The sequence below is a fragment of the Oncorhynchus mykiss genome, chromosome 11 (genome assembly GCF_013265735.2).
Source record: "Oncorhynchus mykiss isolate Arlee chromosome 11, USDA_OmykA_1.1, whole genome shotgun sequence".
NCBI lineage: Eukaryota > Metazoa > Chordata > Actinopteri > Salmoniformes > Salmonidae > Oncorhynchus > Oncorhynchus mykiss.
Window position 1 is genome coordinate 6,722,013 of NC_048575.1, and position 144,179 is coordinate 6,866,191.

The window sequence follows — 144,179 nt, forward strand, 5'->3', positions numbered from 1 at the left end:
GGGTTCAAAATCTCTGCCTGAGGACCACAGGTACCGGCAAGTCTGCCCAATGCCATTACCAGATTCCAGGGGGGGCATTTTCAAATGGCAGACGATAATGTATTCAATACTGTAAGACACAACAGAGGGTTAGAGAGCCTAAACTGATTCAAGAAAGCCAGGGGTTGTTTGTTCAGTTTCAGTTAATGAGGGAGAAAACAGGCTAGGGCAGGTTTATTAATGAGGGAGAAAACAGGCTAGGGCAGGTTTATTAATGAGGGAGAAAACAGGCTAGGGCAGGTTTATTAATGAGGGAGAAAACTGGCTAGGGCAGGTTTATTAATGAGGGAGAAAACTGGCTAGGGCAGGTTTATTAATGAGGGAGAAAACAGGCTAGGGCAGGTTTATTAATGAGGGAGAAAACAGGCTAGGGCAGGTTTATTAATGAGGGAGAAAACAGGCTAGGGCAGGTTTATTAATGAGGAAGAAAACAGGCTAGGGCAGGTTTATTAATGAGGGAGAAAACAGGCTAGGGCAGATTTATTAATGAGGGAGAAAACTGGCTAGGGCAGGTTTATTAATGAGGGAGAAAACTGGCTAGGGCAGGTTTATTAATGAGGGAGAAAACAGGCTAGGGCAGGTTTATTAATGAGGGAGAAAACAGGCTAGGGCAGGTTTATTAATGAGGGAGAAAACAGGCTAGGGCAGGTTTATTAATGAGGGAGAAAACAGGCTAGGGCAGGTTTATTAATGAGGGAGAAAACAGGCTAGGGCAGGTTTATTAATGAGGGAGAAAACTGGCTAGGGCAGGTTTATTAATGAGGGAGAAAACAGGCTAGGGCAGGTTTATTAATGAGGGAGAAAAGGGGCTTGGGCAGGTTTATTAATGAGGGAGAAAACAGGCTAGGGCAGGTTTATTAATTGCATACAACCCTTGTCATTCCAGGAATGATTAAGACTGTGATTGGAGAAAACACTATTTTCAAAGTTAGGCTAAGCGATAAGGCATAGGGGTTGTGTTGCTTGTGTTTCCAATTATCTACGATCGTTTTGAAAATGATCGAGAACTCACTGATAAATCACTGCGTTGGTGATGACGCCAACACGACTCCCTTCACTGCTCGAATCATTATCTCTCAGAACACAATGTGAAGTGCTCTTCACGCGTCATCAGAGACTGGAATCAGCAAGCAATTCCAGATCACACAATGTTGTTTTAATTGCCCTAATTAAGCCATGACATCAATATTCACAAAGCTGGAAGTTGTTTCCTACGACATTATACTTCCTGCACACCATTTGGATATGTTTTTTGTTGTTAAGGATCCAGAGTCAAACAATGGGGCGGCAGGGTAGCCTAGTGGTTAGAGTGTTGGGCTAGTAACCGGAAGGTTGCAAGTTCAAACCCCCAAGCTGACAAGGTACAAATCTGTCGTTCTGCCCTTGAACAGGCAGTTAACCCACTGTTCCCAGGCCGTCATTGAAAATAAGAATTTGTTCTTAACTGACTTGCCTGGTTAAATAAAGGTAAAAAAAAAAAAAATGAACATCTAGCCTCAAATCATAAAAAAAACAAACTATCCTAGAGGTAAGAAAGCAATGAGCAATGTAAGCAGTGATTTGGGAGCATTAAAATGAATTAAGTGCATAGCAAACCTCAGATTCATGTTTCGTAATTCATAATGCTTCGTAATTCATAATGCAATTACAGTATTAGTTCCACTTTAAAAACTGTGCCACGCTACCCAGATTGTGCCGCAACATTACAACACTTCTGCTAAAGGCGACTTGCAACCGATAAAATATTATCTGATGAGACGGTTTAAACAAGTTATCGACCTCAACATCTTTATTTTTCTCTCCATGTCTCACGCAGTATAAGAGATACTTCATTGGGATGATCTTTTGATTTAAATTCCTGGCGTGACAAGTCTGGCCTCACCTCAAAGAGATCTCTGTGGGTTATATCAACTACTCACTTTAATATGACATGTATATAACACACGGTACAGGTCATCCAATGACAAGTCTGGCCTCACCTCAAAGAGATCTCTGTGGGTTATATCAACTACTCACTTTAATATGACATGTATATAACACACGGTACAGGTCATCCAATGACAAGTCTGGCCTCACCTCAAAGAGATCTCTGTGGGTTATATCAACTACTCACTTTAATATGATTTATATTGAGTCTACAGCAAATACTGTATATCATTGAGTTTAGAGGCCGACACTGCTGTATTACATGGTGGTGATGGTGTGATAGTGATGATTGTAATGCTGGTGGTAATGGGTGTGGTGAATATGATGGTGGTGTAGGTAGTGATGATGATGGTAGTGGTGATGGTGGTGGTAATAATGGTGGTGGTGATGGTGGTAATGGTGGTGATAATAATGGTGGTGTGATGGTTGTAATGGTGGTGGTGTGATGATGGTGTTATGGTGGTGGTAATAATGATGGTGGTGATGGTGGTAATGGTGGTGGTGTGATGATGGTGTGATGGTGGTGGTAATGGTGGTGGTGGTGGTAATAATGGTGGTGCTGATGGTGGTAGTGGTGGATGTGTGATGATGGTGTGATGGTGGTTCTGATGGTGGTAGTGGTGGTGGTGTGATGATGGTGTGATGGTGGTGGTAATGGTGGTGGTGGTGGTGGTAATAACTGTGGTGGTGATGGTGGTTGTGATGGTGGTGACAGTGATGGTGATGATGGTGATGGCTGTGATGGTGGTGGTGATGGTGGTGGTTATGGTGGTGATGTTGATTGTGATGGTGGTGGCGATGGTGTGATGGTGGTGATGGTGGTGATGTTGATGGTGACGGTGGTGATGGTGGTGATGATGGTGGTGGTAGTGGGATTGATGAAGGCAGTCCAAATCCAATTATTTGGGGAAACAAAACAAATACTAAAATACTGTTGAATGGCTCTCACTTGGAGTTATTGACATCCGCTTGAGGAGGAAGGAACACTCCCATTATGTTACTGATCTGTTGACAGAGAACAGAGCTCGCCTGTTCAGCTGTAATTAAAGATACATGCAGTACATTCCCCAAAAGATGTAAAAGGTGAATACAATACTGAAAAAGTGGATTACAATGTGTAACCATTCGAGCCCCTCGAGCTAGAAGAACCCCCAGGGCCACATCGATAATCAATTGAGGTTAAAGCAGTTGAGCGACGGTGCTCAGAAACAAAGAACAGACAATGATAAACACATACTTGTCGGTGGTTTGGTAAAACCTTCATGAAATAACCCTGTATATTGATCTGGTACTTGTACTCCCTGTATTAAACTGTAGCTTAATTCTTGTGTATTTTATTCCTCTTGTGTTATTATATATACAGTACCAGTCAAAAGTTTCCCATGGTAGGGGTCTCTTTATTTTAATATTTTCTACATTGTAGAATAATAGTGAGGACATCGAAACTGTGAAGTAAAAAAATATGGAATCATATAGTTACCAAAAAAGTGTTAAACAAATCAACATTTATTTTAGATTTTAGATTATTCAAAGTAGCCACCCTTTGCCTTGATGACAGTTTTGCACACTCTTGGCATTCTCTCAACCAGCTTCACATGGAATGCTTTTCCAACAGTCTTGAAGGAGTTCCCACATATGCTGAGCACTTGTGGCTGCTTTTCCTTCATTCTTGGGTTCAACTTATCCCAAACCATCTCAATTGGTTTGAGATTAGGTGATTGTGGAGGCCAGGTCATCTGAAGCAGCACTCCATCACTCTCCTTCTTGGTCAAATAGCCCTTACACAGCCCAGAGGTGTGTTCGGTCATTGTCCTGTTGAAAACAAATGATAGTCCCGCTAAGCTCAAATCAGATGGTATGGCATATCACTGCAGAATGCTGTGGTAGCCATGCTGGTTAAGTGTGCCTTGAATTCTAAATAAATCACTGACATTGTCACCAGAAATGCACCCCCACACCATCACACCTCTGCCTCCATGATTCACGGTGGGATCCACACATGCGAAGATCATCCATTCACCTACTCAGTGTCTCACAAAGACATGTCGGATGGAACCAAAAATCCCAAATTTGGACTCATCAGACCAAATCACAGATTCTCCACCGGTCTAATGTCCATTGCTCGTTTTTCTTGGCCCAAGCAAGTCTCTTCTTCTTATTGGTGTCCTTTAGTAGTGGTTTCTTTGCAGAAATTTGACCATGAAAACCTGATTCTCGCAGTCTCCTCTGAACAGTTGATGTTGAGATGTGTCTGTTACTTGAACTCCGTCAAGCATTTATTTTGGACAGCAATTTCTTTAATAAAATATATTTTGATTTCTTTAAAAATGTTTTGCTTACTACATGATTCCATATGTGTTATTTCATCGTTTTGATGTCTTCACTATTATTCTACAATGTACAAAATAGAAAAAAAGTAAGAAAAACCCTTGAATGAGTAGGTGTGTCCAAACTTTTGACTGGTACAGTATTTTTTTTTTCTTTAAAAATGTAATTACTGCATGTGATAAATATAATTTTATGTGATTTGATTACTCTTCTACTGGAAGAAACTTTTACTCTGATCCCCAAAATAGATATATGTTTTATGTATTTTTGAGTAAAGCCACTTGAAGGACAAGTAGCCCTTGGTTACCTATAGAGTCGAAGTGAAAGATAAATGTGTGTCGAAACCCGTCCTGTTCTTTCAGGTTCTAGAACATCACTCGGAAAGATAAAAAATAAAAAAAATCCTGTTGAAAGGAACCTGATAACACTCCACAATGTCTCTTCAAAGGATTCAAATGACAAAACCTGGCTTTCATAATTTCCCCTTCAAACGCTTTTCTATGTCATACCTCCCCTTGTAAGTCACATGAAGAGTGCTTTTTAACTTTGGTGATACTTTTGAAAATATGTATTGACATGGATGGGGTAAGGTAAAAGCTGTCGCAGTGGGGTGGAAATGCATTTACTCAGTCCTGCTGTACCGCCATTTCCCTAATGTGCAAGGTAGCGCCCAAAACCGTCTTAAATAAACCTTTGGTCCTCAGTGAGTGTTGTTGATGGGGGCTCCTACTCTGCAGGAAACCCCATTAGAACCAGTGATGCATGAGAGGGGTTGGAGAGTGTGTCGGAGAAACCACTCGAAGGCAGCTGCAGCCATGCCACATCCCCAAAGCAGGACAGGATTATAGAGGCGTTTTCTGTTTGCCGTCAAACGTCACGTTCGAGTAATGCACGCACACCCCAAATATCAAAAATCTCTGTAGCAGGATGTCGGGACCTTGACAAACTTCCAGTGTGTGAGGGAAGACTGTGAAAACACACCAGACTGATGGCTATAGCTATATTAACAAACACGTAATCAGATGGTCATCGTCTACAACATTGCAGATGTCATTAGAGGGTTGATCACGTTGCAAGCTAACGATGCAAGGTAAAATATCACAAATGGAGCTAGATAATGCCAGAATGATAATACACTTGTTAACCCCCTAGAACGTATTGGCGCACCGGTGCGTCAATCTAAGAAACACAATATAAATATTCCCATCACAATTCGTCAGTTTAAACTAGAGATATCTGATTTTTTTGCATGGTCTACTTGTCAATCCACCACATCCACCTGTGTTGCCTTTTCCGCATCTGTGGTGAAAAGTGGTAGAGCCACAACACTGTTTATCAGACCAGGAGACATCCCGAAAATCTTAATTTTTTCTCACAGATATGTATGTTGCATGTATTCGCGATATAGCAAAGGGAGACTCTCACGAACATGGTGGTGTTCTCTGTTTTCTCTACAACCCACACAAGTGTCACAGGACTCATCTAAAGCTAACCCGTACAGGACTCATCTAAAGCTAACCCGTACAGGACTCATCTAAAGCTAACCCATACAGGACTCATCTAAAGCTAACCCGTACAGGACTAATCTAAAGCTACCCCGTACAGGACTCATCTAAAGCTAACCCATACAGGACTCATCTAAAGCTAACCCATACAGGACTCATCTAAAGCTCACCCGTACAGGATTTATCTAAAGCAAACCCATACAGGACTCATCTAAAGCTAACCCGTACAGGACTCATCTAAAGCTAACCCGTACACGACTCATCTAAAGCTAACCCATACAGGACTCATCTAAAGCTAACCCGTACAAGACTCATCTAAAGCTAACCCATACAGGACTCATCTAAAGCTAACCCATACAGGACTCATCTAAAGCTAACCCGTACAAGACTCATCTAAAGCTAACCCGTACAGGACTCATCTAAAGCTAACCCGTACAGGACTCATCTAAAGCTAACCCGTACAAGACTCATCTAAAGCTAACCCATACAGGACTCATCTAAAGCTAACCCGTACAAGACTCATCTAAAGCTAACCCATACAGGACTCATCTAAAGCTAACCCATACAGGATTTATCTAAAGCTAATCTATACAGGACTCATCTAAAGCTAACCCGTACAAGACTCATCTAAAGCTCACCCATACAGGACTCATCTAAAGCTAACCCATACAGGATTTATCTAAAGCTAACCTATACAGGACTCATCTAACGCTAACCCATACAGGATTTATCTAAAGCTAACCTATACAGGACTCATCTAAAGCTAACCCATACAGGATTTATCTAAAGCTAACCCATACAGGACTCATCTAAAGCTAACCCGTACAAGACTCATCTAAAGCTAACCCATACAAGACTCATCTAAAGCTAACCCGTACAAGACTCATCTAAAGCTAACCCGTACAAGACTCATCTAAAGCTAACCCGTACAAGACTCATCTAAAGCTAACCCGTACAAGACTCATCTAAAGCTAACCCATACAAGACTCATCTAAAGCTAACCCATACAAGACTCATCTAAAGCTAACCCGTACAAGACTCATCTAAAGCTAACCCGTACAAGACTCATCTAAAGCTAACCCATACAGGACTCATCTAAAGCTAACCCATACAGGACTCATCTAAAGCTAACCCATACAGGACTCATCTAAAGCTAACCCGTACAGGACTCATCTAAAGCTAACCTGTACAGGACTCATCTAAAGCTAACCCATACAGGACTCATCTAAAGCTAACCCGTACAAGACTCATCTAAAGCTAACCCATACAGGACTCATCTAAAGCTAACCCGTACAAGACTCATCTAAAGCTAACCCATACAGGACTCATCTAAAGCTAACCCATACAGGACTCATCTAAAGCTAACCCATACAGGACTCATCTAAAGCTAACCCATACAGGACTCATCTAAAGCTAACCCATACAGGACTCATCTAAAGCTAACCCATACAGGACTCATCTAAAGCTAACCCGTACAGGACTCATCTAAAGCTAACCCATACAGGACTCATCTAAAGCTAACCCGTACAGGACTCATCTAAAGCTAACCCGTACAGGACTCATCTAAAGCTAACCCATACAGGACTCATCTAAAGCTAACCCGTACAAAATAAAGGCAGTATGCAAGTATGTTTGTAGCAACAAAAAATAAGGGATTAAATTTGTGTAAAAAAAAAACCACAAATATTTCATGAGCTTTCTTACAGTATATCACCAAGATATAGGACAGACACCTCAAAACCTTATTCCTAATTTTTCCGACTCTCTTTTTTTGGCCATTTATGAATGTGTTGTTTAATGCGTTTCTATGGCTATAGTAATAAAGGCCAAATTCAATATTTATTCAAATCTAGATCAAATAGCTAAATTATTGATGTTATGACCGTCTTTAAAAAAATCAACATGTCAGTTTAGACATATGGAATAGTTTTTTTGATCTGTTAATATACTCTAGTTCATGTATTGTTAATCTAGCTCAAGGCTTGTTAATCTAGTTCATGTTTTGTTAATCTAGTTCATGTTTTGTTAATCTAGTTCATGTTTTGTTCATCTAGTTCATGTATTGTTAATCTAGCTCAAGGCTTGTTAATCTAGTGCATATCTGTTAATCTTTAATTATATCTGTTAATCATATCTGTTAATCTTTAATTATATCTGTTAATCATATCTGTTAATCTTTAGTTAATGTTTTGTTAATCTAGAAACAGTACAATAGGCTATATTGTTGATGTTTTGTTAATCTAGTTCATGTTTTGTAAATATACTGTAGTTCATGTTTTTTTAATCTAGTTCATGTATTGTTAGTCTAGCTCAAGGTTTGTTAATCTAGTTCATGTCTGTTAATCTAGTTCATGTATTGTTAGTCTAGCTCAAGGTTTGTTAATTTAGTTAATATCTGTTAATCTAGTTCATGTATTGTTAGTCTAGCTCAAGGTTTGTTAATCTAGTTCATGTCTGTTAATCTAGTTCATGTATTGTTAATATACTGCAGTTCATGTTTTGTTAATCTAGTTAATGTTTTGTTAATCTAGTTCATGTTTTTTTTTTAAATAGTTCATGTTTTTTTAAATAGTTCATGTATTGTTAATCTAGTTAATGTTTTGTTAATCTAGTTCATGTCTTGTTAATCTAGTTCATGTATTGCTAATCTAGTTCATGTCTTGTTAATCTAGTTCATGTCTTGCTAATCTAGTTCATGTTTTGTTAATCTAGTTCATGTCTTGTTAATCTAGTTCATGTCTTGTTAATCTAGTTCATGTTTTGTTAATCTAGTTCATGTTTTGTTAATCTAGTTCATGTCTTGTTAATCTAGTTCATGTATTGCTAATCTAGTTCATGTCTTGTTAATCTAGTTCATGTATTGCTAATCTAGTTCATGTATTGCTAATCTAGTTCATGTATTGCTAATCTAGTTCATGTATTGTTAATCTAGTTCATGTTTTGTTAATCTAGTTCATGTCTTGTTAATCTAGTTCATGTATTGCTAATCTAGTTCATGTCTTGTTAATCTAGTTCATGTATTGCTAATCTAGTTCATGTATTGCTAATCTAGTTCATGTCTTGTTAATCTAGTTCATGTCTTGCTAATCTAGTTCATGTTTTGTTAATCTAGTTCATGTCTTGTTAATCTAGTTCATGTCTTGTTAATCTAGTTCATGTTTTGTTAATCTAGTTCATGTTTTGTTAATCTAGTTCATGTCTTGTTAATCTAGTTCATGTATTGCTAATCTAGTTCATGTCTTGTTAATCTAGTTCATGTATTGCTAATCTAGTTCATGTATTGCTAATCTAGTTCATGTATTGCTAATCTAGTTCATGTATTGTTAATCTAGTTCATGTTTTGTTAATCTAGTTCATGTCTTGTTAATCTAGTTCATGTATTGCTAATCTAGTTCATGTCTTGTTAATCTAGTTCATGTATTGCTAATGTAGTTCATGTATTGCTAATCTAGTTAATGTATTGTTAATCTAGTTCATGTCTTGTTAATCTAGTTCATGTATTGCTAATCTAGTTCATGTCTTGTTAATCTAGTTCATGTATTGCTAATGTAGTTCATGTATTGCTAATCTAGTTAATGTATTGCTAATCTAGTTCATGTATTGTTAATCTAGTTCATGTCTTGTTAATCTAGTTCATGTATTGTTAATCTAGTTCATGTATTGCTAATCTAGTTCATATATTGCTAATCTAGTTCATGTATTGTTAATCTAGTTCATGTTTTGTTAATCTAGTTCATGTCTTGTTAATCTAGTTCATGTATTGCTAATCTAGTTCATGTCTTGTTAATCTAGTTCATGTATTGCTAATCTAGTTCATGTATTGTTAATCTAGTTCATGTCTTGTTAATCTAGTTCATGTATTGCTAATCTAGTTCATGTATTGCTAATCTAGTTCATGTATTGCTAATCTAGTTCATGTATTGTTAATCTAGTTCATGTCTTGTTAATCTAGTTCATGTATTGCTAATCTAGTTCATGTATTGCTAATCTAGTTCATGTATTGCTAATCTAGTTCATGTTTTGCTAATCTAGTTCATGTCTTGCTAATCTAGTTAATGTATTGCTAATCTAGTTCATGTATTGCTAATCTAGTTCATGTATTGCTAATCTAGTTCATGTATTGCTAATCTAGTTCATGTCTTGTTAATCTAGTTCATGTATTGTAAATCTAGTTCATGTATTGCTAATCTAGTTCATGTATTGCTAATCTAGTTCATGTCTTGCTAATCTAGTTCATGTCTTGCTAATCTAGTTCATGTATTGCTAATCTAGTTCATGTCTTGTTAATCTAGTTCATGTATTGCTAATCTAGTTCATTTCTTGTTAATCTAGTTCATGTATTGCTAATCTAGTTCATGTATTGCTAATCTAGTTCATATATTGTTAATCTAGTTCATGTATTGTTAATCTAGTTCATGTATTGTTAATCTAGTTCATGTATTGTTAATCTAGTTGTGTAATGAAGTAAAATAAGAAAAAGGATCCAGAGCCGAATTATGATTTTGGGATAAAATGGATGTACCATGTGAATGATAGGGTTATGTCCCATTACAAAAATACCTAGTCTGCATGTTGTTAAAGGAAGGAAGAAAAAATGTGTAGAACATCGAGAACAGTTTGGACGACTGCGGACATCATGTGAGTTAATGAAACAGATCAGATGCATTTGTTTGAGTCTGATTATCGTCATGGGGATGATAGGGTTGTGTAATGTGATCAACATCTATTGAACGATTCCCACCCTTGTGCATGTGGAGCAGCATTAAAAGAACAGAGAGAGAGAGAGAGAGAGAGAGAGAGAGAGAGAGAGAGAGAGAGAGAGAGAGAGAGAGAGAGAGAGAGAGAGAGAGAGAGAGAGAGAGAGAGAGAGAGAGAGAGAGAGAGAGAGAGAGAGAGAGAGAGAGAGAGAGCGCTTGGAATGGCCTCTGTTCCTCTCAGTTCAGAGAGCGCTTGGAATGGCCTCTGTTCCTCTCAGTTCGGATGCAGCTTTAATCACATTGAAACTGACCCTTTGCCTCAGTGAAATGAACTGGAGCGTAGATCGAAACGCCCAATTAACCATGATCAATACATAATTAATGATGAAACATGGTAAAATATGGGGTATGTGCCAAATTAGAAGCTTGGCTGTTTGACGGCTGTAGTAATATCCTTGAGATGAATCCAGCGAGAGAAATATTGTCTGACACCTCTCTGTGTGAGGAAGACACTATGCTAGAAGACACTGTGCATATGAGCCAATTAAAAATAGCAATGCTGTTCCTAACGTCAGGCTATAAGTGCACACTGCACACTGCCCTAACCCATCTGGACAAGAGGAATACCTATGTGAGAATGCTGTTCATTGACTACAGCTCAGCATTCAACACCATAGTACCCTCCAAGCTCGTCATCAAGCTCGAGACCCTGGGTCTCCACCCCGCCCTGTGCAACTGGGTACTGGACTTCCTGACGGGCCGCCCCCAGGTGGTGAGGGTAGGCAACAACATCTCCTCCCCGCTGATCCTCAACACTGGGGCCCCACAAGGGTGCGTTCTGAGCCCTCTCCTGTACTCCCTGTTCACCCACGACTGCGTGGCCACGCACACCTCCAACTCAATCATCAAGTTTGCGGACGACACAACAGTGGTAGGCTTGATTACCAACAACGACGAGACGGCCTACAGGGAGGAGGTGAGGGCCCTCGGAGTGTGGTGTCAGGAAAATAACCTCACACTCAACGTCAACAAAACTAAGGAGATGATTGTGGACTTCAGGAAACAGCAGAGGGAACACCCCCCTATCCACACCGATGGAACAGTAGTGGAGAGGGTAGCAAGTTTTAAGTTCCTCGGCATACACATCACAGACAAACTGAATTGGTCCACTCACACAGACAGCATTGTGAAGAAGGCGCAGCAGCGCCTCTTCAACCTCAGGAGGCTGAAGAAATTCGGCTTGTCACCAAAAGCACTCACAAACTTCTACAGATGCACAATCGAGAGCATCCTGGCGGGCTGTATCACCGCCTGGTACGGCAACTGCTCCGCCCTCAACCGTAAGGCTCTCCAGAGGGTAGTGAGGTCTGCACAACGCATCACCGGGGGCAAACTACCTGCCCTCCAGGACACCTACACCACCCGATGTCACAGGAAGGCCATAAAGATCATCAAGGACATCAACCACCCGAGCCACTGCCTGTTCACCCCGCTATCATCCAGAAGGCGAGGGCAGTACAGGTGCATCAAAGCTGGGACCGAGAGACTGAAAAACAGCTTCTATCTCAAGGCCATCAGACTGTTAAACAGCCACCACTAACATTGAGTGGCTGCTGCCAACACACTGACACTGACTCAACTCCAGCCACTTTAATAATGGGAATTGATGGGAAATGATGTAAATATATCACTAGCCACTTTAAACAATGCTACCTTATATAATGTTACTTACCCTACATTATTCATCTCATATGCATACGTATATACTGTACTCTATATCATCGACTGTATCCTTATGTAATACATGTATCACTAGCCACTTTAACCCTGCCACTTTGTTTACATACTTATCTCATATGTATATACTGTACTCGATACCATCTACTGTATCTTGCCTATGCTGCTCTGTACCATCACTCATTCATATATCCTTATGTACATATTCTTTATCCCCTTACACTGTGTACAAGACAGTAGTTTTGGAATTGTTAGTTAGATTACTTGTTATTACTGCATTGTCGGAACTAGAAGCACAAGCATTTCGCTACACTCGCATTAACATCTGCTAACCATGTGTATGTGACAAATAAAATTTGATTAGATTTTTTGATTTGAATTAATCCCAGCTGTGAGAGTCGCGGATGCGCATATCTGAATATCTGGAGAATATCTGGACCCTTGACCCCTTCATTCTCATAAACACAGTTATACTGTACATGTCCCGTGGGTGTTTACAAGAGACCCTTTCAGAATGTGATAGTAAATAAGGCCACATTTGGGTCATAGATTTGATATCCCTTTTCATATGACCTTTTCAAATCACATAATCCATCTAGCATTATGTGCATTGTTGGAATTAGTTAGAATCATGTGAGTGCTCACTTAATAAACACATTAATACAACTACATTTGTAAATTACTCAATCAATCAAATATATTTATAAAGGCCCTTTTTACATCAGCCGATGTCACAAAGTGCTGTGCAGAAACCCAGCCTAAAACCCCAAACAGCAAGCAATGCAGCAAACATGAACATAACGCTTGATAGTGACATGTTTCCTTTCGCGTTCGGGGTAAAAATAAGAGATTAAACGGAATGTCTTTCATTAGGCCTTCTGTGTAGGCTCTGCTGAAGCTTTCATCCCGCAGAAACAGGCATGATGGAACATCATGGGATCAGCTCTGAACTGCGGCGTGAAGATGTAATTATTACTGAGCCATCGTCGGTGGGGGAGCATTAGGCAAAGCAAACACTGGAAAAAAAATATTCCGACAACCGTGATAGGGAGAACAGAGGGAATATTAGACTCCGTTTTAGTTGAGCAACAGGAGGGGATGTCATTAACAGTGGCTCTTTATCCTGACGTTTCGTTGTTTGGATGTTTGGAGTGGCTTTATACAATGCCCTTTAATGACGCAGTACATCAATGCATTTCCATGCCCAGGGTGCTAACATAGAAATGAAGGGAGGACTGAGACCCGCTCTACAATGACTAGAGCCAGCATGCGCTGTCAGCCGATGGTAGAGGCCATGTATCAGCTTTAAATCATTTAATACATATACAATAGTCCTATCGGAGAACATGACACGTGAGGACACACGTAGCTTCCGTGTTGGAGTCAATAACGCGCCGGTTTCATTCTCTTTTCAGGCGTCCATTGTGGTGATCGAGAGGAATCACAGAGTAAAGAGGAAGATTGTTAGCATTGTTAATGGTCACAAATAAATATATTTGTTACAGCAATATGGGGTGGTTGGTTGGTTTGGTAATCATCTCATTGACGAACACATTGGCGCTCCTTCTTTTAACTACTTTAGCCAGGTGGGGGGGATTACATTAATCAGACATTGTATTGGCGGTCTCATTTGAGCAAACACATGTTACAAATAACATGGAGAGACACACTGCCATAGATAACACAGGTTATTTGTAATTGCATTGATTACAGAGGTTTGAACTCCATCACCACTAGCGGGGCCCGGTTCTTTACCTAATTGGCCTGCGGAGTGCCTACAATCTTATCCGCATCCGGGAGGGGGGATCAATGGAAAACAGTTTTCAGCACGGTGTCTGGTCACTACGAGTACTTGGTGATGCCTTATGCTCCATCAGTGTTCCAGGCATTCATTAACAAGGTGTTCCGGGACAAGCTCGGATGCCAGGTGATCGTGTGTATCGACAACATCCTGGTCTACTTGGCTACGTTACAGGATCACATCGCTCATGTATGAGCAGTTCTGGTGCACCTCCTGGCAAACCACTTATATGTCAAAGTGGAGAATTTCCAATTCCATCAGGAGGCTGTCTCCTTTCTGGGATACCAGATCAGCCAGCAAGGAAGTGATGAGGGATGGTAAGAAGGTAGATGGTAGTATAGATTGTAGGTAGATTGTATCCATGTGCGTATTACTCAAAGAAACTGTCTCCTGCAGAGAGGAACTATGATGTCGGCGATTGGGATCTCCTGTCGGTGAAGTTGGAAATAGAGGAGTGGAGACACTCGCTGGAGTGTGCTGAGGACCCATTTCTCATCCTCGCCGACCATTGGAACCTGGAGTACATAAGGACAGCGAGGCGGCTGAACCCGCACCAAACAAGGTGGGACCTTTTTCACTAGATTCGATTTCACTCTGACATATCGCCCAGGTTCAAAGAACACCAAAGCCAATGCCCTGTCCCGTCTCTACAACTCGGGAGAGGTTCCTGTCCTGACTGCAACAATAATTCCGCCCTCTCGAGTCATAGCCCCTGTGCTCTGGGATGTAGATGTGGACTTTCGCCAGGCCCTGGAGAGGGAACCCGCACCTGCTACCTGTCCTGCTGAGCGCACCTACATTCCCACGGGTATCAGCTACTGACTTGGGCACACATGTCTGTCATAGCTGGACATCCAGGTATCATCCGCATTATTTAATTAATCTCCGGAAAGTACTGGTTGCCCACCTTGTGGAAGGATGTCACTCACTACGTCAACTCCTGTCCCTTATGTGCCCAAACTAAATCTCCCGGCACGCTCCAGGTCGCTGAGGCACTGTACAAGTAGGTCTTCCGGCACTATGGCCTTCCGGAGGACATAGTCTCCGACCGTGGCCCCCAATTCATGTCAAGGGCATGGAAAGACTTTATGGAGAAGCTGGGAGTCACGGTCAGCCTCACTTCTGGGTACCGGCCTCAGTTTAACAGGCAGGTGAAGAGGATGAACTAGGAGCTGGGCCGGTTCCTGAGGAGTCACTGCCAGGACCAGCAGGGGGAATGGGCCCGATTCATTCCCTGGGTGGAGTACGCCCAGAATGAATCACTCCTCCACCGGGCTGACTCCCTTCCAGTGTGTTCTGGGTTATCAGCCAGCCATGGCTCCGTAGATACCAAGCCAGACCGAAGCAAGAGATGTGGACAAGTGGTTCAGGCGTGCAGAAGAGGTTTGGAACGATGCCCGCTTGAGTCTCCAGTGCACCATCCGCTGCCAGAATGAGCAGGCAGATCGCCACCGCAGTGAGGTCTCGTGTTCTATCCTGGTGATCGCGTCTGGATCTCCACCTGGAACCTTCTGCCTGCCCTGTAAGAAGCTGAGCCCTCGGTTTGGGGGACCATTCAAGGTTCTCCAGAAGGTCTACGAAGTGACATATAGTTTACAGCTCCCCACTTACTACCGGATCTCACCCTCTTTTCATGTTTCCCTCCTCAGGCCGGTAGTTCCTGGTCCCCTGGCTGAAGTCGTCCCCCACGACACCTCTCCGCCTCCCCTGGACATAGAGGGAAGCCCTGCCTATGCCGTCAGATCCCTCCTGGACTTCTGACGTCATGGGGGTCAGCTCCAGTACCTGGTTGACTGGGTAGGGTACTGTCCAGAGGAGCGGTGTTGGGTCCGGTGGACAACATTCTTGATCCCAACATAATTTGGAATTTCCACCTTCGACGTCTAGACCGGGCCTCTCCTCGCCCTTGGGTCCGTCCCCCTGCCGGGCATCATGGGGAGGGGGTTAGTGTCATGTCTACTCCTTCTCTCCCTCTCCGGCCTTTGACCTGTCCTGGCAACCCATCATTACGCACACCTGGCAACCCTCATTACGTATACCTGCGCCCCATCACTACCCTGATTACTCCCCCTTTATCCAGCACTCCCTAGCATCACTGTTCAGACAGTATTGGTTCTGTGTTCATGCTCCAGACTCTTCTCTTGTTTTGTATCACTCTATGGTCAGTATTGTACTCACCAACTGCACCTGCTTCCTGACTCCCAGTGTCATTGTTACCATAACTAGCAAGTAGTTTACTGACTTTGGGTGTCAGAGACCAGAAAATACACTGAGTGTACAAAACATTAGGAACACCTTCCTAATATTGAGTTGTACCCCCTTTTGCCCTCAGAAGAGCCTCAATTCGTCGGGGAGTAGACTCTAAAAGATGTCAAACGCGTTCCACAGGGTTGCTGGCCCATGTTGACTTCAGTGCTTTCCACAGTTGTGTCAAGTTGGCTGGATGTCCTTTGGGTGGTGGACCATTCTTGATACACACGGGAAACTGTTGAGCGTGAAAAACCCAGCTGTGTTGTAATTCTTGACACTCAAACCGGTGCGCCTACTACCACATCCCATTCAAAAGCACTTACATCTTTTGTCTTGCCAATTCACCCTCTGAATGGCACACAAACACAATCCATGTTTCAAGGCTTAAAAATCCTTCTTTAACCTGTCTCTTCACCTTCATCTACACCGATTGAAGTGGATTTAACAAGTGACATCAACAAGGGATCATGTCAAGGAAAGAACAGGTGTTCCTAATGTCTTGTACTCTCAGTGTATATATAGTAGTTCACTCATCCAGAGCTTCGCTTTAAGCAATGTTGCCAGTGATCCATAGGATATAGTGTATTTGTCATTTTAGGGAACTATCGCTTTAACAAATGTATGAACATGGATTGTATGTGATTAGAAAGAAGGAAGGGTATTCTCATTATTTAATCACTCGTCTGAACTCTTCTTTTGAAATGTGACTATTTGTAACATTCGGTTCAACATAGAACGTCACGGCTGATCCCAGATCAGATATTTCAGAGCCCTAAGGTACTATCAACGATTGCACCGCCCTTAAAATTGTTATTTACAAAAAAATGTCTTAGGATTTTGATACTCTGCACTTTAAAGTGAGGACCTTGATAATGGTTTATGACTGAAGAATTTACAACAAAATAGTTCTGGGATGTGAAAAATGTAATGCTCAATATCTCAGAACTATGCTTATGAGCAGATAGAGCCTTCTAGTCCCAAGGTCACGACCCGTGTTCGCTTTTTAAGTCAAACCATTGGCTTATTACGTGCTGCGGGGAGGGGGTTGAACTATCGTGCTCTGTAACCGTGCCTGTCAAGGTAGTGCAAACATTTATAGACTTTTCTCTCTCACCGGGGAATAAGCAGTTTCTCTCGCTCACCCATTGCTCAAAGGAATCCAGACCGTGAGCTTACCCTCTGGGACATATTTTAACACACCTGATCATATTTTACTACTTAGAGCCGTAGCCCGATTTCCATAGCATAATTGCTTCAGTGGGTAACCTCATCAGTCGCTTGTTCAGCTCCCTTAGCATGGCAATGATCATCTCTACCATGTTGAGCACCAGGCACGGCATCCGTACAGAGTCTTAGTGTATCTCCTGGCTCCTTTGCCTTCTCACTTCCATCATTTATGCCCTGCTCTGGCGTTTACTCAGCAGGAGTCTCAATATGTCGCATGTCCAGGAAAATGGAATGCGCTTTTTTTTTCTCTTGTGCATACATTATCTAACACTCCTCATGAATGAATTTGAAATACCTGGGCTACACTACAAATAGACATGGAATAGCAAAACGAGGTGTGAATCACCAAGAAGGCATGACCCAGATGATATGAATCAATTGCAGCATGATGCATTGTGGCACGTAGCCTCCATCGACTCTAGGGACATTAATATGACACTTATCTGGAACATTGCAAGCAGCATGAAATCCCATTGTAATATGGATGTCATGTATGCTGCCCTATCCCCTGATAACTGTCATGTCATGACTCCGTTGCAGATATTTTCTTCAAACACCTATGAACCTTACCTGTCAGTGCACTCTCCTCCCTCAACTTGACATCAGCTTGAATTTAATTAATTAAAGCTCTGGATCCATTCGAAGCTCAGAGGAATACATTTGATCAAATGTTCTGAACTCTGAACCCTGATTAATAGATGTAACATGGAATGAAAGAGTCCAGGACTGGATGAGTTGAACATATCTCACAACGGATGCTACATAAAACAGAAAGACATACTGTGACTTGAGTCTTTTTTGGCGGTATTGATCTGATGATACAGCTGTGATGCTATTGTAGTTATGTGCATGAAATGTTGTAATTGGACAAAAGCAGCCATAAAATACTATTCATGTTCTATCACGCGTATATATATGCTCAATGCTTTGACAAGATAGAAAGTCAAACATTTCAAAAGTGTGGTTCAATCGTTTCCGCAATTTGTAATTGCATTCGCCTGTATCTGTATTTCTGTTGAGTTAAAGGTAGACTCGGCTCAATCAAGGAAATTCATTAATGATTTAAAAGTTTATAATATATTTTTTTTTAAATCATATTAATTATGCTTGATTTTTTGTATATATTGTGTCACTTTTTTGCTATTGACATTTGATATGGTGTAAGAATGTATGAAAATGTGCCACCTAGCATTGGGGTGAGATGCCGCCGGAAGTGTTGTGCAATTCAATGGCCTGCTTAAGCATCAGCTAGTCTATTATGCTGATGAAAAATATCAGTTTAATTGAAATTGTGTTTTATAAAAGCGTAAATGACTATTTACGGATTGCTTATTGACATTTACAAATGTAGGAAGAATAATTAACAAATGGTAAGTAAACGCTGTAAAACTATTTATAAATGGTTTATTATTAAGGAACTTAATATTATGTGTTACTGAATGTATTCTAGGGCCAGAAGCTATGTCAGGTCAGGTCTAAGATAAATCTACATTAAATTAATTATGGTCAAGAGATCACCATCCTTCTACATTTAGTATGATCCACATTTAATTGGGTTAGCATTAGCTGTATGGTCACTCATTAGCAGACGTATTCTCCACATTAACATGGTGGGTTTTATGACTTCATAAGATTCATTAATTCCCTCGTAACCCGATAAGAGACGAGACATACCCCCCTCGCCTTCTTCCGTCTTTCATCTGTAGGATCAAGTACTCTCAATTTCAGAGGAGAAAAAGTTATGCATCTATAAAAACTTCCCACTTTGATGAGCTTAATTTATTTCAGAGAGGAGGACGTTCAAAGTTTTGAGCGTCTTATTATACTTACCCTTCCACTTGAAAATATAATAATATAAAAATATAATAATATAATAATATAATATAGGTCTATCTGGACATTTCTCCTACATTCTGGGCAGGAACTGATCGCAAAATTACCTTTTTTTTTTCGTTTTTTTCCCCCGATTCTTACCAAGTGCCTTAAATCACAAATTAGTCTCTGATGACTGAAATTCCATTAAAGTTTAATCTTTATAGCTGTATTATTTAACTCGGCAAGCGCATTCACCTTCAGTGTAGCGTGGCCTTTGATGTCCGATTTTCAATAACCCACCAAGGATCTAAGAAGGATCTTCCTACTGAATTGTGCAGTCATTTATCATCATACTTCTAGGCCTTTTGACCTAAAAGTGTCCGGCAACCGAGCCCTAAATAAAAGTGACAGGTGGGACGAGCTAAAACATTTTGAGTTGAATAATTTATTCCTCTTTGTGACGTTACGGCTCTACAGGGACCACATCTACTGTAAGTAATTAGCCCCTCGTAACAGGTTGTAATTATAAGGATGACAATCCACTTCATAAAAGATGTGCTGGTGTGTGGCCTAAGATATCTACTGCACTATTATAAACCTGGGCGGTTCGAGACATGAATGCTGATTGGCTGACAGCCTTGATTTATTATTACTTAAATATACTGTACAGCACGTGGTCAGCCCTTACGGTCTCTTATTGTCATGGACCAATGGTGAAGAACAAGAAATTGATCCTCAGAGGACCTCATCATAGCTTTTCTCATGATGGAATCCTATTATTGAATGGAGGAGGACGAAGTTGCCCCTAGACACGGATCCGACGACAGATTGTCTGTACGTCCCCTTTGGATTTGGAGCGTGTAAAGCTGATCCTAAATCTGTCCTGTGCCCAAGGGTTTAATTTCTACCCAGAAAGGCTTGGATGAACTTGGGAAAAGGGTATAGGGGAGGTAGTGATGTCTAGACAACATACAGGCAGGCTTTTGTATGTGGGGTACTTTCTGACTATTACGGCTCTCTCTCTCTTTGGCACTTATGACAAAGCTGTAAAGGTTATCCAGCTTGCCAGCGTTCCACAGACAACGAGCAAGAGGGTTTCCTGTGACCCCCAGCTAACAAGAGGATTTCCTGTGACCCCCAGCTAACAATAGGATTTCCTGTGACCCCCAGCTAACAAGAAGATTTCCTGTGACCCCCAGCTAGTAAGAGGATTTCCTGTGACCCCCAGCTAATAAGAGGATTTCATGTGACCCCCAGCTAACAAGAGGGTTTACTGTGACCCCCAGCTAGCAAGAGGTTTCCTGTGACCCCCAGCTAACAAGAGGGTTTCCTGTGACCCCCAGCTAGCAATAGTTTATTTTTAAAGAAAGACCAGAACTAGCATACCATTTTTCTAAGATTCAAAGAATGACTACGAGAGATAAGGAAGGATAAGTGTTTATTGATAATAGATAAATTATAGACTATCATTGTCTGTATTGTGAGAAGTTGAGAACAAAACACCACAAGTGAATTATCAGCTGTTTATGTGCTGGAAAGAAGCATTACACTACTGTAAGTCATGATTGTCAAAGTTAATTCTCAAAAAAACACTTTAAATCAAATCAAATCAAATCAAATGTATTTATATAGCCCTTCGTACATCAGCTGATATCTCAAAGTGCTGTACAGAAACCCAGTCTAAAACCCCAAACAGCAAGCAATGCAGGTGTAGAAGCACGGTGGCTAGGAAAAACTCCCTAGAACGGCCAAAACCTAGGAAGAAACCTAGAGAGGAACCAGGCTATGTGGGGTGGCCAGTCCTCTTCTGGCTGTGCCGGGTGGAGATTATAACAGAACATGGCCAAGATGTTCAAATGTTCATAAATGACCAGCATGGTCGAATAATAATAAGGCAGAACAGTTGAAACTGGAGCAGCAGCATGGTCAGGTGGACTGGGGACAGTAAGGAGTCATCATGTCAGGTATTCCTGGGGCATGGTCCTAGGGCTCAGGTCAGTTGAAACTGGAGCAGCAGCACGGCCAGGTGGACTGGGGACAGCAAGGAGTCATCATGTCAGGTAGTCCTGGGGCATGGTCCTAGGGCTCAGGTCCTCCGAGAGAGAGAAAGAAAGAGAGGAGAGAATTAGAGAACGCACACTTAGATTCACACAGGACACCGAATAGGACAGGAGAAGTACTCCAGATGTAACAAACTGACCCTAGCCCCCCGTCACATAAACTACTGCAGCATAAATACTGGAGGCTGAGACAGGAGGGGTCAGGAGACACTGTGGCCCCATCCGAGGACACCCCCGGACAGGGCCAAACAGGAAGGATATAACCCCACCCACTTTGCCAAAGCACAGCCCCACACCACTAGAGGGATATCTTCAACCACCAACTTACCATCCTGAGACAAGGCTGAGTATAGCCCACAAAGATCTCCGCCATGGTACAACCCAAGGGGGGGCGCCAACCCAGACAGGATGACCACATCAGTGAATCAACCCACTCAAGTGACGCACCCTTCCAGGGACGGCATGAGATAACCCCAGTAAGCCAGTGACTCAGCCCCTGTAATAGGGTTAGAGGCAGAGAATCCCAGTGGAAAGAGGGAAACCGGCCAGGCAGAGACAGCAAGGGCGGTTCGTTGCTCCAGAGCCTTTCCGTTCACCTTCCCACTCCTGGGCCAGACTACACTCAATCATATGACCCACTGAAGAGATGAGTCTTCAGTAAAGATTTAAAGGTTGAGACCGAGTTTGCGTCTCTCACATGGGTAGGCAGACCATTCCATAAAAATTGAGCTCTATAGGAGAAAACCCTGCCTCAAGCTGTTTGCTTATAAATTCTAGGGACAATTAGGAGGCCTGCGTCTTGTGACCGTAGCGTACGTGTAGGTATGTACGGCAGGACCAAATCAGAGAGATAGGTAGGAGCAAGCCCATGTAATGCTTTGTAGGTGAGCAGTAAAACCTTGAAATCAGCCCTTGCTTTGACAGGAAGCCAGTGTAGAGAGGCTAGCACTGGAGTAATATGATCAAATTTTTTGGTTCTAGTCAGGATTCTAGCAGCCGTATTTAGCACTAACTGAAGTTTATTTAGTGCTTTATCCGGGTAGCCGGAAAGTAGAGCATTGCAGTAGTCTAACCTGGAAGTGACAAAAGCATGGATTAATTTTTCTGCATCATTTTTGGACAGAAAGTTTCTGATTTTTGCAATGTTACGTAGATGGAAAAAAGCTGTCCTTGAAATGGTCTTGATATGTTCTTCAAAAGAGAGATCAGGGTCCAGAGTAACGCCGAGGTCCTTCACAGTTTTATTTGAGACGACTGTACAACCATTAAGATTAATTGTCAGATTCAACAGAAGATCTCTTTGTTTCTTGGGACCTAGAACAAGCATCTCTGTTTTGTCCGAGTTTAAAAGTAGAAAGTTTGCAGCCATCCACTTCCTTATGTCTGAAACACATTCCTCTAGCAAGGGCAATTTTGGGGCTTCACCATGTTTAATTGAAATGTACAGCTGTGTGTCATCCGCATAGCAGTGAAAGTTAACATTATGTTTTCGAATAACATCCCCAAGAGGTAAAATATATAGTGAAAACAATAGTGGTCCTAAAACGGAACCTTGAGGAACACCGAAATTTACAGTTGATTTGTCAGAGGACAAACCATTCACAGAGACAAACTGATATCTTTCCGACAGATAAGATCTAAACCAGGCCAGAACTTGTCCGTGTAGACCAATTTGGGTTTCCAATCTCTCCAAAAGAATGTGGTGATCGATGGTATCAAAAGCAGCACTAAGGTCTAGGAGCACGAGGACAGATGCAGAGCCTCGGTCCGATGCCATTAAAATGTAATTTACCACCTTCACAAGTGCCGTCTCAGTGCTATGATGGGGTCTAAAACCGGACTGAAGCATTTCGTATACATTGTTTGTCTTCAGGAAGGCAGTGAGTTTTTTGAGAGGAATGGAAGATTCGATATAGGCCGATAGTTTTTTATATTTTCTGGGTCAAGGTTTGGCTTTTTCAAGAGAGGCTTTATTACTGCCACTTTTAGTGAGTTTGGTACACATCCGGTGGATAGAGAGCCGTTTATTTTGTTCAACATAGGAGGGCCAAGCACAGGAAGCAGGTCTTTCAGTAGTTTAGTTGGAATAGGGTCCAGTATGCAGCTTGAAGGTTTAGAGGCCATGATTATTTTCATCATTGTGTCAAGAGATATAGTACTAAAACACTTGAGTGTCTCTCTTGATCCTAGGTCCTGGCAGAGTTGTGCAGACTCAGGACAACTGAGCTTTGAAGGAATACGCAGATTTAAAGAGGAGTCTGTAATTTGCTTTCTAATAATCATAATCTTTTCCTCAAAGAAGTTCATGAATTTACCATTGCTAAAGTGAAAGTCATCCTCTCTTGGGGAATGCTGCTTTTTAGTTAGCTTTGCGACAGTATCAAAAAGGAATTTCGGATTGTTCTTATTTTCCTCAATTAAGTTAGAAAAATAGGATGATCGAGCAGCAGTAAGGGCTCTTCGGTACTGCACGGTACTGTCTTTCCAAGCTAGTCGGAAGACTTCCAGTTTGGTGTGGCGCCATTTCCGTTCCAATTTTCTGGAAGCTTGCTTCAGAGCTCGGGTATTTTCTGTATACCAGGGAGCTAGTTTCTTATGAGAAATGTTTTTAGTTTTTAGGGGTGCAACTGCATCTAGGGTATTGCGCAAGGTTAAATTGAGTTCCTCAGTTAGGTGGTTAACTGATTTTTGTCCTCTGGCGTCGTAGGGTAGACAGAGGGAATCTGGAAGGACATCAAGGAATCTTTGTGTTGTCTGTGAATTTATAGCATGACTTTTGATGTTCCTTGGTTGGGGTCTGAGCAGATTATTTGTTGCAATTGCAACATAATAAAATGGTGGTCCGATAGTCCAGGATTATGAGGAAAAACATTAAGATCCACAACATTTATTCCATGGGACAAAACTAGGTCCAGCGTATGACTGTGACAGTGAGTGGGTCCAGAGACATGTTGGACAAAACCCACTGAGTCGATGATGGCCCCGAAAGCCTTTTGGAGTGGGTCTGTGGACTTTTCCATGTGAATATTAAAATCAACACAATCAGTGTTTATATTCTCAAAAAGCAGGAGGATTTAGACTTTAGTGACAGTTCTGTATGTGCCGTTTTTTAACTGAGAGGCCAACGACAGCCATTAATCAATAAAGCATTAATGACAGTGTGTTACGTGGCACATTAATCACTGTCACATGACTCCTTTATTTTCTGCACAGTATCCCTTTTATCATCAAACAAGTGAGAACTCTGCACCTTCACAGTGAGTCTGCACCGAGCAACTAAAATAAATAAACAACAAGCAGATTAATCTATAGTTCCGGCGAGGGTTCATCGGATCGGTAATGGCTGGAGACTTTTTTTAAACTCTGTTCTCAAGATAGAGGCATCAAACCTGGCCTTGTCTCGCCTTTGGTACTGTAAGATGAAACATTTCAAAATGCTTTCATCATAGGGGTGTGTTTTTTAGGACGAGGACTCTTGCTATTAAAACTTAGGAAGGTCTTTGGTTCTAGTTGCAGAGATATTGCAGTGACCCCCTGCAGCATCAGAGAGAAGATGCCTTTGTTGTAAACTAGCAGGCAAGCTGGATAATGACGGGTCAGGCCTTTCTGTCGAGGGACAGTCAGAGGGATAGGGATAGAAAGTCAGACGGATAGAGGGATAGAAAGTCAGACGGATAGAGGGATAGAGAGATAGAGACAGCTCATTCTGAACTGGGGAAGATCTAGAGGAGACAAGTGAATTGATATTACACTGTAGGAACTCATGGATGAGTAGTTAGGTGCAATTGATTTTGATCAAAATGGCTAGGGCATAAATAAATATGTTTGTTGTTGTAGATATACTCCATTTACTTAGCTAGTTGAGCTAAAACAGGGAAAATATGTAACATTACAATGCAATGGTTGATGCAATACAATGCCCTTGTGTTGAAGATGAGCAAGACAGCTTTGTTAACATGATATGGATAAAATATCTCCTATATTATACCTGGAAAAAAAATGTATGTATTGAAATGTTCGGTATTCATTTTACCTTTATAGGCAATGTCTACAGAACATATGAAAAGTTGTTTTCACTGGGTGAAAATGGCCTTGGCTGAAGTTAAGCAGCGACAGAGTTGACAGAGTGTGAATATTGATAGCTGGGAGACAGAGAGCAGAGGGCAGTAGCCATAATAATTTCTCCCCCAGAGCCACTGCACAGACCTGTAACCAATACAAAAAACACAGTGCTGTATAGTGTTTTAGGGATTTCTTTTAGGGATTCGCGGGCGGTGTTTCTTTTCATGTGTTCGAAACAGCTGCTAAAATATTTAACTCATTTTGTTTAGCTTCTCCCAATGTCAACTGTTTATGTGAAAGCACACAGTGCTCATTGTTAGTTAAGCTATTGAAGACAGTTGTTTTGAAAATGGAGAGACCCACATCAAACTCACATGAAAGAGAGTAACTTTGCATTGGGTGAGAGAACAATGGTGCTGGTTCCAAACAATGAATTATGCATGAAATGTTTAAAGAGATGCTTTTAGTTGAAGTGTCCGAAAGTATTGCTAATAGTGTCAGTGACTGCACTTATTGCAGATTTCTTGTTTTAGATTTGTCTTTGAACCTGAGATGCCACGAACACTTTGGCATAAAAAAAAATGTATGCCTGAAGGATTTCTCCATTTTTGTTTTGATACCATCAAGTGGAGTGGCCCAACTGGGCACACTACATCATTTCAATGTCGATAAATTGGTAATATTTGGTTGAGACATTGATCAATGAGATTACAACCTACAGTATATTCACCCATCTAAAAAAAATGAAGAACCAAAAGTTAGTGGAATTCCCAATGTGTTATCACTATGCTTTCAACCATCTGAAAGAACAACCAAATTCCAATGGAAAAACAATGTCAGATTTTTGGTTTAGTTGTCACCCAAATGTTTATCACTGCCCTTTCAACTATTTTAAAGCACAGCAAAGTTGAAGGGAAGGGAATACAATGTCAGATATGTTGTCAATTTATACAACAGATGAATGTGTTATCACTGTGCTTCATCTAATAGCACAACCGAATGACCTGGATTGAAGTTGAGATTACATTAAAAGTACACGGCTCAAGTGATCAATCCTGTTCTAGATTTTCTCTCAGATTATTACAGCAATCGTGAAGATCTCCACAGATCTGAGATGAACTATGCATTCATCCTATCAAATTGTATTAGTCACATGCGCCGAATACAACAGGTAGACCTTACAGTGAAATGCTTACTTACGAACCCCTAACCAACAATGCAGTTTAAAAAAATACAGATAAGAATAAGAAATAAAAGTAACAAGTAATTAAATGCACATAGTCCAGGAAGCCATTTTATTAGCTGTTCATGAGTCTTATGGCTCGGGGGTAGAAGCTGTTTAGAAGCCTCTTGGATCTAGACTTGGCTCTCCGGTCCCACTTGCCGTGTGGTAGCAGGAAGAACACTCTATGACTAGGGTGGCTGGAGTCTTTGACAATTGTTTGGACCATCCTCTGACACCCACTGGTGTAGAGGTCCTGGATGGCAGGAAGCTTGGCCCCAGGGATGTACTGGGCCGTTCGCACTACCCTCTGTAGTGCCTTGTGGTCAGAGGCTGAGCCGTTGCCACTCCAGGCAGTGATGCAACCAGTCAGGATGCTCTCGATGGTGCGGCTGTAGAACCTTTTGAGGATCTGAGGACCCATGCCAAATCCTTTCATGCTCTCGATGGTGCGGCTGTAGAACCTTTTGAGGATCTGAGGACCCATGCCAAATCCTTTCAGTCTCCTGAGGGGGAATAGGTGTTGTCGCGCCCTGTTCACAGCTGTCTTGGTATGCTTGGACCATGTTAGTTTGTTGGTGATGTGGACACCAAGGACCTACAAGATCTCAACCTGCTCCACTGCAGCTCTGTTGATGATAATGGGGGCGTGCTCGGTTCTCCTTTTCCTGTTGTCCACAATCATCTCCTTTGTCTTGATCACATTGAGGGAGAGATTGTTGTCCTGCCACCACACAGCCAGGTCTCTGACCTCCTCCCTATAGGCTGTCTCGCTGTTGTCGGTGATCAGGACTACCACTGTTATGTCATAGACAAACTTAATGATGGTGTTGGAGTTGTGCCTGGCTGTGCAGTCATGAGTGAACAAGGAGTACAGGAGGGGACTGAGCACGCACCCCTGAGGGGCCCCTGTGTTGAGGATCAGCGTCGCGGATGTGTTGTTGCCTACCCTTACCACCTGGGGGGGGGGGGGGGGGGGGGGTCTGTCAGGAAGTCCAAGATCCAGTTGCAGATGGGGGTGTTTAGTCCCAGGGTACTTAGCTTATTGATGAGCTTTGAGGGCACTATGGTGTTAAATGCTGAGCTGTAGGCAATGAATAGTATTCTCACATAGGTGTTCCTTTTGTCCAGGTGCGAAAAGGGCAGTGTGGAGTGCAATAGAGATTGCATCATCTGTGGATCTGTTGGTGCGGTATGCAAGTTAGAGTGGGTCTAGGGTTTCTGGGATAATGGTGTTGATATGAGCCATGACCAGCATTTCAAAGCACCTCATGGCTACAGACGTGAGTGCTACGGGTTGGTAGTCATTTAGGCAGGTTACCTTAGTGTTCTTGGGCACATGCACTATGGTGGTCTGCTTTTTAAAACAAGTTAGTATTACAGACGGACAGGGAGAGGTTGAAAATGTCAGTGAAGACACTTACCAATTGGTCAGCTCATTCTCGCAGTTCACGTCCTGGTAAATCCATCTTGCTCTGCGGCCTTGTGAATGTTGGCCTGTTTAAAGGTCTTACTCACATCGGCTTTGGAGAGCGTTATCACACTGTCTTCCGGAACAGCTGGTGCTCTCATGCATGTTTCACTGTTATTTGCTCCGAAGCGAGCATAGAAGTAGTTTAGCTCATCTGGTAGGCTCGTGTCACTGGGAAGCTCTCGGCTGTGCTTCCCTTTGTAGTCTGTAAGGGTTTGTTAGCCCCGCCACATCCAACTAGCGTCAGAGCCGGTGTAGTACGATTTGATCTTAGTAAGAACAGTTTGCCTGTGTGATGGTTCGTTGGAGGGCATAGAGTGATTTCTTATAAGCTTCCTGTTTAGAGTCCCACTCCTTGAAAGCAGCAGCTCCAGCCTTTAGCTCAGTGCGGATACTGCCTGTAATCCATGGCTTCTGGTTGGGGTGTGTACTTACGGTCACTTGTGGGGGCGACATCATCGATGCACTTATTGATGAAGCCAATGACTAATGTGGTGTACTCCTCAATGTCATCGGATGAGTCCCGGAACATATTCCAGTCTGTTTTAGCAAAACAGTAGCTTAGGATCTGCTTCCTCTGACCACTTTTTTTTATTGATCTAGTCACGGGTGCTTCCTGTATTACTTTTCGCTTGTAAGTAGGAATCAGAAGGATAGAATTGTGGTCAGATTTTCCAAATGGAGGGCGAGCTTTGTATGCGTCTCTGTGTGTAGAGTAAAGGTGGTCCAGAGGTTGTTTTCCTCTGGTTGCACATTTAACATGCTGATGGCAATTTGGTAAAACGGATTTAAGTTTCCCTGCATTAAAGTCCCTGGCTACTAGGAGCGTCGCCTCTGGGTGAGCGTTTTCTTGTTTGCTTACGGCGGAATACAGCTCATTCAGTGCTGTCTTAGTGCCAGCCTCTGACTGTGGTGGTATGTAAACAGCTACAAAAATAGTTGAAAACTCCCTAGGTAGATAATGTGGTCTACAGCTTATCATGAGATACTCTACCTCAGGGGAGCAATAGCTCTAGACTTCCTTAGATGTCATGCACCAGCTGTTATTTACAAAAATACATAGTCCGCCGCTCCTTGTCTTACCAGACACTGCTGTTCTATCCTGCTGGTGCAGCGTATAACCAGCCAGCTGTATGTTGATAGTGTCGTTGTTCAGCCACAACTCCGTGAAGCATGAGATATTACAGTTTTGAATGTCCTGTTAGTAGTTTAATCTTCCGTGTCGGTCATCTATTTTATTCTCCAAAGATTGCTAGCAGAATGGAAGGAAGTGGGGGTTTATTCGATTGCCTACAAATTTTCAAAAGGCAGGCCAACCTCCTGCCCCTTTTTCTACGCCTCCTCTTCACGCAAATCACTGGGATCTGGGCCTGTGCCCGAGAAAAAAGTATATCGTTCGCGTTGGGCTCATCAGACACGTTTTAAAGGAAAAAAAGGATTCTGCCAGTTCGTGGTGAGTAATCGTAGTCTTGATGTCCAGAAGTTATTTTTGGTCATAAGAGATGGTAGTGGCAACAGCTCAAATAGAGATTAACAACAGTTAGACCTATAACTTGAAATGGGGACATGTGGGATTGCAATTTATTAAAATCAGAATACCTGGATCTCTATTGGAGACAACTCTGTCTGGGAAAAACAATCAGTGTAACCAATGCCTCGTAACACATTCAGGATAAATAATGTAGTATTGATCAATAGAGCAAATTCTTCTGTCAAAAGTTCAAATATTTTCTTGGTGTCTACCAAGAAAATATTTGAACTTTTGACAGAAGAATTTGCTCTATTGATCAATACTACATTATTTAAGAATATTCCTGTCTATGCTAGCAGACTGTTGCTGGAATATATTGTAATATGTCTCAGGAAGTTGGTAGTAATTACATAGGCTATTCTAACAAGAAAATATTTGAAAATATTTTTTTTCTCAGCAACATGCATGGCGCTGCTCCACAGCCACCGTTAGCTGCACTGTTAGCACAGCCACTGCTCCCTCTGATTTAAGCTGTTGAACCAAGGCGCCCTCTTCTTCGATGTTATCCAGCCACAAAAGTTGGACAGCAGGATCGCTACTTCAATCGTAGATGGTATGAGGATTACAAATGGATTACAAATGGCTGGAATATTATTTTTCAAAGGACCATGCTATCTACTTTGCATGCCGCCACTTTCAACATCCAGGAAACCATGGAGGAGAGAAGGTGGCATTTACCCACAATGACACGTAAGTACAGTTTAGTACTTAGAATAATATTCTCTACCGCACCTGGCTTAAGCTACCTGAAGCTTTCTTAAATCACGGTTATAGGCAGACATAGGAAATGGCTACCGATAGCAGAAAGCAAAGCCCGTCATGAGTCAAGACTGCCATCTATTGGTAAACATAAATATACCAGGATACTACATTCCCCCCTTTAAAGCTAATAACCCAACTTAATTCCTTCCTGAGCTATGCTGTTTTTATATTTACATTTTTTCAAACATAATCTCCTTCAGGATCTGAAAAAGTCTGGAGACATATCTCTCTAATCGAGTGTCTCAGAGGTGGTGTAGCTCGTGCTACCAGCTCTTCCCCTTTTGATGGTGAAACAAAGTTATTTTGTGGAGACTTCACAGGAGGAGGTCGTCCTAGACAGGTGGTCACAGGACGTTGAGCATTGTTGGTCTCGGGTGGTTTGTCAAACTGAAACTCTGGGGGAAGTGCCAATGTCCAGTCCTGCCTGTTTAAGCATTGATCCAGATCCCCGGATGGAAGTGGAATTCTATCTCTGATCTGATCCACGTGTCTACTTAGTCTTTTTCCCCTTCCGATGATCACAGTATAAGATACTGGTCCTGAGTAATCCTCAATGGAATCCATTTAGGATCAAACCCATAGTTATTGTATAGAAATCATTACCAGGTGAGAAACTTCTGAGTTTGGCTCGGTTGTCATGATTACATGTTTGATTCCATTGCTTTTGTTGTATTTTCATTTTCAGGTCTGGTCTGATGAGATCCAAGGTTGACCTTTAACCTCCTTGACATCAACATTTTTGCAGGTGACAACTCAGTTGTAGCTTGAGGAGTAATTCTGTAGGTAAGCAAGAATCTTCACACCTTAGTTTCAGTGCTGGGCCCTTGCATCTTCCTCATCCCCTCCTTCAAGGTCTGAACCGCACGTTCTGCTAATCCGTTTAAAGATGGATGAAAAGGGGCGGATGTTACATGCTGAATTCCATTTTGTTTCATGAAACTTGTGAATTCAGTGCTTGTCAAACAAGTAGCATTGTCGCTAAACAACGTTTGAGGCAATTCCATAACACTGAAGCTATGTTGCAACTTCTCAATTGTAGCGTACGATGTGGACGTGTTCATGAGGTAAACATCCATCCACTTTGAATGAGAATCAATCAGCACAAGGGACATTTTTCCTAGGAAAGGTCCAGCGTAGTCCACATGTAGTCGTGTCCATGGTTTTTCTGACCATTCCCATGGATGTAATGGTGCGGTGGAGGGGGGGTGACTTCCTGTTACTCTGACAATCTGCACACCGGCTAACCTCATTTTCCACATCATGGTCCCTCTTTGGCCAGCAGATGTATGACCTCGCTAGGCCTTTCATTCTCGACATACCTGGATGCGACTGATGCAACAACTTAAGTAGCAAACCCCGCCCTTGTGGTGGGATAACTACTCTTGAACCCCACAGAACACATCCATCTCGAACACTCAAGGCCAAACGGCGAGCGTAGTAATGCATGACCTGAGGCTCTGTCACTGTAGGCCATACTTTCAGGATACATTCATGCCCCTGTGATAGCGTCACATCCTTTCAAGTCCATTGCTTGATTTGGGTTGTGTTCACGGTGCATCATCCAACACATCGATCATAAAAACCTGGTAATTTTCTTCTTCCTGAATGATGATTTCTGGAATGGGCAGTCTACTCAGAGCACCAGCATTCCCATGTTATCTGCCTGGTTTGTCAATTATTCTGTACTCATAAGCCCTGAGTCCACACAGCCCATCGTTGAACTCTTGGAGACACCATTTGTGGTACTGGCTGTTGTTCACAGAACAGAGCGATCAGAGGCTTATGGTCGGTCACAATAGTGAATGTTCTCTCGTATAGAGAGAGAGAGTAGAGAGTACTTTTTTCTCCGCTGGCGACAACGTTCTTGACATGAACCCGATAGGTTTCTCTGCACCATTCTCAATCTAGTGTGATAGCACCGCCCCCCACACCATACGATGAGGCGTCACACGATAAGATGAGACCTCTGTCTGCTGAGTAGCGCACAAGCACTTCAGCTGATTGCAGGAACACCTTTGACTTTGCAAAAGCTTCTTCCTGTCTTTCTGACCATTTCCAGGCCACATCCTTCCTTAGCAGTTGATGCAGAGGAGCTAAGAGGGGAGAGAGGTTCGGGAGGAAGCGATTATAATAATTCTAGATAGGCTTTCAGCTCTGTAACGTTTGTCGGAGCTGGAGCTTCCACAATAGCCCTCACTTTAGCTTTGACAGTGTGTGACCCCTTGGCATCCACCTTGTGACCCAGGTACTGCACTTCATCAGCTAACAGTGTACACTTGCTTCTCTTCAGCCAGAGACCGGCATCCTCCATCCTCCTCAAAACTTCACCAAAGTTTCTGAGATGTTCTTCCTTTGTGACTCCCGTGACAAGAATGTTGCCGAGGTAAACCACTACCTTGGGTATCCCTTGCAGAACTCCCACCATTGATCTTTAGAAGATAGCTCTTTCAGAAGACACCCCGAAGGGTAAGCGTTTATAGGTAAACATCCCTCTGTTTATGGTCAGGTACTTCTGTGAAGCTTTATCCATTAGCACTTGCTGATATGCGTGACTCATGTCCAGTTTTGTGAACTGTTGCCCTCCGGTTAACCTTGAAAGCAAATCCTCCACTTTGGGTATGGGGTACTGCTCTAGAGAGGAAACTCTATTTACAGTCAGCTTATAGTCACTGCATAATCTGATTGAACCATCTGGTTTTAGTATGGGAACAACTGGTGCTGCCCACTCAGAGTACTTGACAGGTATAATTATAATTATATCCTCTGCTAAGAGTCTGTCAATTTCCACATCCACTTTAGGCTTCATGGCACATGGAACTGATCTTGGCCTGTAGAATCTGGGAGTAGCATCAGCAGCAACATGAATGGTAGCTTGGACCCCTTTAAATGTCCCTAGCTCTTCTTTGAAAACACACTCATGCTTTGAAAGTACCTGCTGTAGTGTCAATGTCTCTGTGGTGGCATGTTTGACTTCATCCCAGTTCAATTTTATTTCCTTCAACCACCCTCTCCCTAGTAAGCTGGGTCCAGTACCTTCCACTACTAAGAGAGACGGACTTTTCTGTTGTCCTTGATATTCCACTTGAACATCAGCAACTCCGATCACAGTGATCTTCTCCCCTGTGTATGTTTTGAGTTTAATGGGGGTGTCTCTCAGTTTAGGCACTTCAACGTTTTTCCACTTCAAATAGAATTGGGACCTGTTCATCAGCGTGACACTACAGCCTGTGTCTATTTCAAAACGGTACCTTAACTCCATTTATTCCCATTTCCACAATGAAAAGCTTCACCTTTTTCATATTCGTCCCCTGTACACTGTACATTGATAATGTTTGCTCTGTGTCCGTGCACTCACTTCCCTTTCTATCACTTGATTAGAGTGGTAGTTAGAGCATCTGGAGGTATTCGGTTTTCTGTCCGTACTCTTTTCTGAAACCCATGGCTTTTTTTTAAAATTACGCACAAGCTCGCAATGTGGCCTATTATCCCACATGCATAACACTTTTTATGTTTGAATTTACAGTCCAACACCTCCCAAGAGTCTGGCTCAACAATATGCAATGCTCTAAGTGATGGACATTCGAAAATTGTCCGAGAGAACAGAGAGTATATGAGAGCAGTCGTGGAGTCATTGCGTTACACTGAATACGAGGGACTTTCACAGAGAGGAGACATAGTAAACAACATGGCTGTCAACCAGGGAAACTTTCTTGAACCTTTACAAGTCATAGGCAAATTCGACAAAACAGTTGAACAGAAAATTTCAGAAAATACTAGAAATGCTAAGTACACGCATTATGATATACAGAATGAAATACTAGACATTATGGCAAATATGATTAGGGATCAAGATGCTGAACTATTTTCATTAATGGTGGATGAGAGTAAGGACCTCAGTAAAAACGGAACAAGTGTCTCTGGTTGTGCGCTATGTAAAAAACATGATGTTGTGGAGGAATTGAGTTGTGGATGAATTTCTTCATTTCACTCCAGCTGACGGATTCGATGCCGAGACTCTTTTCACAACGATGAAAGAGACTTTTAGTAAAATGTAACATCGATCACACTGCCTGTTTTAATCAGTGTTACGACGGTCGTCATGTCCGGCGTTCACGACAGGGTGCAGGAGAAATTCCGAGAAGAGATCCCTCAGGCAATCTACATTCATTGCCACGCCACCGTCTCAATCTTGTTTTGGTGGACTGTGTCAGAAACGTGAAGCCAGCGGGGGATTTTTTGTTATTGTGCAAGACATGTCCAAGTTTTTCTCATTTGTCCATGCACATTTCATTAAGAAGCAAAGGGAACTTGAGCCCTCACAGCAGCCCATTGAACTCAAGAAACTGTCTGATACGCGATGGTCCTGCCAGCACTACTCACTGTGGGCATTAAAAAAAAAACAACTCCCAGCCATCACTGCAACTTTAAATGACATTAAGTTGCAACCAAATTCACGTAGATCACTGCTCACACTCATTGATGCTGAATTCATACTCCAACTTATCTTGTTTGAGGATCTGTTCCTCACAGCAAAGTTCATGTGTGACACTCTACAGTCCCCTGATCTTTTGCTCGAGACTGCCACTGACCTCGCACAGTCCGTCATCACGAGCGTCAAAGAAAGGCGCACGAGGACTCTTGGGGACCCATGTGGAGCAAGGCAGAGGCCCTGTGCGAGAAGGTGGGTGTCGCCATACAACCACCGCCACCCCCACAAGAGAAAAGACAATCCCAACAGCCTCGCCATCCACAGGACTTTATAGTTGAAGCTCCAATTCAAACCGAACATCCATCCATGTCCTCTCCCGGATGAACTCTGAACGTCCTCGCTCTGCCCTGTCATTGACCGACTGGTGAATGAAATTACCTGATGCTTTTCCACAGAATCAGGTTCAGTTCTCATGGGAACATCAGCCCTAAACCCCAAGCATGCCACATTCCTTCAAAAGGAGAGCCTTGTGCCCATGGAACAGCACTATGGAATCAGAGAGGACAATCTGCCGGCCGAGGTGCACCAAGTGCCCCAGCTCCAAAGAACAGGTAAGAACAGGGCGAAACAGTTAGCAGCACACTGGAGTTCCTGTCCATGCTTAAACCTTACAAAGACTCCTTCTTGGACATCAAAAACTTTTACGCATATCTGTCACACTGCCAGTAACATCCGTGTCATGTGAGTGCAGTCTTTCCTGCATGCGGCGTGTAAAAACCTACGTGCGAAACAGAATGACAAACCCTCGACTCATCAACCTTGCCTGCCTGTCCACACAGAAAGAACCAAGGCCCTGAATTTCCAGAAGATTACCGACTCATTTGCACTGAACCACAACAACAGATGCACTGTGCTTCTATAAAACAACACTTGGTGAGTAACTGAAAAGCCTTTAATTTATTGACAGAGCGCGCCTGTCCGGTGATGGGACCATGATTGAATCGCGCTGATCTGGATCTGGATAGAACAAGAAGACTCAGGCATATTGTCGGCCGGTCGGCCGACAAGTTTTTTTGCAATATAAATTTAATCGCTAAGATTGTGGTGATAGCCAGCTCGTTTTACACCGTGTGTGCACTGTTGACAGGCATATGAAAAATGTACTTCTCGTTGTGGCTACAATGTGGATATTATTTATTTAATGTCTGACGTTGTGATGGATATTTAATCCGTAACATTATAACCAATGCACAGCAGGACGCATGTACAGTTGAAGTCGGAAGTTTACATACACCTTAGCCAAATGCATTTAAACTCAGTTTTTCACAATTCCTGACACTTAATCCTAGTAAAGATTCCCTGTTTTAGGTCAGTTAGGATCACCACATTATTTTAAGAATGTTAAATGTCAGAATAATTGTAGAGAGAATGATTTATTTCAGCTTTTATTTCTTTCATCACGTTCCCAGTGGGTCAGAAGTTTACATATGCTCACTTCTTATTTGGTAGCATTGCCTTTAAATTGTTTAACTTGGGTCAAACGTTTCGGATAGCCTTCCACAAGCTACCCACAATAAGTTGTGTGAATTTTGGCCCATTCCTCCTGACAGAGCTGGTGTAACTGAGTCAGGTTTGTAGGCCTCCTTGCACACACACACTTTTTCAGTTCTGCCCAAAATATTCTATAGGATTGAGGTCACTTGTGATGGTCACTACCTTGACTTTGTTGTCCTTAAGCCATTTTGCCACAACTTTGGAAGTATTCTTGGGCTCATTGTCCATTTGGAAGACCCATTTGCGACTAAGCTTTAAGTTCCTGACTGATGTCTTGAGATGTTGCTTCAAAATATCCACATAATTTCCCTCCCTCATGATGCCATCTATTTTGTGAAGTGCACCAGTCCCTCTTGCAGCAAAGCACCCCCACAACATGATGCTGCCACCCCCGTGCTTCACGGTTGGGATAGTGTTCTTCGGCTTGCAAGCTTCCCCCTTGTCCTCCAAACATAAGGATGGTCATTATGGCCAAACAGTTCTATTTTTGTTTCATCAGACCAGAGGACATTTCTCCAAAAAGTACGATCTTTGTCCCCATGTGCAGTAGCAAACTGTAGTCTATCTTTTTTACGGCTGTTTTAGAGCAGTAGCTTCTTCCTTGCTGAGCGGCCTATCAGGTTATGTCGATATAGGACTCGTTTTACTGTGGATATAGATATTTTTCTACCTGTTTCCTCCAGCATCTTCACAAGGTTTTATGATGATGTTCTGAGAATAATTAGCACTTTTCTCACCAAAGTAAGTTCATCTCTAGGAGACAGAACGTGTCTCCTTCCTGAGCGGTATTACGGCTGCGTGGTCCCAAGGTGTTTATACTTGCGTACTAATGTTTGTACAGATAAACGTGGTACCTTTAGGCGTTTGGAAATTGCTCCAAAGGATGAACCAGATTTTAGGAGTTCTAGAATTATTTTCTGAGGTCTGATTTCTTTTGATTTTCCCATGATGCCAAGCACAGAGGCACTGAGTTTGAAGGTAGACCTTTAAATTAATCCATGGGTACACCTCTAATGGACTCAAATGATGTCAATTAGCCTATCAGAAGCTTCTAAAGTCATGACATCATTTTCTGGAATTTTCCAAGCTGTTTAAATGCACAGTCAATTTAGTGTATGTAAACTTCTGACCCACTGGAATAGTTTACAGTGAATTATAAGTTAAATAATCTGTCTGTAAACAATTGTTGGAAAAATTACTTGTGTCATGCACAAAGTAGATGTCCTAACCGACTTGCCAAAACTATAGTTTGTTAACAAGACATTTGTGGAGTGGTTGAAAAATTTGTTTTAATGATTCCAACCTAAGTGTATGTAAACTTCCGACTTCAACTGTATATCGTCGGACCTACAAGTTATTTTTGTTTGCAATAAAAATATAATCACTAAGATTGTGTTGATAGCCCGTTCGTGTTTGCACAGTAAACAGATATAGGCTAAATGCATTGCACTTCTCGTTGTTTGCAACGCAATTTGCAACATTATTACCAATGCACAGTTGTCTGATTATGCATTTGGATTAAAAGCACTTCTTATTGTTGTCGCATTTCGGATGTATTTTGTTGTTATTGCTGAAAGACTTCATGCAGTGCGTGGGAAATAATTCTTTTGTCTTTGTCTTGTGGTCACTTGTATTAGGCTTATAGCTATTTTGCTTAATATTCTTTGGCCAAATTCAATGAAAAACTACATTTATATCCAATCTGATGGGTGACATATCTGCTTTTATTGAAAAAACGAGAACTTCCTTATAACTCTGATGTCATGAAAAATCGACTACTTTCTCAGCGCCCCCCACGTATTGGTCAAGCTCCCCCTTAGCACCGGGAGAGAAACAATCCTGGTGCCGTGCCTGCTCAGTATAATATAATACATTTAGCAGACGCTTTTATCTAATGCGACTCACAGTCATGCGTGCGTACATTTGTTCGTATGGGTGGTCCCAGGAATCAAACACACTACCCTTGCATTACAATTACCATGCTTTACCAACTGAGCTACAGTACGAAGGACCGCAGTGAAGAAATGTAAACACACATTTTATATAGCAGGTGAAAACAGATATTTATCTCAAAAATAGACATCAAATGTGTCAGTTGTCCCCATTCCATTTTTTGCATATCGGCACATCTGGATAAATCAATCCCTAGACAAAATCCTTGTGGCAATATCCGTATTTCCGCTCGTAATTAAAACCCTCATTGGCTTAATTGACTTTGAGTTGTGTATGATCATTTGGGCATAATGACCAGAGAGAGCTCTAGGAAGCAGCCGCTAACATAAATGTGGAACTTGTTGTTGTAAGCTGCTGTTGATTTGTTCCACCTGTGAATTTCCCGCGGGTCAGGAACTAATGAGATAGCTAGCGCATCAGTATATGGATCTGGCCATGTACCGTCTGTAGGCAATGAAGCTGTCTCGGATTATTTCAAAACTGAATGTACCGCCTGCTCCACTGACAGATGAGAGAGCCGGAGTGGAGTGAGTGGTACAGAATCAAGGCATGTGCTGTGATGTTGTGGCCAGGGAGGAACTTCAAGAGGGGGTTCTGGGAAACTCAGAGAAAAATATTGAACTGAAGACTTGCTCATTGAATAATGTCTAATGATGCTAAAATGACCAATGCATGACCCAATTGTGTCGTATACAATTACAGTATATAGTAAACGAACATAGTTAACGACCACAAATGACTTGTTGTTCAGCTGAAATGTTCTGCGAAGACGTCAACAAAACGATTTGAGAAAATCAATAGGCCTAATGATCGCATTAATTAGTACAGTATATAATACATGTCAGAACCAGATAAGAGATAAAAGCCTACTTGTGAGAAAGCTTTTTCACTTTCACAACAAGCCTAGAGAGGAGGAACAAACCTGTGCAGAAAACCAGACTGTAGGCAGACAGCTTTCTCCAAACCAGACTGTAGGCAGTATTTTTGATCAAGTCAGACAGCTTTCTCGAGTTGGTAATATTAAAACGATTCCACCGTTGCAGGAATAAGCATTTGTAATGTATTCATAAGTAACACAAACAAATGCACCAAGGGATATCACAAGCGTCGGGAAAGGGGAGCAAGCGTCGGGAACCATAGAGAATATTCAGGAGCAAACGGAGTAATTTTCAAAATCTTTGTAAGCAAGGTGTCGAGACGTCCCTTACCAGTGTGCTGCATTCTCCTGCCGCAAACCCCCACGTTTCTCTCTCCATCTGTTTAGAAGTTTCTCTATACCTCATTAAAAAAATATATCAGTCTTATGAAGAGATACTCTCATGTTGAGGACACGTTCTATGACAAGTGTTGTATAATTCAAGTCAAATTATGATAGATCGCTGGTATTTACATACACGTTTGCTGTCCTGTGCTAATCAATTTAGCAATTTATTTTCATTTCATTCAAATGAGAGCCAACATCTACAGGTATTTATTAAATGTCTCTTGTTACATTCAGATTTAAGTATTTTTTATTTATTTTGCTCTTGTAAATTGAAGTTAGCTGTTAATGGATGGTAGCCCCCACGATGAATGTGGACTGTGGATCGGTGTCCATCCTTTCGTACCTTAGTCACACGTGACATCTCAGACAGCACTGGTCCGATTTTGACGAAACTGGCCCGATTTTGACGAAACTGGCCCGATTTTGATGAAACTGGCCCGATTTTGTGTTTTGCCATAGAGCTCCATTTTTGACAAAATTACACCGATTGGCCCAAGGTGGGAACAATAGTGATTAATAGAAATGTGTGTCAAACTAGAGAGGAAGAGAGAAAGACAGAGTGATAACTGGGAATAAAATATCTATTCTCCAGCAGGTTCATGGGAGTTTTACTTACTTAAACATAGTTCGTAAATACACTCTGGCTATCTTCTCCGATTTCAGAGCACTCTTGTCATTTGGTATGTTCGTAAGAGTGCCCTTTGGGTGTTCGCAATTTCAGAGCGTTGTCAGATTGTCTGTTTGTAAATTCAGAGTATTTTCGTTCTCTGAGCGTTCAGAGTGCACTCTGGATGTAGGATTAATCCGAGCCTTTGACCACACAACAACAGTCAAGCACCCAAGCTATCTGGCTAACATTGGCTAACTTGTTAGCTACTTCCAGACACAAAAAGAGAACAAATTGACTCTCCCTAGCAGAGCTGGTTTGACGGTTTTCATGTTATCCAGAGCGTTGGTGACTGTGCCAACGTTTACTGATACCTGCAATATTCAACGGGTGTTGAGCGTTTGTATATTCCTCAGATATTCTGAGCTCTGGCACATTCAGACGAGAGTTCTCTGAAATCGGAGTAGATAGCCAGAGTGAATTTACGAACGTACCCTTTAGTGTGCCAGAATGCAGAATAACTGATGAATTGCCACGGACCCTGGCACACATATATGGAATAGTCTACCGCAGTCAACATCAGTTAGAATCCGACCCACTGCACTTCTCTGGCAACCTATCCTACTTATTTCATGTCTCCTTTTCCTTGTCCTTTACCCTCAATAAAATAAATAAAAACCTCTCTAAATATAAATACATGTATAAAAACTCTGCTATAGAGATGATAAAGAAGTTGGTGAGTTTTCAGTGCTGTGCACTGCAGTGTACTAATCTCTTTGTCCCTGTGACTGTGCCCTGTCCCCTGGAGGTCAGCATCAACGAGAAGACGGGGGAGTGAGATGCCAGCCTACCCACTAACATGGGCCTGGTGGCAGGGATCCTGGTCCAAAATGTCCCCAAGTAAGATCTGAATTACATTAGTACGGATCTGAGCCCTGGGTAATATTCATTAGGTACCAAACGGAAGAAAACTGACTAAAAAACAGGGAGACACTACCTGAACATGTCCAATAAGAAACACTTGTTTTTTTGTTGTGAAATGTATGGCTACGGTTTGCCCTAATTAATACAACTCTGATCGTAGCCCACCGTACACAAATACCCATAACATGGTTTCCTATGAATATATCCTTACAGTGGTTTATGGTCCTCTAGCAGGTACCTGTTGAAGTTGGACACGGTCAGCCAATACATGCGGTACAACACTCTAAAGGACTTATTCCCCACTATGGTCATGAAGGCCATCTTCATATGTGATGACCGCCACAGCAGGGAACAGCAGGATGACTAGAAGGTAACCAAGGCTATTTCCTTTCTATCTCTGTCTCTGCCGGTGTCTGTCTGTCTCTCTCTCTGTCTCTCTCTTTCTCTTTGTCTCTGTTTCTTTAACTCTCTCTCTCTCTCTCTCTCTCTCTCTCTCTCTCTCTCTCTACCTCACCCATCATGACCTAGGGGTATGTGAGGGGATGTATATGACTAAGTACAGCTGTAATTGATGGTGTTGCTTTGTGGGCAACAGAAAAGATATGAGAGAGATGTTATGGAGGTGGTTCACGAGGGAAATGATTGGGGTGAGCTAGAGCTTTGATATTGTCTCAATGTACTTACCATAGTAAGTGAGCTTGTCTAGGTACCATTACTGACCTATGCTCTGTCAGGTATTGAGCTTGTGTCGGAGGTGACTGATGAGAAGCTCCAGGCATCCTCCGGCCCAATCCTTGACCTCCCAGTGGGCATCCCTGTGGCCTACATCATCCCTGAGAAGGTCAGTAGCAAACAACGCTTTTAAGAATACTGTAGTGTCTGTATGGTGAGCATTAGCCTCATCCCTAAAATGTGAAGCCTGGGGAAGTTCCATTGCAGAAATCACTTAAGGAGGGGTTACGGAACCTGGTGTAAATCAGTGACGCCTCGCAACGAGTCAAACCAATCAAATGCTTTGCTTGGGTGGAGCTCCAAAGGTGCTCACTAGATTGGTGCCGTAGGAGCAACAGTGAGGACTAAACATGCCAACACAAAAAGCACTGGTAACAAAACATTTTAGAACGTTTGCAAAACGCTAGTTTTCACACCATTATAGAATGTTTGCAGCACTGTTATAATGCTGGTCATATCAATATTTATAGATAAAACTATACTAAATATATTCACATCACTAAAAATGTTACTAAAACACCCTGTTATGCAATGAAGGTCTACAGTAGCCTCAACAGCAATCTATAGGGTAGCACCATGGTGTAGCCGGAGGACAGCTAGCTTCCGTCCTCCTCTGGGTATATTGACTTCAGTACAAAACCTAGGAGGTTAATGGTTCTCACCCTCTTCCATAGACTTACACAGTAATTATGACAACTTTTGGAGGACGTCCTCCAACCTATCAGAGCTCTTGCAGCATGAACTGACATGTTGTCCACCCAATAGTTGACTCAAAGATAGAGAAATACAATAGTTGATAAAACAGTTTATTTTGGTCACAGACAGCTGATGTGTTGTGCACTGAAGTCTGCAAGCGAAAGTAAAAGGTGAGAGGAGGAGAGGAGAAGAGGAGGAGAGAGCGTAGATGTGAGAAGGAATTATCCAATGATCAAAGGGACCATGCTGTTTATATGTGGCTGCTATAAAGTGTTTTTGCGCGTGATCAGGGATCATTTATTCTGCCGATTCTGTTGAAAAAACGTTTCTTAAATGGAAGCAAACTGAACGAAACACGGATAAACATCTGAATTTGTCCATTTGAAAGTCTCATTTGCAACTTGTTGGACTAATTATTACACTCTAGATCAGCTTGATGCTGGCAAGAGTGTGCAAGGTAGTATTGAATGTGTCACTGTCCAATGTGAAATTGAATGTGTCAATGTCTGTCACCTTGATTACTCAAATCTCTCTCAACCTGTACACCTACATTGTAAACTTTTAATTCGTAGATTAGGTTGTAGCAACCTCATGATAGGTTTAGGGGAAATTATAGCATCATATAGTAGCCAAAACCCTATAAATGTTATAGTGAACTGGGCGAATGCAATATGAATGACAGTCATCCAATATGCTGTAATGGAAATAAGGCCATGCTCGTAAATAAAACAAAAATGTCCTCCGTCATCTTAAAAAATGGCCGCCACTGTGTTAACTGTATAATGAATTGTGCTTGTGTATCACCTGTTGACCGAGAGGAAATATTGGTGTAACCCTCAGAATTGAATAAAGCAACCGATCACTACAGTTATGGATGTAGCCTCTATCCAATTGTAAAGAATGCATATTTAAACTTGATTCTTAAATGAATTTTCCCCTTTTACTTCTAAAAACATTTTGAATGAACGTTGAACGAGGACCAACACTTCTCTGCATGACAAACCTGCCTTTTACTGTACCTGCTTCCTGTCTAGCTCTGGTCCAGGGCCTTGAAGGATCAATATGCATGTAACACCCTGGACCAGAGCTACTCCGTGTCATACTCTCAGCCGTTTAAACTGATATAAGTGTAACAGAAAATTTACCCCGACACACTGTTTCAATAAAGTATTTATTAGCCAGGATACAGAATATTTGATTATTGTTTATGGTTTTTCCTTGACTGATTGGTGAAAATTAGGGTTCACTTTTCAACTTGGGTATTCAAACCAATTGACCGTTCGGTTACTGGCGCAAAGCTCTAACCGCTATGATACCTACAGCCCTTTGTTTGACACAGAAAAGTTCTGAGACTTTGTGTCCCTCTTGGCTTCATGTACATTCAAGCAGACAATGAAGGCTCAACCAGGATCGTATTAATGCACATCGTAGCAAATTGTTTGTTTTTTTGCGACGGAAAACGGTGTGCACGAAAAATAAGAGTTTCATAATTACAGGTAGTACCTACCTGTTTCTCTCTGTTTTCTTCAGTTTTGTGTTTAGTGAATATACACACCTTTGACAACATGTGGTGAAAGATGAAACACTCTCTCTTGTGGTGAAAAACTGACCGTATGGGTTTGAAACTCATTCTTTTACTTGCATACTATGAGGTAAATTCATTTAAAACACCTGCTCAATTATTTTAAAATAAATGTTGATACGCACAATGGCATCAGATTGAGAGTCCATCGTTTAATTTCGTATTTACCTTTATTTAAGTCAGTCAAGTCAGTTAAGAACAAATTGAAATCAGGCATACGTCAAAGTTTACATGAATAAAATGACATATGCATTCATATCTATTCCTGTACTGCATGGAGACTGATAACATCATTGACACAGCAAAAGTACCAAAACAGAGGTAAAGAATACTATCGAAACAGCTCCCATTCATTGTATCATATGAGCACACATACAATATTTATGGGAGCATGTAGATGTGAATTCTGTTTGAGATGCTAATTCATCGACAGCTATACGCTTCCATAAAATAGTAACAGAGAGCCACGGTAATTTGGAAACATTTGTGAAAATGGAATAAAAACAATCTTGATAACTTGGTGTTTATGTCATTTCACATTCTTTCATAATAATAATAATAATAATAAATAAGAATTTGATTAATAATGTGTATACAAAAAAATGTAAACGCTAATCAATACAGCAGTTGAACAGACATGATTAAAGAAAGCATACTTCCTATTTCCAGAAAGGCAGTTAGCTACAGCACGCTTGAAGGGCGACACCACTACATTGTTGCATCTCAAAGCAGCATAGGGAATGCAGATTTGTGAAGCATGGGTGACCCTCAATTGTAATTCCTTGATTCCTCATGTCCTCTCTCCTTTCCGTCCCCCTTCTCATAAATGCATTCTAGAAGATCCAAGGTAACTTCCCTCGAACCTTCTCCACCAATGCATTTCTAGAAGGAGACAAGGAAATGGACACACCGGATCAAGGAATGACAAAATCGGATCCACCTGTGTTCTTGGGAGTGGCGGTAGAGGGAGGTGTCACCTGGGGACGTGTGGGAGAGGGGAAGGCCTTCACAAGCTAAACGTGTCCCCACTGGATGAGTGTCGAGACGGGACCTTCCCACACACCAGAGATGGCGCTCCTCTAATCCCCATGGCTCGCTTCTAGAGCTGCTTTCTCAAAGTCCCCCTCCTCTTAGCTGGGGGAAAGAGAGCATGGGGGACAGAGAAGAGAGAAAACAGGGTACATTTTTAAAGAGATATGGGGATGTCGACAGTGATGATGATCATTGTACTGTTTGTACAGTACCAGTTCTGGACACACCTACTCATTCAAGTGTTTTTTTTTACTATTTTCTACATTGTAGAATAATAGTGAAGACATCAAAACTATGAAATAACACAATATGGAATCATGTAAGTAACCAAAAAAGTGTTAAACAAATCAAAATATATTTTATATTTGAGATTCTTCAAATAGCCACCCTTTGCCATGATGACAGCTTTGCACCCTCTTGGCATTCTCTCAACCAGCTTTACCTGGAATGCTTTTCCTGTAGTCTTGAAGGAGTTCCCACTTATGCTGAGCACACATTGGCTGCTTTTCCTTCACTCTGCGGTCCAACTCATTCCAAAAGATCTCAATTGGGTTGAGGTCGTGTGATTGTGGAGGCCAGGTCATCTGATGCAGCATTCCATCACTCTCCTTGGTCAAATAGCCCTTACACAGCCTGGAGGTGTGTTTTGGGTCATTGTCCTGTTGAAAAACAAATGATAGTCTCACTAAGCCTAAAGCAGATAGGATGGTGTTTCGTTGCAGAAAGCTGTGGTAGCCATGCTGGTTAAGTGTGACTTGAATTCTAAATAAATCACTGACAGTGCCACCAGCAAAGCACCACCACACCATCACACTCCCTCCTCTATGCTTCACTGTGGGAACTACACATGCAGAGATCATCCGTTCACCTGTCTAATGTCCATTGCTCGTGTTTCATGGCCCAAAAAAGTATCTTCTTCTTATTGGTGTCCTTTAGTAGTGGTTTCTTTGCAGCAATTCGACCATGAAGGCTTGATTCATGCAGTCCCCTCTGAACAGTTGATGTTGAGATGTGTCTGTTACTTGAACTCTGTGAATCATTTATTTGAGCTGCAGTCCGAGGTGCAGTTAACTCTAATGAACTAATCCTCTGCAGCAGAGGTAACTCTGGGTCTTCCTTTAGTGTGGCGGTCCTCATGAGAGCCAGTTTCATCATAACGCTTGATGGTTTTTGCGACTGAAACTTCCAAAGTTCTTGACATTTTCTAAATTGACTGACCTTCATGTCTTAAAGTAATGACTGTCATTTCTCTTTGCTTATTTGAGCAGTTCTTGCCATAATACGGAATTGGTCTTTTGCCAAATAGGGCTATCTTCTGTATACCACCCCTACCTTGTCACAACACAACTGATTGGCTCAAACACATTAAGAAGGAAAGAAATTCCACAAATTAACTTTTAACAAGGCACACCTGCGAATTGAAATGCATTCCAGGTGACTGCCTCATGAAGCTGGTTGAGAGAACGCCAAGAGTATGCAAAGCTGTCATCAAGGCAAAGGGTATATACATACTTTGAAGAATGTGAAATATAAAATATATTTTGATTTGTTTAACACTTTTTTGGTCACTACATGATTCCATATTGTGTTATGTCATAGTTTTGATGTCTTCACTGTTATTCTACAATGTTAAAATAAAGAAAAACCCGTGATTGAGTAGGTGTCCAAACTTTTGACTGGTACTGTATATTACTGTGTGTGTGTGTGTGTATGTGTGTGTGTGTGTGTGCGTGCGTGCGTGCGTGTGTGTGTGTGTGTGTGTGTGTGTGTGTGAAACTGCTCAAGTTGCACAAAATGGAATATAAGTTGCGGATAAAGTTCGTAATGACACAACATCTAAAGACCCGCATCAGTAGACTGAGAGCTTTTCCATTTCTAAAAGCAAATATTTGGGTTTTTGTTTGTAGCCTTTGTTCATGGTTTTTCGGCACCTCCATACTACACAACAAGGATGAGGAAGTACTTCTTCTGTCAGACAGTCCACAAATGACGGGGAAAAGGTGAGAGGGGGGGGGGGGGGGATGCATAGAGGCGAGAAGGAATACAACGAAAGTGAACTGTGGGCACCTACTTTGTAAACTTTCATTCATATGCTAGGTTGTATCAACCTCATGATGGGTATGAGAGTATCATGTTGTAGCCTAAACCTATCCATGTTACATTGAACTGGGTGATTGGAATATTGATGACGGTTATCCAACATGCTGCAATAAAGCCATTCTCATTCAAAGTAAAATCGTTCTCCCTCATCCTAAACGGCACTGACCTCCACTGGTGAACAATCATTTTCAACACTTTATCTGTGCCCCGTTTGAGCTTGCATATGGCTTAATAAACCAATACAAAAGTCCCCAAGTTGCAAACTCTGCACATCCTGGCACTCCAAGCAGACTCAAAGCAATGCAGGTATGCGATGAAGTGTGAGCAGTGTTTGTCCTCTCACCAGTTGGCGGAAGAGTACAGCCGGGTTGACCACTGCTGTGGCCACTTCGGGGTGTTTGGGTGAAAAAAAACTATTCTCCCTCATGTCCAGAGCTAGCTCATATAGAGAAACTGACTTCGCCAGCTTCCCCTGGACAACCCACACATCACACATTTCCTCGGGCAGCTCCCCCTGGACAACACACACATCTCCTCTGTCAGCTTCAACAAATCAGGATTACACACAAGCTACAAGCTAATAGAATGTCAGGTCTCTAGGCTAACTGTCAAACAGCAATTCACATAAAGTTACCATGACATGGGAAGGTTGCACAGACTCAGATTAAGCCTAAATCTGTAATGGATTTAATACACACATTTTAATGTATCCTCTGTTTAGACGAGGATTTGACCAAATTATTTATTCCATTGGCTTTATTTCTTGTGTTTGATTTATCATGGGCTGGTGCATAGTGTGGTATTCACTGTGTTTGATTTATCATGGGCTGGTGCATAGTGTGGTGTTCTCTGTGTTTGATTTATCATGGGCTGGTGCATAGTGTGGTGTTCACTGTGTTTGATTTATCATGGGCTGGTGCATAGTGTGGTATTCACTGTGTTTGATTTATCATGGGCTGGTGCATAGTGTGGTGTTCTCTGTGTTTGATTTATCATGGGCTGGTGCATAGTGTGGTGTTCACTGTGTTTGATTTATCATGGGCTGGTGCATAGTGTGGTGTTCTCTGTGTTTGATTTATCATGGGCTGGTGCATAGTGTGGTGTTCACTGTGTTTGATTTATCATGGGCTGGTGCATAGTGTGGTGTTCTCTGTGTTTGATTTATCATGGGCTGGTGCATAGTGTGGTATTCACTGCGTTTTATTTATCATGGGCTGGTGCATAGTGTGGTATTCACTGTGTTTGATTTATCATGGGCTGGTGCATAGTGTGGTGTTCACTGTGTTTGATTTATCATGGGCTGGTGCATAGTGTGGTGTTCTCTGTGTTTGATTTATCATGGGCTGGTGCATAGTGTGGTGTTCACTGTGTTTGATTTATCATGGGCTGGTGCATAGTGTGGTATTCACTGTGTTTGATTTATCATGGGCTGGTGCATAGTGTGGTGTTCACTGTGTTTGATTTATCATGGGCTGGTGCATAGTGTGGTATTCACTGTGTTTGATTTATCATGGGCTGGTGCATAGTGTGGTGTTCTCTGTGTTTGATTTATCATGGGCTGGTGCATAGTGTGGTATTCACTGTGTTTGATTTATCATGGGCTGGTGCATAGTGTGGTGTTCACTGTGTTTGATTTATTATGGGCTGGTGCATAGTGTGGTATTCACTGTGTTTGATTTATCATGGGCTGGTGCATAGTGTGGTATTCACTGTGTTTTATTTCTCATGGGCTGGTGCAGTGTGGTGTTCACTGTGTTTGATTTATCATGGGCTGGTGCATAGTGTGTTTGTTGGGCCTGTTTGTGTGTGTAAAATCAATAACAATGTTAAAAGAGTGGTTCACTTTTTCTGAACCAATGGTCTAGTTTTGAGAAACCTACCACCCGCGAAACACACGTTCTCATTGCAACACCCAAAATACGTCCTTTAAGAAATCGGCAAAGCTCTCTGGAATAGTGATGCAGGTCTTTAAATGTTAGGGCTCCCAAGTGGCACAGCGGTCTAAGGCACTGCATCACCAATGCTAAAGGCATCACTAAAGACCCTGGTTCTATCCTGGGCTGTATCACATCCGGCTGTGATTGGGAGTCCCATAGGGCGGTGTACAATTGGCCCAGAATTGTCCGTGTTAGGGGAGGGTTTGGCTGGGATAGGCTGTCATTGTAAATAAGAATTTGTTCTTATTTGACTTGCCTAGTTAAATAAATAAGCAAAATAATACATATACACATGACATTGAGCAGATATAGTCATAGTGGGGGAGAAGTCCTGCACAGTGTTGTAGCCCAGGTACAGTAATGACTGACAGTGTCAACTTCAACAGGTACCTGTTAGAGGACCATAAACCACTTTAAGGATATATTCATAGGGAACCATGTTATGGGTATTTATGAATGGTGGTCTATGATCAGAATTGTACTCATTTAGTCAGTTTTCTTCCGTTTGGTACCTAATTGAATATTACCCAGGGCTCAGATCCGTACTAATGTAATTCAGATCTTACTTGGGGACATTTTGGACCAGGATCCCTGCCACCAGGCCCATGTTAGTGGGTAGGCTGGCATCTCACTCCCCCGTCTTCTCGTTGATGCTGACCTCCAGGGGAGAGGGCACAGTCACAGGGACAAAGAGATTAGTACACTGCAGTGCACAGCACTGAAAACTCACCAACTTCTTTATCATCTCTAGAGCAGAGTTTTTATATATGTATTTATATTTAGAGGGGTTTTTATTTATTTTATTGAGGGTAAAGGACAAGGAAAAGGAGACATGAAAGAAGTAGGACAGGTTGCCAGAGAAGTGCAGATTCTAACTGATATATTCAATGTATTCTTGCTGCTTTTTCCTGCAGAATTTTGTTCTTCCTCCCTAATTGTGTCCCCTAAATGCCTACTCACAACCAATCATAATCTTTTCTGCTCTAAGAACATGTCTGAGTAAGTAAAACTCCCGTCAGCCTAGCATGTGGCATTTATTATTTATGTATTATTTTGCTCACCAAGAGAGGAGTTTTTGTATGGAGGTCAATGAGAGTGTCGAAAATGGTAAACAAAAAAAATGTAATGGCATATTTGCTAATGTAACGGATGTGAAACGGCTAGCTTAGTTAGCGGTGGTGCTAATGTAACGGATGTGAAACGGCTAGCTTAGTTAGCGGTGGTGCTAATGTAACGGATGTGAAACGGCTAGCTTAGTTAGCGTGGGCGCTAAATAGCGTTTCAATCAGTGACGTCACTTGCTCTGAGACCTTGAAGTAGTAGTTCCCCTTGCTCTGCAAGGGCCGCGGCTTTTGTGGCGCGATGGGTAACGATGCTTCGAGGGTGACTGTTGATGTGTGCAGAAGGTCCCTGGTTCGCGCCCGGGTATGGGCGAGGGGACGGTCTAAAATTATACTGTTACATTGATGCTGTTGACCCGGATTACTGGTTGCTGCGGAAAAAGGAGGAAGGTCAAAAGGGGGGTGAGTGTAACGGATGTGAAACGGCTAGCTTAGTTAGCGTGGGCGCTAAATAGCGTTTCAATCAGTGACGTCACTTGCTCTGAGACCTTGAAGTAGTAGTTCCCCTTGCTCTGCAAGGGCCGCGGCTTTTGTGGAGCGATGGGTAACGATTCTTCGAGGGTGACTGTTGATGTGTGCAGAAGGTCCCTAGTTCGCGCCCGGGTATGGGCGAGGGGACGGTCTAAAATTATACTGTTACATTGATGCTGTTGACCCGGATTACTGGTTGCTGCGGAAAAAGGAGGAAGGTCAAAAGGGGGGTGAGTGTAACGGATGTGAAACGGCTAGCTTAGTTAGCGTGGGCGCTAAATAGCGTTTCAATCAGTGACGTCACTTGCTCTGAGACCTTGAAGTAGTAGTTCCCCTTGCTCTGCAAGGGCCGCGGCTTTTGTGGAGCGATGGGTAACGATTCTTCGAGGGTGACTGTTTATGTGTGCAGAAGGTCCCTAGTTCGCGCCCGGGTATGGGCGAGGGGACGGTCTAAAATTATACTGTTACATTGATGCTGTTGACCCGGATTACTGGTTGCTGCGGAAAAAGGAGGAAGGTCAAAAGGGGGGTGAGTGTAACGGATGTGAAACGGCTAGCTTAGTTAGCGTGGGCGCTAAATAGCGTTTCAATCAGTGACGTCACTTGCTCTGAGACCTTGAAGTAGTAGTTCCCCTTGCTCTGCAAGGGCCGTGGCTTTTGTGGCGCGATGGGTAACGATGCTTCGAGGGTGACTGTTGATGTGTGCAGAAGGTCCCTGGTTCGCGCCCGGGTATGGGCGAGGGGACGGTTTAAAATTATACTGTTACACTAAGTGTGATTTATTTGATCGAATAGGAGTTTCTTAGTGCTTAGGGTGTTACGAGTGTTCCGATAAGTAGGAAACGTGACATACCGGCAACTTTGAGAAAAAACACATAAACATCGGAGTTGTGCCTGTTGTTCACACGCGTACCCACCCTCTCATTAGCTAGAATGTTCCCACCTGATCTTGCCTCCTCCCGTCTGCTTTCTAGTCTGATTACCAGACTCTTTAGTTAACATTCCACGCCTTGCCACTCCTTGTCATTGCCAAAGACACTGGCCTTTCGGCAATCTCCACATTCAATATGCCCTTGTATTTACGGCGGAGTTGCTTGATTTGGTTGATGGAAATAACATTAATATTTCCACGACAACATGTGGAGCCTTGAAAATAGAATTTGAATTTATAATAAAGTCGAAAACAAAAATGTTGGAAAGTAATTTGTATTCTGAGGCTAAGATGTTTTGTGGTTGGAATTGCAGTATGTATTTCCTTTGAGAATTTAGACATGAGCTGACAAATTTTGACAGACTGGTTTCATCTGGACCAACAAAAAATAACACAGTGTTCTGTGGAGAAAAAAAGTTCCAAAATTTGCATACGTTTTGTGATTGGAGGATAGCTGTGAGGGTGATCGAATCAGGATCAAATCCTCGGTTCTCCTCAAGCTCATTAATGATAGAATGTTCGTGTTTGAATATGGCCGAAAGGCCATTCACTTTGGCACATGACATGGAGTACAGGGAGTGGATTAGGTAAAGAGACCGGTACCCAGGCTAACTGCCTTTCATTTTTGAAGACATTTCTTTTCACTGTTAGAGCGGCCTCGGAGCTGCATCATTAGTGAGGGTTGACGTTTGCTGTTGACTTGTTTGATTTGAGTTAGATGGAAGTCAAAATTTACTGGAGATAATTAAGGGGCTCCACATAAAAGACCCACTTAGTTTTAATTGCTTCCCAAGGCTTTGTGATCTTTTCTAGTTCCTTCTCGGAGCAATACCTTACCTGTAGTGAAGGATTTCGTTGTTTCACAGCCACAACCTTGGAGCTGCACTTTAAAATACAGATTCATGGTAATAGCACTGAGATGGCAGTGGTGGCATGGAACAGAACCTCTTGCACCTCGCTGAAAGTATTAATTTATTTCTGCGAAACTGTTATCCCCGACTTCAAAACTGTCACATGGATTAAGGGTCAGGAATACAGAAGTTGCAAAACAAACCCTTTACAAACCCTTTACAAACCCTTTACCAACCCTTTAAAACCCTTTGCTGTTGGGCAAATAACTCATGATTTAAAAAGGTAATTTTTTTCTCATCTTTTCATTCATCAATGCTAATACTAGCCGTAGGTGGCTGTTTCTATGTAAACAAACCCAAATCATAAGTTGTTGACTCTCTGGCCCAATCAACCACTATCAAGGTAACTGAAGATGGACGTGATTTTGGTTAAACTTAGAAGTTTGGTTTGGTGGACTTCTGTAGTATTAAGGTTGATAGTGATTTTGTCAATATACAGTACATACAATTTAATTTGAATGATTATATTTGATTGATTGATTGATTCACTATCCATGTGTACTCATAGCCAATCAAAGCAATGACATTACTACCACAGATCTACTATAGTGCCCAATGAAAACGCACGGCAATGCATTGCAGTATCTATCCCTCTGCTGCTAACCTTGGTGCTGAGAAGGCTCCTCTACTGAAGCGGGTTCATGATTCCGAGGTCGTGACTAGCCCAGTGCCATGTGTTGGGGAGACCCCCACTGATGGAAAAGCTGGCCCAGTGCCCTGTGTTGGGGTGACCCCCACTGATGGAAAAGCTGGCCCAGTGCCCTGTGTTGGGGTGACCCCCACTGATGGAAAAGCTGGCCCAGTGCCCTGTGTTGGGGTGACCCCCACTGATGGAAAAGCTGGCCCAGTGCCCTGTGTTGGGGTGACCCCCACTGATGGAAAAGCTGGCCCAGTGCCCTGTGTTGGGGTGACCCCCACTGATGGAAAAGCTGGCCCAGTGCCCTGTGTTGGGGTGACCCCCACTGATGGAAAAGCTGGCCCAGTGCCCTGTGTTGGGGTGACCCACACTGATGGAAAAGCTGGCCCAGTGCCCTGTGTTGGGGTGACCCCCACTGATGGAAAAGCTGGCCCAGTGCCCTGTGTTGGGGTGACCCCCACTGATGGAAAAGCTGGCCCAGTGCCCTGTGTTGGGGTGACCCCCACTGATGGAAAAGCTGGCCCAGTGCCCTGTGTTGGGGTGACCCCCACTGATGGAAAAGCTGGCCCAGTGCCATGTGTTGGGGTGACCCCCACTGATGGAAAAGCTGGCCAAGTGCCCTGTGTTGGGGTGACCCCCACTGATGGAAAAGCTGGCCCAGTGCCCTGTGTTGGGGTGACCCCCACTGATGGAAAAGCTGGCCCAGTGCCATGTGTTGGGGTGACCCCCACTGATGGAAAAGCTGGCCCAGTGCCCTGTGTTGGGGTGACCCCCACTGATGGAAAAGCTGGCCCAGTGCCATGTGTTGGGGTGACCCCCACTGATGGAAAAGCTGGCCCAGTGCCCTGTGTTGGGGTGACCCCCACTGATGGAAAAGCTGGCCCAGTGCCCTGTGTTGGGGTGACCCCCACTGATGGCAAAGCTGGCCCAGTGCCCTGTGTTGGGGTGACCCCCACTGATGGCAAAGCTGGCCCCCATTGGTGGCTAGGCCAGCCCAGTGATGTGGTGTATCAACAGCTTCCTCCTAGAACCCATTGGCAGCCTCTCATATAGCTCTCTGTCAGTGTGAGTTATTGTTCTGTCAGATCAACCATAGCAGCACGGGTACCCTAAGACCTTCCCCCCAGATCAGCCTCACTGAACTCCCTAGGACCCTCCCCCCAGATCAGCCTCACTGAACTCCCTAGGACCCTCCCCCCAGATCAGCCTCACTGAACTCCCTAGGACCCTCCCCCCGGGCCGGCTTCACTGAACTCCCTAGGACCCTCCCCCCCGGGCCAGCCTCACTGAACTCCCTAGGACCCTCCCCCCGGGCCAGCCTCACTGAACTACCCAAGATCCTCCCCCGGTGCCGACCCCACTGAACCCTCTAGGTTGCTCCACCTGGGCCGGCCCCACTGAACCCTCTAGGTCGCTCCCCCGGTGCCGACCCCACTGAACCCTCTAGGTCGCTCCACCTGGGCCGGCCCCTCTGAACTCTCTAGGTCGCTCCACCTGGGCCGGCCCCACTGAACTATCTAGGATCCTCCCCCTGGGCCGACCCCACTGAACTATCTAGGACCCTCCCCCCGACCCAGCCTCACTGAAATCTCTAGGTCGCTCTTGCCAGGCCGGCCCCACTGGAATCTCTACTGTAGGTCGCTCCACCAAGGCCGGCCCCACTGAACTCTCTAGGTCGCTCCTCCCAGGCCTGCCCCACTGAACTCTCTAGGTCGCTCCTCCCAGGCCGGCCCCACTGAACTCTCTAGGTCGCTCCTCCCAGGCCGGCCCCACTGAACTCTCTAGGTCGCTCCTCCCAGGCCGGCCCCACTGGACTCTCTACTGTAGGTCGCTCGACCAAGGCCGGCCCCACTGAACTCTCTAGGTCGCTCCTCCCAGGCCGGCCCCACTGAACTCTCTAGGTCGCTCCTCCCAGGCCGGCCCCACTGGACTCTCTACTGTAGGTCGCTCTACCAAGGCCGGCCCCACTGAACTCTCTAGGTCGCTCCTCCCAGGCCTGCCCCACTGAACTCTCTAGGTCGCTCCTCCCAGGCCGGCCCCACTGAACTCTCTAGGTCGCTCCTCCCAGGCCGGCCCCACTGAACTCTCTAGGTCGCTCCTCCCAGGCCGGCCCCACTGAACTCTCTACTGAAGGTCGCTCCACCCAGGCCGGCCCACTGAACTCTCTAGGTCGCTCGACCAAGGCCGGCCCCACTGAACTCTCTAGGTCGCTCCTCCCAGGCCGGCCCCACTGAACTCTCTAGGTCGCTCCTCCCAGGCCGGCCCCACTGGACTCTCTACTGTAGGTCGCTCGACCCAGGCCGGCCCCACTGAACTCTCTAGGTCGCTCCTCCCAGGCCGGCCCCACTGGACTCTCTACTGTAGGTCGCTCGACCAAGGCCGGCCCCACTGAACTCTCTAGGTCGCTGCTCCCAGGCCTGCCCCACTGAACTCTCTAGGTCGCTCCTCCCAGGCCGGCCCCACTGAACTCTCTACTGAAGGTCGCTCCACCCAGGCCGGACCCACTGGACTCTCTACTGTAGGTCGCTCGACCAAGGCCGGCCCCACTGAACTCCGCACTCACACAAGAAAGGTTGTCATGTGAATCCTGCCTTTAATGATTATGGCCATTCCTTCAGTTCATACAATATACAATACTATAATGGATTGTTTACTCTGTTACCATCTGGCAAGCAGTACCGGAGCATTGGTCTAGGAACAACAGGCTCTGAGACAGCTTCTACCACCAGGCAATCAGACTGCTGAACATCTAACCCTAGCTGTCTCCTTGCACAGACCTGTACCTTAGAGACTATTTACACTGACTGTATTTACACTGACTCAAATATTCCAATAACATGTCGTAATACCGAGCCCACAATAACAGGTCGGACATACATAACACAATCACGCACAAAAACCATGGGGAAAACAGAGGGTTAAATAGGATAGGGAAGTCGTGACATCAAGCAACATTCTAATATAATATCAAGCAACATTCAAATATAATATCAAGCATCATTCTAATATAATATCAAGCAACATTTTAATATACAATCAAGCAACATTCTAATATAATATCAAGCAACATTCTAATATAATATCAAGCAACATTCTAATATAATATCAAGCAACATTCTAATATAATATCAAGCAACATTCTAATATAAAATCGAGCAACATTCAAATATAATATCAAGCAACATTGAAATATACCATCAAGCAACATTCTAATCTAATAATAAGCAACATTCCAATATACCATCAAGCAACATTCTAATCTAATATCAAGCAACATTTGAATATAATATCAAGCAACATTTGAATATAGTATCAAGCAACATTCTAATCTACTATCAAGAAACATTCTAATATAATATCAAGCAACATTCTATTATAATATCAAGCAACATTCTATTCTAATGTCAAGCAACATTCAATTATAATATCAAGCAACATTCTATTCTAATGTCAAGCAACATTCTATTCTAATGTCAAGCAACATTCAATTATAATATCAAGCAACATTCTATTCTAATGTCAAGCAACATTCTATTCTAATGTCAAGCAACATTCTATTCTAATATCAAGCAAAGTTGCTGAATGGAAAAAAATGAATTGAAAAACATGTTTTTATGTATTTTCACCCACCCAACAAGACACTTATTAGCGGAGAAATAATTATAAAATAGTTTTGTAATTAAACCGTCTTCCATCTGTTTAATCAAAATCCAAAACATGTCTGGAAGTCTGTATCCGGGCACACCACCCACCCAGAGTGCACCGAGCGTGAACCACACCACCCACCCAGAGTGCACCGAGCGTGAACCACACCACCCACCCAGAGTGCACCGAGCGTGAACCTCACCACCCACCCAGAGTGCACCGAGCGTGAACCACACCACCCACCCAGAGTGCACCGAGCGTGAACCTCACCACCCACCCAGAGTGCACCGAGCGTGAACCACACCACCCACCCAGAGTGCACCGAGCGTGAACCACACCACCCACCCAGAGTGCACCGAGCGTGAACCTCACCACCCACCCAGAGTGCACCGAGCGTGAACCACACCACCCACCCAGAGTGCACCGAGCGTGAACCACACCACCCACCCAGAGTGCACCGAGCGTGAACCACACCACCCACCCAGAGTGCACCGAGCGTGAACCACACCACCCACCCAGAGTGCACCGAGCGTGAACCACACCACCCACCCAGAGTGCACCGAGCGTGAACCACACCACCCACCCAGAGTGCACCGAGCGTGAACCACACCACCCACCCAGAGTGCACCGAGCGTGAACCACACCACCCACCCAGAGTGCACCGAGCGTGAACCACACCACCCACCCAGAGTGCACCGAGCGTGAACCACACCACCCACCCAGAGTGCACCGAGCGTGAACCACACCACCCACCCAGAGTGCACCGAGCGTGAACCACACCACCCACCCAGAGTGCACCGAGCGTGAACCACACCACCCACCCAGAGTGCACCGAGCGTGAACCACACCACCCACCCAGAGTGCACCGAGCGTGAACCACACCACCCACCCAGAGTGCACCGAGCGTGAACCACACCACCCACCCAGAGTGCACCGAGCGTGAACCACACCACCCACCCAGAGTGCACCGAGCGTGAACCACACCACCCACCCAGAGTGCACCGAGCGTGAACCTCACCACCCACCCAGAGTGCACCGAGCGTGAACCTCACCACCCACCCAGAGTGCACCGAGCGTGAACCTCACCACCCACCCAGAGTGCACCGAGCGTGAACCACACCACCCACCCAGAGTGCACCGAGCGTGAACCACACCACCCACCCAGAGTGCACCGAGCGTGAACCACACCACCCACCCAGAGTGCACCGAGCGTGAACCACACCACCCACCCAGAGTGCACCGAGCGTGAACCTCACCACCCACCCAGAGTGCACCGAGCGTGAACCTCACCACCCACCCAGAGTGCACCGAGCGTGAACCACACCACCCACCCAGAGTGCACCGAGCGTGAACCACACCACCCACCCAGAGTGCACCGAGCGTGAACCTCACCACCCACCCAGAGTGCACCGAGCGTGAACCACACCACCCACCCAGAGTGCACCGAGCGTGAACCTCACCACCCACCCAGAGTGCACCGAGCGTGAACCACACCACCCACCCAGAGTGCACCGAGCGTGAACCTCACCACCCACCCAGAGTGCACCGAGCGTGAACCTCACCACCCACCCAGAGTGCACCGAGCGTGAACCACACCACCCACCCAGAGTGCACCGAGCGTGAACCACACCACCCACCCAGAGTGCACCGAGCGTGAACCACACCACCCACCCAGAGTGCACCGAGCGTGAACCACACCACCCACCCAGAGTGCACCGAGCGTGAACCTCACCACCCACCCAGAGTGCACCGAGCGTGAACCTCACCACCCACCCAGAGTGCACCGAGCGTGAACCACACCACCCACCCAGAGTGCACCGAGCGTGAACCACACCACCCACCCAGAGTGCACCGAGCGTGAACCACACCACCCACCCAGAGTGTACCGAGCGTGAACCACACCACCCACCCAGAGTGCACCGAGCGTGAACCTCACCACCCACCCAGAGTGCACCGAGCGTGAACCTCACCACCCACCCAGAGTGCACCGAGCGTGAACCTCACCACCCACCCAGAGTGCACCGAGCGTGAACCACACCACCCACCCAGAGTGCACCGAGCGTGAACCACACCACCCACCCAGAGTGCACCGAGCGTGAACCACACCACCCACCCAGAGTGCACCGAGCGTGAACCACACCACCCACCCAGAGTGCACCGAGCGTGAACCACACCACCCACCCAGAGTGCACCGAGCGTGAACCTCACCACCCACCCAGAGTGCACCGAGCGTGAACCTCACCACCCACCCAGAGTGCACCGAGCGTGAACCACACCACCCACCCAGAGTGCACCGAGCGTGAACCACACCACCCACCCAGAGTGCACCGAGCGTGAACCACACCACCCACCCAGAGTGCACCGAGCGTGAACCACACCACCCACCCAGAGTGCACCGAGCGTGAACCACACCACCCACCCAGAGTGCACCGAGCGTGAACCACACCACCCACCCAGAGTGCACCGAGCGTGAACCACACCACCCACCCAGAGTGCACCGAGCGTGAACCTCACCACCCACCCAGAGTGCACCGAGCGTGAACCACACCACCCACCCAGAGTGCACCGAGCGTGAACCACACCACCCACCCAGAGTGCACCGAGCGTGAACCACACCACCCACCCAGAGTGCACCGAGCGTGAACCTCACCACCCACCCAGAGTGCACCGAGCGTGAACCTCCACCCACCCAGAGTGCACCGAGCGTGAACCTCACCACCCACCCAGAGTGCACCGAGCGTGAACCACACCACCCACCCAGAGTGCACCGAGCGTGAACCACACCACCCACCCAGAGTGCACCGAGCGTGAACCACACCACCCACCCAGAGTGCACCGAGCGTGAACCACACCACCCACCCAGAGTGCACCGAGCGTGAACCACACCACCCACCCAGAGTGCACCGAGCGTGAACCACACCACCCACCCAGAGTGCACCGAGCGTGAACCTCACCACCCACCCAGAGTGCACCGAGCGTGAACCTCACCACCCACCCAGAGTGCACCGAGCGTGAACCACACCACCCACCCAGAGTGCACCGAGCGTGAACCTCACCACCCACCCAGAGTGCACCGAGCGTGAACCACACCACCCACCCAGAGTGCACCGAGCGTGAACCTCACCACCCACCCAGAGTGCACCGAGCGTGAACCACACCACCCACCCAGAGTGCACCGAGCGTGAACCACACCACCCACCCAGAGTGCACCGAGCGTGAACCACACCACCCACCCAGAGTGCACCGAGCGTGAACCACACCACCCACCCAGAGTGCACCGAGCGTGAACCTCACCACCCACCCAGAGTGCACCGAGCGTGAACCTCACCACCCACCCAGAGTGCACCGAGCGTGAACCACACCACCCACCCAGAGTGCACCGAGCGTGAACCACACCACCCACCCAGAGTGCACCGAGCGTGAACCTCACCACCCACCCAGAGTGCACCGAGCGTGAACCACACCACCCACCCAGAGTGCACCGAGCGTGAACCTCACCACCCACCCAGAGTGCACCGAGCGTGAACCACACCACCCACCCAGAGTGCACCGAGCGTGAACCACACCACCCACCCAGAGTGCACCGAGCGTGAACCACACCACCCACCCAGAGTGCACCGAGCGTGAACCACACCACCCACCCAGAGTGCACCGAGCGTGAACCACACCACCCACCCAGAGTGCACCGAGCGTGAACCACACCACCCACCCAGAGTGCACCGAGCGTGAACCACACCACCCACCCAGAGTGCACCGAGCGTGAACCACACCACCCACCCAGAGTGCACCGAGCGTGAACCTCACCACCCACCCAGAGTGCACCGAGCGTGAACCACACCACCCACCCAGAGTGCACCGAGCGTGAACCACACCACCCACCCAGAGTGCACCGAGCGTGAACCTCACCACCCACCCAGAGTGCACCGAGCGTGAACCACACCACCCACCCAGAGTGCACCGAGCGTGAACCACACCACCCACCCAGAGTGCACCGAGCGTGAACCACACCACCCACCCAGAGTGCACCGAGCGTGAACCACACCACCCACCCAGAGTGCACCGAGCGTGAACCACACCACCCACCCAGAGTGCACCGAGCGTGAACCACACCACCCACCCAGAGTGCACCGAGCGTGAACCACACCACCCACCCAGAGTGCACCGAGCGTGAACCTCACCACCCACCCAGAGTGCACCGAGCGTGAACCTCAAAACACATCACTCTCGATTTTCATTTTTAATCAAATGCTATTGATTCGCTTAAGGGTTGAATTGATTGATGTGACACCCAAACCCGAGATATTCAGAGTGTGAGGGCAAGCGCAGGCTTTATTGAGCAGAAGGAATTGTCTTTTATTCCGCTGAGAGCAAGTTAATCCTTTATAACCTATACAGTGGATCAGGGCAATTGATAGGCAGCACGACTTATTCCCGTCTACTGAATAAAGCCTTTTCATATAATGATCGTGGCAAGGTTATTCAGACTCGGCCCTAGATTAGCTAGATATTTATTAGATTGTTGATGTATAAAGTTGTTATCTATTTCCATTTTTCCATTTTGAAGCAACTTTAATTAATAACCCACTGTGAGGCCCTCCCTCAAGCATTATTGTACAAATAAAACATACTATGGCAAGTATAATTCACCATGATTATTGTAAAGAGAAGTGAAATGTTATCGCTCCCTCCGGGCTGGCCCCTACTCTGAAAGGTTGAAAACACTCAGGGCTCTCTTTTCGGCTGCCGTTAAGCAAACACAATTGTCAAACGCACGCTTGTTTGCAATTTGGACCTTGTTAAATTAGTGGATTCGGCTACTGTAGCCACATCCGTTGCTAACAGGTGTATAAAATCGAGCACACCGCCATGCAATCTCCATAGACAACCACTTGCAGGATAACGGTCTGTACTGAAGAGCTCAATTGACTTTCAACGTGGCACCGTCATAGGATGCCACCTTAACAAACAAGTAAGTTTGTCAAATTTCTGCCCCCACTATATATTGTAGCCTATGCTATTTAATAAACTGTATCAAGCCACAATAGACCAGGAAGATAATATTCCGTGCCCCCAGCCCAATTGGAGTTAATGACAACGCAAAGAATAATCCACAGAATGTGAGACTACGGCATGCAGTATTTAGGGCTATTGAGTGGCGCAGCGGTATCTCTGTGCAAACGGCGTCACTACAGTCCCTGGTTCAAATGCAGGCTGTGACACATCCGGCCATGATTGGGAGTCCCATAGGGCGGTGCACAATTGGCCCAGCATTGTCCAGGTTTGGCTGTGGTAGGCCGTCGTTGTAAATAAGAACTTGTTCTTAACTGACTTGCCTAGTAAAAAATAAATAAAATGAAGCCATGAAATGCATTGATTGGCCAGTGAGTGGCCAAGCCCTTGTCATAGCTATTAATCAAAACCCAGCCTTTTAGTGCACTGCCAGCTATTTGTGCCCCTAATTCTTTCAGTGAAAAAGGAAGCACAAAGTTGTGTTAAAATAGAGCCCACAATGTCAGAGTAGTGTTTTCAAGTTTCAAGAGATGATTAATAAACACCCTCTAAAATACTCAAATGAGAGTATCAGAACAATATCTACGTTCCAGAACCTGAGATGACAGGAGGACAGAGACAAGGTAAGACAAGTTCAGGAGTCAGTTGTCCTCTCATAGCAAATCCCTGACATAGTGGAGTGGATGGACAGTGGGATTGGCACATTCAAAGGGGAAGAGTAGTATCACAGCCAGACTTCAGCAGGAGGAGAAAACAAACGTGTGACTGAGAGAATCCAAGGAGTGTGTGTACTGAGGCAGAAGTCAAACAGACAGACAGAGAGACAGAACCTGTCATTTTACCCCATACAGTCTCCAGTTGAAGTGTAATGACATGGAGGTCCTCTAGTAAAATGTCCACTTTTCCTTTCCTTCTGATAAAACAATCCAAAAGACAAATGGAGCCACCTTGTCTCATACATTTATGATAAAACAATCCAGAAGATGAATGGAACCACCTTGTCTCATACATTTATGATAAAACAATCCAAAAGACAAATGGAACCACCTTGTCTCATACCTTTATGATAAAACAATCCAGAAGATGAATGGAACCACCTTGTCTCATACATTTTATGTTATAAACCAAGCATGTCAAACAATAATAGCTAACACTTTACAGTTGAAAGGGGTGAGAGGTACAATTTAGAAAAAAGGAAACAAAATAATTCTGGCTTTGCAGGCATCCACGGTACACTCGTAGGTGCTATCTGGAACCTATAAAAGGGTTCTTCGGCTGTTCCCATAGGATAACCATTTGAAGAACACTTTTTGGGGTTCCAGGTAGAACCCTTTCAGTTCCAGGTAGAACCTCTTCGGGTTCCTTGTAAAACCCTTTCCACAGAGGGTTCTACATGGAACCCAAAAGGATTCTACCCGGGAACGGAAAATGGTTCTACCCGGTACCGAAAAGAGTTAACCAATGGGGGCAGCCGAAGATGCCCTTTGGAAGCCTTTTTTCTAAGAGTTTGGCTGGCTATGGGAGGGAACGTTTCTAAATCCACGGGATGGGTCTGCCATGTGTTCTCCCATGCTTAGCCTTCACCATCTACTGTAGTCCTTTCTTGCAAGGAATGACTAAAAGTGCCCTCTTTAGGTAGAATGTTACTCATATTTTACATAACTTCATTATTAAAATAGATGATAAAAAATAAAATAAATGATGAAAATCCTGTGTTTCTAAATCCTGTGTTTCTATATCCTGTGTTTCTATATCCTGTGTTTCTATATCCTGTGTTTCTATATCCTGTGTTTCTATATCCTGTGTTTCTATATCCTGTGTTTCTATATCAAATGTTCGTTTTTTCTTGTTTTTTCCCCCCTTCATATTTCAGTCTTCTGTGATGTATATAAAATATAGTATTGGGATAGAAACTCACAATTTAATAGATTTCTTTATATCTGACATGGTATGGATGTCTTCTTTTGTTTAAACCCATATCCATGTCTGTGAGGTGTATACTTTGGTTTGAAAGTGGATTTGTTTAAGGCTATGAATAATCACTCCTGTTTGACCCTGATTTAGCCCACTGCAGTAAAAGGTAATCAACACTTCACCGCCGGAGAGATTTACAACGTCTTTCATCAGTAAATGGTGAATACTTCTTCTCTACCCTCCCTACTGGAAATTTACCTCAGTTTACCTTATCTTTATAGTAACGGCCAAGTCGGGCAAGTCTCATGCTTATAAAAAAAAATCCCCCAAAAATCTGAGGATTGCGATCTGTTAGAGAATGTCAACAAGGAAAAGACCTTCGCCGCTTCAGCACAGCCGTTGCTAATATTCCTTAGACATTTGAACGTATTTGAAGGGTTTCGGCTTAAATGTATCGCATTACACATTGATTTGGAAGAAAAGCTTGAGCTCCTTGACCTTACTGTGCCAACAGCCAGATGACATTGGCGACACTGTTCTAATAAATCTCTGCAGTGTAAAAGTAGTAGACAGTGAAGAAAAGGTGCCCCCCCCCCCCCCCCCCCCCCCCCCAGTGGCTTCATAGTCTTCTGTATTGGCTTCTGGCCCATATTAACACATAATAATCATAGATCATCAATGTTGAGACAAAAAAGTCCCCAGGTTCCATGGGAACAATTCTCTTGACTTTACACAATGACACTTGATACAGTCATCCAGAGGTTTTGTTGGAAATGCAAACACATTCGACATGCACTGATAGCTCTGTTTACACATAAATCTTAATGTTAATATACTATAACATGAATGAAAATGACATATAAATGGATGTTGCCGTAAATGTTGAATTAATATGGAAATGACGAAAAGTAACTCCACTACATGTAACTGTTATTCTATAAGTTTAGAGATTTGGTATGCTGTTGCTACAAGTTCAACTAAAGAGTTGGGGATCATCTGAATTTGAACATGCTTATCTGTCAAATGGGCTACTAAGGATTAGGATTAGTTTACTTGTGGAAAACATCAGCCATAGATAGGTGATCAATCGTCTTCAGCTACCTGGGGGAAATGTCTCCCACAACCCTCAGTGGTTACATGACAACTCTATCCTCCGTACTCTGTACAGGTGTGTGTGTCTGACATCATAGCTGATGTCAACCAATTTCTTTTTCCTTCTCCTTAGGTCAGAGTGGCAATAAAGCCAGATGCTTTGAGAGGGATCCAAAAAACCATTTCAATTCCCACCCCACAGCTCTGTGCCCCACTACATTCACAACTGAGTGTAACAATTTTCCTGGAATCTCTTCTCGGGTCGAACTTTACATTAAATTGCACGCAACAGACGCCATGTTTACATGGAAGTGTTTTTGCAACTAGTAGACCTACCTGCCTTTCCGTTCAAGGCCAGTTTCCTTCCATTTAAATACGGCCATGTCAAGCAATTGTTTCAAGTGTGGTGTCCTGTGCATAGTTCCCATGTACACCTGAGTGACTGCATCGTAGTTACCGAAGCAGTTACCAAGCAACAATTTTTTAAGTATTGCCCTCCCTTCTTTTCATCTGTTCATGTGACTCAAACCAGTACTTTTACTGCATAGAGACAAAATAAATTGCGCCTAAATTGCAATATTACATTATGGCCTTTCGCTTGCATTTCAAAGATGATGGAACAACAACAACAACAACAACAACAACAACAAAGAATAGAAAACAGACTTTTATCTGTTTGTATTATATTTTTCCGGATCAAATTTTTTATATTATCCTACATTCGTTTCACATTATCCTACATTATCCTACATTCAATCCACATTATCCTACATGATCCTACATGATCCTACATTCATTCCACATTATCCTACATTCATTTCACATGATCCTACATTATCCTACATTCATTTCACATTTTCCTACATTTGTTTCACATTATCCTACATTATCCCACATTCATTTCACATGAGCCTACATTCATTCCACAAAGTGTTTCATTTCAAATGGTATCAAGAATATGCATGTCCTTACTTCATGCACTGAGCTTCAGGCACAAGCTTCAGGCATCTCATTTTAGGATAACATTTTTAAAAAGGGTTCAATGGGTTCACTTATTTTTGCACCCGCATTAATTTCTTTTAATTCTGTTTTTCTACTACGTGCATGATTTCCTCTACACCAACATATGGTATTGCTAAATGCCAACCTGTTACGTCAGATCAAAAAGACCGGTTCTGATTAAATGAAGAGTTCATGGTAAAAACCAAAGAAATTGGTAATTTCACATACTTTTAAGCAGCACTGTATATAGTGCTTTTCAAGGACCCAATCTTGCCACAACTAAATTGATTGTTATTGCTTGAGACTTTCTTATTGCAGACTCCCATTCAAGGTATTCTCCACAATGCTTGTCTGGAAAAGGAAATTATCTGGCGGCGTACAGAAATTGTATTCGCCAAGGGAGAGAGGGGAAAAGCAGACAGAATCCACCCAGCAGGGACTTCAAAGTTTAGAAGGCAGCAGTCTAAACACGGTAACACTTTGTAACTTACTATCTCCACGTGAAGCTGACTTAGCCTCTAAAATATTAAGACGTAGATAGATATGTTATTGGGTGTATCATCTTCTGTGTCAGATGTACTATTACAACAGAAATGGAAAACTTAAAAATCCTATTTCATTTAAAAAAATATATATATTTAATGAGGAAATGCGATCCTATCGGTGTAGTCAGTATCAGTATTGGTCTGTGCATGTTAACAATTTGTTTGACATTTAGGTCCTGCATTAAATGACGCTCAGCTTATAAAGGCTTCGTACAGCCTTCATAATACCTTCATAAGCACTACATAAATGTGTTACAATTAAGTATCTATAACTGTATGTCATGTTCTATAAAGGGTTCATAAATGTGGCATAACTGTGTGACTTCATCACCAATGTCAGATGTGACATAACCCATTATGTTGAATATGATATAATCATGTGACCCGTTGTGCTGAAGGATGGCAGGATGGCATACACTCTGAAGGATGGCATACGCTCTGAAGGATGGCATACGCTCAGAAGGATGGCATACGCTCTGAAGGATGGCAGGATGGCATTCGCTCTGAAGGATGGCAGGATGGCATACGCTCTGAAGGATGGCTGGATGGCATACACTCTGAAGGATGGCAGGATGGCATACGCTCTGAAGGATGGCATACGCTCTGAAGGATGGCAGGATGGCATACGCTCTGAAGGATGGCATACGCTCTGAAGGATGGCATACGCTCAGAAGGATGGCATACGCTCTGAAGGATGGCAGGATGGCATACACTCTGAAGGATGGCATACGCTCTGAAGGATGGCATACGCTCTGAAGGATGGCAGGATGGCATACGCTCTGAAGGATGGCATACGCTCTGAAGGATGGCAGGATGGCATACGCTCTGAAGGATGGCATACGCTCTGAAGGATGGCATACGCTCTGAAGGATGGCATACGCTCTGAAGGATGGCAGGATGGCATTCGCTCTGAAGGATGGTAGGATGGCATACGCTCTGAAGGATGGCAGGATGGCATACGCTCTGAAGGATGGCATACGCTCTGAAGGATGGCATACGCTCTGAAGGATGGCAGGATGGCATACGCTCTGAAGGATGGTAGGATGGCATACGCTCTGAAGGATGGCAGGATGGCATACGCTCTGAAGGATGGCATACGCTCTGAAGGATGGCATACGCTCTGAAGGATGGCATACGCTCTGAAGGATGGCATACGCTCTGAAGGATGGCATACGCTCTGAAGGATGGCATACGCTCTGAAGGATGGCATACGCTCTGAAGGATGGCAGGATGGCATACACTCTGAAGGATGGCAGGATGGCATACGCTCTGAAGGATGGCAGGATGGCATACACTCTGAAGGACGGCATACGCTCTGAAGGATGGCAGGATGGCATACACTCTGAAGGATGGCAGGATGGCATACACTCTGAAGGATGGCAGGATGGCATACACTCTGAAGGATGGTAGGATGGCATACGCTCTGAAGGATGGCAGGATGGCATACGCTCTGAAGGATGGCATACGCTCTGAAGGATGGCATACGCTCTGAAGGATGGCAGGATGGCATACGCTCTGAAGGATGGCATACGCTCTGAAGGATGGCATACGCTCTGAAGGATGGCATACGCTCTGAAGGATGGCAGGATGGCATACGCTCTGAAGAATGGCAGGATGGCATACGCTCTGAAGGATGGCATACACTCTGAAGGATGGCATACGCTCTAAAGTGATGTCATGTCAGTCACATTACACCTAATCTCGTTCCCAGACACAAACACATCAAAATTGGCCTTCATTAGTTAGGGTTAGATTTAAAATCACAGTTGAAGAAGATACATTGTGGAAATGGGCAGGGTTTAGATTACTTTATGACTGTGTTAAGTAGTGACGATGACAATACTTTACTCAGTAAGGTCACTCCTATAGAATTCTATGGTCTTATCCCTCTCTGAATGGTTGATATCCCAGGATAATAAGTGCTGTGTGTTCAATAGCCTGGGGGACGACGTTACACCAAGAAACACTGACCCAACCTAAATATTTTTAAAGTAACAAGTCACATGTTCTTCAATACACAAACATAACAATATGACGAGCCGTACCGTGGGGTGCTGGGCCCAGTCAGGTCTTTGACACATCCACCCACTGAAAGATCAGCCACAAAATATTGGCACCGTTCAAACAGATTGTAATCAAGCCCTGGTCTCCAGCGTGGGAACAGAAGAGGAATACCTGGTGCTGTAAACTCAGGTTGGACTACTCCAAATCATCTTGGTTCTGACACACACACACACACACACACACACACACACACACACACACACACACACACACACACACACACACACACACACACACACACACACACACACACACACACACACACACACACACACACACACACAAGCTTTGCAGGCAGGTCTATCAACACATTTAAATACCTCTCACATACTACAGTAATCTGTGGGTCATGAGAGAACCTTCATAAATCAACAGAACATGAATAACCTATTTATTGACACTTACTTTGAGGTGAGACACCTTCGTCATTCATAACACATCCATAATTTAAAGTCAAACCTCTTTGGTAATGTATAACTCCAACACCTTGTCATCATTTTTGTTTTATTTTATTTCACCTTTATTTAACCATCATGTGACGCTGTACTTACTTTAAGGTCAGACACCTTTGGTCGTTCATAACACACACATAAAGGCTGGAGGATGTAAACAAATGTATTAACACTTAGGGAATTATCTTACATTTTTAACCCTTACTTTAGCGAGTTAACACCCCTACTCTTACAATAAGTGCCATGGGGACCGTCAATGTCCACAGAGAGTTAGGACACATGTTTAAACGTCCCAGCCAAAAGACAGCACTGTCCCCAATCACTGTCCTGGGGAATTGGGACATTTTTATTTAGACAAGAGGAAAGAATGCCTCCTACTGGCCCTCCAACACCACTTCCAGCAGCATCTGGTCTCCCATCTAGGGACCGATCAGGATGCAGGGTGGTATGCTGCTGGCTATCACCAACAGCTAAAACAAATACACATTAAAGACATGTTTAAACCATGCATTTCCTTTTATGTGTACATTTTTAAAACAATACAAAAATACACAGGGCTGTGAATAGAGTAGCTTGACCCTTAGCTGGTGGACGAATGGTTCTTGCCTCTGCCTGCTGGAGGAAATGCATGCTGGTTCCAACCTTCCAACCTAATAACGAAGAAAGTTAGCAGGTCTGTTTGGAAATCCATTTGTCACACCATCGGGAAAAAGGGCATTTCCATGCTGCGCCACAAACACTAAATGGGGAAGATGGGGGAAACTCCATTCAATTCGTATCATTATATTTCTCTTTCATTTACAAATCTCATGACGTGTCTATGAGATGTGGCTGTATACATGGGATTTTGTATTTAGCTGAGCCTGCTATAGCTAGCTAAATTTCAGTAACAATAACAACAATAACAACTGAGGTAGCTACAGTATGCAATCTACTGTAACTCAACACTTAACAACTACTAACACATTTAAATGGTAAGAAATAAAGGTGAACTAACTTGTTTTTTTTTTGCTGTCCAGCGGCAGCACAAGTGGGCATTTCAATTGCAAAAAACGAAGTACACTACATGGTCAGAAGTATGTGGACGCCTGCTCGTCGAACATCTCATTCCAAAAAACATGGGCATTAATATAGAGTTTGTCCTCCCTTTGCTACTACAACAGCCTCCACTCAACTAGATGTTGGAACATTGCTGCGGAAACTTGCTTCCATTCAGGCACAAAAACATTAGTGACGTAGGACACTTATATTGGGCGATTAGGCAGTCGGTGTTCTATTTCATCCCAAATGTGTTCGAGGGGGTTGAGGTCAGGGCTCTGTGCAGTTCTCCCACACCGATCTCAACCAACCGTTTTTGTATGGACCTCACTTTAAGCACGGGGACATTGTCATGCGGAAACAGGAAAGGGTCTTCCCCAAACTGTGACCACAAAGTTGGAAGCACAGACTCATCTAGAATGTCATTGTATGCTGTAGCGTTAAGATTTCCCTTCACTGGAACTAAGGGGCCTATCACGAACCATGAAAAACCGCCCCAGACCATTATTTCTCCTCTAAACTTTACAGTTTTTGCAGGTAGCGTTCTCCTGGCATCCGCCAAACACAGATTTGTCCATCAGACTGACAGATAGTGAAGCGTGATTCATCACTCCAGAGAGCGTGTTTCCACTGCTCCAGAGTCCAATGGCGGGGAGCTTTACACCCCTTCAGCAGACGCTTGGCATTGTGCATGGTGATCTTAGGCTTGTGTGCGGCTGCTCGGCCATGGAAACCCATTTCATGAAGCTTCCGATGAACAGTTCTCCTGCTGACGTTCCTTCCAGTGGGAGTTTGGAACTCTGTTGTGAGTGTTGCAACAGAGGACAGATCATTTTTACACGCTACGTGCTTCAGCACTCGGCGATCCTGCTCTGTGAGCTTGTGTGACCTACTATTTTGCGACTGAGCCATTGTTGCTCCTAGACGTTTCCACTTCACAATAACACCACTTACTGTTGACCTATGCAGCTCTAGCAGGGCAGAAATTTAACGAACTGACTAGTTGGAAAGGTGGCATCCTATGACGGTGCCACGTTGAAATGATCTTTCCTCTGTTGCAACACTCACAACTCACTAAGCTCTTCAGTAAGGCCATTCTGCTGCCAATGTTTGTCTATGGAGATTGCATGGCTGTGTGCTCAATTTTATACAACATGTGAGTCTAATACTGAATGCTGATTGTTTAAACCACATTCCAGTCGTTGTCTATTCCACAAGTTGCCACTCGTTAAAATGCCGATTTACTCTGTTCCATCTGACTGAGCAATCCACTGTCTCATCAACCCAGTCAGACACTTAATAAACTTGATCTCCACTATAAAAAGCATCTAGACATTATCTCACATTTCTTTTAGACATTTAGTTTTCAACAGCCGAGATTTGTATAAACCTTGCAGTCTTTTTCTCTGACATTTGCAACAATTGTTTCAATATTCAAATTCCATCTCCAGAAGTCCCATAGTAATGAACGTGTCGGGAGTCGGGATGAGACAGACAGGCAGCTTTTCTCAGCCAGTCGAAATCATGAATCAGCATAATTTGTATGGATAAACAGAAAGAACTATCAATAGTATATACAAAGAAATATCAATTTGGCTCGCTAGAGGCGCAGCGGTCCAAGGCACAGCATCTTAGTACAAGAGGTATCACTACAGTCCCTGGTTTTGAATCCAGGCTGTATCACATCTGGCTGTGATTGGGCCCACAATTTGGCTCAGGGTCGTCTGGGTTTTGCCATTGTAGGCCGTCATTGTAAATAAGAATTTGTTCTTAACTGACTTGCCGAGTTAAATAAAGGTTCAATTTAAAATATATATAACAATAATAGAAAACAGGTCAAACTAAGTGCAGCTAGTTTGTTGTCTTTCCAGCTTCAGTTTGAAATGATCGTCTTAGCTGTGTTGTTGGCTAGCTCCTCTGAACAAGCGTCCTGACGAGAGAGCACATGTTCTATGCCAGGATATATCACGCATCATTACATTGTTATGGATGTATCCAAAAAATGCACCTGTCAGCAAAGGGTGTGGCTGAAATTGCCAAATCCACTCATTTGAAGGGTGTCCATTTACTTTTGTATATGCAGTGCCTTCAGAAAGTATTCACACCCCTTGACTTTTTCCACAATTTGTTGTGTTACAGCCTGAATTTTAGATTTAGATTGTGCCACTGGCCTACACACAATACCCCATAATGTCGAAGTGAAATTATGTTTTTAGAGATTTGTACAAATTAATTAAAAGTTAAAAACTGAAATGTCGTGAGTCAAAATAAGTATTTGACTCCTTTGTTATAGCAAGCCTAAATAAGTTCAGGAGTAAACATGTGCTTAACAAGTCACATAATAAGTTGCAAGGACTCCCTCTGAGAGCAATAATAGTGTTTAACATGATTTTTGAATGACAAGCTCATCTCTGTTCCCAACACATACAATTATCTGTAAGGTCCCTCAGTCGAGCTGTAACGGCAGATTTCCTCCTCTTCGTCTGAAGTAAGGAGTAAGGATCGGACCAAGATGCGGCGTGGTAAGTGTTCATGACGGTTTTAATGAGAAAAGCACTGAACACTATGAAATACAAAAACATAAACAAATACGTGAAATAACAAAACCGAAACAGTACCGTGTGGTGACAAACACTCACACGGAAACAAACACCCACAAACCAACAGTGAAACCCAGGCTACCTAAGTATGATTCTCAATCACAGACAACTAATGACACCTGCCCCATACTAGGCCGAAACAGAAACCAAACATAGAAACACAAAACATAGACTGCCCACCCCAACTCACGCCCTGACCATACTAAATAAAGACAAAACAAAGGAAATAAAGGTCAGAACGTGACACGAGCAGTGAATTTCAAACACAAAATCAACCACAAAGACCAGGGAGGTTTTCCAATCTCTCACATGGGCACCTATTAGTAGATGGGTAAAAATGTCAAAAGACATTGAATATCCCTTTGAGCACGTTGAAGTTAATAATTACACTTTGGATGGTGTATCAACACACCCAGTCACTTCAAAGATACAGGCGTCCTTCCTAACTCAGTTGCCGTAGAGGAAGGAAACTGCGAAAGGATTTCACCATGAGGGCAATGGTGACTTTAAAACAGTTATAGAGTTTAATGGCTGTGATGGGAGAAAGCTGAGGATGTAGTTACATTACTAGTATTGTAGTTACTCCACAATACTAACCTAATAGACAGAGTGAAAAGAAGGAACACTGTATAGAATACAAATATTCCAAAACATGCATCCTGTTTGCAACAACACACTAAAGTTATACAGCAACAAATGTGGCAAAGCAATTCCCTTTTTTACAAAGTGTTATGTTTGGGTAAAATCCAATACATTACAAGCTTAATGGTGGCTGCATCATGTAATGGGTATGTAATGGGGATTTTTTCAGAATAAAAATGAAACGGAATGGAGCTAAGCACAGGAACAATCCTAGAGGAAAACCTGCTTTCTACCAGACACGGGGAAATGAATTCACCTTTCAAAGGGACAATAACCTAAAACACAAGGCCAACTCTACACTTGCTTTGCTTACCAAGAAGACAGTGAATTTTCCTGAGTGGCTGAGATACAGTTTTGACTTATATCTGCTTGAAAATATCAGGCAAGACCTAAAAAATGGTTGTCTAGCAATGACCAACAACTATTTTGAAAGAGCTTTAAGAATTTTGAAAAGCATAAAAGGCAAATGTTGTACAATGCAGATGTGGAAAGCTCTTAGAGATTTACCCAGTAAAGACTCACAGCTATAATTGCCGTCAAAAGGTGCTTAAACAAAGTATTGACTCAGGTGTGTGAATACTCACAGTATCTAAATTAAATCTATTTATTAACATTTTCAGGCTGTAACTCAACAAGACGTGGAATGAGTCAAGGGGTGTGAATACTTTCTGAAGGCTCTGCATAGTGCATCAGGGTCTAATAATTTATACACACAGGACATGTCAGAAGTGGCATCTTTCTTTGTTTGAGAGGTAATGTTTAGCAACAACTACTTCCTGTGGCTTGAAAGGAATATGATACGTGTTTGTCTTGTGTGGGCCACCCCTCTCTCTACGTTCTCTCTGTCCTGTCTGCTCCTCTCTCTATGTTCTGCTGTGTTCTCTCTCTGGCCTGTCTGCTCCTCTCTCTATGTTCGCCTGTGTTCTCGCTCTGGCCTGTCTGCTCCTCTCTCTATGTTCTGCTGTGTTCTCGCTCTGGCCTGTCTGCTCCTCTATGTTCTGCTGGGTTATCTCTCTGGCCTGTCTGCTCCTCTCTCTATGTTCTCCTGTGTTCTCTCTCTTTCCTGTCTGCTCCTCTCTCTATGTTCTCCTGTGTTCTCTCTCTTTCCTGTCTGCTCCTCTCTCTATGTTCTTTTGTGTTCTCTCTCTTTCCTGTCTGCTCCTCTCTCTATGTTCTGCTGTGTTCTCTCTCTTTCCTGTCTGCTCCTCTCTCTATGTTCTCCTGTGTTCTCGCTCTGGCCTGTCTGCTCCTCTCTCTATGTTCTGCTGTGTTCTCGCTCTGGCCTGTCTGCTCCTCTATGTTCTCCTGTGTTCTCGCTCTGGCCTGTCTGCTCCTCTCTCTGTGTTCTCCTGTGTTCTCGCTCTGGCCTGTCTGCTCCTCTCTCTGTATTCTCCTGTGTTCTCGCTCTGGCCTGTCTGCTCCTCTCTCTGTGTTCTCCTGTGTTCTCGCTCTGGTCTGTCTGCTCCTCTCTCTGTGTTCTCCTGTGTTCTCGCTCTGGCCTGTCTGCTCCCCTTTCTTGCTTGCTGTCTGAAGTTCTGGTCTCCTATATTATTACAGAGATGGTATGGTATCAGTCTCGTAGCAATATGGATTATTCTGAACAGACAAACACACAGAGAAGCAATATGAACAGGCAAATCTATTCACTTACTCCGGCAAATGCAACAACCATCTCCGTGTTTGCTGAGCTGCATCGTTTGTCCTCTTTCTCAAGAAGAAATTGAGTATGTCCATATTCTATAAGTTGGAAAAAACAATGTTAACTCAGCTATCCAGCTTTATTTTCTCAACAGATAGCAAGTTAATTGAGCTGACGTTACCAAAAGTAGCTAACGTCATGTTAAAGTTAGCTAGGTAACTTTATTAGCATTATTTAGCATATTTGGGTAGTATTTGATGAGACGGTAATTTGTTAGATAGTGATACTTTTCAGGTGATGAACAGAGCTCCAGCAGTTGGATGCAGTGTCCAGATAGCTAATCAATTACTGTCAAAACCTTGTTAGTTAGCTAATGTTGTAGCACTACTATCTAGTCTGTGTGGTCCCCTAACGTTATTTAGCTAGCTTTAACGTTATCTGTCAGCGTAGCTTTTGAGTCAACATGTTGGATTGTAAGTTACTTGAATCTGGCTTACTGTGAGGTCAATAACACTGAATAGCATCATCAATCAACGTTTCAGTCAAAGGTATGTATGAAGCTCTTTTTACATCAGCCAATGGCACAATGTGCTTATACAGACACCCAGCCTAAAACCCCAAACAGACAGAAATGCAAATGTCGAAGCACGGTGGCTAGGTAAACCTCCCTAGAAAGGCAGGAACCTACAGTAAACCTAAAGAGGAACTATGCTCTCGGGTGGAGAACAGAACATGGCCAAGATGTATGTTCAAACGTTCATAGATGCCCAGCAGGGTCAAATAATAAATACCACAGTGGTTGTAGAGAGTGCAACAGGTCAGCACCTCAGGAGTAAATGTCAGTTGGCTTTTCATAGCCGAGCATTCGGAGTCAGAGACAGCAGGTGCAATAGAGAGAGTTGAAAACAGCAGGTCTCGTGAACAGGTCAGCGTTCCATAGCCGCAGGCAGAACAGTTGAAACTGGAGCAGCAGCATGACCCGGTGGACTGGGGACAGCAAGGAGTCATCAGGCCAAGTAGTCCTGAGGCATGTTCCTAGGGCTCAGATCCTCTGGGAGGGGAGGGAGAGAGAGAGAATTAGAGGGAGCAAACTTAAATTCACACAGGACACCGGATAAGACAGGAGAAATACTCCAGATAAAACAGACTGACACATCGTCTTGGGCTAACAAAAGGTGCTAACTATAGTAGTAGCAAGCTAACAAAGTTTACCTACAGTTCTCCTTCTCATCTTTGCGTTCTCTCAGAATGAACAGTCGCCCGTGCGAGCCTAAATATAATTTCTTTGGATGAATCAAAAATGACTTTGGAAAACCTCCTAAAGAGACATCGTACACAGAAATGCTATTTTCAGGCAGGACTAAAAAGGCAGGGCAGGCAAAGGCAGTGTAGATTAGTTTGTTTTACACCATCCCAGCAAAACAAAGGACTCGGGACTGAGACAAAATGGTAGTCATTGTGGAATGAAGCCTTCTTAGGAACAGTAATGATGGTTGTCAGTTAACGACGTGGAGATTAGACTGGGACAAGGAAAGGTTGAAAAGGATTGTGAATATGCCTGCCAGGTGTTCTGTGCACACTCTGAGAACCTGCGGCCTTGAAAGTGTTGACATGATTAAAGACCTTGGCCTCAGAGAGCGAGATCACCCAGTCCTCTGGGTCGGTAGGGGCTCTCACGTATGACACGGTGTTGTTATTGTTGAAGCATCGACAGAATATGTCTGGTATTGAGGCATCATTGGGCTGGGTCTTCCTTTGTAATCCCATAATGGACTGTAGCCCATGCCTCATGCGGAGGGCGTCAAAGCCTGTTAATTATTTTTTCTTTTTTTAACCAGGCAAGTCAGTTAAGAACAAATTCTTATTTACAATGACGGCCTACCCCAGACAACGCTGGGTAAATTGCGCTCTGCCCTATGGGACACCCAATCACGGCCGGATGTGATGCAGCCTGGATTTGAACTAGGGACTGCAGTGATGCCTCTTGCACTGAGATGCAGTGCCTTAGACCGCTGCGCCACTATGATTCCAGCTCATCACTATATTGTCATTTTCTCTCATTTAATGGCTCTGTCCTAGCGGGACTTCTTGTACTTGTTCCTGTCCTCAGCCGTAGCCTCAGGGTTGTCTGCGATAGCCCTATATGTGGTAGGCCTGTCCTTTACCTTAGCGCAAACCTCAGTGTTGATCGAGGGCTTTTGATTAGGGAAGCAGCAAACCTCAGTGTTGATCCAGGGCTTTTGATTAGGGAAGCAGCAAACCTCAGTGTTGATCCAGGGCTTTTGATTGGGGAAGCAGCAAACCTCAGTGTTGATCCAGGGCTTTTGATTAGGGAAGCAGCAAACCTCAGTGTTGATCCAGGGCTTTTGATTGGGAAGCAGCAAACCTTCATTGTGGGGACGACGTCACTGATGCATTTCCTAATGAAGCCGGTGAAGGAAGTGGATAGCTTTCTGACGTTATCGGCGCAGTCTTGGAACATATTCCAATCAGGTCTAGCAAAGGAGTCCTGTAGTATATTCTCTGACTCTGATGACCATTTCTCAGCAGAGCAAGTCACGGGTACTTCCTGTTTGAGCTTCTGCTTGTAAACAGAAGCAGGAGTATGGATTCATGATCTGATTTGCCAAATGGGGAACGAGGGAGGGCCTTGTATACTTGCTCGTGGGTAGAGTAACAGTGGGCTAGGACTTTTTTCACTCCTAGTGGCGAAGGAGACATGTTAATGTAGGTTAGGTATCACGTAGCTAAATGGAAGGAGTGGCGAAGGAGACATGTTAATGTAGGTTAGGTATCACGTGGTTAAATGGACGCGGAATAAAAATCTCCAGCAACAAGAAAAGCAGCTTCCGGGTGCAAGTTTTCCTGATTTTTTTATAGCCTTATACAGTTTTTTAAGTGCCAAGCTTGTTATTTTTCTTGTCCTGTGGTGGAATGTAAACAACAGTCACGATAACAGCTGAAAACTCCCTCGTGAGGTAGAAGGGTCGGCATTTGACCATCAGGTATTCCAAGACGGGTGAACAGTGGGTCGACTCTTCCACCGTGCTCAATACCATTTGTTGTTGATGAAGAGGCAAACCCCTCCCCCTTTAGATTCCCCTGACTCCACTGCCCTGTATGCTCGGTGAATGGAGAATCCATTGTGTTGGGTACACATGTGGGGTATCTTGTCCGGAAGCCATGTTTCAGAAAAGCAGAGAATATTGCAGTTATAAGAGTCCAGTTGGTAGCAAATCCGCAATCAGAGGTCATCCATGTTATTAACAATATAATTTAAAAAATGGCCGGGTTTTCCCTTTGCCTTAATCTCGGCAGGATTCCCAATCTCTTGGCTATGTAACATTGCCATTTCCTCTTGGATGCCTGAAAATTACAGTACGGCACCATCTTGATTTAAATTCCAGCCTCATTATAGGCCGGAACTTACAGAACGGCACCATCTTGATTTAAATTGCAGCCTCATTATAGGCCGGAACTTACAGAACGACACCATCTTGATTTAAATTCCAGCCTCATTATAGGCCGGAATACAGCACGGCACCATCTTGATTTAAATTCCAGCCTCATTATAGTCTCCTTCCCTCGTGCTCTCACACAGACAGGCACACTAACACTCTCTGTCTCCTTCCCTCGTGCTCTCACACAGACAGACACACTAACACTCTCTGTCTCCTTCCCTCGTGCTCTCACACAGACAGGCACACTAACACTCTCTGTCTCCTTCCCTCGTGCTCTCACACACAGACAGGCACACTAACACTCTCTGTCTCCTTCCCTCGTGCTCTCACACAGACAGGCACACTAACACTCTCTATCTCCTTCCCTAGTGCTCACACACAGACAGGCACACTAACATTCTCTGTCTCGTTCCCTCGTGCTCTCACACAGAAAGGCACACTAACACTCTCTGTCTCCTTCCCTCATGCTCTCACACACAGACAGGCACACTAACACTCTCTATCTCCTTCCCTAGTGCTCACACACAGACAGGCACATTAACACTCTCTGTCTCCTTCCCTCGTGCCCTCACACACAGACAGGCACACTAACACTCTCTGTCTCCTTCCCTCGTGCTCTCACACAGACAGGCACACTAACACTCTCTGTCTCCTTCCCTCGTGCTCTCACACAGACAGGCACACTAACACTCTCTATCTCCTTCCCTAGTGCTCACACACAGACAGGCACACTAACACTCTCTGTCTCCTTCCCTCGTACTCTCACACAGACAGGCACACTAACACTCTCTGTCTCCTTCCCTCGTGCTCTCACACAGACAGGCACACTAACACTCTCTATCTCCTTCCCTAGTGCTCACACACAGACAGGCACACTAACATTCTCTGTCTCCTTCCCTCGTGCTCTCTCACACAGACAGGCACACTAACATTCTCTGTCTCCTTCCCTCGTGCTCTCACACAGACAGGCACACTAACACTCTCTGTCTCCTTCCCTCGTGCTCTCACACACAGACAGGCACACTAACACTCTCTGTCTCCTTCCCTCGTACTCTCACACAGACAGGTACACTAACACTCTCTGTCTCCTTCCCTCGTGCTCTCACACAGACAGGCACACTAACACTCTCTGTCTCCTTCCCTCATGCTCTCACACAGACAGGCACACTAACACTCTCTGTCTCCTTCCCTCGTGCTCTCACACAGACAGGCACACTAACACTCTCTATCTCCTTCCCTAGTGCTCACACACAGACAGGCACACTAACCCTCTCTGTCTCCTTCCCTCGTGCTCTCACACAGACAGGCACACTAACACTCTCTGTCTCCTTCCCTCGTGCTCTCACACAGACAGGCACACTAACACTCTCTGTCTCCTTCCCTCGTGCTCTCACACAGACAGGCACACTAACACTCTCTGTCTCCTTCCCTCGTGCTCTCACACAGACAGGCACACTAACACTCTCTGTCTCCTTCCCTCGTGCTCTCACACAGACAGGCACACTAACATCTGTCTCCTTCCCTCGTGCTCTCACACAGACAGGCACACTAACAGCTGTCTCCTTCCCTAGTGCTCTCACACACAGACAGGCACACAATGCTTCAACGTGAAACTGACCAAATAGTAGTACTTTTACGCTGATTTTGCTCACTCCTGGGCAACAACATCAAAACTGGATAATAACTCAAAACAACTTGTAAGGCTAGAGATTTTTATAGACAAACACTATCAACGCAGTCACAACAGACATGGGGGAGCGTAAACACGGAAAGAATGGGGAATAGTAATAAGAGGCTGACACTGATGACCTATTTTCATCACCCTGTACGGTAAGCGTGGAGACCGAACTGCTAAAAATCTATCAATTATAAATTAGGCGTACTTGAGATAATACGTAAAGATATACATGAGATGGAATGAGTGATGAGAAAGCAGCGACACTGGAAAAAATCTACTCAAAAGCTGAAGGGTACAGTCAATGTTATAGAATCTGACATTAATGAACTTAAAAGAGAAAACAAGTTGTTCAGAGAATCAATACTTGATATACAGACTAGATCAATGCACGAAAATCTGGTGCTTACCGGACTTAAAGAGGATAAAGGTGAAGATTCAGCGAGGGTGGTGAAAGATTTCATTGTTAAAGCAGATCCCAGGTGACACCATCGACCAAATTAAACTTGAATGTGTACATCGTTTTCGGACAGAGAGGACAGCGACACGAGCGCCCGATCGTTGCCAAATTTGCATTCTTTAAAGATAAAATAATGGTTAAAAGCCTGGGCAAAACACTTGCCGGCTTTAAAATAGGCATGAACGATCCATTTCCCAAAGGAAATCGCAGAACGAGGCAAAGTACTGTATGCACTCTTCCAATACAGACGAAATGGGAGACGTGTAATATAAGCTCTCGTAGTCGATAATCTATACATTGATAACCAACTGTTCCGAGACACTAAGACCACTCCATGGCTCTTTGAAAATCAAATGGAACATCCAACACTATTAATGGTAAGGATTGTAATATAAAATGATATAGCTACACTATACTATTCAAGTCAGGGAATATTCTGGAACACAGGAACTGGAATGCAGAAGTACCCCAGGCCTGAAATTTGGCAGGAATCGACAAGGTAGAAGTAAAACCATGACAAACAGAGGACATAAAAGACAGAATATGTGGTTGTGTATGGGAGTGTATATGTGAGGGGAGAGTGGGTATGTAGGAAGATTGGGTGCCCATTGTTTTATGTGTTTGGGAAAGTGTGATGAGTTAATTGAGATATGGAAGGAAAATAGTTGCAAATGCCAGAGCCCATCTGTGTCTGCGAGCAGGAGTTTTCACTCTTGCGCAGATATGGGATGTACATTTCACAATTAAAGCAAAAATATATAGTTAATTTATTTTTGTCCTATCATGATGGAACAGTGCCAACCCTATATCATAGACACCGACCTGAGCAACCCACCCACTAAGGAGAAGTCCTTATCTGTTTTATAGGCCTACTACAAGTCGCCTTTGCAGAGATGACAGAAAAGTGAATGCTGTCAGAGACCCGCTAAAGCCCCTTCAAGAGTCTGAGCCTGTCTAGCAGAGTACTGTATGTCCAAAAGCCAAAGCTCCTGGATGGGTGAGCATAAAATACAATATAAGCATTTTCTCAAAGCTGCTAATGAGAACCTTGATGACCTCATACCTAGGCGGGAGGAATTCCAGTGGAATGACAGTGGCAGTGTTGGTATCACTGGATGCAGTAACCCATTGGGAGGGAGTCACGCTCGGACAATCTAAGAGTGGGCATATTATCGTGGCCCTGGTCGGAAACAGAATAATCAGAGGTGCTTAGGGAGATGGGTCACAACTGGGGACCAGCGTGTGTGGGGGAAGGGGGTATACACACTCCATCAGCTATGACTAGATATTAGTTAATAAGCTAGGATTAGATATTGGATAATCAGCTAGGACTAGCTATTGGTTAATTAACCAATTTTTCCCATTCCTTCTCAATTTGGAATGCCTTCTTAAACAACCAAACTGTATATGCATTCACACATAATTTCTTCTCTTGTGTTGGGTGCAGGGATGGAACAACTGTTGAACATTTGAGTTGTGGTTGTGTGTGTGGGGGGGGGGGGGGGGTCGATCTATGGGTGGATGGGGAGAGAGGGGTTGGGTGAGTGAATGTATGCATTCCACATCTGTTGATAAAAATGTAGACTTCATACTACCGACCGTTGTTATGGGTAATAATCCTTCGTAGAAGTGCTTATATTATTATTATTTTGCGTATTATTGGTCAATTGTGGGAACAAATGAAGATATGGGAGAAGTGTTTAATATGCATTTGGAAAGTATTTAGACCCCTTTACTTTTTCAGCCTTATTCCAAAATGCATTAAATCGTTTTTTTTTCTTCTCATCAATCTACACACAATACCCCATAATGACATCACAATAGCCCATAATGACATCACAATAGCCCATAATGACATCACAATACCCCATAATGACATCACATTAGCCCATAATGACATCACAATAGCCCATAATGACATCACAATACCCCATAATGACATCACATTAGCCCATAATGACATCACAATAGCCCATAATGACAAAAAAAAAAAACGTTTTTAGAAATGTGAACAAATGTAAACGTAAAAAACTTTAATATCACATATTGTAAATATTCAGACCCTTTATTCAGTTCATCGTTGAAGCACCTTTGGCAGTGATTACAGCCTCGAGTCTTCTTGGGTATGATGCTACAAGCTTCTACTCTCCCTCTCAAGCTCTGTCAGGTTGGATGGGGAGTGTCGCTGCACAGCTATTTTCAGGTCTCTCCAGAGATGTTAGATCGGGTTCAAGTCTGTGCACTGGCTGGGATCTGACTGGGCCACTCAAGGACATTCAGAGACTTGTCCCGAAGCCACTCCTGTGTTGTCTTGGCTGTGTGCTTAGGGTCGTTGTCCTGTTGGAAGGTGAACCTTGCCCCAGTCTGAGGTCCTGAGCGCTCTGGAGCAGGTTTTCATCAATGATCTCTCTGTACTTTGCTCCGTTCAGGCCAAAGAGTTCAATCTTGTTTCTTATGGTCTGAGAGTCCTTTAGGTGCCTTTTGGCCGACTCCAAGTGGGGGATCCTGTGCCTTTTACTGAGAAGTTTCCAGCTGGTCCTTTACCATAAACACCTGATTGGTGGAGTGCTGCAGAGATAGTTGTCCTTCTGGAAGGTTCTCCCATTGTCACGCCCTGGTCTTAGTATTTTGTGTTTTCTTTATTAATTTGGTCAGGCCAGGGTGTGACATGGGTTTTTTATGTGGTGTGTTTTGTCTTGGGGTTTTTTCGTACGTATTGGGATTGTGGCTTAGTGGGGTTTTCTAGGTAAGTCTATGGTTGCCTGAAGTGGTTCTCAATCAGAGGCAGGTGTTAATCGTTGTCTCTGATTGGGAACCATATTTAGGCAGCCATATTCTTTGAGTGTTTTGTGGGTGATTGTTCCTGTCTCTGTGTTTGGTTTGCACCAGTATAGGCTGTTAGGTTTTCGTGTTACATTTCTTGTTTTTGTATTGTTCGTTTTTCATCATTATTAAAGATGTATGAAAATTACCACGCTGCATTTTGGTCTGACTCCTTCACCGCAAGAAAACCGTAACACCCATCTCCACAGAGGAACTCTAGAATTCTGTCAGCGTGACCATCCAGTCCTTGGTAAACTCCCTGTCCAATGCCCTTCTCATTCTATGTTTATAAGTTGACCGTTATTACTTATCAGCTGTCAGAAGCTGCAGGACGAGCAGTTTATTTTGAGCCAATCAAAACTCTGTCCTATCTTAGTTTTTCTCCTAACCTCACGTTCTACACCAGTGGGCGCCAACATGTTGAAAAGGAGGTTGAACGAACGTGAAAAGCTACCACCATTCTATGGAGGAAAAATTAAGTTTCAAATCATCATGAGAAGTTGTATAAAACTAAACTAAAAAAGAGAACTGGAAATGATCAGTGACGGATCTATCTGAACATGCTGTGAAGGGGTTATTAAGAGAAAGATTGACGGATTTGTTGAGTTTTCATAAGGAAAACGAGCTGCTAGCGATTAGGCTAGCTATGCTATTGCTAGCATTTTGTGTTTTTTTTCATACTGAACCAAGCATACAAGCACGCACAAGCTGTTAACATTTAGGCTTGCTCAGCTATCGATCAACTGAAATAGCAAACGTTAGTGATCATGCTAATCATGCATGACTAATTATTTTAGTTTTCATACCAAAACAATGTGGTTAGTTATTATCATAATCCATTTTGGTACACAGTTACGTTTTAGATGACTTACTATAAGAAATGGTGTATAGGTGTAAGTACTAGTACATTACATTTGCCCAGGCTAGTCTATTGTTCAGTCCACGTGAGCCTGGTGCTGTTGTTGTGCAAAGTCCGTTGCATTGCCCAGGCTAGTCTATTGTTCAGTCCACGTGAGCCTGATGCTGTTGTTGTGCAACGTCCGTTGCATTGCCCAGGCTAGTCTATTGTTCAGTCCGCGTGAGCCTGGTGCTGTTGTTGTGCAAAGTCCGTTGCATTGCCCAGGCTAGTCTATTGTTCAGTCCACGTGAGCCTGGTGCTGTTGTTGTGCAAAGTCTGTTGCATTGCCCAGGCTAGTCTATTGTTCAGTCCACGTGAGCCTGATGCTGTTGTTGTGCAAAGTCCGTTGCATTGCCCAGGCTAGTCTATTGTTCAGTCCACGTGAGCCTGGTGCTGTTGTTGTGCAAAGTCCGTTGCATTGCCCAGGCTAGTCTATTGTTCAGTCCACGTGAGCCTGGTGCTGTAGTTAAAAGTGTAAAGCATTTTGACTAAGTTTAATTGTCTTATTCCTGTAAGAGATTAAAGCGAAGAGCTATATTAATGTTTATATGAAAGGTACTCATGATATATATATATGGTGTGATCCTGTTTGTTAAACAGGTCAGGTTTTTTGAGTATGGATTCAGTTCCACCAAGGATAACCAACCCAGGACATCGATAAGAAGATTTGCATGCGAAGATTTCTTTTTCTTTTCCTTGGAGGACACTGAATTTGCACTGCCATACTACGGTGTGGTAGGATTCTTTGTTGCAAGACTTCATTGCACCATACATTGCAGTGAGGCAGTTCTAAGAACACACCACATTTACACACCTGACCGTGTTTAATGATTAGGCACGGTCACTTAGATTCCATCTCATAGTGGTTTAGAAGTCAGTATTTGTGTTTTTCTGTGAATTCATGTGAATTGTATTTTTAATGAACTTTGAACATCAAAAGAGAGTTTGTTACACCCTAGGAAACTATAGGCAGGATATGTAGCCCATATCTAAGTCTATTATACTGTTTAGGTATTTAATTCATATTGAGCTCATTGTACAAATTTCACATATCAATATTTACTTTTTTTAATGTAAGAATTTGTATTTACCAAATACAAACCGGCATTCTTTTCCTAAATGATTCATTTGTGTGGTTTTCATTTCTCCCTACCTGGTCCAATAGAGGTTCATCTTAAACATACAGCAGCCCATAGTGTTAAGCAATTGTTACATGTGCCTTTCCAAATCATGTAAATAAGGTATTTCTCTTTTTAAAGGATGGACCCCTATCTGTTAAAGGCCCTAGGGTCCATGTGCTATTTTTAAAGGATGGACCCCTATGTGTTAAAGGCCCTAGGGTCCATGTGTACAGGGATGGTCAGCCAGTCACTGGGACATACAACCCAACTTGGGATGACGAGAGGTTTTAGCGGGTGAAATATTGGAAGATAATTAGAGGTTTTAGCGGGTGAAATATTGGAAGATAATTAGAGGTTTGCTTAGTCGCAGTTTCACTATGCTTAACAGTGCAAATATCATGGGACAGCTATACGGACACTTAATTATCATAGTACTTCTTAATGGTAAGTTTATAAACATATATTATGGTAAGTATAATTAAAACGTGTATCTCATTATGGTAAGCGTTGAAATAAGTATAGCTCGTTACAAATTGTAATGGCTTAGGAGATAATAAAAAAAAGACGATCGGTCTTTACCTGGCTGAAAGAAAAAGGAACATGATATCTATTGTTTACAGGAAACTCATTCTACACATTTAGACACAAGTGTATGGAAAAAGGACTGGTGGGACGAAATGCATGTCTCCCATGGTGCAAAGACACTCAACAATCACTTTGATCCCAATGTGTAAACTGCTCAATCAAAACCGCAAGGAAGGTGGATCCTTTTTAAAATGATCCATTGGACCATAAACATATTTGGCTCATTAATCTATACGGTCCAAATATTGATATTGATCCATGCTTCTTTGAATATACAGAATATACTGTATATAATAATTTATCGAGTTTACAGGCAATGCATGACTCAATTATTATGGTGGAAAATTATGATACGGTTTTACGTACCTCAGTGGACCGTAAAGGAAAACACTACAAACCATCACCCTCATACACTTAATGAAACGACAAGTATTATGGATATATTGGAACTAGCTTAAATATCCTGACCTACTGATATATACTGCACATGGTGGATGCTTAATCAAGCTATTCGTCTTGACTACATTCTTATGTTGTTTTCACTGGGACCAAAAGTTACTCTTACAGAATTTCCCGTCTACTGGATGATAACTTGATTTTAACCACGACAGAATATCTATAATGGACATTTTCCCACATAACATAGCAGATCCCCTTATTGTATGGGAGACTTTTAAATGTGCCTCTAGAGGCCATGCAATTCAATTAAAAATATATATATTTAGGTCAAAAGAGTTTGTGCTAAAAAAGGACATAGAGGAACTAACAGTACAGATAGATAGTATTAAAAACTGTGACAGAGGAACTAACAGTACAGATAGTAATAAAAACTGTGACAGAGGAACTAACAGTACAGATAGATAGTATTAAAAACTGTGACAGAGGAACTAACAGTACAGATAGATAGTAATAAAAACTGTGACAGAGGAACTAACAGTACAGATAGATAGTATTAAAAACTGTGACAGAGGAACTAACAGTACAGATAGATAGTAATAAAAACTGTGACAGAGGAACTAACAGTACAGATAGATAGTATTAAAAACTGTGACAGAGGAACTAACAGTACATATAGATAGTAATAAAAACTGTGACAGAGGAACTAACAGTACAGATAGATAGTAATTAAAACTGTGACAGAGGAAATAACAGTACAGATAGATAGTAATAAAAACTGTGACAGAGGAACTAACAGTACAGATGGATAGTAATAAAAACTGTGACAGAGGAACTAACAGTACAGATAGATAGTAATAAAAACTGTGACAGAGGAACTAACAGTACAGATAGTAATAAAAACTGTGACAGAGGAACTAACAGTACAGACAGTAATAAAAACTGTGACAGAGGAACTAACAGTACAGATAGATAGTAATAAAAACTGTGACAGAGGAACTAACAGTACAGATAGATAGTAATAAAAACTGTGACAGAGGAACTAACAGTACAGATAGTAATAAAAACTGTGACAGAGGAACTAACAGTACAGATAGATAGTAATAAAAACTGTGACAGAGGAACTAACAGTACAGATAGATAGTAATAAAAACTGTGACAGAGGAACTAACAGTACAGATAGATAGTAATACAAACTGTGACATAGAGGGACAAACAGTATAGATAGCAATAAAAACTGTGACATAGAGGGACAAACAGTACAGATAGATAGCAATAAAAACTGTGACAGAGGAACAAATAGATAGATAACAATAAAAACTGTGACATAAGTTAGAGGAAAATCCCAAAGAAATGGAGGAACTAAAACGAACTGGATGGCAATATGGGGAAAAATACACCAAATCTTCAAAATAGAAATGCTACCAACAAGAATTTACAGAAACCTTTTTTACAAATGACAGAGATTCATCCATGATTCCAACATGTAGTGGAACACGTTGAGAGCTTCAAGTTCCTTGGTGTCCACATTACCAACAACCTATCACGGTTCAAACACACAAAGGCAGTCGTGAAGAGGGCATGACAAAGCCTATTCCCCCTCAGGAGACTGAAAAGATTTGGCATGGTTCCTCAGATCCTCAAAAGGTTCTACAGCTGCACCATCGACTGTCATCCTGACTGTTTGCATCACTGCCTTCGACTGTCATCCTGACTGTTTGCATCACTGCCTTCGACTGTCATCCTGACTGTTTGCATCACTGCCTTTGACTGTCATCCTGACTGTTTGCATCACTGCCTTCGACTGTCATCCTGACTGTTTGCATCACCGCCTTCGACTGTCATCCTGACTGTTTGCATCACTGCCTTCGACTGTCATCCTGACTGTTTGCATCACTGCCTTAGACTGTCATCCTGACTGTTTGCATCACTGCCTTCGACTGTCATCCTGACTGTTTGCATCACTGCCTTCGACTGTCATCCTGACTGTTTGCATCACTGCCTGGTATGGCAACTGCTCGGCCTATGACCGCAAGGCACTACAGAGGGTAATGCGTACGGCCCAGTACATCACTGTGGTCAAACTTCCTGCCATCCAGGACCTCTATATCAAGAGGTGTCAGAGGAAGGCCCTAAAAAATGTCAAACACTCCAGCCCCCCTAGACATAGACTGTTCTCTCTGCTACCGCACGGCAAGCGGTACCGGAGTGCCAAGTCAATGTCCAAAAGGCTTCTTAACATCTTCTACCCCCAAGACATAAGACTCCTGAACATCTAATCAAATGGCTACTCAGACCCCTCGTTTATGCTGCTGCTACTCTCTGTTTATAATCTATGCATAGTCATTTTAACTCTAACTACATGTACATATGACCTCAATTACATCAACCAACCAGTGCCCCCGCAAATTAACTCTGTACTGGTACCCAATGTATATAGCCTCGCTTTGTTAATTTACTGTTGATGTTTAATTATTTGTTACTTTTGTTTTCTATTTTTTACAGATCTATTTTTTACTGATCTATGTTTTCCTGATCTATTTTTTACTGATCTATGTTTTACTGATCTATTTTTCCTGGACTGGTCTGACAGGGGATGACAAAAGTGAAAACTAGCTTTTTATTGGCAAAGAGGTTTGGAACTCCCTTCCTTGTTGGTCTGATATCACCAGGCAGGCCAAAACTCCATCCCACCAAAAACAGGCTGAAACTACAGGCAATCTTTTCAAACAGCTCTTACACTAAAAGGGCATTATTATACTTTTCATAATTTCACAGTATTATTCCAACCTCATAGTGTGGACATACTGTATATATATATATATATATATATATATATATATATATATATATATATATATATGGTTATATAGTTAGTCAACCAATAGAGAAATTATAAACCAGGGGGTAGGCTACCTGGTAGCTGATGAAACATGGTTAGGCGGGAGAGGAGGGGAGAGGCTCATTTCCGCTTGCCACACCACCAGGAGCATCCGTTTAGAGACAGGAACCACGTGTGCGCTGGGGGCCTGATTGAGATGCTGCTCAGCAGAGGCACTAAGGCTCCACTGGTGTTATTGGCTACCCTGTCGAGAATAGCCTGTTATCTCAACCAGAGGATGCTGATTACAAAGGCTCTAAACAAAGCTGGTGCACCGTATGACTACACCTTACTTGCATATTGTGCTTTTTGGATGTATATTCTTATCTAAATACCAAGGCCAGAAGCCTGTAGCTTGCTGCAAGCTGTTCTGTCTTTGAGTAACTGAGTCCCTGGATTACCGTAGTACCTTTCCAGTATTATATCTAGTAAAATATCGGTTTATTGACCTGGGCTGCAGTAAATCTACGCCTCAAACACGCTCCGGGAGTGCCATATTTATATTTGTATCTGTGTAAACAACTTGATTTGCAGCAGTTGGGCACAATTTCTTATGGCTGGTACAGATAGGCTGATTTTTGTTTGGTCCTAATATGTAGTCGTGACTCACCAAGGGGCCTAATCCCAACTTTAAATGCTTGTCTGTAACTCTAAACTTTTTTGGGGGGTAGATTATGCATCACTAGCTATGTTTTTATCCAATTAGCGACAGATTGTCATGTGAATATTCTGATATCAACATAAAGAACATATGCACATTTGGTGGGAAAATGTTTTTGTGTTGGTAAAATTAATTTAGCAAGAAATGGCGGTGGAAATGCCTTTTTGTGCAAATGTTGATATAGTATCCATCATATTGAAGTCAATTTGGAGTTACGTGATGATATGGTGTGTGGTCCTCCAACTATGACTCGGAAACCATGCAGTTTATTAGGCTCCAGATTCAATCATTTATGATGAACTTCACAGGGTGGTGAAAGAGCACGGTGATGAGCTTGATGCTCCTTTCCAATGAATATTGAGGGTCTTATTGTGGGGATGTTTTCACCAAACAGACTTGTTACGGATAACAATCATTGCGTGATGAGGAAGTGCACACAAAATGTACTTATTTTTGCTTTAGTTTTTAATGTAGCGAATGTTTAACTCTACCTATAGGCTTGTCACAAAAGCTTGTAGCAAACTGTGGTTTTGGCACAGTGAGCACTCAGCCAACAGCGCTCAGACACTGTGTAGATAGGCATTGCAGGTAGGCTAGTCTACATGATGAGGTTATTATGGATAATGGCAGTCAAGCATCGATCATCATGTCACCAGAATAAGACCCTCAATATTCATTGGAAAGGAGCATCAAGCTCATCACCGTGCTCTTTCACCACCCTGTGAAGTACATCATAAATTATTGAATCTGGAGCCTACTAAACTGCATGGTTTCCGAGTCATAGTTGGAGGACCACACACCATATCATCACGTAACTCCAAATTGACTTCAATATGATGGATACTGTATCAACATTTGCACAAAAAGGCATTTCCACCGCCATTTCTTGCTAAATTAATTTTACCAACACAAAAACAGAGCTGCCAACTGTCACACATTGGCCATCAGACACACACACTTCTTCTCACGCACTCACGGCACACCTCTTATACATTGAGAAGTACTGCTTTTATTTTTTCCAATTAGTCCATTGTATAGTCAGGGCTTTAAACTGTGCTCCAAATGGTTTTGAAATTGGAGCATCTGCGCTTGCGATTTAACATCAGAAGTGGGTACCTCTATCATTATCTCATCTTGCCACAGCACTGTGAACCGCGACACATTGAAGAGTATGATTAGTCTAGTTAAGTAAGGGATCATTGGGATTGGATCCATGTTTTAAAGACACACCCCTGGAGTTGAATGGACAGAGAGAACATTGTCAGCTGACCTTATATTGAAGCGTATGATTGGTCTGGTTAAGTTAAGGGATCATTGGGATTGGATCCATGTTTTAAAGACACACCCCTGGAGTTGAATGGACAGAGAGAACATTGTCAGCTGACCTTATATTGAAGCGTATGATTGGTCTGGTTAAGTTAAGGGATCATTGGGATTGGATCCATGTTTTAAAGACACACCCCTGGAGTTGAATGGACAGAGAGAACATTGTCAGCTGACCTTCTAAAACTTTAAAAAGAGCAGCACGCTAGCGCTGTTTCATGTACAATGTTGTCAACAACAAGACTCGAACTGCTAATGCAACGAAAACTGGAATTGTCAACTGCTAAGGGGAGGACAGTGGATGATTATAAGTTGGAAACTTTATTGAAAACTTCAGGTCAAACTTCCTTGGAACACTGTTGTGGAGGGAGGGAGACAGTGGGTGACACAATGTGTAGCTAGAGCTCAGACTACTATGTAATGTTGAGTGTATGCTTATGTAATGTGGAATGACTAGCTAATGTAGTCCAGGGGAAATAATGGAAGGTGTGAGGTCTGATGTGATCGCGTTCTGCCAAAATTGTTTTAGTCTGTTGGTTCAGCATTGTAATTTGTTGGTATTGCTAGATAGCTAGCTAAGGAGCTAACTGCAACCAAGCTATATGCTAACAGCAGCTCATTAAACTAACTATTTAGCTAGATAGATTACGTTCAATTTGGCTCCATTGTGGATACATTAGCTATCTAGTTCTCTCTCCCTAACGTTAGCTAGCTAGCCAAGCTAAACTCAAGTCTATTGTAAATCATGGAGTTGAGTTAGCTTGGCTAGCTAGCTACTGTAGCTGTTTTAGATGTTGACCAGACTGGCCACTTCACTTTTCTAGCTACTTAGGTAGCTGGCTAACTAAATGTAAAAAACAAAAGGGCTAATGTTAACCTACTGTATGATGTTTCCTAAGCTTGTTATGCTGAAGCCGTCTGTGTGTGTGTGTGTGTGAGAGAGAGGAGTAGCCAGCTCGCTAGTATGAGAGAGAGAGAGAGAGAGAGAGAGAGAGAGGGGAGTAGCTAGCTAGTATGAGAGAGAGAGAGAGAATGCTTGTGGTGAATAACTTAGCCTCACATGGAATCTGATTATCACAACACTGTAATTTATGCATGGCAACATATGATGTCATTACATTCTTGTGAGGAATAGCTAAGCAATAAAAAATAAATCAGAAACCTCTTTGAAGGTTTCTGCCTAGAACCCTATCTGAAGGGTTCTGGCTAGAACCCCTTATAAATGGTTCTGCCTATAACCCTGTATGAAGGGTTCTGCCTATAACCCTCTATGAAGGGTTCTGCCTATAACCCTCTATGAAGGGTTCTGCCTATAACCCTCTATGAAGGGTTCTGCCTATAACCCTCTATGAAGGGTTCTGCCTATAACCCTCTATGAAGGGTTCTGCCTAGAAGACTCTATGAAGGGTTCTGCCTAGAAGACTCTATGAAGGGTTCTGCCTAGAAGACTCGATGAAGGGTTCTGCCTAGAATACTCTATGAAGGGTTCTGCCTATAACCCTCTATGAAGGGTTCTGCCTATAACCCTCTATGAAGGGTTCTGCCTATAACCCTCTATGAAGGGTTCTGCCTATAACCCTCTATGAAGGGTTCTGCCTATAACCCTCTATGAAGGGTTCTGCCTATAACCCTCTATGAAGGGTTCTGCCTAGAAGACTCTATGAAGAGTTCTGCCTATAACCCTCTATGAAGGGTTCTGCCTATAACCCTCTATGAAGAGTTCTGCCTAGAAGACTCTATGAAGAGTTCTGCCTATAACCCTCTATGAAGTGTTCTGCCTATAACCCTCTATGAAGGGTTCTGCCTAGAAGACTCTATGAAGAGTTCTGCCTATAACCCTCTATGAAGGGTTCTGCCTATTACCCTCTATGAAGGGTTCTGCCTAGAAGACTCTATGAAGGGTTCAACCAATAATGCTTGTTTTTTTTTTTATCAGAAAAAGAACACCATGCAATAATCTGAGTACAGCGCTCAGACAACAAAACAAGCCATTCAGATATCCGCCATGTTGTGGAGTCAACAGAATTCAGAAATACCATTATAGATATTCACTTACCTTTGATTATCTTCATCAGAATACACTACCAGGAATCCCAGTTCCACAATAAATGCTTGATTTGTTCAACAAAGTCCACAATTTATGTCCAAATACCTCCTTTTTATTCACGCGTTTACTACACAATCCAAACTCACGAAGCGCAGGCAAGTCCAGGCAAAAGTTCAGACGAAAAGTCATATTACAGTTCGTAGAAACATGTCAAGCGAAGTATAGAATCAATCTTTAGGATGTTTTTATCATAAATCTTCAATAATGTTTCAACCTGAGAATTCCTTTGTCTGTAATGCAATGAAATGCAATGATCAGCTCATGCCACTCGGGCAGAGCAGTGACTCATTCAGCTCTCATTAGCCCCCACTTCACAGTAGAATCCTCAAACAAGTTTATAAAGACTGTTGACATCTAGTGGAAGCCTTAGGAAGTGCAACATGACCCCGTAGACACTGTATATTGGATAGGGAAAGCTACAAACCTCAGATTTCCCACTTCCTGGTTGGATTTTTTTCTCTGGTTCTGTTATACTCACAGACATCATTCAAACAGTTTTAGAAACTTCAGAGTGTTTAATATTATTCATATATTAGCAACTGGGCCTGAGTAGCAGGCAGTTTACTCTGGGCACCTTATTCATCTAAGCTACTCAATACTGCCCCAGCCATAAGAAGTTAAGGAGAAGTGGATCTATAATACCATCTTTAACACTTGTATTTTCATCAACATTTATAATGAGTATTTCTGTGAATTGATGTGACTCACTGCAAAATCACCGGATGTTTTGGAAGCAAAACATTACTGACCATAACGCGCCAATATAAACTGAGATTTTTTTGTATATAAATATGAACTTTATCGAACAAAACAAACATGTACTGTGTAACATGAAGTCCTATGAGTGTCATCTGATGAAGATCATCAAAGGCTTTTTGTGACTCCTCTCTTTGGCTGGACAAATGGCTGTGTTTTTCTGTGACTAGTTGCTGACCTTACATAATCGTTTGGTGTGCTTTCGTCGTAAAGCCTTTTTGAAATCGGACACTGTGGTGGGGTTAATAACAAGTTTATCTTTAAAATGGTGTAAAATACTTGTATGATTGAGGAATTTTAATCATGAGATTTCTGTTGTTTGAATTTGGCGCCCTGCACTTCCACTGGCTGTTGTCATATCGATCCCGTTAGTGGGATTTCAGGCTTTAAAATGTAATTCTTTATGACAATTAATACATCTCAGAAGGCCTTTCTTTGAGGGCCTAATTAAACTCTAACACAGGCGTGTTAGGAAACTCCTGGTTTACAGGTCACATCAGGCCTGCAAGTCACATTTTACAGGCTTGCAAAGTTATGCGTAATTCCTACGCTGCCTGTAAGGATCTTCAACAAATTAATGTCCAAGGCAAGGTAAGCTGTTGAATATGCCTCTGGGATTGTGGCAGCCCGGTGGAGAATGTGTCAGAGAGTGCTTGGTCTCAGCCCCTCAAATATCGATGCCTGCGTGAAGGCCACATGTGTTCTCCACAACTATCTGCGGAGGGCATCCCATGAGTTGTTTCTGGTGGAGATGGGCACGCCAAATGGTCACCTACTTGATGTCACCAGGGTAGGGGCCAACAACGCCCCCAGACAGGCACTCCAGGTGAGGGAGAAGCTGATCACCTACTAAGTCCAATGGCAGTATGTCGTGGAGTGAAACAACTATTTTAACACCAAGGTTATTTTAAGAACCTTCCATCGTTGTTCATGAATTTGACTTTTTCTGATTTTCTTTCTCATTGTCTCTCTTCATTTGGAAGTAATATTTATTGACATTTTGGAGTAAAGACCACACCTTAAAACCCCTTCCCTATCTCATTAACATCAGTATTATACACACCTGGCATGTTTTTGTATATACAGTGCCTTGCGAAAGTATTCGGCCCCCTTGAACTTTGCGACCTTTTGCCACATTTCAGGCTTCAAACATAAAGATATAAAACTGTATTTTTTTGTGAAGAATCAACAAGTGGGACACAATCATGAAGTGGAACGACATTTATTGGATATTTCAAACTTTTTAACAAATCAAAAACTGAAAAATTTGGCGTGCAAAATTATTCAGCCCCTTTACTTTCAGTGCAGCAAACTCTCTCCAGAAGTTCAGTGAGGATCTCTGAATGATCCAATGTTGACCTAAATGACTAATGATGATAAATACAATCCACCTGTGTGTAATCAAGTCTCCGTATAAATGCACCTGCACTGTGATAGTCTCAGAGGTCCGTTAAAAGCGCAGAGAGCATCATGAAGAACAAGGAACACACCAGGCAGGTCCGAGATACTGTTGTGAAGAAGTTGAAAGCCGGATTTGGATACAAAAAGATTTCCCAAGCTTTAAACATCCCAAGGAGCACTGTGCAAGCAATAATATTGAAATGGAAGGAGTATCAGACCACTGCAAATCTACCAAGACCTGGCCGTCCCTCTAAACTTTCAGCTCATACAAGGAGAAGACTGATCAGAGATGCAGCCAAGAGGCCCATGATCACTCTGCATGAACTGCAGAGATCTACAGCTGAGGTGGGAGACTCTGTCCATAGGACAACAATCAGTCGTATATTGCACAAATCTGGCCTTTATGGAAGAGTGGCAAGATGAAAGCCATTTCTTAAAGATATCCATAAAAAGTGTCATTTAAAGTTTGCCACAAGCCACCTGGGAGACACACCAAACATGTGAAAGAAGGTGCTCTGGTCAGATGAAACCAAAATTGAACTTTTTGTCAACAATGCAAAATGTTATGTTTGGCGCAAAAGCAACACAGCTCATCACCCTGAACACACCATCCCCACTGTCAAACATGGTGGTGGCAGCATCATGGTTTGGGCCTGCTTTTCTTCAGCAGGGACAGGGAAGATGGTTAAAATTGATGGGAAGATGGATGGAGCCAAATACAGGACCATTCTGGAAGAAAACCTGATGGAGTCTGCAAAAGACCTGAGACTGGGACGGAGATTTGTCTTCCAACAAGACAATGATCCAAAACATAAAGCAAAATATACAATGGAATGGTTCAAAAATAAACATATCCAGGTGTTAGAATGGCCAAGTCAAAGTCCAGACCTGAATCCAATCAAGAATCTGTGGAAAGAACTGAAAACTGCTGTTCACAAATGCTCTCCATCCAACCTCACTGAGCTCGAGCTGTTTTGCAAGGAGGAATGGGAAAACATTTCAGTCTCTCGATGTGCAAAACAGATAGAGACATACCCCAAGCGACTTACAGCTGTAATCGCAGCAAAAGGTGGTGCTACAAAGTATTAACTTAAGGGGGCTGAATAATTTTGCACGCCCAATTTTTCAGGTTTTGATTTGTTAAAAAAGTTTGAAATATCCAATAAATGTCGTTCCACTTCATGATTGTGTCCCACTTGTTGTTGATTCTTCACAAAAAAATACAGTTTTATATCTTTATGTTTGAAGCCTGAAATGTGGCAAAAGGTCGCAAAGTTCAAGGGGGCCGAATACTTTCGCAAGGCACTGTATATATACATATATATATATATATATATACATATATATATATATATATATATATATATGTATGTATGTGTATATATATATATATATATATATATATATATATATATAAAATATTTAGCCTTTATTTAACCAGGTAGGCCAGTTGAGAACAAGTTCTCATTTACAACTGTGACCTGGCCAAGATAAAGCAAAGCAGTGTGACAAAAACAACAACACAGAGTTACACATAAACAAACATACAGTCAATAACACAATAGAAAATTACATATACAGTGTGTGCAAATGAGGTAAGATAAGGGAGGTAAGGCAATAAATAGGCCACAGTGGCGAAATAATTACAATTTAGTTTATGAAAATAGCAGATCCATACCACATTGGGTGAGGTGGGTTGTATGTTGGAGTTGATATATACACGGGACACGACAAGACGAAGACGAAGACGCCGGACTGCTATGCAATCTTGGATTTTGTGGTACCTCGGGTGAGCAGGAGCTCTAATTAATGTTTTCAACACACAGTTAGTATGATAACAATGGGAAAGGGTAATCTACTGCAGGGGCCATGGTATGGTTTTCCACCATCTTCACTGGTCTGACAAAATACATGTGGAAAGAAAACCAATTAGGAAGAGAATCTGTTTTCACTTTCATCTTGTCTTAGATCTGCAATGGTGTAGACAGGAAATAAGGAGATTAAATGTAAATGAGATACTAATAATAAACAAATTAAACTGACCATGAACATTTTTGAATTTAATAAGTATTCAAGTACAGGAAAGAATATGATAGGTATGTGTGTATTGAAAGAGGTGTTTGTGTGTGTGTGTGTGTGTGTGTATTCAAGTACAGGAAAGAACATGACAGGTGTGTGTGTATTGAAAGAGGTGTGTGTGTGTGTGTGTGTGTGTGTGTGTGTGCACATAAAAATACAAACATTTACTCATAGCTAATCACCTATAATCACACAAATGACCTATAATCTTGAAGAAAAGAACAAAAGCATGTATTTTTGGCACAACTGCAGACAGATACAGGGACCATAAGTAACAGGGGACTTCAGACATAAAGAGAGAGAGAGGTGGGGCAGGGCACTGGAGATCTGAGGTGCAGAGAGGAGTGGAGGAGAGGTGTGTGTGTCTGAAAAAAAACCAACTCCAGGTAAACACACATTTCACCTTTTAGTTTTGTAAAAGAACAACAAGACCATCTGAATTCTCCGGTGTTTGAGTTTCAATTGAGTACATTTTCATGCAATCTTTGTACAACTAATAATGAATTCGATCATAAGTATTGAGTAATTATTTACTTTATGAATTCAATAAATTTTACACTCAAAAAAGCCTACTAACAAGGACATTTTAAACTGAAAATGGACAGTTGGAAAATCTCAATTGAGAACGATTAAAAAATCTCAGTTTCATTTCCTTGATTCCTCACGTCCTCTCTCCTCACCTCTCTCTCAAAACCCACTGGAGGAGAAGGTCAGCGAGAAGGAACCTGACATTAGGTCTCTCTGACCTTCTCCTCCAATGGGCTTTGAGAAGGAGGCGAGGAGAGAGAACGTGAGGAGTCAAGGAAATGCAGTTAAGATTCTACCATGGAGAGAGAAAGTACTACAGTCAACCCACCCCCTCACCAGTCTGCCTGCTTTCTCCCCTCTATCTGGCTCTGCTCCATCCCTATGTTTAGTCACCACCATTCATATCGACAGCCTCCTCAGGCAGAAGGAGATAAAAATGCGGGGCACCGGAAATGTGAGGTGCCTCGAGGAGAAGAGCAGGGTGTGTGTGTGTGTTTGTGTGTGTGTGTGTCTCTGTCTCTGAATGTGTATCCATAACACAGCTAAACAAACAAATGGCCCCTGGACGTAATGGACCAGTCGATGGAACATAACTTCACAAAAAGGTTTTCTGGTGGTTTTAAATGAATTAGACATAGACCAAGAAGAGCATCTGTGAATTCTCTGTTGTGTGAGTTTCAATTCAGTCAATTCAGAAATCAATGTAGCACTAATAATGAATGCTATCCTAAGACATTAGTGACAATTTACTTTATGAATTGACTGGATTTATATGGAATTGACAGGAAAGGTACAATGAGGAAGGTCAAAACAACAACCAGACAACTCTCCTCTTCCTCTCCTTCCTTCGAGCTGGCTCTCCTCTTCCTCTCCTTCCTTCCTGCCTGCAAGCTGGCTCTCCTCTTCCTCTTCCTCCTACCTGCGAGCTGGCTCTCCTCTTCCTCTCCTTCCTGCCTGCGAGCTGGCTCTCTTCTCCTTCTCCTTCCTGCCTGTGAGCTGGCTCTCCTCTTCCTCTTCTTCCTGCCTGCGAGCTGGCTCTCCTCTTTCTCTCCTTCCTGCCTTCGAGCTGGCTCTCCTCTTCTTCTCCTTCCTGTGAGCTGGCTTTCCTCTTCCTCTCCTTCCTGTGAGCTGGCTCTCCTCTTCCTCTCCTTCCTGCGAGCTGGCTCCCCTCCTCCTCTTCTTCCTGTGAACTGGCTCTCCTCTTCCTCTCCTTCCTGTGAGCTGGCTCTCCTCTTCCTGTCCTTCCTGCGAGCTGGCTCTCCTCTTCCTCTCCTTCCTGCCTGCGAGCTGGCTCTCCTCTTCCTCTCCTTCCTGCTTGCGAGCTGGCTCTCCTCTTCCTCTTCTCCTTCCTGCCTGTGAGCTGGCGCTCCTCTTCCTCTCCTTCCTGTGAGCTGGCTCTCCTCTCCCTCTCCTTCCTGTGAGCAGGCTCTCCTATTCCTCTCCTCTTCCTCTCCTTCCTGTGAGCTAGCTCTCCTCTTCCTCTCCTTCATGTAAGCTGGCTCTCCTCCTCCTCTCCTTCCTGTGAGCTGGCTCTCCTCTTCCTCTCCTTCCGGTGAGCTGGCTCTCCTCTTCCTCTCCTTCCTGTAAGCTGGCTCTCCTCGTACTCTCCTTCCTGTGAGCTGGCTCTCCTCTTCCTCTCCTTCCTGTGAGCTGGCTCTCCTCTTCCTCTGCTTCCTGTGAGCTGGCTCTCCTCTTCCTCTCCTCTTCCTCTCCTTCCCGTGAGCTGGCTCTCCTCTTCCTCTCCTTCCTGTAAGCTGGCTCTCCTCTTTCTCTCCTTCCTGTGAGCTGGCTCTCCTCTTCCTCTCCTTCCTGTGAGCTTGTCAGGTCATTTGAAACCATCTCTGGATAGGAAGAGAAAAACAACACATACAAGCATTACATAATATAACACCATAGAAGGTGAGATTTATGTTAGCTAAATACTGCGTGTGTAGTTAGTGGCATAAATATTAGAACAGTGTGTTAAAGTTGGTAATTATTGCTGTTTACTCATGGAATTTGTATTTCAGATCAAAAGAGGAATATGACAGGAAAATATTTAGATAGCAAACTGTTATTTCAGGGTATTTTATAACCCAGAAACAACAGCTATACATTTGCCTCAAAAAATCCTTTGATCTGAAATACTAATTAGCCTACATGAGTATACTGCAAAAATGACCCAGTTCAGTTTACTTCACTATCGCAATACTTATGACACTACCTGTGCTGTGTGGGGGGTGGGGTGGGGGGTGTACCATTGGACACTTGTCCCACTATCAACCCTACTGTCGTGGACACTTGTCCCACTATCATCCCGACTATCGTGGACACTTGTCCCACTGTCATCCCTACTATCGTGGATACCTGTCCCACTATCATCCCTACTATCGTGGACACTTGTCCCACTGTCAACCTTACTATCGTGGACACCTGTCCCACTATCATCCCTACTATCGTGGATACCTGTCCCACTATCATCCCTACTATCGTGGACACTTGTCCCACTGTCAACCTTACTATCGTGGACACCTGTCCCACTATCATCCCTACTATCGTGGACACCTGTCCCACTATCATCCCTACTATTGTGGACACCTGTCCCACTATCATCCCTACTATCGTGGACACCTGTCCCACTATCATCCCTACTATCGTGGACACCTGTCCCACTATCATCCCTACTATCGTGGACACCTGTCCCACTATCATCCCTACTATCGTGGACACCTGTCCCACTATCATCCCTACTATCGTGGACACCTGTCCCACTATCATCCCTACTATCGTGGACACCTGTCCCACTATCACCCCTACTATCGTGGACACCTGTCCCACTATCATCCCTACTATCGTGGACACCTGTCCCACTATCACCCCTACTATCGCGGACACTTGTCCCACTATCATCCCTACTATTGTGGACACCTGTCCCACTATCATCCCTACTATCGTGGACACCTGTCCCACTATCATCCCTACTATCGTGGACACCTGTCCCACTATCATCCCTACTATCGTGGACACCTGTCCCACTATCATCCCTACTATCGTGGACACTTGTCCCACTATCATCCCTACTATCGTGGGCACTTGTCCCACTATCATCCCTACTATCGTGGACACCTGTCCCACTATCATCCCTACTATCGTGGACACTTGTCCCACTATCATCCCTACTATCGTGGACACTTGTCCCACTATCATCCCTGCTACCGTGGACACTTGTCCCACTATCATCCCTACTATCATGGACACTTGTCCCACTATCATCCCTACTATCGTGGACACTTGTCCCACTATCATCCCTACTATCGTGGACACCTGTCCCACTATCATCCCTACTATCGTGGACACTTGTCTATGTTTATGTCCCTTTAGCTGTCCGCAGTTGTGTCAAAAAGACACGGTTTTGAAGATGCTGCGAAAATGATTCTCTCCTCCATGTGTCCAACAACCGCATGGGACCATCTGCAACAGGTGTCGATACCTGTATTCAGTACTGTTGCATTGAAGCAACACAAAAATGTTATGCAGCATTGATGCGATGCCGCTGTCGTTGTGATTAAGACGTTACTCCCATTCCTATTGCAGAATGTAGCCTTTTGACAGCGTGCAGTAAAGTCGATTTAATCCACACTTACATTAGTCCCCTCCTTTGGTGATTGTCATTTAGGCTGTGACAACCAAAAAGGCAGCAGACAATCCTACCGTATGTTTTAGCAGGGACGTTTGGTCGGGCAATCTGATTTGTAACTATGGAAATATATGTTTTTCAAACATTGTGAACTCAAAAGTGTAAGTTTTGATTCCAGAGTGGGGGACATATTAACGTAATTTTATCTTCAGGAGATCCTATCGTCTATTAACTTTATTTAGTCTGTTCAGTGGAACAATTCTCATTCTTAACAATGGGCTAAAAATACATGGCTATTTATTTACTGTGCTTGTCAGCAAGAACACTACTGCTATTCCTCTCACGTATTTTATTATTCTACCTCTTCACAGTTTTGCCAGTGTATTCACATATTTGAAATCGTATATGCCTACTTGTGTCTTTAAAAACGGATGATATGAGGCTTTGTATTTTTGCAGCCGTTCATGGACAGTTTTTGAATAAGTCATACGAATAAGCATTGGGAATAAAATATAATTAGGCATTTCAGTATTGTGCACATGCCAGGCAGAGATGGGGACTCACTACTCATGATTATATGTTGTTTCTGTAGCGTAAGATGACGGCAGGTATCTTCAACGAGTAGAGACATAAACCACCTGAATATTGACATTCAATGGATTTTATTTCAAGTGGTGATTTTAGGAAATTCATTGTTATAACCAGAACATTTTCAAACACCCAGCATTTTGGAAACATAGCTCAGGGGTGGCCAAACCTCCTGGAGAGCTAGCAGGATTTTCTTCCAGACCTCATTTGAAGAGAGAGTTCACACCAATTACAACATGTTTGTAACCTCGAAAGCAGTATTTAAGGGCAAGGAGTGCTGCAATCTATGATTTGGTTACCCACTGCAATTAATATGACTATTTATTGTGCATAGCCTTAGTGTAGTGGTAACACTATATGGCAAGTGTCACATACAACGTTCCACCTGAGAACAGGGATCCATCCAACCTTCCTATTGTTTCCACCGTCCTGTAGCTCACATACAACGTTCCACCTGAGAACAGGGATCCATCCAACCTTCCTATTGTTTCCACCGTCCTGTAGCTCACATACAACGTTCCACCTGAGAACAGGGATCCATCCAACCTTCCTATTGTTTCCACCGTCCTGTAGCTCACATTCAACGTTCCACCTGAGAACAGGGATCCATCCAACCTTCCTATTGTTTCCACCGTCCTGTAGCATTTCACTCCATCCCCAGTTGTAACTAATCATCTTATAAACCAGAATAAGGTGCTCTAGATCAGTGTTCGAATGAAAACCTGCAGGATGGTACTGCAGCTCTCCTGGAAAAGAGTTGGACATCACTGTTATAAAATGTGCATATAAAATGAATCCTCCAATTGCAACGTTTTCCTATGAACACACATATTGTCTCAAGACAATTTCATATTTGTGGTACCCTCAAACACCACGTTACAGTAGACACTACCTATAGGCCGTGTCAATCATGAATGATAATCAATCACGTTTTACTGGTGAAACTGCATCTACATGCCAATCATTTTGATTGATCTCGATCAGTTTCATGGGAACTGCCTATTTTTTTAAATAAAAATAATCTCACCTTTATTTAACCAGGTAAGCCAAGATAAAGCAAAGCAGTGTGACAAAAACAACAACACAGAGTTACACATGGGATAAACAGGCGTACAGTCAATAACACAAAATAAAAATCTATATATAGTGTGTGCAAACGGAGTAAGGAGGTAAGGCAATAAATAGGCCAATAGTGGCGAAGTAATTACAGTTTAGCAAATTAACACTGGAGTGATAGATGTGCAGATGATGATGTGCAAGTAGAGATACTGGTGTGCAAAAGAGCAACAACTAAAAAGTAAATAAAAACAATATGGTGACGAGGTAGGTAGTTTGATGGGCTATTTACAGATGGGCTGTGTACAGCTACAGCGATCGGCAAGCTGCTCAGATAGCTGATGCTTAAAGTCAGTGAGGGAGTTTTTTCAGCAATTTTCAGCAATTCATTCCAGTCATTGGCAGCAGAGAACTGGATGGAAAGGCGGCCAAATGAGGTGTTGGCTTTGGGGATGACCAGTGAGATATACCTGCTGGAGCGTGTGCTAAGGGTGCTATGGTGACCAGTGAGCTGAGATAAGGCGGCGCTTTACCTAGCAAAGACTTATAGATGACCTGGAGCCAGTGGGTCTGGCGACAAATATGTAGCGAGGGCCAGCCGACGAGAGCATACAGGTCGCAATGGCGGGTGGTATATTGGGCTTTGGTGACAAAATGGATGGCACTGTGATAGACTGCATCCAGTTTGCTGAGTAGAGTGTTGGAGGCTATTTTGTAAATGACATCTTCGAAGTCGAGGATCAGTAGGAGAGTCAGTTTTACGAGGGCATGTTTGGCAGCGTGAGTGAAGAAGGCTTTGTTGCAAAATAGGAAGCCGATTCTAGATTTAACTTTGGATTGGAGATGTTTAATATGAGTCTGGAAGGAGAGTTTACAGTCTAACCAGACACCTAGGTATTTGTAGTTTTCCACATATTCTAAGTCAGAACCGTCCAGTGTAGTGATGCTAGTCGGGCGGGCGGGTGTGAGCAGCGATCAATTGAAGAGCATGCATTTAGTTTTACTTGCATTTAAGATCAGTTGTCGGCCACGGAAGAAGTGTTGTATGGCATTGAAGCTCGTTTGGAGGTTTGTTAACCTTTCTGGCGCAGGGGTCACGCTAGCGACCCACCTCGGCAACATCTGGTGAAATTTCAGCCAAATTCAAAATACAGAAAACGTAATATTAAACCTTTATGATAATACAAGTGTCACACATGATTCTTTAGCTTAGAATCTTCAGCTTAGAATCTTCAGCTTAGAATCTTGGCAATCTAACCGCATCGTCGGATTTCAAAAATACTTTACGGCGAAAGCACAGCATTCGATTATCTGAGGTCAGCGCCCCACAACAGCACATTATCCAAACAAGCACAGGCGTCACAAAATCCCAAATAGCAATAAAATAAGTCACTTAGCTTTGAAGATCTTCCTCTGATCGCAATCACAAGAGTCCCAGGAACACAATGAATGGTTGCTTTGTTTGATAAATTCCTTTCTTTGTATCCCAAATAGTCCGTTTAGTAGGCGTCCTTGAGTTCAGTAATCCACCCGTTCAGAATGCAGACATAGGAGTTCCAAAAAGTTACAAGTAAAGTTTATCCAAACCAAACAATGTTTCTAATTCATTATTAGGTACTGTAATATCTAAATAAACGATAATATTTCATACGGAGCAAACTATTTTCAAAAGGAAAGGAAAAGAACGCAGCGCATTCGGTCACGCGCGCAATGAGACTAGTTTTGCCATAGGACTTCCTTAGGATAAACAACTATTCCTCGTTGGTTTTTCAGAATACAAGCCTGAAACCATGTATAAAGATGGTTGACATCTAGTGGAAGCCATAAGAACTGCAATTTGGGAGGCGGAAGTCTTTGGTTTCAATATTTTAAGCTTGGAATTGGCTGGCAGATCAACAAAAGAAAAAATTGGTTTTTGTCTGCCAAATCAGTGCTGTTATACTCACAGACATAATTTTAACAGCCTTAGAAACGTTAGCGTGTTTTCTATCCAATACTACCATGCATATGCATGTCCTAGCTTCTGGGTCTAAGTAACAGGCAGTTTACTTTGGACACGTCAGTCATCCAAAATTCTGAATACTGCCCCCTATCCCTAACAAGTTTTAACACAGTGTCCAGAGAAGTGCCAGATGTATAGAGAATGGTGGAAAGAGGTGGATCAAGGAATCACCAGCCGCAAGAGCGACTTCGTCCCGAGCGACGTCGGCCCGAGAATTGAACTCTGTGGCACCCCCATAGAGACTGCCAGAGGTCCGGACAACAGACCTTCCGATTTGACATACTGAACTCTCTGAGAAGTAGTTGGTGAACCAGGCGAGGTAGTCATTTGAGAAACCAAGGCTGTTGAGTCTACCGATAAGAATGCATTTCCATCTTCTTAAATGACTGTTACGTGAGCTAATTAGAGCAGATGATGATAACAATGACCCGTTCTTGTATTTTGTTTCAATCAAAGTATATATCATAGTGGCGCACTTTGTTGAGTGTTGGTGCATGGTCATTTTTGGGGGACCATTCAGCTCCATCTAACCATCCTAAAATCTGATTAGAAATGAGGTGGTGTTGTAGGTTTAACAGTAACGTTACAGGCCTACTATGCTACGGTATTATATTCAGTTCGGTTATGTAAAATACTAATTATTCATTATGTGATCTTGCTTGTCCTTTGATTACAATATACCCTATTACAGAATAAAGATTGATTCAGCTTTGATCTAACTTGACTAAACAATCACCATTGTGATAATCTTCTATAGTGATAATAGTGATAATATTATATTTTGTAACAATAATAATATGTGATGAGTAGTACTATTAGACGTAGGCAACAGATCTTGATGAGGGTTATTTTAAACCATTGGAACGCTCTTTTATGGGGCTGAAAAGGGACAGCTTTGATTTGATTAGCTTGATAACATGGTTACAATATACTCTATAAGAGATTGGAATAAAACAGAGGGGTGAACTATCAGTTCATGTAATTTATTTACATAGATCAAATAAATTGACCAAGTAGTGAACATGAATCATTACTGCATAGAATTGCAGGAAATTAGTTTTAAAACAGTCCATCATATGTTGGTGTGGTGTATTCATGTATCTCAATAAACTATAACCTAAATGCATTATTACCTCCCAACTTGGCCCAATTCACATTTCCAATTTCCCACCCTGACATACCAAGCTAGAACGGGCACTGCGGCATCTCAACCAATAGCCAATATAGGCTAAATATCCCAAACAGGGCTGCAGGAACTTCCAGAGAGGATCAGGCTCTTGGGCTTGGTGTGTCCTCGGCAGTACGGTGTTGCTATAACCAAGAGGTTACATATCGTTCTGGGTTCCACTGCACAACAGCGGCTTATTTGTTACTTTTGTTACTTTTATTTCATACTTTTTTTGTTGTATTTTTCTTAACTGCATTGTTGATTAAGGGCTTGTAAGTAGGCACTTCACTGTATTCGGAGCGTGTGACAAATAACATGGGATTTTATTTGGTGGGAGTTTTATGAACGTCAAGGCAGCCACACGGGAATTATATATGTTTTTTTCAATGTTCTGAAGTTGTCGAGCCTCCAACGGGTCTCTGCAGTGCACACATGTAGCCTACAGTTTTCATAATTGGCCAGAGAGAAGACAAGGAAGAAACCACCATTAAAAGCAGATTACATATTTATTTGGTTTGTAATTCCATCGTTTTTTTTCATGGAATTATTGCGGTAATTAAATGTACTTTACTTAGAATCGATCAAAATACATTTTCCTTGCATTCTCAAATTGAAAAAAAAGTTGTTCCCTCAGCACTGCACACCTGCTTACTTGTGAAACGAAGGCAGCTGCACATCACTATTTCATCAATAAAAGAGTGTGTGTGTGTGTGGGGGGGGGGGAATTATTCGCTGCACACCAACCCGCCAAACTACTTCCTGCGGCTATGACAGCCAATTAGAAAAATCCCTTGGCTCCGGAAGAGTTGGTGGAAAATATAGCAAAGTACTGGCAAAGCTCTATATGTAGATTCCTGAGGACAGAACAGTCAGTCCCTCCTACGCTCCAAATGTACAGTATATGGCAACGGTATAGGGACTTCAGAGCATTCTTTCCTGCTATGACTGGGTGACTCAGAGCACATGGCGAGCTAGCAGCATGCTATAATATACTGAACCAAAAAATGTATGCAACATGTAAAGTGTTAGTCCCATGTTTCACGAAAAGTTATCAGAAATGTTTAATGCACACAAAAAGCTTAGTTTACTGAAATGTTCTGCACATTTGTTAACCTCCCTGTAAATGAGAATTTCTCCTTTGCCAAGATAAAAAAAATCCACCTGACAGGTGTGGCAGGAAGCTGATTAAACAGCATGATCATTACACAGGTGCACCTTGTGCTGGGGGCAATAAAAGGCCACTCAAAAATGTGCAGTGTTGCCACAGATTACTCAAGTTTTGAGGGAGCTTGCAATTGGCATGCTGACTGCAGGAATGTCCACCACAGCTGTTGCCAGTTAATGTAATGTTCATGGCAGGGGCAGCCATAATTGTATTTATTTATTTTATTTAACCTTTTTTTAACTAGCCAAGTCAGTTAAAGAACAAATTCTTATTTACAATGATGGCCAAGGACCAGGGAGTTAAACTGCCCTGTTCAGGGGCTGAACGACAGATTTTTACATTGTCAGATCTGGGATTCGATCTAGCTATGGACAACGAACACAATCTCATTTTATCGATGGCAATTTGAATGCATAGAGATACTGTGACAAGATCCTGAGGCCCATTTTGAGGCCCATTTGTTTTAAGGTGTCTGTGACCAACAGATCCATAGACTAGGTTCTAATGAATTTATTTCAATTGACTGATTTCCTTCTATGAACTTTAACTTGTTGCATGTTTCGTTTATATGTTTATTCAGTATACATCAAGCAAATGTTCTTTCCCTGGTCATGTGATGTAAAGACATTCAACTCCCTCTTCTGGGTGCTTGATCTATTTGTATAGTCCAAAATTATTGACACCCTTTGTAAAGGGTAAAAAGACTAGAAAATAAATAATACAAATATGGAGCTATAGTATACAAAAGTAATTGGGGAAATTATATTATTTTACACTACAATCTCTTGTTCAGTAATATAGATAAAGCAAAGCAGTGTGACAAAAACAACAACATAGGGATTAACAAACCTACAGTCAAAAACACAATAGAAAAATCTATGTACAGTGTGCAAATGTAGTAAGATTAGGGAAGTAAGGCAATAAATAGGCCAGAGAGGCAAAATAATTACAATTTAGCATTACCACTGGAGTGATAGATGTCTGATCCAATGAACCATTGCATTTCTGTTCAAAATGTTGTATCAAGATTGCCCAAAATATCCTAATTTGTTTATAAATAACTTTTCATGTTCATAACTGTGCATTCTCCTCTAACAATAGCATGCTATTACTTTACTGTAATAGCTACTGTAAATTGGACATTGCAGTTTGATTAACAAGAATTTAAGCTTTCTGCCAATATCAGATATGTCTATGTCCTGGGAAATGATATTGTTACTTACAACCTCATGCTAATCGCATTAGCCAACGTTAGCTCAACCTTCCTGCAGGGGAACCACCAATCCTGTTAGTGTCTTACTGGAAGATCCACTTGCAGTCAAATTTCAGCCTCCTGGCAAAGGCAACCAGGTATTTGGATAAAATGTTCTGGTACTGGGTAAAGTTCATTATGCCTTTGACCTTATTAAGGACCCCAGGACAAGTGGAAGCAAAATAGCCCCATAACATTGAAGATCCACCATCACATCCTACAGTAGGTATATATATTTTTCTTCTGCAAAAGGCAACATTTTTTCGACTCTAAACCCACCACTGTCAAGCTTTATTTTCATGTTTGTTTTTTTGCATACAATATAGCTCAGTATTTGTATTTATTTTATACAGTATTTTTTTCTCGCCTTATCAAGGCTGCCAAAAAGGTTGAACCTGACTGTCTATAATCCTCTGACACATCTCTTATCTAATAAGTTGCATTGGCTGTACAGGAACAGGAAGCCTCACATAAGAAGTAATGTAATATGCCGAATCCGATTACAAGGAATGGCCTTGGTTGCGTTCGTTATTTTTTTTACAGAAACATAGAGCACACTTTATTGTCTTTTAGGCCTGCAGATGCATCAAATCATTATAATCAAATCAAATTACATTTTTTTGTGTGTAGACTTACGGACCTTTCCCAACCGAGAAGAGAGAAAAATTGAAAAATAATAACTCAAGGAATAAATACACAATGAATATCGACAACTTGGATATTTTATGAATGAAAAGAGCTTCTGGATATCAGAACAGCGATTACTCACCTCGAACTGGACAAAGATTTTAGTCCGACGTGAAGGATATACTGCTTCTCCGAGACCAGGCTCAAATCCCCGTCATTCACGTGAAGGAAGGATGAAAAGATAAGGGGCAGAGATCTGGGTGCCTTGTGAGAATTCGTTGCAGAGTGGGTAACCCGCTTAAACCATCCATTCTATTGGTCAACGTCCAATCACTGGAGATCACTGGAGAATAAACTTGTCACGAAGACCGCACTCAACGAGCTGTGTAAGGCCATGAGCAAACAAGAAATTGCTCATCCAGTAGCGGCGTTCCTAGTGGCCGGGGACTTTAATGCAGGCAAACCTAAATCCGTTTTACCTAATTTCTACCAGCATGTCACATGTCCAACCAGAGGAAAAAAAAACTCTAGACCACCTTTACTCCACACACAGAGATACATACAAAGCTCTGCTCGCCCTCCATTTGGCAAATCTGACCATCAAATCAAACTTTATTTGTCACATGTGCCAAATACAACAGGTGTAGACCTTAACGTGAAATGTTTATTTTTACAAGCCCTTAACCAGTTCAAGAAAAGAGTTAAGAAAATATTTACCAAATTAACTACAGTCAAAAATATTAAAAAGTAACACGATAAATTAACAATAACAAGGCTATATACAGGGTGAACCGGTACCGAGTCAATGTGCGGGTGTACAGGTTAGTTGAAGTAATTTGTAGATAAAGGTAGGGGTAAAGTGACTATGCATAGATTATACACAGCTATTAGCAGCAGTGTAACAACAAATGGGGGTGGGGGGGTCAATGTAAATAGTCCAGGTGGCCATTTGAGGGGGTATACACCGCCTGATATAGATGTCCTGGATGGCAGGAAAGCTTGGCCCCAGTGATGTACTGGGTCGTACGCACTACACTCTGTATTAAATCAAATCAAATCAAATGTATTTATATAGCCCTTCGTACATCAGCTGATATCTCAAAGTGCTGTACAGAAACCCAGCCTAAAACCCCAAACAGCAAGCAATGCAGGTGTAGAAGCACGGTGGCTAGGAAAAACTCCCTAGAAAGGCCAAAACCTAGGAAGAAACCTAGAGAGGAACCAGGCTATGTGGGGTGGCCAGTCCTCTTCTGGCTGTGCGGAGTATACCACCTCAGTCACTGGCTTCATCAGTAAGTGCATCGACGACATCATACCCACACTGACCGTACATATATCCCAATCAAAAGCCATTGATTAGCTCGGTGCGGATGTTGCCTGTAAAGGGTAGAACTAATGCTTTCAAGGAGCAGGACACTTATAAGAAATCCCGTTATGCCCTCAGATGAACCGTCAAACAGGCAAAGCGTCAATACAGGACTAAGATTGAATCGTACTACACCAGCTCTGATGCTCGTAAGATGTGGCAGGGCCTGGAAACCATTACAGACTACAAAAGGAAACCCATCTGCGAGCTGCCCAGTGACGCGAGCCTACCAGACGAGCTAAATGCCTTTTATGCTCGCTTCGAGGCAAGCAACACTGAAGCATGCATGAGAGCACCAGCTGATCCAGAGGATTGTGTGATCATGCTCTCCACAGCCGATGTGAGCAAGACCTTTAAACAGGTCAACATTCACAAGGCTGTGGGGCCAGAAATATTACCAGAACGTGTACTCAGAGCATGCGTGGACCAACTGACAAGTGTCTTCACAGACATTTTAAACCTCTCCCTGACTGAGTCTGTAATACCTACATGTTTCAAGCAGACCACCACAGTCAATGAAAGCGAAGGTAACCTGCCTAAATGAATACCGACCCGGAGCACTCACGTCGGTAGCCATGAAGTACTTTAAAAGGCTGGTCATGTCCTTCATCAGCACCATCATCCCAGAAACCCTAGAACCACTTCAATTCGCATACCGCCCAAATAGATCCACAGATGACGCAATCTCAATCGCTCGCACTCCTCACTGCCCATGTGAGAATGCTATTAATTGATTGCAGCTCAGCGTCAACACCACAGTGCCCACAAAGCTCATCACTAAGCTAAGTACCCTGGGACTAAACACCTCCCTCTGCAACTGGATTCTGGACCACCTGACGGACCGTTAGGGTAGGGAACAACACATCTGCCATGCTCATCCTCAACAGGGGGCCCCTCAGGGTGTGTGCTTAGTCCCCTCCTGTACTGCCTGTTCACCCACAACTATGCGGCCAAGCACGACTCCAACACCTTCATTAAGTTTGCTGGTGACACAACAGCTGTAGGTCTGATCACCGACAACGATGAGACAGCCTATAAGGATGAGGTCAGAGACCTGGCAGTGTGGTGCCAGGACAACAGCCTCTCCCTCAACGTGAGCAAGACTAAGGAGCTGATCGTAGACTACAGAAAAAGGTGGTCTGAACACATCCCCATTCACATCGACTGGGCTGTAGTGGAGCGGGTCGAGAGTTTCAATCTCCTTGGTGTCCACATCACCAACAAACGATCATGGTCCAAACAAACCAAGACAGTCTTGAAGAGGATAGAACAACACCTTTTCCACCTCAGGAGACTGAAAATATTTGAAATTGGTCCCCAGATCCTCAAAAAGTGCTGCAGCTGCACCACCGAGAGCATCCTGACCGGTTGCATCACCACCTGGTATGGCAACTGCTCGGCGGCATCCGACCATAGGGTGCTATAGTGGATAGTGTGTATGGCCCAGTACATCACTGGGGCCAAGCTTCCTGCCATCCAGGATCTATATACTAGGCGGTGTCAGATGAAGGCCCAAAAAATTGCCAAACACTCCGGTCACCCAAGTAAATAGACTGTTCTCCCTGCTACCGCACGGCAAGTGGTACCGGAGGGCCAAGTCTAGGACCAAAATGCTCCTTAACAACTTCTACCCCAAGCCATAAGACTGCTGAACAATTAATCAAATGGCCACCCGGACTATTTACATTGACCCCCCCCCTTTGTTTTTACACTACTACTAGTCTCTGTTTCTGATCTATGCACTTCACCCCTACCTACGTGTACTAACTACCTCGACTAACCTGTACATTGACTCAGTATATACCCCCTGTATATGGCCTTGTTTTTGTTGTTTTATTGTGTTTTATCTTTAACTTTAGTTTATTTTATGAACTCTATTTCTTGAACTGCTTACTCTTGGTGAAGTGCTTGTAAGTAAGGTTGTATTCGGCGCATTTGACAAATACAATTTGATTTTATTATATTTGATATATACACAGGGTACCAGTTGATATGCAGGGGTGCAAGGTAATTCAGGTAGATATGTACATATAGGTAGGATTAAAGTGTTTAGGCAACAGGACATATTATAAACAGGACAGATTAGAAGCAGAGTCAAGTATGAGTCAAGATTTAGTGCGAAAGGGGGTCAATGCACATAGTCTGGTTAGCTATTTGGTTATCTATTTAGAAGTCTTATGGCTTGGGGTTGAAGTTGTTCAGTGTCCTGTTGGATCCAGACTTGGCGCATCAGTACTGCTTGCCATGTGGTAGTAAAGAGAACAGTCTATGACTTGAGTCTTTGACACTTTTTAGGGCCCTCCTCTGACACCACCTGGTAAAGAGGTCCTGGATGCAGGGCCAGCTCTAACCTTTTGGAGGCCCTAGGTTAGATTTGGTTGGAGGGGAAAGCATTTTAGTGGCCCCCCTCTTGATGGTAGAGAGACATTTTTTGTTTTAAAGGTCATTTCCTGCAACATTTTGCCAATTTTACAACACATTTCATGCAATTCTACACATTTTGCCATGGGGTAGAAAAACATTGTTGCAGGTTTAAAGCAAATTTATTGCAATTCTACACATTTTGTAATGACTTATGCCATGTTAATATGATATCTGAGTGAGAATCAATGGGACACCCTGGGGGTATGAGCCCCTGCGCACAGTCGGTATTCGGCCATGATCACTACAAGTTTAGATAGCTGGCAAGACTAACTACCAGTCTAAAACTCGTTAGCTAACATGGGCTAATTGAGTGACTGTCAGTGATTGACATAACTTGAGAAAAACTGATGATGCACAACCAAATTTAGAAATTGCACATGGTGTAATCTACTATTGTTGCTCACAATAGTAAGTTGAAACCCCGACTGTGTCCACCCCCCCTGCTGGGTTTTTCACGCTCAATAGTTTCCTGTGTGTATCAGGAATGATCCACCACCCAAAGGACATCCTGCCAACTTGACACAACTGTGGGAAGCATTGGAGTCAACATAGGCCAGCATCCCTGTGGAATGCTGTCAATACCTTTTAGAGTCCATGCCCCGACAAATTGAGGGTTTTGACGGTGTAGGCCATCATTGTAAATAAGAATTTGTTCTTAACCTGACTTGCCTAGTTAAATAAAGGTTAAATGTAAAACCTTTCAGCATAGCTCAGTGCTTTCTGTGGTGGTGGGGCAAGCCAGCACAATATACGAAGCGTTGCACCGTGATTGGCTCAGTGATCTGTCACTGATGGGGACACTATGTCACCGCCAAGTCTAAGGGTTGAGCTAGACAATTCAAGCCCCTTGGGTGCTGCCATAGAGTTACATTAGAAGTGCCCATCCAAGAAAGCTCAATGTCATTGGCCACAGATTAAATGAAGTCAAATCACATATTTACAGTAGCTTTGATTGGACTGATCATGTCAACATCATATTTTCAAAATATAGCAGTCATCATCTTGAATCAAGTCGACAATCTACTGGTAAATCCTTTTTAAAATCCTTGTCATATGAAGAGGTATAATGAAGAGAAATTATAGATAAAACGTATTGGTGCTCATCGGCCATTGGACATACTGTAAATATTACACAACAAGTTGGAAATCGCAAATTCAACAATGAGTGGTTTGGAAGGAATCAGTGTGGTTAACTGCAAGCATTGCAATGCTATTCAGTGGAGTGGCTGTGTGGTCCCAAGTCTAAGATAAGTGTCTCTTTTCCTAGTTTAAAATGATAAACATTAATCATTGGCCATGCTATCAATGAAGCATGATTTGTGCCGTGCTCAAACAACTGTTAACTTGGAACTGCAAAATCAGACTTATTTGAGTTCAAGATAACTGGGAACTCGGGAAAAACGAGCTACAGCTGGGAAAATACTTTTTGAACTTTCATCCAACTCGGAGTTGTGAATTCGGAACTCTGGCCACTTTCTAGAGCTACGACCTGAAGATCACAGACATCATGATTCAACCTTTTTTTTGAGTTTCCAGTTGTCTTGAAAGCACCATAAAATGCCAGAATTTGATAACAGTCTGATGACAAAACTTTCCCACGAAGGTCTGCCACGCCACCTTCCCATTCAAGTGAGCACAACAAGGTGAGCCCAAAAATGGCGTGTATGCTGCTGCATACATTATGTAATATGACAGGGAGATATGTATACTGTAGCTAAGAAAGTAATACTAAGTGTATGTTGTGTAGTAAGATGTTAGTAGCCCATGTGCCTCACCCTAATAATTTGGTCTATTTACCCCTCTTAATTTCTCCTACTGTTCTGACTTGGTGGTGCACATGTAGCCTATCACTTGTTTTGAGAAATGTAGTAATTGAAAATTGTCTGCTTATATGCCCCCTTTATGTATCCTACGTTTCTGACTTGGTGTACAGGGAGAACACTGTAAGAATTGCCCATGTTCTGAATTCTGATGCTGTACATTTCAAAAGTGCTGAACAAATAGTTATATTGACTACGTCCATCCTAGCTCGCTCATTAATGTCTCAATCAAAATTACGGATTGCCTCTTATCCGCTTGTCATCCCCTTATGCCATAGTTTGTACATCTCAATCGTCAGTAGAAACAACATTAGTTTAAGCAATTCAGCCATATCAGCTATGTTTTTTTAAAAGGCAGTAAATGAGGCTGAATGAACTGTTTCGCTGCCAGACAAGGCTCCGCTGATAGCCAGGTGTAGCCGTGGTAAGGTGTTGGGAATGCTATTGGGACTCTGCTGTTGGGACAGCTGTTGAGACTGTAGGCCCTAACAGTTTGTGGGCACCGTTTGTCGCCGTTATAGTGCAATTAATGTAATGTTTAGTGTTGTGTTGTGTAGGGGCTTAGTTGGCATGCATCCCGCATTTTTTTAAATTTTCCCCACCAAGATTTACATCCTAAAATCACCACTGGTCGTATGTATGGGGGACAGAAGAAGGGTTAGTCATTCAAAAATCATGACAACCCTTATTATTTATATTATTTTACAGAGTGACTCCATCTAATGTATTATGTGATTTAGGCTTGCCTAAACAAAGAGGCTGAATAGTTAAGCAACAATTATATTTTAGTTAGAATTGTTTATAAATAAAATTCAAACATTCTTCCACTTTGACATTACAGAGTATTTTGTGTAGATTGTTGACATAAAAAAAATCACATTTCAATCCATTTTAATCCCACTTTGTAACACAAAATGTTAAGAAATCCAAGGGTTCTGAATACTGACAGGCATACTGTACATACTCCATTTTCATTGTGCTAAACATGCTACATGCTAAAGAACACAATGATCTTATAGTGTACAAGCAGTGGGATCTCAATGGGTCTCCTATAAAGATTTCCCACCCTCATACAGACAAATAAAATGTTTCTGTGGCTTTGTATTGCACTGTGCTACTGCCTCCCCCTTTCTCTTAAGTTCAGCTGGTCATACGGAAGAAAGAGAGATAGGGTAATATATTACTGTGAATGGAAAACAATAGAACATTTAATTCATTCTGGCAAGAGGGGCCCGATAACATGTATCAAGAGGGGCCCGATAACATGTATCAAGAGGGGCCCGGTAACATGAATCAAGAGGGGCCCGATAACATGAATCAAGAGGGGCCCGGTAACATGAATCAAGAGGGGGCCGATAACATGAATCAAGAGGGGCCCGATAACATAAATCAAGAGGGGCCCGGTAACATGAATCAAGAGGGGCCCGGTAACATGAATCAAGAGGGGGCCCGGTAACAACATGAATCAAGAGGGGCCCGATAACATGAATCAAGAGGGGCCCGATAACATGAATCAAGAGGGGCCCAATAACATGAATCAAGAGGGGGCCGATAACATGAATCAAGAGGGGCCGATAACAACATGAATCAAGAGGAGCCCGATAACATGAATCAAGAGGGGCCGATAACAACATGAATCAAGAGGGGCCGATAACAACATGAATCAAGAGGGGCCGATAACAACATGAATCAAGAGGAGCCCGATAACATGAATCAAGAGAGGCCGATAACAACATGAATCAAGAGGGGCCCGATAACATGAATCAAGATGTGCCGATAACAACATGAATCAAGAGAGGCCGATAACAACATGAATCAAGAGGAGCCCGATAACATGAATCAAGAGAGGCCGAGAACAACATGAATCCAGAGGGGCCGATAACAACATGAATCAAGAGGGGCCGATAACAACATGAATCAAGAGGGGCCGATAACAACATGAATCAAGAGGAGCCCGATAACATGAATCAAGCGAGGCCGATAACAACATGAATCAAGAGGGGCCCGATAACAACATGAATCAAGAGGGGCCTGATAACAACATGAATCATGAGGGGCCCGATAACAACATGAATCAAGAGGGGCCCGATAACAACTTGAATCAAGAGGGGCCCGATAACAACATTAATCAAGAGGGGCCCAATAACAACATTAATCAACAGGGGCCCGATATGAACATTAACCAAGAGGGGCCCGATTACAACATTAACCAAGAGGGGCCCGATAACAACATGAATCAAGAGGGGCCTGATAACAACATGAATCATGAGGGGCCCGATAACAACATGAATCAAGAGGGGCCCGATAACAACTTGAATCAAGAGGGGCCCGATAACAACATTAATCAAGAGGGGCCCAATAACAACATTAATCAACAGGGGCCCGATAACAACATTAACCAAGAGGGGCCCGATTACAACATTAACCAAGAGGGGCCCGATAACAACATGAATCAAGAGGGGCTCGATAACAACATGAATCAAGAGGGGCCCGATAACAACTTGAATCAAGAGGGGCCCGATAACAACATTAATCAAGAGGGGCCCGATAACAACATGAATCAAGAGGGGCCCGATAACAACTTGAATCAAGAGGGGCCCGATAACAACATGAATCATGAGGGGCCCGATAACAACATGAATCAAGAGGGGCCCGATAACAACTTGAATCAAGAGGGGCCCGATAACAACATTAATCAAGAGGGGCCCAATAACAGCATTAATCAACAGGGGCCCGATAACAACATTAACCAAGAGGGGCCCGATAACAACATGAATCAAGAGGGGCCCGATAACAACATGAATCAAGAGGGGCCCGATAACAACATGAATCAAGAGGGGCCGATAACAACATGAATCAAGAGGGGCCGATAACAACATTAACCAAGAGGGGCCCGATAACAACATTGATCAAGAGAGGCCGATAGCAACATTAATCAAGAGGGTTCCGATAACAACATTAATCAAGAGGGTTCCGATAGCAACATTAATCAAGAGGGTTCCGATAACATTAACCAAGAGGGGCCCGATAACAACATGAATCAAGAGGGGCCCGATAACAACATGAATCAAGAGGGGCCCGATAACAACATGAATCAAGAGGGGCCCGATAACAACATTATTCAATAAAATGCATGTGCACACAAGTAGCTGCACACACACAAACACAGTAAGTCATACTGTCAACACTCCGACCGAAAGTGGCTCCCCTTCCCGTTCGGGTGGCACTCGCCGGTCGTCGTCGCCGGCCTACTAGCTGCCACTGATTCTTTTCTCCCCCTCCTTATGTGTTTATTGAGTACACCTGTTTTGAGTTGGTTATAATTACTGAGGCTTTATTAGTCAGCCGGCCCGCCTGGTTCTTTGTGCAGGATTGATTATTGTAACCCTGGTGTTTGCATTAGCTGTACATGTTCGTGTATTTAGTGCTAGACTGTTTTCGTTTCCCTGTGTCTGGGGCATTTGGTTTGAGCCCCCGTAAGTGGGGTGACCGTGGTTCACCGTGTGTGCATTAAAGAAAAAGCACTTTATTGAACTCTGCTTTCCTGCACCTGATTTCACCCTCACGACACCCAGGACCTTACACATACAATATTGTCCAATAATAATTTTGACTTCAAAGATCGGCTGACACCATTTCAAATGAATGAACCCAAATTTGATATACAAACAACTCTTAAAGGGGCAATCAGCAGTTGGTACATCCACTAACATATACAGTTGAAGTTGAAAGTTTACACACACCTTAACCAAATACATTTTCAGTTTTTCAAAATTCCTGTCATTTAATCATCCCAAAAAATCCCTTTCTTAGGTCAGTTAGGATCGCCACTTTATTTTAAGAATGTGAAATGTCAGATTAATAACAGAGAGAATGATATATTTCAGCTTTTAGTTATTTCATCACATTCCCAGTGGGTCAGAAGTTCACATACACTCAATTAGTATTTTGCAACATTGCCTTTAAATTGTTTAACTTGGGCCAAATGTTTTGGGTAGCCTTCCACAAGCTTCCCACAACAAGTTGGGTGAATTTTGGCCCATTCCTCCTGACAGAGCTGGTGCAACTGAGTCAAGTTTGTAAGTCTCCTTGCTCGCACAAGCCTTTTCAGTTCTGCCCATAAATCTTCTATAGGGTTGAGGGCAGGGCTTTGTGATGACCACTCCAATAATTCGACTTTGTTGACCTTAGCCATTTTGCCACAACTTTGGAAGTATGCCTGGGGTCATTGTCCATTTGGAAGACCCATTTGCAACTAAGCTTTAACTTTAACTGATGTCTTGAGATGTTGCTTCAATAAATCCACATAATTTTCCCGCCTCATGATGCTATCTATTTTGTGAAGTGCACCAGTCCCTCCTTCCGCAAAGCACCCCCACAACATGATACTGCCACCCCAGTGCTTCACGTATGGCATGGTGTTCTTCGGCTTGCAAGCCTCCCCCTTTTTCCCCCGAACATAACGATGGTCATCATGGCCAAACAGTTCTATTTTTGTTTCGTCAGACCAGAGGACATTTCTCCAAAAAGTACAATCTTTGTCCCCGTGTGCAGTTGCAAATCGTAGTCTGGATTTTATATGGCGGTTTTGGAGCAGTGGCTTCTTCCTTGCTGCGCGACCTTTCAGGTTATGTCGAAATAGGACTCATTTAATTTAACTGTGGAAATAGATACTTTTGTACCTGTTTCCTCCAGCATCTTCACGAGGTCCTTTGCTGTTGTTCTGGGATTGATTTGCACTCTTCGCATTAAATTACGTTCATCTCTAGGAGACAGAATGCATTATGACGGCTGCATGGTCCCATGGTGTTTATACTTACGTACTATTGTTTGTACAGATGAACGTGGTACCTTCAGGCATTTGGAAATTGCTCCCAAGGATGAACCAGACTTGTGGAGGTCTACAATTTTTTTGCCAGATTTTCTTTTAGTGTTCCTATGATGTCAATCGAAGAGGCACTGAGTTTGAAGGTAGGCCTTGAAGGTAGGCCTCAGGTACCCCTCCAATTGCCTCAAATTATGTCAATTAGACTATCAGAAGCTTCTAACGCCGTGACATAATTTTCTGGTATTTTCCAAGCTGTTTTAAGGCACAGTCAACTTAGTGTATGTAAACTTCTGACCCACTGGAATTGTGATACAATGAGTTATAAGTGAAATAATCTGTCTGTAAACAACTGTTGGAAAAATTACTTGTGTCATGCACAAAGTAGATGTCCTAATCGACTTGCCAAAACTATAATCTGTTAACAAGAAATGTGTGGAGTGGTTGAAAAACGAGTTTTAATGACTCCAACCTAAGTGTATGTAAACGTCCGACTTCAACTGTAAATGTCTCATGATTTTAGTTCAACTGTCATACCTCATCAGAACCCCAAGTATAATCTTGTTTTAATCCAATGTTTGTAAACAAAGTAAATGTAAGCAAACACTGTATAGCCTCAAAACATGATCAAAACTATACTGTAGATCTCATGGATGGTCAGTCTTTGCATCCATACCTCTGTCTATGAATTTGAGAGAGATTCAATTTCTCCAGCACCATCCCTCAGCTTTTTACCAAAAACAGTGGTGGGGACAACCCTTTGTTACTGTTTTAACTGCTGATTAACCCTTTAACTGTTCAAACCAATACATCATGTTATCTGTTGAGTTTAAAAGTCTAATGCAATTACGGAGATAAAGTCGTTTTTTGGTACAAAGAGTCTGTTGACGACGTGACAAGAAAACAGGAGCATTTTATACAGTCGGTCTCTTGAGTATTGAGTACGCATTTTTTTAATTAACAGCACTCATAGGATATTAATATCCTTGAATATAGAAATGACAGGGGATCTGTAATTATCCACAGGCCTTTTTCACAATAGCTGTGGCTATTGAATCATGCTTGAGAATAAACACATTGGAGTGTACGGCATGTTCTTTTCATATCCCTGTTAGTGTATTCATCCAACAGCCCTTTGTGATCATCCTTGCAGTACAGTCATATGTATCTCGCTTCTAACGTGCTCATGCTCACCCACACTTCAGGCATTAATGTTAGACATTGCCCCGACCAAATACTTTGTTCCTGGTCTCCATAGAGAGATCATAAAACAGACGGGAAAAACACCTGACGGAAAAAAATACACCAGTGCTCCGCGTAGTACCTCAGTGAAAACAAGCCCACGAAAGACCATATGGTTTAACAGATGTAGGTCCCAAGATGGCTTTGCTGGCATGATATTTCCAATGCCTAAGGTACTCTCAGTATTTCTAATTACCCCATGAACGCAGCCTTGGCATGCACCGTGTTAGACATTAAGTTGTAAAAAAGCAGTCTTTCACACTCCACGGAGCCTGTGAAGCCTCAGCACTTTTTGACGAAACACGTCTGGCTAGGTGACTGTAAATGAAACTAAAGTATTTTCAAATTCTGATTATTTTGCCACAATGGAAGCTCCAATGCATCATGATGTGTTGTACACTTTCCAGCTGCCGCTGTCTTCAGGGTAAGCCATGGATGTTTCACTTTTGAAAGCGAAAATAAAGTAGATTTTTTTGACAAGTGTCTGACAATGCCATGTGAGATTGGATAAACTTTTGAAATTGATAGAGCGATGTCTGCGCGACGTGTCTTTAGTTGAAAACGAGTCAATCTGTTTAGAAGTAGTTTAAAACATAAGACAAGAAAAAGACCAGCACTGCTGCTTGGTTTTTATACACTACATTCGAGATGTAATTGTCACGGGATGGCTTTGAGTTGAACAGCATCAAGAACTCTGAAAGAAGCTACAGTAGAGCCAAAATGGAGGGGAACCTCCCACCAAGATATTTTTTAGATAGAAAATCTTTGACTTTCCGCTGTGTGTGTTTTGGACCACTGACAATAGGAACACACACTTTGAAAGGGTTTCTATGCCTGTCCCCAGAGTCAAACGATGCTGCAAGTCCCGTCGTGTCAATCAAAGTAACTTGCACTCTGTGGCCTTGGCAACAGCAACTTGTTCCTAACGTGGTACATTTATTTTGTATTTTTTTTTACATTTGAAATATTATCTGTATTCCTGTAAACTTGGGCCAATAAAAAGTTTGACTCAATATGTTTTGAATTAACAATCTCATGCAAATATTGTGTTATCTGAACAATACCTTTGCCAAAATCCTGTATAAAATAACTCGTGCCAATAATGTGTGAAACCCAAGGATGGTTCTTCTTCAAATGACACCTGCTCTGTCAGGGTATAACGACTTCAGAATGACTATCCTGTAGACACCTGCTCTGTCAGGGTAAAGAGGCTTCAGAATGACTATCCTGTAGACACCTGCTCTGTCAGGGTATAATGACTTCAGAATGACTATCCTGTAGACACCTGCTCTGTCAGGGTATAGAGACTTCAGAATGACTATCCAGTAGACACCTGCTCTGTCAGGGAATAAGGGCTTCAGAATGACTATCCTTACAGATTTGGCATCGTTTCAGATTGCAGCTGATTTAGAATTTGGTTTTGTGAAGATTAATGGCTTATCTCTCCACCGGAGAAGGCGAGGAACAACAAGTAGTCATTATAATTATCTACCGCCCTGTCAGATTTGTTAACCACATTGGGAAAACTAGGCCAATTTAATGTCAGTCGTGAGAAATATGAGGAATTATTTTTTTTAAATGTATAACCACAACTCCTGCACATTCACAGTTCATTGAAATTATTCCTACAAATCAGTCACCGGATAAAAAAACAAACAGAATGTCATCAAAATGAATGTCTCCTCCCCTTGTTTTCCACCACAGCTTGACAAAGCTATTGACCTGCTCCTGAATGTGACAATACCTTCTACAGTACAGTTTAGGTAAAGTCTGCCTAACCACTGTGTCAAGGGGAGCTGTTTAGGGTGAATCCTGAATGAAGCCTTTCTTCTGACACACGTGTCGTGACTTGACTTTTAACATTAATCTAAAGACTGTTGTTTATCTAATTACCTAAATATTTTTAATTGTTACTTTAATTAAATTAATAATGTAACAATTAACTCATTAGGATCTGGGGCACCACGAGAGCTGATTTAAAAAAAGTTACTATCTCCCAAGTGAAAAGCTAAAGGTGTTTACCTATCACATCTATAAACAGCCAATGTATTAATCAGAACCTCGTATCACATTATCATTCTGAACAGTCATAACATCCTTGCACCTGAAAAAACCCAAGCCTTACTTATGATTCAGTACTACACAAATTGGTTGAACTTTTTATTTAATAGCTAATTAAATGGTAACAGATGATAAACATGCACACCAAATACATTGAAACAGGTCTCTAGCGGACTGACAACAATATGGCTCCTTGTTACAAAAGGCATGGAGAGGGCGAGAGAGAGAGAGGGACAGAGACACTTAACGTTGGTACATTGAGAAACCACTCTCACTTACAGTTAATTCTATACTTTGCACACAAACCGCCACCCACTTAGAGTAAGAAATAATGTATGTATTTATGTGAAATGCCTTGGTTTGCCTATATCTCTCACGGAACCGGGCCACCTTGGAAAGGGGGTTGGGCCTTTTCCCGGCACGCTTGTAAGGCTCTGATTGTCCAAAAATGGTTCCAAGAAGTCTTCTACTGTTGTTCTCCTTTGTAGTTGTCAAGTATCTGGTGACTTGTCGTGTAGTCCTGAACAGAACTACAGAGTTGATTTTCCTTCCATTCGCTCCTGAAGATGCTTCTTTGAATATAGGCTAGCAAGCCGTGTCGATGGTTCCCAGTGGCGTGATGAGAGTAGCCTAATACGATGTTTGAACAGAGTAGTAGAATAATCAGCCGTACCAGTGACTGTCTGGGAGGTGAGTTTATCATCTCTACCTCGTGTTGAGATTCAAAGTTCATACCACTTTAAACATGCAGCGGCAGGTCAACGCTTTTCTGGTCTGATGTTTTTTCTTAACCCATCATTTTGTACAGTGTGTTCAAAAGGGGCGGTTCCGTCAGGCTGACAGGCTCTCTGACTTCACTCAGGGGCGTGACTTGCCACTGTGCAAAGCTTATATAAAACAATTATCACTTATAGCTACAGAAATCACAACACTCTCTTAGCAAAAACACTTTAATTCTTTTTCATATTTTATGCACAACGCATAGGATGGACACTTCATACATGTAGTGGGCATTCTTTCCAAGTTACAGAATTTATAACATTTTTTAATGACATCACAAAATAACCAAAAAATTGCATTAGTGTTCTATAGGTCGCCTCTGACCCTTCCCCGCGTTCTATGTTAGAAATATTGTTCCTGTATTTGCTTTTGAACGTGTTAGAGTTTCAGCGGGAAAAGTCTCCTGAAACAAAGGCACATTCCTTTGGAGAGGGAGACCTGAATCTTCTCCTTTTGATTTACAACAGGACGTGAGCTGTTAATCCCCACTAGTTCCCTCCTCCCCCCTCCGAGAGGGGGTCTGGTTGAAGATATTCATTGCAAACCTGATCAGACCTATTTGGTATCTCGTGGAAAAGTCATGACACACAGCTTTAGATCCTCATCTCATCCTGGGTTCTTATAGCAGGAACTAGATAGAAATGAGGCTAATGAGACAGAGATTACCACTGATTAGACGACAAATCAATTGACAGATAATCTGGAATTTGAGTTTGAAAACAATTTTTCAGTCAGGTCCATTTTTTTTAAGCAATAACAGTCCAGACACCCTAGCCATTTTCCCTGAGCAGAATGTAAACAATCACCTAATTATTTGCGTATTTCCAAAGATGCTATAACCACCATGTCAGGCATCTGCCTCCAAAATGGTTCTTAATTCATTTGATCTCCCAGCTCTAAGCCTGCATGATTAAGCCTATGAGACAATTAGACCTGAGAGAGTGAATTAATTGTCGCTGGAACGTAGGCATGTGCCTGACATTTTAAATCCTCAAGAAACTGTTTATTTTACCCGCACCATTATCTAACACATGTCTGTACGGTAAACTGTCATCTATTATAATGTCTACTTACAAAGCAGTAATACCATGTTTGCAGACTGAAAACCATTCTGGGATTTCATTTGACCATGAGAGCTGCTCTCTGAACATCAGTCAGACTTACTTACAGAAAACATATTTAAGAGTTTCATATACTTGTCATTTGTTACCACCAACCGTATCTGTAGTTGGTTGGTTTTAGCTACACTATATACTGTATACAAAAATATGTGGACATCCATTCATATTGGGGCTTCCGAGTGGCACAGCCATCTAAGGCACTGCATCTCAGTGTTAGAGGCATCACTGCAGACACCCTAGGTTCAAATCCAGGCTGTATCACAACCGGATGTGACTGGGAGTCCCATAGGGCAGCGCACAATTGGCACAGCATCGTCCAGGTTTGCCCGGTGTAGGCCATCATTGTAAATCAGAATTTGTTCTTAACTGACTTGCCTAGTTAAATAAAAAACATTTGAGGATTTTGCCATTTCGGCCACACCTGTTGGTGACCAGTGTATAGCATTTAGCACATAGCCATGCAATCTCCATTGGCAAACATTGGCAGTAGAATGGCCTTACTGAAGAGCTCAGTGTCTGTCAACATGGCACCATCATACGATATCACCTTTCCAACAAGTCAGTTAGTCAAATGTCTGCGCTGCTAGAGCTGCTAGAGCTGGCCCAGTCAACTGTAAGTGCTTTTAATGTCAAGTGGTAACGTCTAGAAGCAACAACGGCTCAGCTGCGAAGTGGTAGCCAACATAAGCTCACAGAACAGGACCGCCGATTTGCTGAAACGCGTATCCCATAAAATTAATCTGTCGGCGGTTGCAACACTCACTACCGAATTCCAAACTGTCTCTGGAAACAACGTTAGCACAATCAATAACTGTTGATCGGGAGCTTCATGAAATTAGTTTAAATGGTTGAGACGCCACACACAATCCTAAAACCACCATCAACTCGAATCAAATTTTATTGGTCACATACACATGGTTAGCAGATGTTAATGCGAGAGTAGCGAAATGCTTGTGCTTCTAGTTTCGACCATGCAGTAATATCTAACAAGTAACCTAACAATTTCACAACAACAAAGGAATTAATAAGAATATGTACACATAAATAAATGTGTACACATAAATAAATGGATGAGCGATGGCCGAACGGCAGAGGCAAGATGCAGTAGATGGTATAGAGTACAGTATACATATGAGATGATAAATGTAGGGTATATAAACATTGTAGAAGGTGGCATTGTTTAAATTGACTAGTGATACATGTATTACATCCAATTTTTAATTATTAAAGTGGCTAGAAATTTGAGTCAGTATTTTGGCAGCAACCACTCAATGTTAGCGTTGGCTGTTTAACAGTCTGATGGCCATGAGATAGATGCTGTTTTTCAGACTCTCGGTCCCGGCTTTGATACACCTGTACTGACCTCGCCTTCTGGATGATAGCGAGGTGAACAGACAGTGGCTCGGGTGGTTGTTGTCCTTGATGATCTTTTTGGCCTTCCTGTGACATCGGGTGGTGTAGGTATCCTGGAGGGCAGGTAGTTTGCCCCCAGTGATGCCTTGTGCAGACCTCTTTAACCTCTGGAGAGCCTTACGGTTATAGGCGGAGTAGTTGCCGCACCAGGCGGTGATACAGCCCGATAGGATGCTCTCGATTGTGCATCTGTAATAGTTAGAGTTTTTTTGGTGACAAGCCGAATTTCTTCAGCCTCCTGAGGTTGAAGAGGCGCTGTTGTGACTCCTTCACCACACTGTCTGTGTGGGTGGACAATTTCAGTTTGTCCGTGATGTGTACGCCGAGGAACTTAAAACTTTCCACCTTTTCCACTACTGTCGCGTTGATGTGGATGGGGGGTGCTCCCTCTGCTGTTTCATGAAGTCATCATGTCCTTTGTTTTGTTGACGTTGAGTGTGAGGTTATTTTCCTGACACCACACACCGAGGGCCCTCCCCTCCTCCCTCACCTCCTCCCTGTAGGCCCTCATCGTTGCATATAATCAAGCCTACCACTGTTGTGTTGTCTGCAAACTTGATGATTGAGTTGGAGGCGTGCATGGCCACGAAGCCATGGGTGAACAGGGGAGAACAGGAGAGGGCTGAGAACGCACCCTTGTAGGGCCCTAGTGTTGAGGATCAGCGGGGAGGAGATGTTTCCTACCCTCACCACCTGGGGACGTCCTGTCAAAAATTCCAGGACCCAGCTGCACAGGACGGGGTCGAGACCCAGGGTTTCGAGCTTAATGATGAGTTTGGAGGGTGCTATGGTGTTAAATGCTGAGCTGTAGTCGATACACAGCATTCGTGCAAAGGCATTCCTCTTGTCCAGCTGGGTTAGGGCAGTGTGCAGTGTGATTGTGATTACGTCGCCTGTGGACCTTTTGGGGCGGTAAGCAAATTGGAGTGGGTCTAGGGTGTCAGGTAGCACTTCATGATGACGGAACTGAGTGCTACAGGGCGATAGTCATTTCGCTCAGTGATCTTATCTTTCTTTGGAAGAGGAACAATGGTGGCCCTCTTGAAGCATGTGGGAACAGGTGACTGGGATAGGGATTGATTGAATATGTATGTAAACACACCAGCCAGCTGGCCTGCGCATGCTCTGAGTAGACGGCTAGGGATGCCGCCTGGGCTGGCAGCCTTGCGAGGGTTAACTCGATTCAATGTTTTACTCACGTTGGCTGCTGTGAAGGAGAGCTCGCAAGTTTTGGTAGCGGGCAGTGTCGGTGGCACTGTATTGTCTTCAAAGCGAGCAAAGAAGTTGTTTAGTTTGTCTGGGAGCAAGACATCAGGGTCCGCAATGGGGCTGATTTTCTTTTTGTAGTGCGTGATTGACTGTAGACCCTGCCACATACCTCTCGTGTCTGAGCTGTTGAATTGCGATTCTACTTTGTCTCGATAGTGATGCTTAGCTTGTTTGATTGCCTTGAGGAGGGAATAGCTACACTGTTTGTATTCGGTCATGTTTCATGTCACCTTGCCCGGATTAAAAGCAGTGCTTCACGCTTTCAGTTTTGTGCGAATGCTGCCCTCAATCAAAGGTTTCTGGTTGGGGAAGGTTTTAATATTTGCCGTGGATACAACATCCCCGATGCACTTGCTAATAAACTCGCTCACCGAATCAGCGTATATATCAATGTTGTTGTTCGACGCTATCCAGAATATATCCCAGTCCACGTGATCGAAGCAATCTTGAAGCATGGAATCAGATTGGTCGGACCTGCGTTGAACAGACTTGGGCATTTCCTGTTTTAGTGTCTGTCTGTAGTCTGGGAGCAACAAAATGGAGTCGTGGTCAGAATTGCCAAATGGATAGCGAGGAATGTCAAGTTTTGGCTGGAGTGGTGTAAAGCTTGCCTCCACTGGACTCTGGAGCAGTGGAAACCCGTTCTTTGGAGTGATGAATCCCACTTCACCATCTGGCAGTCCGACGTACGAATCTTGGTTTTGCGGATGCCAGGGGAACGCTATCTGCCAGAATACATAGGAAACTTTTGTAAAGTTTGGTGAAGGAGGAATAATGCTATGGGGCTGTTTTCCATGGTCTGGGCTTGACCCCTTAGTTCCAGTGATGGGAAATCTCAATTCTGTGCTTCCAACTTTGTGGAATCAGTTTGGGGAAGGCCCTTTACTGTTTTAGCATGAGAATATCCCCATGCACAAGGCAAATCTACTAAGCTTTATGGAATTGTTTTAAGAAGGCCATAACAAGGATACTTTTGCTATTTGATTTTGAATTGTAAGACCCTTTAACGTATCAAAAGAAATATCAAGTATATGATAGTCCCCCCCCCACCAAGTAAAATCCAAAGAAAGTTTGTTCTGAGAGATGTAAGAAAGATCAGGAAACATTTTTTAATTTATTTTACATGTATTTAACTCCTTATTTTTGGAACTAAACAGTCTGCATATAAGGGAAATCTTAACGCTACAGCATACAATGACATTCTAGATGATTATGCACTTCCAACTTTACTGTTTCAGCTTGACAATGCCTGTATGCACAAAGTGAGGTCCATACAGAAATTGTTTGTAGAGATCGGTGTGGAAGAACTTGACTGGCCTGCACAGAGCTCTGACCTCAACCTCATCGAATACCTTTAGTATGAATTAGAATGCCGACTGCGAGCCAGGTCTAATCGCCCCAACATCAGTGCCCAACCTCACTAATGCAATTGTGGCTGAATGGAAACAAGTCCCCTCAGCAATGTTCCAACATCTAGCGGAAAGCTGTCCTAGAAGAGTGGAGGCTGTTATAGCAGAAAAGGGGGGGGACCAACTCCACGAGATGTTCAACGAACAGGTGTCCACATACTTTTGATAATGTCGTTTATGTAAGTGATTAGAACATGACAGTATGTTCATGATAGATGACTCCCTCTTCCTAAAGTACAGTAGCACAATCAATCATTCTGTCATGACTTTAATGGTAAAAGAGGGCTGTAGTTTGTGTTGAAAAGGAGAAATTAGGTATCAAGAGGACTTGAACACTGACTTTCCGTACAGCACTTTGAGATATCAGCTGATGTACGAAGGGCTATATAAATACGTTTGATTTGATTTGAACATGCGTTCACAATTCCGAACCAACTCCATCATAGCACAACATTCGGAAGCGTTGGATACTCAAATGAACAGGAAATGCCCCAATCCACGATGACATGGCTCTTTAAAACTTCTTAGAGCTACCCACCTACTTTTTTCAATTTCCGCCTGAAGACATACCCAAATCCAACTGACTGTAGCTCAGGCACAGAACCAAGGATATGCATTTTCTTGATACCATTTGAAAGAAAACACTCTGAAGTTTGTGTAAATGTGAATTGAATGTAGGAGAACATAAAACAATAGATATGGTTTAGATAATACAACGAAAAAAAACATATGTTTTTTATTTTTATTGTTGTATCATCATCTTTAAAATGAACAAGATAAAACAAACATTCAGATAGGATGATGGGCATAATTTCAGTGAAAAACATAAGAGGGCAACAGTACTTGTGCAAAATTTCAGAATGATAAAATGACTGTTCTACATGACATTTATCATGAAGTCACCCAGTTGTCCCACACAAGTAACCCAAATGTACACAAGTGGCCAAATTGGTGAAGGTGTACATTTTGAAACAAATAACTATATACAAAATGCCAAAATGGTATTCTAACACACGCACCCTAAAAAATGTTGAAAAAAATATGGAAAAAAAATATGAAGAAAAAATTATATACATTTACAAAATAACATGGGTAACTATTTACACACTTCCAATATTTGGAAGACCCTCAGTCCTCTATCAAATCAAATGTATTTATATAACCCTTCGTACATCAGCTAATATCTTAAAGTGCTGTACAGAAACCCAGCCTAAAACCCCAAACAGCAAGCAATGAAGGTGTAGAAGCACGGTGGCTAGGAAAAACTCCCTACAAAGGCCTGAACCTAGGAAGAAACCTAGAGAGGAACCAAGCTATGAGGTGTGGCCAGTCCTCTTCTAGCTGTGCCGGGTGGAGATTATAACAGAACATGGCCAAGATGTTCAAATGTTCATAAATGACCAGCAGAGTCAAATAATAATAATCACAGTAGTTGTCGAGGGTGCAACAGGTCAGCACCTCAGGAGTAAATGTCAGTTGGCTTTTCATAGCCGATCATTCAGAGTATCTCTACCGCTCCTGCTGTCTCTAGAGAGTTGTAAACAGCAGGTCTGGGACAGGTAGCGCGTCCGGTGAACAGGTCAGGGTTCCATAGCCGCAGGCAGAACAGTTGAAACTGGAGCAGCAGCTCGGCCAAGTGGACAGCAAGGAGTCCTCATGCCAGGTAGTCCTGGGGCATGGTCCTGGGGCTCAGGTCCTCCGAGATAGAAAGAAAGAGAGAATTACAGAGCGCATACTTAAATTCACACAGGACATCGGATAAAACAGGAGAAATACTCCAGATGTAACAAACTGACCCTAGCCCCCCGACACATAAACTACTGCAGCATAAATACTGGAGGCTGAGACAGCAGGGGTCAGGAGACACTGTGTCCCCATCCGATGATAACACCGGACAGGGCCAAACAGGCAGGATATAACCCCACCCACTTTGCCAAAGCACAGCCCCCACACCACTAGAGGGATATCTTTAACCACCAACTTACCATCCTGAGACAAGGCCGAGTGTAGCCCCAAGGCCGAGTTTTACCCTTAAGACAACACTAGGGTTAGCCGTTTTTACAGTAATTTTCTTAATGGGTGCATGCTTATTAGTGACTTGAAGAAGCGATTTCATAAATGTGTCAAGTGCAGCGTCTGGTTACTCCTAACATACCACAGACCAGTAAATATTCTTTAAGTCATCAACATAATAAATCACTACAAAACCTATTGCATGACCTCTTATACAATGTATAAGGCCCGGCCTTTGGAACTTTGGCTTTCCGAGAAATCCTATGGATTTGGATACTGCTTTAAATCAAATTTCTGCACCATTAATAAAGATATGATCAGGCAGGCACTGGTTACAGTTTGAAGCTTTTTCTTGAGTGGGCAGCTTGATGAAAGCCAGTCAATATTTAAATCAACCAGAAAATATACCTCTCTGATATCACATACAAGCATTTCACACGTGTTATCCAGATACTGACTGTTAGCAGTTGGTCTATAGCAGCTTCCCACAATAATGGGCTTTAGGTGAGACAGATGAACCAGTAGCCATATTACTTCAATAGCATTTAACATGAGATCCTCTATAAGCTTTACAGGAATGTGGTTCTGAATATAGACCTGTCACGGCCATTGTTGGTGGAAGAAGGTGAGGACCAATGCGCAGCGTGGTAAGTGTCCATGTTAGATTTATTCGATAACTGAACACAGAAAAAAAACACAAAAAATGACAAAACGAACAGTCCTGAACGGTTAAGCAAAACACAGAACAGAAAATAATCACCCACAACTCAATTGTGAAAACAGGCTAGCTAAGTATGGTTCTCAATCAGGGACAATGATTGACAGCTGCCTCTGATTGAGAACCATACCAGGCCAAACACAGAAATCCCAAATCACCGCAACACCGCCCTCAATGGCATTTCTGTCTTTTCGGTAGATGTTATTACCGTGTATTGCTACCACTATATCATCAAAGTAAGTGAGTTTTCAGAGACAGTCATAATATGAACGTCATCAGTTGCAAGCAAGTTATTGACTTTATGAATCTTGTTTCTTAGGCTACATATGTTAATATGGGCTATTTCAAGCACTTTTCTGAGTTGCTTGATTGTTTTGAATGCTTCCTGGAAAGCTTATCAGAAAGAAGTAGACTTGCTCATGTTATTTATATTATCCCGCCACGGGGAGGGATCCTTGCAGAGTCCCAGTAAGTCGGCTGTGGAGAGCAGTAACACTTCCACCAGACCAGAGCGGCGTCCGGTTTCTGGGGCAGAAGAAAAATAAAAAGTTGCTAGGCGTGGATTCCCCCAGTAGCTTGTGTAGGTTCTCTACTTGTTTGCTAAGAGTAGCCACTTCGCCCCTGTAGTCCTTTGCAAATAAACAGTTGCTACATTGAAAGACTGGGCGGTCCACATTGTCCCGGAAAAAAACTAAATAAAGACAGCTCCTGCAGCATTGAAAACATTCAATAGCGACCTCCATTTGAGACTGCCGGCCAGCTAGGCTAGCTGGGATTCCATGACTCTCTCTTTACACGGAAATCTAAACTAAGTGAACAATAAGAGCTCACACAAAAAAAAAATGAACAATTTGACAATCGGAAAAAATATATGTCCTCCTTAAAATCCTCTCACAGCTGTAAGCACGAAAGCAACGCCTTTGCGCGTACTGTTGGTAGCAGCATCGGCTAACTTTGGTAGCTATACAATGCAGTTCGAGCCAGGTCAGGTTGCAGGGACAAAAGCAGCAGGGACAATCAGCGTGGGACACCTCACTGGTCCCAGCCACAAGGTCTAATCGTGTCGCGGGCTGTGTTCAAATTGTTTGTGGATAACCCTCATAGTTTGATAGTGATGGTGACCAGCTAGGCTAATAGCTAGCTTCGGTAAACTACTTCAGACTTTTTGGTCTGATCCCCGAACAGATAGTAACGGTCTCAGCAACTAAGGCCAACAGAGCTGCGGGATTCAAAATCCAAAAAGTATATACATCAAACTTTGCTTGACAAGCCTATAGCGTCATCTGCAGAGAAGAACGGGAGAAACTCCTCAAATACAGTCGTGCCAAGCTTATAGCGTTGTACCCAAGAAGACTGTAGGTCTGTAATTGCTGCCAAAGGTGCTTCAACAAAGTAATGAGTAAAGTAGAAGGATGCTTACGTAATAATGATAGACGTTTTTATTTTATTTGTATAAATGTGTTCAAATGTTGCTTTGTCATTATGGGTTATTGTGTGTTGATTGATGAGGGAAGAAAAACAATTGAATCCATTTTAGAATAAGGCTGTAACGTAACAAAATGTGAAAAAAGTCAAGGGGTATGAATACTTTCCTAATGGACCGTATCTGTAACTGAGAGATACACTACACTACATGTAAGCTGTAAAGTCTTGTGTCTGAAATGTCTTTTTCATTGTGTGTAGGACCCCAGTAAGATTAGCTGTCACCATTGGCGTCGGCTAATGGAGATCCTAGTAAAACAATTGAAATGTTTTAACCATGTATTTGAGGCCCAACAGGGTTTGTTTTACATGTACTTTGTTTACAAACACTGGAGTAATATAAACATACTGTACATTTTGTGTTCTGGTGGAGTGTGACAGTTGAACTAAGTTAAAGGAGGCATTTATAAGTTAGATTTTTCAAGAATCAATGATACATATAATTGTTTTGAGTCCAACAATGTATCTGAAAATTGACTCAATAGGGGGTAACAGCCAGGCTACACTGTTGACAAATTTACAAAAGGCTCAAATTGTGTTTATTTCAACGACAGAGAAGCAAATACCCAGATACAGGTCAGACTGGCCTGTCAAAAAAAAAAATGAATTGTGAGGAAAACACAGCGTAAAACAAGGCGTTCTCAGTAAAATAAACAGCATGTTGTATCAACGGAAAAAGCTCCTCTGAGGTTGCTTACTTTGGCACTGCGTTATTGGAACGCAGTGCGACCAGAGAATAACGTCCTGGATGCCATGTGTGGCAGCTTTAAAAAAAAAACCCTGCCGTGCTAGTGACGGCTCTGGCGTGTTTAGGCCAAGTAAATCCTTAATTTTTTGACAGGCCAGTCTGACCTGAGTTATGGAGGTTGGATGATTAACAGAACATGTCACCGAAATCAAAAGGTAGTAGAAGATGAAGGAAAATGCGGTAGGGGTTGTCTGTAGAAGCATTTAGTGGAGGATTTACTTGGCCTAAACACGCCAGAGCCGTCACTAGCACGGCAGGTTTTTTTTTAAAGCTGCCACACTGGCATCCAGGACGTTATTCTCTGGTCGCACTGCGTTCCAATAACGCAGTGCCAAAGTAAGCAACCTCAGAGGAGCTTTTTCCATTTATACAATCCCATTTACCTCAGCGGGAGCCACATCCACAGCTGGCTCTCCTTTCAATCTAATCCAAACAAAGAGTCTTAGTAATACCTCATCCAAATCTGTTAGGATTTGATTCCTATGGGAAAGAGTCTTAGTAATGCCTCATCCAAATCTGTTAGGATTTGATTCCTATGGGAAGGCGAAGACACAATAAAAAGTCAAGAGGGCTAATTACTCTCCTGAATAATGGTGAGAGTGGGAAATTTGATACAAAGTTTTCAGAGAGAGGACTCAGAGCCTAGTTTATTGTGAATATAATCAGGCAGCACTGCTTTGTCTGTTAAAAAATAATTAAGTGAAACTCAGTTAATGGGCATTGTCATGGAAATTCTGGCGAGATGTATTGTTGTCTTTGGGAACACATGTTTTAATATAATTAAAGGTAACTCTAGGTTGTTGATCTGTTGCATTTGAAAGAGAAAGAAAAACAGAGAGAAGCATGTTGGGGAGGACACACTCCAGTTTCTCTTCTTCAGTTATTAACTTGAGAGCTTTATGAATGGAAAGTTCTATGTATATCTAGTTGGAGTTGTTATTGAACCAAGGTTATCCTCCTTGAGCAATGAAATCACTGCAACATTTACAGTTGAAGTTGGAAGTTTACATACACCTAGATTGGAGTCATTAAAACTCGTTTTTTCAACCACTCCACAAATTTATTGTTAATTATTGTTGTTCCTGTACAGGAACCAAAATCAGCGGAAATTTCAGAGCGCCACCTGTAGTACTCGATAAAACTCAAACTTTCATTAAAACACACATGCAAGGTACTCAATTAAAGCTACACTCGTTGTGAATCTAGCCAACATGTCAGATTTGTAAAATGCTTTTCGGCGAAAGCATGAGAAGCTATTATCTGATAGCATGCACCCCCCGAAATACCTGAACGAGACCTAAACAAAAGATTTAGCGGTAGCCGGCGCTACACAAAACGCAGAAATAAAATATTAAACATTTATTACCTTTGACGAGCTTCTTTGTTGGCACTCCTATATGTACAATAAACATCACAATTTTGTCTTTTTCCCGATTAAATCCGTCATTGCATACCCAAAATGTCCATTTATGAAGGCCGTCTGATCCAAGGAAAATTCACCTTTACAAGACGCAACGTCACTTTTTAAAATTAAAAAAGTTGCCTATAAACTTTTACAAATCACTTCAAACTACTTTTGTAAACCAACTTTAGGTATTAATAAACGTTAATAATCGATCAAATTGATCATGGGGCGATCTGTATTCGATAGCAGCATGTCTTGAAATCATCGTCCATTTTTTTCACTTTCATAATTTCCTCGGTGCACCCCAAGACAGGAAGTGCCTATACGTCATAAACTTGCAATAAAATTCCAGTACTGGCGACATCGTGTGGAAGCTGTAGGCATTGTAAACGGGACCTCATCTATTTTCTATCGCCTTAGACAATTCAAAGACTGGCGGATGAATATTTTTTTTGTGTTTTTGGTGAACAGTTTTCCCTGGGATTTTTACTCCTGAACACGTTCTGTTATAGCCACAGACATGATTTAACCAGTTTTAGAAACTTCAGAGTGTTTTCTATACACACATACTTATCGTATGCATATACTATATTCCTGGAATGAGTAGCAGGACGTTGAAATGTTGCGCAATTTTTAACAAAAAGTTGCGAAAAGGTGCGAGAATTCGCATCATCCGTAACAGGTTAATTAACAAACTATAGTTTTGGCAAGTCGGTTAGGACATAATTTCTCCAACAATTGTTTACAGACAGATTATTTCACTTACAATTCACCTTATCACAATTCCAGTAGGTCAGACATACATGAAGTTGACTGTGCTTTTAAACAGCCTGGGAAATCCCATAAAATGATGTCATGGCTTTAGAAGCTTTTGATAGGCAAATTGACATCATTTGAGTCAATTGGAGGATGTGCTTCAAGGCCTACCTTCGAACTCAGTGCCTTTTTGCTTGACATCATGGGAAAATCAAAATAAATCAGCCAAGACATCAGAAAATAAATTGTAGACCTCCACAGGTCTGGTTCATCCTTGGGAGCAATTTCCAAATGCCTGAAGGTACCAGGTTCATCTGTACAAACAATAGTACGCAAGTATAAACACCATGGGACCACGCAGCCGTCATAACGCATTCGGTCTCCTAGAGATGAATTTGGTGCGAAAAGTGCAAATCAATCCCAGAACAATAGCAAATGACCTTGTGAAGATGCTGGAGGAAACAAGTGTCTATATCCACAGGTAAATTAGTCATATATCGACACAACCTGAAAGGTTGCTTAGCAAGGAAGAAGCCACTGCTCCAAATCCACTATTAAACAGCCAGACTATGGTTTGCAGCTGCACATGGGGACAAAGATCATTCTTTTTGGAGAAATGTCCTCTGGTCTGATGAAACAAAAATAGAACTGTTTGGCCATGATGACCATTGTTATGTTTGGAGGAAAAGGAGGAGGCCTGCAAGTCGTAGAACATCTTCCCAAATGCGAAGCACGGGGTTGGTAGCATCATGTTGTGGGGCTTCTTTGCTGCAGGAGGGACTGGTGCACTTCACAAAATAGATAGCATCATGAGGCAGGAAAATTATGTGGATATATTGAAGCAACATCTCAAGACATCAGTTAAAGCTTAGTTGCAAATGGGTCTTCCAAATGGACAATGACCCCAGGCATACTTCCAAAGTTGTGGAAAAATGGCTTAAGGACAACAAAGTCAAGGTATTGGAGTGGCCATCACAAAGACCTGACCTCAACCCTATAGAAAATTTGTGGGCAGAACTGAAAAAGATTGTGCGAGCAAGGAGGCCTACAAACCTGACTCAGTTACACCAGCTCTGTTACTAGAAATGGGACAAAATTCACCCAACTTATTGTAGGAAGCTTGTGGAAGGCTACCCAGAAGGTTTGACCCAATGTAAACAGTTTAAAGGCAATGCTACCAAATACTAATTGAGTGTAAGTAAACTTCCGACCCACTGGGAATGTGATGATTGAAATAAAAGCTGAAATAAATTATTCTCTCTACTATTATTCTGACATTTCACATTCTTAAAATAAAGTGGTGATTCTAACTGACCTAAGACAGGGAATTTTTACTAGGAGTAAATCTCAGGAATTGTAAACAACTGAGTTTAAATGTATTTGTTTAAGGTGTTTGTAAACTTCCGACTTCAAATGTAAACAAGAGCTGCAGTCAGTTCCAGAATTGGTGGCAAATAATAAGTTAGTTCTAAATATTTCAAATGCTAAAAGCATTGCATTTGGGACAAATCATTCACTAAACCCTTAACCTCAACTAAATAATGTGAATAATGAATAATGTGGAATTTGAGCAAGTTGAGGAGACTTAACTGCTGGAACTGTAAACAGACAAACACTCGCACAGACACACGCACACATACACATGATAACATACAGATTATACACACATGTACACATGTATTCTATGTTGTACCTCACCAGGATACCACATTTCCATGAAGAACATCCAAAATGTTTTCAGTTTAAATAAGTGAATGATTTGCCAAAGTACATCCCCAGCTCTATGTGCTGTCTTACATGCCAAGCCGCATTAACATCAAATATGTCACCCCATTGAATTACACTGGGAGTGTTTGTCAAACAGCGTCGCTTTTTAGTATGCTCTGTGCAGGCATACTGTGGGCTCATCAGTACCAAAGCAGGGACATTAGGCCTCGGTAACTGATGCAATATATTTGCTCTGGTTAATTGGATTTTTGTTTACGCAAGTGGCCATAACGCATTCTTAGCAACTCAGACTCCTACGTAATCAGAAGATCCCGGCTTCGTTCATTGTAACAGCGATACACTTCTAAGCATGTTGATTTAAACCACTTCACATCCAGACACTATTTGCCTCACCAAAACAAGTGGGTTCAATGAGCGAAACTGGCCTGAATCACCCGGTAAAGAGTATGATATCTCACTAATCTCTTTTACCTCTATGTGACGTACCTTGACACCTGTTAAAGCCCAGAGCTATCATGTGCTTTACCTCCTTAATTTCTAAATTCAACACAATTCCACTAATTATTTGTTCAAGAGAAACACTCCTGGGACGGTGTTCCTTTGCACTTTTAAAGAGTCTTTGATTTCCACAATGCAAAAATTATGATAATCATTCTTAAAACGCAAGGTTCTCTTGGTCTGCCACTTCCCTACGCTTTGCAAAGCTCAGATGAAGGCACAGGAATAAACCGTTTGGTTATATGCAACCAAGGTGAGCAGTATTATAGGTACAGTACACCTGATGGACTTTTATACAGTCAAGTCATTCAGCAGACACACTTATCCAGAGGAACTGGCAGTAGTGAGTGCATGTGTTTTTGTATTGGTCCCCTGTGTGAATTGAACCCACAACCCTGGTGTTGAAAGCATCATGGTCTACCAACTGAGTCACACAAGAGGGTGCAGAGCTTTCTAGTTTGTCCTGAAGTCTCACGCCATAAACTAATCTATGCAGTTGATCAATATGAAATGTCTGCTGCAGGCAGCTTGTTTTCATGTTGTTGATTCCACTGAAATATATTCTGTTAGATTGTCATAACCGACAAGGTAATGTGTGATAAACACATCATGAAATACTTTTGATTAAATGGACCAACTGCTTGAGTCACAGAGCGGGTTGCAACGAGCAAACAAGTAATTCTACCCTGCACAATCTTATCTAAAAGATGCAGGTGACTGCCATCTTAACTGCGTTTAGTTCAAGTTGTATTGCCACTCGCACAAGTACAATGAAATGCTTAACTTGCAAGCTCTAACCAAGAGTGCAGTAATCAATATCAAAATAGTATAGATTTTTGGGGTGATTATTGAGTGATGGTTCCATTTCCTTTTATAGGAAGGGTCTTGTGTGTATAGCTCTTGAAAGACACTGGTGCGAGAACATTTAGGCAATGTGAAGCTGCTACAGTACTGGGTGAATCATGTTTATAGATTTTTCCTTAGTGGCACGCAACAAACCCCCTGTCTCTGCACGTAGCTGGTCACCTCTGGACGTAGCTGGTCACCTCTGGACGTAGCTGGTCAACTCTGGACGTAGCTGGTCAACTCTGGACGTAGCTGGTCACCTCTGGACGTAGCTGGTCAACTCTGGACGTAGCTGGTCACCTCTGGACGTAGCCGGTCAACTCTGGACGTAGCCGGTCAACTCTGGACGTAGCTGGTCAACTCTGGACGTAGCTGGTCACCTCTGGACGTAGCTGGTCAACTCTGGACGTAGCTGGTCACCTCTGGACATAGCCGGTCAACTCTGGACGTAGCTGGTCACCTCTGGACGTAGCTGGTCACCTCTGGACGTAGCTGGTCACCTCTGGACGTAGCTTCTCAACTCTGGACGTAGCTGGTCACCTCTGGACGTAGCTGGTCACCTCTGGACGTAGCTGGTCACCTCTGGACGTAGCCAGTCAACTCTGGACGTAGCCGGTCACCTCTGGACGTAGCTGGTCACCTCTGGACGTAGCCGGTCACCTCTGGACGTAGCTGGTCACCTCTGGACGTAGCCGGTCAACTCTGGACGTAGCAGGTCACCTCTGGACGTAGCCGGTCACCTCTGGACGTAGCTGGTCACCTCTGGACGTAGCCGGTCAAATCTGGACGTAGCTGGTCACCTCTGGACGTAGCAGGTCACCTCTGGACGTAGCTGGTCACCTCTGGACGTAGCCGGTCAACTCTGGACGTAGCCGGTCAAATCTGGACGTAGCTGGTCACCTCTGGACGTAGCAGGTCACCTCTGGACGTAGCTGGTCACCTGTTAATACAGGACTAGTAAAGGTCTGTTAATACAGGACTAGTAAAGGTCTGTTAATACAGGACTAGTAATACAGGACTAGTAAAGGTGTGTTAATACAGGACTAGTAATACAGGACTAGTAAAGGTCTGTTAATACAGGACTAGTAAAGGTCTGTTAATACAGGACTAGTAATACAGGACTAGTAAAGGTCTGTTAATACAGGACTAGTAAAGGTCTGTTAATACAGGACTAGTAATACAGGACTAGTAAAGGTCCTCTAATACAGGACTAGTAATACAGGACTAGTAAAGGTCTGTTAATACAGGACTAGTAAAGGCCCAGTGTTACAGACGTCTATATAGGTCTGTTAATACAGGACTAGTAAAGGCCCAGTGCACTACTTTGGTGAGATTTTCATAATTATATTTATTTGTATTTATTTGTTTGTCAAGGGATGCTGCAGCATAGCCCTGTTTCTTTGTGTTCTGGAACGTATCCCTGTTTCTTTGTGTACTGGAACGTATCCCTGTTTCTTTGTGTTCTGGAACGTAGCCCTATTTCTTTGTGTTCTGGAACGTAGCCCTGTTTCTTTGTGTTCTGGAACATAGCCCTGTTTCTTTGTGTTCTGGAACGTATCCCTGTTTCTTTGTGTTCTGGAACGTTGCCCTGTTTCTTTGTGTTCTGGAATGTATCCCTGTTTCTTTGTGTTCTGGAACGTTGCCCTGTTTCTTTGTGTTCTGGAACGTATCCCTGTTTCTCTGTGTTTTGGAACGTAGCCCTGATTCTTTGTGTTCTGAAACGTATCCCTGATTCTTTGTGTTCTGGAACGTTGCCCTGTTTCTTTGTGTTCTGGAACGTAGCCCTATTTCTTTGTGTTCTGGAACGTAGCCCTGATTCTTTGTGTTCTGAAACGTATCCCTGATTCTTTGTGTTCTGGAACGTTGCCCTGTTTCTTTGTGTTCTGGAACGTAGCCCTGTCTTTCATTTTTGTTAATTGATTTCACCTGACAAATGACCGACAAATGACCATGTGCACCTCATTTAATTGGACCTAGTAGCTTAGTAAATAATTTATATTATCATAGGCAGTGCTTCATAATACCGGAATCCAGTCGAATATAACTGAACAGTTAATCTTTTCGATTTTAGTCATTTATTTTATCTGGTGCAATTTAGGGTTTGCTCAGGGGCATATTGAGACATTTTTTCACCAAGTCAGCTCTGGGATTCAAACCAGCAACCTTTCGCCCAGTTGCCTAACACTCTGAACCGTTATGCTACCTGACACTTTTACATTGAAGCAGGCCTTAGTAAACTGCTATAAGTACTGTAAATGCATTTTTTTATTTAAAAACATTGCCTGCCAGAATTCGCGGGTCGTCCATATTTAGGTTGGGGGGAAAAGTTGATGCGAAACATTGTTGATTTCAAACATCCTGCTGACAGGTCCCAAACCATTTGCCATTGTTTTCTCGTTCAGAAACTGACAGTCCTTTTCCAGATACAGCATAAATGACTGCTAAAGATAACATCCTGCCAACAGAGTAAATAGACCGGTAAGGTTAGCTTATGTCAAATATTTGACAGTATGGGTAGGCTACAGTATTGCTGTGTGATATGAGCACAACATCATTGTCCATCATTGCCTATACCAAGGCAGGAGTTAGAAACCCAATCATCTGTTGACAAACTAACAATGAGTCTTTTGCATTGCGTGGCCTAATGCCAATAGTTCCAAACTATACAAACTATACACCATGGAAGGTGAATGGAGTGCGTTTTCCAGGCAGAGTTTTAACACTCTTTCACGTGAGCACAGTTTTACTAAAGGTCTGCTTTATAAAGGGAAACAAGAATGGCGTGAGGCAAGTTTATAAATCTCAATATTTTGTACGTGCTTTGACTTTGTATAAATGGCGTGGGCAGAAATGTAGTGTGAAATTTATGCAACGGTTATAAATGAGGACTCTGGGCTTTCTGAATGAGATTCCATTTTTAGAAAGCTTGAAAGGGGCTTGGCCCTAAAGACATTCTACAGAACAGAGTGAAAATTACTAAAACAAAAGCTGCACGGTTTTTGTATGTAAACCTATTTCACTCGAAGGCATTTAAAAACGCAGACAAAACAGAGGGGGAGGGGCAACATGGTTGAAGCAACAAAATGGAAAACCATTATTTTCCTTGTTTATTAACAAACCATATTTATTTCAGAAGTACTTAACAGATGTTACATGCCCATCAACGAAGGGGGGACCTTATGTGTCCAAAGTGATACGCAGCTTTGAAGAAAATTTGGTTGGAGAGAAAAATGTAATTCACTTAAACGTTGATGTGAAAGTGACACCTTTTTAGAGACGTCTAACTAACTAATATTACTGACCTCGGCTACTGATCCTACTTTGCCATTTTGCCTAACGACACGTTCAGACCTTTATGTACAGCAAAGAAGACACACAGGCTCCTTGTTCGACAAAATAATTGATTGGCTTCATTACTTGAAAAAGAAGTAGAGCATTTTTTTTTCATAAAGGTCATTGATTAAAAAAAGAGAGGTACTAAAACCTCAAACAGATAAATGATCAGCGGCTAATCTACCCGAGCCCTTCCCGAATCAAACTAGCGGGGAGGTAGATATAAAAAAAAATAACTGATTATGAATTATATATAAAAAAGAAACATTCATTATCTCCCCTTGTTCTTTGATAAGTTCACAAGGGATCTTGTTAGTCTGAGCAGACCAGTTCATTACATATTCAGTGCACGTTGAAGGTGGGCTTCCTATTATTATTTTTTTTTACCTTATCTAATGATCAGGTGTTGACATTAAATTAGATGGTGCATGGGGGAGAATCACTGAACAAAGTGTAGATGTTCATAGTCTGTGCTATCATCATCGTACAGCACATCCGTTCCAAAGAAGCCACCTACGTACATCTCTGTAGATGTAGTCGCAATGTGATGCACAATGCTGCCCTTATAGCATCTTAATCAGTTCTCTACATTTCATTCGGAGCTCTCACTAATCAACACTGTCTCCGTAGAGCCTATTTGCCCGTATGAAATAATGTTTCACTTACTGAATGGAAATACCAAGGACATGTAAAACTGCACGTTCCATTAAGTTTCTGTTACTAAGTACACTACCGTTCAAAAGTTTGGGGTCACTTAGAAATGTCCTTGTTTTTGAAAGGAAAGCACTGTTTTTTGACCATTTTAAAATAACATCAAATTGATCAGAAATACAGTGTAGACATTTTTTTTATGTTGTAAATGACTATTGTAGCTGGAAACGGCTGGTTTATAGTGGAACATCTACCTATCTATCTCTGGAACATTATCAGCAACCATCACTCCTGTCTTCCAATGGCACGTTGTGTTAGCTAATCCAAGTTTATAATTTAAAAAAAGGCTAATTGATCATTAGGAAAACCCTATTTCAAAATGACTTTTGGACAGCTGAAAACTGTCTCATTTATCATGATAGCATTACACAGTTACACAGTTAGAATGGAAGCATTTTACCCTGTACTCATCACTGACATTGGTTTTTCACTGTAACCTAAATTGGGCTTTAGCATCCTGACTTAGCTATAAAGCAATGCAGACAAATATTTGACTTTGCTTTGTAAAATAATCCTCAAGGCAACCATTAATTAGCTTGAGATCAGTAATAAAATATGTGTTTTTAAGGCTCAGTTAGTTAATGCAGGAATTGAATCCTTTACATGTTACAAAATAGCAATACAG